The 141,539-nt window shown below is 37.9% G+C and overlaps 16 protein-coding genes across 20 annotated transcripts in view; 8 read left to right on the top strand and 8 right to left on the bottom strand.

The window, feature by feature from the left end:
* The window catches only part of LOC106089244 (malate dehydrogenase, mitochondrial), a 9,119-nt gene extending 3,276 nt beyond the window's left edge, over window positions 1-5,843 (top strand). Inside the window, exons 3-4 of the mRNA XM_013255056.2 lie at window positions 4,740-4,936; window positions 5,001-5,843. Of these exons, the coding sequence (XP_013110510.1) occupies window positions 4,740-4,936; window positions 5,001-5,540 (737 nt within the window). The 3' untranslated portion in view covers window positions 5,541-5,843. The remainder of the gene's footprint in view (window positions 1-4,739; window positions 4,937-5,000) is intronic.
* A 38,572-nt stretch (window positions 5,844-44,415) lies between these two features.
* LOC106089250 (homeobox protein Hox-B3a) lies at window positions 44,416-52,703 on the top strand. Its single transcript, XM_013255063.2, has 2 exons — window positions 44,416-45,515; window positions 50,052-52,703. Exons 1-2 carry the CDS (start codon window positions 44,416-44,418, stop codon window positions 51,037-51,039), a joined length of 2,088 nt encoding a protein of 695 aa, XP_013110517.2. The 3' UTR covers window positions 51,040-52,703.
* A 3,875-nt stretch (window positions 52,704-56,578) lies between these two features.
* On the bottom strand, window positions 56,579-63,659 carry LOC106089232 (ribosomal protein S6 kinase-like 1). Of its 2 annotated transcripts, XM_059362962.1 has the most exons (5): window positions 63,642-63,659; window positions 63,440-63,557; window positions 61,959-63,376; window positions 61,677-61,893; window positions 56,579-57,478 (listed from the first exon to the last, which is right to left on the bottom strand). In XM_059362962.1, exons 2-5 carry the CDS (start codon window positions 63,533-63,535, stop codon window positions 57,251-57,253), a joined length of 1,959 nt encoding a protein of 652 aa, XP_059218945.1. In that variant the 5' UTR covers window positions 63,536-63,557; window positions 63,642-63,659; the 3' UTR covers window positions 56,579-57,250. The 2 variants fall into 2 exon arrangements, with proteins under 2 accessions (XP_059218945.1, XP_059218944.1); XM_059362961.1 differs by lacking the exon at window positions 63,642-63,659 and having other exon boundaries at window positions 63,440-63,635.
* A 2,096-nt stretch (window positions 63,660-65,755) lies between these two features.
* Window positions 65,756-67,629, top strand: LOC106089233 (fatty-acid amide hydrolase 2). Its single transcript, XM_013255044.2, has one exon. The coding sequence runs from the start codon at window positions 65,884-65,886 to the stop codon at window positions 67,438-67,440; it is 1,557 nt and encodes a 518-aa protein (XP_013110498.1). The 5' UTR covers window positions 65,756-65,883; the 3' UTR covers window positions 67,441-67,629.
* A 3,488-nt stretch (window positions 67,630-71,117) lies between these two features.
* Window positions 71,118-75,665, bottom strand: LOC106089231 (ralA-binding protein 1). 2 transcript variants are annotated; one of them, XM_013255039.2, is made up of 5 exons: window positions 75,505-75,665; window positions 75,304-75,439; window positions 74,696-75,244; window positions 74,308-74,616; window positions 71,118-72,217 (listed from the first exon to the last, which is right to left on the bottom strand). In XM_013255039.2, the coding sequence occupies exons 1-5, from the start codon at window positions 75,602-75,604 to the stop codon at window positions 71,401-71,403; spliced, it is 1,911 nt and encodes a 636-aa protein (XP_013110493.2). In that variant the 5' UTR covers window positions 75,605-75,665; the 3' UTR covers window positions 71,118-71,400. The 2 variants fall into 2 exon arrangements, with proteins under 2 accessions (XP_013110493.2, XP_013110494.2); XM_013255040.2 differs by having other exon boundaries at window positions 74,696-75,241.
* Window positions 75,666-76,515: 850 nt separating this feature from the next.
* Window positions 76,516-77,320, top strand: LOC106089248 (uncharacterized). The gene has a single exon (XM_013255061.2). It carries the CDS (start codon window positions 76,582-76,584, stop codon window positions 77,266-77,268), a length of 687 nt encoding a protein of 228 aa, XP_013110515.2. The 5' UTR covers window positions 76,516-76,581; the 3' UTR covers window positions 77,269-77,320.
* Window positions 77,286-78,512, bottom strand: LOC106089246 (ribosome production factor 2 homolog). Its single transcript, XM_013255059.2, has 3 exons — window positions 78,385-78,512; window positions 78,112-78,327; window positions 77,286-78,040 (listed from the first exon to the last, which is right to left on the bottom strand). Exons 1-3 carry the CDS (start codon window positions 78,402-78,404, stop codon window positions 77,332-77,334), a joined length of 945 nt encoding a protein of 314 aa, XP_013110513.1. The 5' UTR covers window positions 78,405-78,512; the 3' UTR covers window positions 77,286-77,331.
* A 265-nt stretch (window positions 78,513-78,777) lies between these two features.
* On the top strand, window positions 78,778-79,919 carry LOC106089247 (putative tRNA (cytidine(32)/guanosine(34)-2'-O)-methyltransferase 1). Its single transcript, XM_013255060.2, has 3 exons — window positions 78,778-78,973; window positions 79,034-79,689; window positions 79,754-79,919. The coding sequence occupies exons 1-3, from the start codon at window positions 78,853-78,855 to the stop codon at window positions 79,892-79,894; spliced, it is 918 nt and encodes a 305-aa protein (XP_013110514.2). The 5' UTR covers window positions 78,778-78,852; the 3' UTR covers window positions 79,895-79,919.
* An 897-nt stretch (window positions 79,920-80,816) lies between these two features.
* Window positions 80,817-83,081, bottom strand: LOC106089234 (transcription termination factor 5, mitochondrial). Its single transcript, XM_013255045.2, has 4 exons — window positions 82,561-83,081; window positions 81,521-82,502; window positions 81,241-81,465; window positions 80,817-81,174 (listed from the first exon to the last, which is right to left on the bottom strand). Exons 1-4 carry the CDS (start codon window positions 82,709-82,711, stop codon window positions 80,850-80,852), a joined length of 1,683 nt encoding a protein of 560 aa, XP_013110499.2. The 5' UTR covers window positions 82,712-83,081; the 3' UTR covers window positions 80,817-80,849.
* Window positions 83,082-86,280: 3,199 nt separating this feature from the next.
* LOC106089238 (dihydroxyacetone phosphate acyltransferase) lies at window positions 86,281-97,714 on the top strand. Of its 3 annotated transcripts, none has more exons than XM_059362699.1 (6): window positions 86,281-86,430; window positions 92,403-92,938; window positions 93,028-93,578; window positions 93,639-94,220; window positions 96,426-96,587; window positions 96,656-97,714. In XM_059362699.1, the coding sequence occupies exons 2-6, from the start codon at window positions 92,449-92,451 to the stop codon at window positions 96,965-96,967; spliced, it is 2,097 nt and encodes a 698-aa protein (XP_059218682.1). In that variant the 5' UTR covers window positions 86,281-86,430; window positions 92,403-92,448; the 3' UTR covers window positions 96,968-97,714. The 3 variants fall into 3 exon arrangements, with proteins under 3 accessions (XP_059218682.1, XP_059218683.1, XP_059218684.1); XM_059362700.1 differs by lacking the exon at window positions 86,281-86,430 and adding an exon at window positions 90,482-90,987; XM_059362701.1 differs by lacking the exon at window positions 86,281-86,430 and having other exon boundaries at window positions 92,593-92,676; window positions 92,744-92,938.
* Window positions 97,715-99,744: 2,030 nt separating this feature from the next.
* On the bottom strand, window positions 99,745-101,537 carry LOC106089239 (putative GTP-binding protein 6). Its single transcript, XM_013255052.2, has 3 exons — window positions 101,290-101,537; window positions 100,602-101,219; window positions 99,745-100,542 (listed from the first exon to the last, which is right to left on the bottom strand). The coding sequence occupies exons 1-3, from the start codon at window positions 101,535-101,537 to the stop codon at window positions 99,804-99,806; spliced, it is 1,605 nt and encodes a 534-aa protein (XP_013110506.2). The 3' UTR covers window positions 99,745-99,803.
* Window positions 101,498-101,995, bottom strand: LOC106089241 (transmembrane protein 141). The gene is made up of 2 exons (XM_013255054.2): window positions 101,820-101,995; window positions 101,498-101,736 (listed from the first exon to the last, which is right to left on the bottom strand). The coding sequence occupies exons 1-2, from the start codon at window positions 101,932-101,934 to the stop codon at window positions 101,540-101,542; spliced, it is 312 nt and encodes a 103-aa protein (XP_013110508.1). The 5' UTR covers window positions 101,935-101,995; the 3' UTR covers window positions 101,498-101,539.
* A 644-nt stretch (window positions 101,996-102,639) lies between these two features.
* On the top strand, window positions 102,640-103,650 carry LOC106089240 (DNA-directed RNA polymerase II subunit RPB7). Its single transcript, XM_013255053.2, has 5 exons — window positions 102,640-102,749; window positions 102,830-103,099; window positions 103,168-103,218; window positions 103,283-103,420; window positions 103,480-103,650. The coding sequence occupies exons 1-5, from the start codon at window positions 102,738-102,740 to the stop codon at window positions 103,528-103,530; spliced, it is 522 nt and encodes a 173-aa protein (XP_013110507.1). The 5' UTR covers window positions 102,640-102,737; the 3' UTR covers window positions 103,531-103,650.
* A 3,989-nt stretch (window positions 103,651-107,639) lies between these two features.
* Window positions 107,640-113,579, bottom strand: LOC106089245 (small G protein signaling modulator 3 homolog). The gene is made up of 4 exons (XM_013255057.2): window positions 113,348-113,579; window positions 112,132-113,265; window positions 111,226-112,063; window positions 107,640-108,212 (listed from the first exon to the last, which is right to left on the bottom strand). Exons 1-4 carry the CDS (start codon window positions 113,411-113,413, stop codon window positions 107,830-107,832), a joined length of 2,421 nt encoding a protein of 806 aa, XP_013110511.1. The 5' UTR covers window positions 113,414-113,579; the 3' UTR covers window positions 107,640-107,829.
* Window positions 113,580-115,003: 1,424 nt separating this feature from the next.
* Window positions 115,004-128,724, top strand: LOC106089243 (trafficking protein particle complex subunit 10). Its single transcript, XM_013255055.2, has 7 exons — window positions 115,004-115,107; window positions 115,172-115,395; window positions 115,476-115,747; window positions 118,733-120,458; window positions 120,528-121,160; window positions 123,687-124,029; window positions 128,198-128,724. The coding sequence occupies exons 1-7, from the start codon at window positions 115,083-115,085 to the stop codon at window positions 128,425-128,427; spliced, it is 3,453 nt and encodes a 1,150-aa protein (XP_013110509.2). The 5' UTR covers window positions 115,004-115,082; the 3' UTR covers window positions 128,428-128,724.
* A 313-nt stretch (window positions 128,725-129,037) lies between these two features.
* Window positions 129,038-135,722, bottom strand: LOC106089235 (thialysine N-epsilon-acetyltransferase). Its single transcript, XM_013255046.2, has 4 exons — window positions 135,532-135,722; window positions 133,727-133,778; window positions 132,950-133,031; window positions 129,038-129,441 (listed from the first exon to the last, which is right to left on the bottom strand). Exons 1-4 carry the CDS (start codon window positions 135,604-135,606, stop codon window positions 129,126-129,128), a joined length of 525 nt encoding a protein of 174 aa, XP_013110500.1. The 5' UTR covers window positions 135,607-135,722; the 3' UTR covers window positions 129,038-129,125.
* Between the last annotated feature and the right edge of the window lie 5,817 nt (window positions 135,723-141,539).

The following is a 141,539-nucleotide window of genomic DNA, read 5'->3' as shown; positions in this document are numbered from 1 at the left end:
ATCACCCTAACCACCAAAACACCGATTAGGGGACATATATACTGATCATGGCAATATGGGACTCAAATGAAAGGTATTTGCGAGTAGAATACGAATATAATATCCAAATGTGGGACCAAGTTTCTTGGGGTCCACCATTTCCACAAAACACCCTCCAAACAGGACTTATTTGTTGACCATGGCAATATGGGGCTTAAATCAAAGGTTTTTGAGTGTAGAATACGAATCTGATATCCAAATGTGGAACCAAAAGTTTGGGGGCCACATATACCCCCCCAAAAAAAAATCACCCATAGGGACAAAATTTACGACCATACCAATATGGATCTCAAATAAAAGGTCTTTGGGAGTAAGGCACGAATCTGATATCAATATTAGGGAAAAAATGTCTATGGAACCACCCCACCCCCATTACACCACCCAATATTACGTATTTGCTGAACATTGCAATATGGGTGCTAAATAAGAAGTGTTTTAAACTACAACACGAATCTACTTTAAAACACTTCTTATTTGGTGTTTTAAAGTAGACTCGTACATCCCCCAAAAAACACCACCAAACCGGTCATGTTTGCCGACTATGGAAATATGGGGCTCAAATGACCACGAATCTGATATCTACAATCGAGATCAACAGTCTAGGGGATGTCCCACCCCCATAAAAACTCCCAAATAGAACGTATTTGCTCACCATGACAATTTGGGTCTTAAAGAGAGTGGAGCACGATATTGCTAGTTTTTAGGGCATATTTGCTGACTTTTGCAATAAGGGGTTTCAATTTGATTGATTGAGATTAGAAAACGATTTTGATATCCCATTTGGAGCCCAATGGCAATATGGGGTTCAAATAAATGATGTTTGAGAGTAGAGCACGATGCTGATATATTTTCTGGGCTAAGGGTTTGGTGGGCCATCCCACTCCCCAAAACACCCCTAAATCGGGCATATTTACCAACCATGTCAATATGGGGCTCAAATGAAAGGTGTTGGGGAGAAGAGCACGAAATTGATACCCACTTTGGGGACCATTTTTCTGGGGGTCTTCCCCTTTCCCAAAACACCCGACAAACAGCAATTCTTTACTGACTATCCTAATATGGGACTCAAATAAAGGTATTTGGGAAGAGATATACGAATCTGATATCCAAATGTTGGACTATGTATTTAGGGGACCGCCCCTTCCCCAATACATTCCCAAGGAAAACAAATTTACCGACCATGGAAATATGTGACTTAAATAAAAGATTTGAGATTAGAAATCGTTTTTGGGGGGACGCCTCATCCCATAAACTCCCCATAAACCAAGGGCAATATGGGGTTTAAATAAATGGTATTTGAGAGAAGAGCACCATGCTGATATTTTTTTCAGGGCCTAGTGTCACCCCCCAAACGCCCCTAAATAGGACGTCATGAGAATATCGGGCTGAAATAAAATATTTTAAGAATCGAGTACATCTAACATCCAAACTTAAATGACCCTTAACCCTTCGAGCTAATTCATAGGCCAATAAAGATCATATGGGATTCAGATAAAGGCATTAATATTGTTGTACTGTTAGTCAAGCGATATGCATATACCATTTTGTCGAAAATAAATATTCAAAGGATAATTCAATATAAAGTAAAAGAAGGCGCAGCGGAGCGGGCCCGATTCAGCTGGTTCATTATAAAATATCAATTTTTCAACAAATATTTCCAGTTGTGACAAAATAAGTGACAAGATTATTAGATTTTACTGCTTAAGCAATGGGGTAGAAGTTATTTTTGCGAATATTCTGTTCTATTGCAAAAAAGTTGATCATAAAGTAAATATGTTCAGGCAATTATCACATAATGTTTAACTTTTTTTCATTTGCACATTTTCATTGACAAATTTCTGTATGTAGATGTGGTTATCTGCGCCTTGTTAAGTTTCACATGTTAGCCGCCAATATTTCGACAACCATTCATCAAGGATATTAATCTAGACTCCATGAGTGATAGGGAACAATGCAAAAAAGTGCTTTGTAGAAATAGTCATCAGTTTGCACATTTCTTTAAAAAATTAATTCATTTGTACTACATTGTACTAATTTGAAAGATATCCAATTTTAAAATTGTTTGGCAATTTGCTTAAGATGTACAATCTTAAAATAAATTAGGCGCCAAAATAGAAATTTATACAATATATTAGCTCATAACAATCGTGACCAGTGTTGCCGTTTTTTAAGTTCCTACCATTAATTAATAGGCATACAAGATGAAAATAACAGAAATTCTCTCAAAATTTGGCAGCAAATGTCAAACTTATAGGTGTCGGTAATTATTTTATTTTTCTTCAAAGCAAGCAGCTCTGACGAAAAAATTAAAAAAAAAATCATCTTTACAGAAAAAGAAAATAAATAAAAGAAAGAAAGATACACACAATGGAAACTGAGACTGCCGAAACCCAATATAAGGAAAGGGAATAAAGGATATTTAGAAAATGCAAACGACAAAAACTGCATGCAATAGAGAGCAGAATTCTGCTTGGGGCATGTTGTTAGATAATTCTCATTTATCTATATCGACAAGCGCCACCAACCAGTCCACGTGCAAAGTTCAATATATATAATTTATCTATGTGGTAGGTTTTTATTCTTTTAACAGGTTGGTAGCCTGACCTCAATTTTTGATATGTTTTACCAAATTGCTTCACTCTTGTTTTTTCCGTGTTTTCGTTGAGAAGAGAAGCATAACAAAGTCATGAATGTCGATTGGCGAAATGCTGTTATAAGGGGTCTCACTGTTAAATTTCAGGAAAAATGGCGTATGATCTAATATTTTATTTTTATTTAAACATATACCGCAGTTTTGGCTTGAAGAACATTTGGTAGGGTTTGGTCGAATGTTTCTCAAATTCTGATGGTAAATAATTTTCTTGAGTGGCAACTCTGATCATGACAATTTCACATTCATTCGAAAAATTTGGATGTACGCCAGCCCACCACTACGTTAAGGTGGGTCATTCACCCACCTGTAGGTTAATTTTGTGAGTTGTATTGAACCTGAAACACACAGTCTTATATGTTTTTAAATGTATGCATGTGGCAATATGTTGCGTTTCATGCCGCTTGTTAAGGACAGCGTGGTATATGGTTTATATAAACTTCTTTATACAATTTTAAAGATTTTATAAATAATCATCGTTTTTAATACTCGCGTTCTTAAATTTTAAAAATTCCCGTTCAATAAAAATATACATAATTCACAATAGAGAGATTTCGAACGATTTTACTCATCTACGTATGCCTTAATTCGGCCCCTTTTCTTAATCTCCTGCAAATTTTTACAGGAAAAGTACACGAACACACCTAATGTCACTTATAGAAGAATCAAGAAGAAAACTAAAATTGTAAAAAAACTGAAATGACAAATGCTATGAACTTATTCAAGCTGATTTGGAACATCTAATCACAAAAATTCACAATATTAATAATTCACAATGAAGAGATTTCGAATGATTTTACTCGTTCATGTATGCGGTAATTCGGCCCCTGGCAATGAACATTCACAATAATAAACAATATTTTTTACGAGCTATGTTATGTAAGCATAGCTTATTTCATTGTTAAACAAGTAAGAGCGTGCTAAGTTCGGCCGGGCCGAATCTTCCACCATGGAACGCATTTGTCGAGTTCTATGCGCGGTATCTCTTTTTAGGCAAACAAAGAATTTTGGATAAGAATTGTTATGCTATTGGAGCCACATAAAGTTATAGTCCGATTCGGACCATAAATGAATGCTGAACATTGTAGAAGTCACTGTGTAATATTTCAGTTCATTCGAATAAAAATTGCGCCTTGTAGGGCTTAGGAAGCAAAATCGGGACATCGGTTTATATGGGAGCTGTATCAAGCTATATTTCGATTCAGACCATATTAGACAAGTACGTTGAAGGTCAAAAGAGAAGCTGTTGTACAAAATTTCTGCCAAATCGGATGAGAATTGCGCCCTCTAGAGGTTAAAGAAGTCAAGATCCAAAATCGGTTTATATGACAGCTATACCAGATTATGAAGCGATTTGAAGCATACATAACACAGTTGTTGGAAGTAATACATAAACACCACGTGCAAAAGTTCAGTCAAATCGGACGAGAATTGCGCCCTCTAGAGGCTTAAAAAGTCAAGACCCAAGATCGGATTATAGGGCAGCTTTATCAAAACATGGACCGATTTGAGCCATACATAGCGTAGTTGTTGGAAGTGATACGAAAACACCACATGCAAAATTTCAGTCAAATCAGTTGTGTGATTACAACGGACATCATTATAACGCCTTAGAAGCGATCATGGATATGTATAATACTGAGCAGGGTGGGAAAGAAAGACACTTCGATGTGTTGCAAACGGAATTATAAAATGAATATACACTCCATCCTATGGAGTTGGTTATGCAAAACTGTGTGTTGTTGTTGGGGTCATCATTAGTTTTTACTGATTTCCCCCACAAACCACACTCCTTAATGGTGGCTTAGTTTGCACATACGCCAGCAATATCTATCTAGACAAGATCAAAGTTTATCAGCCTTTATAGAAAATTCATAAAACGATTTTGTTCGGTAAACGTGGAGTCTTTATGTCTTTGAGATAAGATAAATACGGTAGACCATTTGTGGTGATAAGATGGAAATCTTTTTCTTCTTCTTCTTTTCTAACGAAAAACAAAAATACAATTGCATTTATTCGATTTGTTTGTTTGTTTGTTTTTTATCTCTAGGTGCCGATGTTGTTGTTATTCCCGCTGGTGTGCCACGCAAACCTGGCATGACCCGTGATGATCTCTTCAATGTCAATGCTGGTATTATTAAGGACATTGCCTCATGCATTGCCACACAATGCCCCAAGGCTATGGTAGCTATTATCACCAATCCAGTCAACACCTGTGTTCCCATTGCCGCTGAAATCTTGAAAAAGGTACATGTTTATATGGTGAAAGTGTTTTGTATACTTATTTTGGAGTATTTATATATAATTCCAGGCCGGCGTCTATGATCCCAAGCGTTTGTTTGGTGTCTCCACTTTGGATGTTGTACGTGCTCGCGCTTTCATTGGTGAAGCTTTGAACGTTGATCCACAACAAGTACAAATTCCCGTTATTGGTGGACACTCTGGCGTTACCATTATGCCCATCTTGTCCCAATGCCAACCCACATTCAAGGGCAGCCAAGACACCATCGATAAATTGACCAAACGCATTCAAGAAGCCGGTACTGAGGTTGTGAAAGCCAAGGCTGGTGCTGGTTCCGCCACTTTGTCAATGGCTTATGCTGGCGCCCGTTTCGCTGGCTCTTTGCTCAAGGGCTTGGATGGCCAAAAGAATGTTGTTGAATGCTCTTATGTGCAATCCAATGTCACCGAAGCCACCTTCTTTGCCACCCCCTTGGTATTGGGCAAGAGTGGCATTCAAGAAAATTTGGGCTTGCCCAAATTGAATGACTACGAGAAGAAATTGTTGGAAGCTGCCATTCCTGAACTTAAGAAGAATATCCAAAAGGGTGTTGATTTCGCCAATGCTTAAGGCGTTCTTGAACATTCTTAAGGCATATAATCTTAATCTATTTCTACCACCTATCACTTTCCAAATCGTTGCATTGTTTTGTACAAAATTGAAGACTGTTGGCCAAGTGGTGTGTCAACGTTAATGATTTTGTTTATTGGCAGGAAAAAAAAATAGAATTTAGAATAATTTATAAAATATCTTTTAGAAGAATTCCGTTATGGCATAAAGTGAACATACATCATTATTTCCAAAGATATTACAAAAATCTCTTTTTCAGGAGGTGTATTCGAAATAAACACATTCTGTGGGATTTAAATCAAATGGTGTCATTTTTTGATAATACTATGAAGATGGAAGGTAGGGTATTTACAAGATACCTAGTTGAAGACCAAAATTTAGTATCTAGTTGCATTTAAAGAAATTGAAAGAAAAATTAAATTTGCGGCGACTACCACTTTTGAGTACAGGTGCGAATTTTTGTTAGTCATTAAAATTCAGTAGTTCTAAAATATTAAGAATTATTTTTTAAATAAATTCTTTTATTTTTTTTTTGATCATGAAGAACCCAAGCAAATTTTTTCTTGAAACAACCAACTTTTTATTTTTTTTTTAGTTTTTTTAAGTTTTTGTATATTTTGTGTTTTAATTTTTCTTAAATGTTTTGTTTTTTTTTTTTTTTTTTATTTAACTACGCCAATAAGAAAGAGTTAAGTAATGAATATACGAAATTTTATCAAAATCCGACAAGGGGATCGAGAGTCAGGCGTTAATGGGAGTTCTTCATCGTCAAGGGCTGCCGCCTCAGTGTACAACACACTGCTACAACAACAACAACCAAAACATTAAAGCTTAGCAGCGCCTCTATGTATGAACCAGCTGGTCGAATATCTCAGATGAAACCTACTTTCGTCGTATCAGCTCTAAAGACGTCAAAATCGATAGGATGCTCGACGAACATTAGGGAAATTAACCGCTAGATCAGCTAAACAGTAATGTTGTTGTAACTACATTTTCATGTGGAGGGGGCGATCTTCGTCAAGCTCCTGTAGGTGAGCAAGCTCGTTCCGGTTCAAAGGACCGATCGCCGCGGGAACAGAGTGGCCATTGAATAAGTAAAGGCGCCAATAACTTGCATTGTCATATCGAGCATCATAGGCACTCAGTATTTATGCAAGAGCCGGTGCCACCCGACCCGCTCGACACCGCTGATTGTCGCGACTGCCGTTGCAGCTACTCCGTATGGAGCATTCTATTATCCGCGACCTGTAGACACGCCCGGTAGCTCGCAACTAAGCTTCTTGTGGCAGCAAAGAACAACACACAGATAGGACCTCAAAGTTCCAGCTTTCCCGTACCAGGGCTATACAGTGATATTGGTAAGTTATGGTCCGCTTTCAAAACATTCTTGAATTCAGACGTAGCAGTGACGTCTTACATCTGTGGTCATTTGCAACGCCAAATCTTTAAAATTGTGTAAAAGATAATCGTAGACATTGAATTCCATTCTCTCGCCAGTAGGCAAGAGTTCCCCAAGATAATGTTGCCTACTCGAACCTGTTTAATCTCTACCTCTCCAAACACCCTCCAACCCGTGCTGGTGTGGAGCTTGCGGAGAGCGGCAACAGTATCGATGATGTGATATCACCCATCTAATTTTTTTGACTCAACGTCCATATACATGAGTCGCCTGAAAAGCATCGGGGGGCTTCCAGCTCAATATTTTAAGGGCGCAACGGGACATGTTAGGTAAACGATGATTGATTGCAAGGACGACTGAATATAACGATCCATCTACTATCACACTCCTCACGTTCCTAGGTATGCTGCCATTCTTCTACGCCTTTACTGGGCATTAACAAGCTCTCTTTTCAGTATAGCTAGAAATGGGTTTCTACCGGGTAATTACCCAACGCTTAGGTATTTATCCTTGTAGGGATTGTGGCCCAAAGAGCGAGAGGTGCCAAAAAGCACTGTTTCAAATTTCATGAAAATCGGATGAAAAATGCTCGTTTTATGGGCTCAATACTCTATTTCAGTAGATCGGTCTATATAGCAGCTAAAGGGTGATTTTTTTGAGGTTAGGATTTTCATGCATTAGTATTTGACAGATCACGTGGGATTTCAGACATGGTGTCAAAGAGAAAGATGCTCAGTATGCTTTGACATTTCATCATGAATAGACTTACTAACGAGCAACGCTTGCAAATCATTGAATTTTATTACCAAAATCAGTGTTCGGTTCGAAATGTGTTCATTCACCGTAACGTTGCGTCCAACAGCATCTTTGAAAAAATACGGTCCAATGATTCCACCAGCGTACAAACCACACCAAACAGTGCATTTTTCGGGATGCATGGGCAGTTCTTGAACGGCTTCTGGTTGCTCTTCACTCCAAATGCGGCAATTTTGCTTATTTACGTAGCCATTCAACCAGAAATGAGCCTCATCGCTGAACAAAATTTGTCAAAATTTGAACACATTTCGAACCGAACACTGATTTTGGTAATAACATTCAATGATTTGCAAGCGTTGCTCGTTAGTAAGTCTATTCATGATGAAATGTCAAAGCATACTGAGCATCTTTCTCTTTGACACCATGTCTGAAATCCCACGTGATCTGTCAAATACTAATGCATGAAAATCCTAACCTCAAAAAAATCACCCTTTATATCCAAATATGTTTCGATCAGGACAATATTCAACAAACAGGTGTAGAGGTTTATCAAAACTCACAGTTTTAAATTTCACCAAAATCGGATGAAAAATGCTCCTTTTATTGCCTCAATACTCCATATCGGGAGATCGGTCTATATATCAGCTGTTCTTACCCTCCTGCAATTTTTTCCTGGAAAAGTACGCCAATAGACCTAAAATGTGTTCGTATACTCAAAAATTTGTGCGCACGCGCACTTTATTTGCCAGCAGAAGAGAGCAGGAGAGTGCGTGAGAACAAGCACGGGTTTGAGAGTATGGTAATTGAGAGCTGTCAAATCTCTACTGGATGTTTTTTTGTAGCGTCGCTCAGCTGTTTTATGAAAACCAGCTGCTTACTTCAAATAAATAGCAAAAGAGAGTAAAGGCTGTGCTTACTCTCCTACAAATTTTGATTGGAAAAGTACGCTTACAGCCTATTGATAAGAGAAATGTATTTCTTATAGGATGTTAATGGTCCAAATTAAAAAAAAAAAAAAATTGCTGCTATCCAAAGTCGGGAGACTATTCAAGAGTTTCCATCCTTATTGGTGAGAGACTTAGTCCTTAGACCAATTAACTTAAGAGTAAGCCTTTCTATTATCTTAAGAGCAAGCCTTAAAATATTTCTTCTTTTTGAGGTGCCAGAGAAGGCCAATGCCCTATGCAAATAACGGGCCTTTTACACTGCCCTTTAAATCCGGATTTAATGGTTCGATAATCTCTTTTCCCTTTAAAAAATAGGCGGACGAGAGCCTTAAATCCGAATTTCATGAGCAGTGTGAACGGGGTTTTAGCCACTTTAACGGTCGAATTTTCAATGGCAGGCAACAAGCAAATGCAAATTTTGCCCATGAACATTCCACGAAGGAACAGGAGCTAACTTCTCACATATCAATAAGTGCAGTCAGGTTCAAGTTTAAGCTTAATGAAAAGTGACCTTCTTTTTATAGCTGAGTCTGAACGGCTTGCCGGAGTGCCACACCTCTTTGGAGAGAAGTTTTTACACGGCGTAGTACCTCACAAATGTTGCCAGCATTAGGAGGGGAAAACCACCGCTGAAAAGTGTCTTTTTTTATAGTCTCGCCAGGATTTGAACCCGGGCGTTCCGCGTCATAGGCGGACATGCTAACCTCTGTGCTACCGTGGCCTCCAGGCAGGCAACAAGCTACGTCCTAAAGTCTTCACCGACACTGTTGGCTCTTAGGAGTCAATTCTAATGATGGATCGATTATGAATTGTAACTCAACTATAGTTGCGTTGGGTTGCAACCCATAACGGAATTTTTTCAAAAAATGTTAAAGAAATTCAAATTGTGACAATCCATAAATTTCAATCAAGTTTTCGATAAAAATCGAATTTTGACAAAAATTTCAATAAAAATTAATTTTTGAAATTTATTCAGTTATATGCAAATTTTAAAATTTTCATGAAAATTATTTTTCTAATTTTAACGAAATTTTTAAAATACAAATTCAAAATATTTAAAATCATAGAATTTCCTCCTCTCCTCTTGAGGTTAAATTGTAGCAAAAGGCATTCCCCCTCTTCGATAGTAGATCTAGTTTATTTTATAAAAAAAAGAAACAACTACAAGCGAGAGTAATCAAATTTTCATTGGCATTGTTTATACAACAATGGAAGGAAAAAGCCGGCCGGCCGGCTTTTAAATTAAGGAAAATTTAATTTGTATTGCAAACAATTTATTTATTTTGTTTAATTCTACCCCATTGATGAATGGGGGGTCGCAGTTGTTTTTTTTGTGTCTCGTTACGAGTATTCAATATAATCAACATATCATAATCAACTTTAATAATCATCAACTAACCATTCCATTGACCATTGATGGTCAACTAAACGTTTGTTCGTCTGTCCAATTTGTTCTTTTTTTGTGCGTTGTAAATATCATGATGGATACTTGGATCATTCCGAACGGCCTTGCACAATTTCATTTAATTACTGACAATTAAAATCAGAAGAAAGCAAAACCAAATCAAAAACTTCTTTAATTGCTTGTTTATAAATTTATTTAAGAGTCCGGAATGTAATTAGTCTGTAATCGAATTGATTTTAAACGATAACTCATTAGCTTTGGGTGTTAGCAATGTCTTTTATTGTTAAATGATATAGAAATGAAAATGGTGATAAAAAATTATATTGCAAATGAGATAAGAAAATTATTAGGTGATAATATGAAAAAATCTGAGGTGTAACACCAACGACTTGCAATTTTGCAGTAAAGTAATAAAATTGGATGACAATCACTTCATATTTACGAAGTGATTGTCAATCAATTTTTTTGAAAAGATAAATAGGGTAATATAAAAAAATGAGGAGTAGAAACCAGATTCTCAAGGAATCCCAGATACACAAGGAATCCCAGATTCCCAAGGAATCCCAGATTCCCAAGGAATCCCAGATTCCAAAGGAATCCCAGATTCCCAAGGAATCCCAGATTCCCAAGGAATCCCAGATTCCCAAGGAATCCCAGATTCCCAAGGAATCCCAGATTCCCAAGGAATCCCAGATTCCCAAGGAATCCCAGATTCCCAAGGAATCCCAGATTCCCAAGGATTCCCAGATTCCCAAGGAATCCCAGATTCCAAAGGAATCCCAGATTCCAAAGGAATCCCAGATTCCAAAGGAATCCCAGATTCCCAAGGAATCCCAGATTCCCAAGGAATCCCAGATTCCCAAGGAATCCCAGATTCCCAAGGAATCCCAGATTCCCAAGGAATCCCAGTTTCCCAAGGAATCCCAGATTCCCAAGGAATCCCAGATTCCCAAGGAATCCCAGATTCCCAAGGAATCCCAGATTCCCAAGGAATCCCAGATTCCCAAGGAATCCCAGATTCCCAAGGAATCCCAGATTCCCAAGGAATCCCAGATTCCCAAGGAATCCCAGATTCCCAAGGAATCCCAGATTCCCAAGGAATCCCTGATTCCCAAGGAATCCTAGATTCCCAAGGAATCCCACATTAAGAATCCCAGAATGCCATGGGACAGCCCAAAGAATCCCATGGAATGCCATATTTTTAAGGAATTCCCGAGTTTTGTCGGATCGAAGTGGTTTTCAATCACAAATCCGAACCACCGTGGCGCAGAGTTTAGCTTTTCTACCTATTACGCTGTATGCATAAACTCGAATCCTGTCGCAAACCATAAAGAATTTCCATTTTCAAGTTTTTTGGTCGAAAATCATTTTAATTTTATAATTTTCGTTTGTTAACCTTTCGAGACGAGCTTAATGATCGGAGATTTTTTGCAATGGAAAAGGAAAGCCAGAGATCACCACACACACCAATCACTATGGGAAAGGAACAGCTAGTAGACAGGGTTGTCGAACGAGGGTAATGAGGTATTTATATCACTATCTATTATATAATAAAAATGAAATTGTTGCGCTTTGTTTGTTTATTTGTTCCGTATAGACTCAAAAACGGCTGAATCGATTTTCATGAAATTTGCATGGTAGAGTTTGAGCCCCTGGTGAAAATAGGGTACTTCATTTTTTGATATCCGAAGTTGGGGGCGGATCCTCCCCCTTATCCCAGTTTTCAAAAAACGCCAGATCTCGCAGAAATTTTGTATGCCAGCTTATGGAACCCAAAAAACACAAAATTGGTATAAAATGTTGGGCCCAAATAACCTGGGAGGACGCCCCATCTTAAAATCCACCCAAAAGGACATGTTTACCGCTTAAGACAATATGGGTATCAAACTATAGGTATTAAAGAGTGGAGTACGAACTTTGTATATATTTCATCCTAAGTGTTCAGGGGCTCCTCCAACCCCAAAACAGGACACTTTCACCGCTTGGGCAATATGGGTATCAAATGAAAGGTATTTAAAAGTGGAGTAAATATCTGACATAAAAATGTATTTCTAGGTGTCTGAGGGACCTCCCCCCGCCCAGCAGTGCAATATTTAATTGGAACAATATGGATATCAAATGAAAGCTATTTAAAAGTAGTGTAAGAATCTGATATAAAATTTTACTCCTTGTTTCCAGCAAGGCATATTTACCAATTGCGATAATATGGATTTCAAATGAAAGGTATTTGGAAGTTGCGTACACATCTTTTATAAGAATTTGGATGAAGGTGTCTGTAGAGTTCGAATCTAATCTTGATATAAGGATCCAAGTATCTGGGTCACGTCCTGACGTTCAGCAGGATATGTAGATCGCTGACTTAAATAAATGTTCTTTTGGGTCTTAGCGTCGGGGGACCGACCCTCTCCTACCAATATAAACAACACCAAACTGCCATGTAGGACGACTGAACACATATGAAAGGACGTGTCAGAGGGCAATCCCCCTTCCACCATCCTACCCAAAACAAAAAGGAATCAACAATAATATATGAAGGCCGATCAGGATAGAATAGGACAGCAATAAAAGGTCTTCGTTATTAGAGTACACAACCAAATGACGAAACGTGTCCCATAGTAGTTGGTGAGTGTGATGATAACTGGGGCTTTCCTTTTCCATTGCAAAAAAAAAAAATATCAGGAAAGTATCTCCACAGTTTCTTTATGGAATATATATAAGAATCTTTGCTTATGACCACAAGTATCTTGATATCGGGAACATTTTAAGGAGGATCAGCATTCGAGTTTATGTAAAACCTGTAGACGTAAAATGGTTTGAGGCCTCCTTAAAAAAATTACGAAGTTAGACCAGAGCGGTCTCCCCAGAGTTCTTTTGGAGATAGATATCTCACTCAAAATAACGAATGAAATTTCTATACCCACCACCGTAGGATAGGGGGTATATTCAATTAGTCATTTCGTTTGCAACACATCGAAATATCAATTTCCGACCCTTCGAAGTATATATATTTCGGAACGTCGTAAAACGATGTCCGCGTTTCTGTCCGTCCGTCTGTTGTAGTCACTCTACAGACTTCAAAAATTGAGATATTGAGCTGAAATTTGGCACAGATACGTCTTGCTGCACGCTGGTCAAGTTCTTGAACGGGCCAAATCGGACCATATTTGGATATAGCTGCTATATAGACCGATTTTCCGATAAAGGGTCTAATGCCCATAAAAATAATGTCAACATTTTTCAGCCGATTTTGCAGAAATTTTAAGCAGTTAGTAGTTTTAGGCCTCCCGACTTCTGACCCAAATATGGCTCAGATCGGACTATATTTAGATATAGCTGCCATATAGACCGATCTGCCGATAAAGGGTCTGAAGCCCATAAAAGCTTTATTTTTTAACCAATTTTGCTGAAATTTTAAACAGTGAGTAGTTTTAGACCTCCTTACATAGAACCCAAATATGGTTCAGATCGGACTATATTTAGATATAGCTGCACTATAGACCGATCTGCCGATTAAGGGTCTGAAGCCCATAAAAGCTTTATTTTTTATTCGATTTTGCTGAAATTTAAAACGGTGGATAGTTTTAGGCCTACTAATATAGAACCCAAATATGGTTCAATTCGGACTATATTTAGATATAGCTGCACTATAGACCGATCTGCCGATAAAGGGTCTGAAGCCCATAAAAGCCCTATTTATTACCCGATTTCGCTAAAATTTGAAACAGTGGGTAGTTTTAGGTCTCCCGACATCCGCCCCAAATATGGTCTGGATAGGACTATATTTAGATATAGTTGCCATATAGACCGATCTCCGATAAAGGGTCTGAAGCCCAAAAAAACTTTATTTTGTATCCGATTTTGCTGAAATTTAAAACAGTGAGTAGTTTTAGGCCTTCTAATATAGGACCCAAATATGGTTCAGTTCGGACTATATTTAGATGTAGCTGCCATATAGACCGATCTGCCGATAAAGGGTATGAAGCCCATAAAAGCTTTATTTTTTATCCGATTTTGCTGAAATTTAAAACAGTGAGTAGTTTTAGGCCTACTAATATAGGACCCAAATATGGTTCAGTTCGGACTATATTTAGATATAGCTGCCATACAGACCGATCTGCCGATAAATGGTCTGAAGCCCATAAAAGCTTTATTTTTTATCCGATTTTGCTGAAATTTAAAACGTTGGGAAGTTTAAGGCCTACCAACATCTGACCCAAATTTGGTTCAGATCGTACTACATTTAGATATAGCTGCCCTATAGACCGATCTCCCGATAAAGGGTCTGAAGCCCATAAAAGCATTATTTTTTATCTAATTTAACTGAAATTTGAAACAGTGAGTAGTTTTAGGCCACCCGCCATTCGACCCAAATATGGTAAAAAAAGGACTGTATTTAGATATAGCTGTCATATAGACCGATATGCCGATTAAGGGTCTGAAGTTCATAAAAGCTTCATTAATTACCCGATTTTGTTCGGCCCGGCCGAACTTAATGCCTTTTTACTTGTATTTTGATATTTAATTCAATTTTATAGCTAATGCAGATTTGTTTTCGTGTCATCAGCTCTACAAAACAATTTCAATGAGATAATTTGATTTAAAAATTATGACAATGACATTCTCGGACATACATATGTAGCCTCCCATCAGCGTTCAGGCGAGAATAATCAATGAAAATTTTCAAATCAATTATAATTCGTTTTTATTTCATTTGTATTTTTGTTTTTTTTTTTTTTTTTTTGCTTATCATTTTGTGGGAGTATTGATTTCAATTACAGCCACAGACAATCTTCGACGTAGTCAATGCTGGGGTATACCCCAGTTTGCTGACTAACTAACCATGGACACCATCAATTTGTCAGTGGACTAACTGTTGGGGAAATGCAAGGAAAATGTATTCGCCAACGGCCATTAGAAGCTTCACAAATATCCGACATTTAAGGAAAACAAAAAAAAAATCCAAAAAATTGAAAATAATTTCAAATTGATAGTCAACATTATTTTCGGCATGTCCATAAAACTGAGTACATTTGGTTTTTATTACCAAAAAAGAAGAGCCTCAGTCATGGTACAATTTGGAATAACTAAAAAAAAACCCATCATGATCTTCCAATAAACTTTTGTTCTACATAAAAAACAACAACATTTCAAAACAAGACAAACAACATCAGCAAAACCAAAAAAAAGCGAATTCCAAACAATGTATTCTACAGTCTATGGACGACGAAGCACATCATCCATGGGCCAGTCAAGTCAGTCTCTGATGCGGGACATATTTTAAATTGATTTTAATGAATCTTAATTGATTGCAAGTGTGTGCGTGTGTGGCGACATGTGTATGAGAGCGCTACAGAATTTCATATATGTAACACACACTCCCATACGAAGGGTGTATTTGTGTGGATGTCTCTGATGCATGGAGAATATTAGACCACCTTACTGTATGTATGAAAATCAAATCTAGGAATAGTTTTCTTTCAACATGGATTTTTTTGATTACTAAGTTAACTTCTAACCGGACTCCGTATGGACTCCGACTTTCTTGTCTAAAACCTCGTTTGATATTGAACGATTTGGAGAGGTTCTTTCCTATTTTCATTGTGGAATATATGACTGCTAAAGTCATTTTGTGGTATTCATTTTGCAAAGAAAACAATAGTATAGTATGCTGAGGTTCTAATCATGGGATAGCCGATATTCTGGCCAGATCGGGCAGTTGAGTTGATGCATATCAGCGTTTCGCCCCCGTCATGAATAGTTCTCCCGGCAACCCATCGGCTGTTGCTTTATGTACCCACCAACATAGGATGGGGGTATACTTATCTAGTCATTACGTTTGTAACACCTCGAAATATTGATCTAGGACCCCATGAAGTACGAACTAGCCATGTCCGTCCGTCTGGGGAAATCATGACAGCGGTCGAACGCGTAAAGCTAGACGCTTGAAATTTTGCACACATACTTAATATTGATCTAGGTCATTGGGGATTGCAAATGGATTCTTCTTGAGCCCCTGGAAGCCGCATTTTTTTATCCGATTTGTGCATGTTGTGTTCTGTTATGGTTTCCAACAACTATGCCAAGTACGGTCCAAATCGGTGTATAACTTAATATAGCTCCCATATAAACCGATTTCTCGAATTGACTTCTTGAGCCCTTACAAGCCGCATTTTTTGTCCGATTGGACTGAATTTTCAAACATAGTGTTCTGTTATGGCTTCCAACACAGTTGCTGGCCAAGCGCGATCTCAATCCGTTTATAACCTGATATAGCTTCCATATAAACCGATCTTCCGATTTGATTTCCTGAGCCCTGATATAGCTCCCACATAAACCGACCTCCCAATTTGATTTCTTGAGCCCCTGGAAGCCTCAAATATCACCCGATTTAGCTGAAATTTTTAACATAGTGTTCTGTTATGGCTTCCAACAACTGTGCCAAGTATGGTGCAAATCGGTCTTTAACCTGATATAGCTCCCATATAAACCGATCTCTCGATTTGACTTCTTGAGTCCGTCTTAGGTGCAATTTTTATCCGATTTGGGTAAAGTTTTACACATAGTGTGATGTTATGACTTCCAACAACTATACCAAGTACGGTCTAAATCGGTCTACAACCTGATATAACTCCTATATAGACCGACCTCCCGATTTGATTTCTTGAGCACTTACAAGCCACAATTTTTGTCCGATTGGGCCGAAATTTTGAACATAGTGTTCCGTTATGTCTTCCAACAATTGTGCCAAGTACGGTCTAAATCGGTCTTTAACCTGATATATAGCTCCCATATAAACCGAACTCCCAACTTGACTTCCTGATCCCCTGGAAGACGCAATTATAGTCCGATTTGGCTGAAATTTTGCATGTGGTGTTCCGTTATGACTCTCAACAAATTTGCCAAGTACGTTCCAAATCTGTGTATAAACTGATATAGCTTCCATATAAACCGACCTCCCGATTTGACTTCACTTCACTCGAATTGACTGAAATTTTGCACATAGTGTTCTGTTATGGCTTCCAACAACTATGTCAAGTAAGGTCCAAATCGGTCTATAACCTGATAAAGCTCCCATATAAACTGATCCCCCGATTTGAATTCTTGAGCCCTTACAAGCCGCGATTTTTATTTGATTTGGCCGATTTTTGCATATAGTGTTATGTTATGACTTTTAATAGCTGTGCCAAGTACAGTCCATGTCGGCCTATAACCAGATAAAGCTCCCATATTTTAGCAGAATCCATGGTGGTGGGTTCCCAAGATTCGGCAAGGCCGAAATTAGCACACTTTTAGTTGTTCTTCTTGTTGTAACACATACTTGCATTCATGCGGAGATAGCGATCCTTGACAAGCTCCTTTTTAGGAATCAAGGTCTTTCCGGTGCATAGACCCGAACACTTTGTTGATCTTTAGCTGGGTTTCTGCTATGCAGACCTTATTCTGACTTGGCGTTACATAATTTATTCAATCATCAGGAATTGAATCTGTGGTATTCCCGTCGCCGCCACTACCGGAAACCAGCAACTGGTAAAGGGTGATTTTTTTGAGGTTAGGATTTTCATGCATTAGTATTTGACAGATCACGTGGGATTTCAGACATGGTGTCAAAGAGAAAGATGCTCAGTATGCTTTGACATTTCATCATGAATAGACTTACTAACGAGCAACGCTTGCAAATCATTGAATTTTATTACCAAAATCAGTGTTCGGTTCGAAATGTGTTCATTCACCGTAACGTTGCGTCCAACAGCATCTTTGAAAAAATACGGTCCAATGATTCCACCAGCGTACAAACCACACCAAACAGTGCATTTTTCGGGATGCATGGGCAGTTCTTGAACGGCTTCTGGTTGCTCTTCACTCCAAATGCGGCAATTTTGCTTATTTACGTAGCCATTCAACCAGAAATGAGCCTCATCGCTGAACGGTGAATGAACACATTTCGAACCGAACACTGATTTTGGTAATAAAATTCAATGATTTGCAAGCGTTGCTCGTTAGTAAGTCTATTCATGATGAAATGTCAAAGCATACTGAGCATCTTTCTCTTTGACACCATGTCTGAAATCCCACGTGATCTGTCAAATACTAATGCATGAAAATCCTAACCTCAAAAAAATCACCCTTTATAAAGGTTCTTAAAGGTAGTCTATAATATTCTATAGAGTAATGTGGTATTAGACCAAACCTAAACATTGGAGTAAATTTTATTTTTTAATTTTAAAAATTCCATGTGCCACCTTAATAGAGTAGCCATATGTATGAATTTTTGTAAGAATACTTTTGTGTACCTAACAACATTGACTTGTTCTCAGAAACGATGAACTGTCGGTTCCGAGTGTGACAAAAGATCCTAGAAAACAAAATATCATAAATTGTCATTTCTCAACTGTCATCACCTCAAGTTGACAGTTGTATGTCTCATCGTCGTAAGTTGTTATGAAAATACAAAAAAAAAAAAAAAAATAGGTACCATAAAGTCAATAGAAAAGAAAAAAGAATGTTAGATTGTTATGTATAAAAGTATGACTACTGTTTAGCAATTATTTATAAAACTCAAAACATTGCAGATTTGCAGCATTACTAAACCACTGTAACTGCATGAAATGATATCAGACAAAACTGTACACGGAATCTCAGAGTTTGAAGTAATCAAGTTGTAGAGTGTAGGAAAAAGTTCATGTAATGTAATGGCAGTAGATCCATTACAATTTACCAACAAGCCCTGATGCAGATACTGACAAACGAGAATGTAACATTCTAAAAAAAATCATTGAAAAATTTCATAGGCATTGATGTAGGTTAGGTTAGGATAGGTTTAAGTGGTAATCTGCCATCAGACTCAGGTAGACGTTTTCGTCCATTGTAATATCATAGATACCATCGATCATTCGTTGTCCTTCGGGCCTGGTCCTGAAAACTTAGCTTACATGTCGCTAGAGGCATCCCACAGATTTCAGTAGCCCTGAAATGTGTAAGGTAGTTCCTAGTCTCGCTAGCTCGTCCGCTTTATTTTATTGAAAATCCATTAAAAATCGAAATTTCACATGCGAAACTTAAAATGGCTGTATCTCCTAAGCTATGCGTCCTAAAGGGAAATCTGCCTTTTTATTGAAATCCATAAAAAATTTTATTGAAAATCCATTAAAAATCGAAATTTTACATGCGAAGCTTAAGATGGCTGTATCTCCTAAACTATGCGTCCTAGAGGGAAATGGGCCTTGATTCGTGACTCCATAAAAAAATTCGAAATTTCATTGAAAATCTAAATGTCACATGCGAAACTTAAAATGGCTGTATCTCCTAAACTATGCGTCCTGGAGGGAAATGGGCCTTAATTCGTGCAAAACTTGCAAATTTGCTAATTTTTCCCATGAACATTTCACTAAGGAACAGTCAATGAAATTCGACATTTCATCGAATTTTTACACTCAAAACTTTAAAAATGGCTGCATCTCCTAAAATATGCGTCCATGAGGGAAATGGGCCTTAATTCATGATTCCATCTAAAAATTCGGAATTTTATTGAAAAGCCATTAAAAATCAAAATTTCCAATTCGATATTTGAAATGGCTGTATATCCTAAACTATGCGCCCTAGAGGGAAATGGGCCTTAATTTGTGACTTCATCATGAAATTCGGAATTTTATTGAAAATCCATCAAAAATCGAGATTTCACATAAAATATCTGTATCCATTAAACTATGCGCTCTAAGGGGAAATTCGTGACTCCATCAAAAAAATTCGGAATTTTATTATTTTTAATCCATTTAAAATCGAAAGTTCACATGCGAAACTTAAAATGGCGGTATCTCCTAAACTATGCGTCCTAGAGCGAAATGGGCCCTAATTCGTGACTCCATAAAAAAATTCGAAATTTCATTGAAAATCTATTAAAAATCGAAATTTCACATGCGAAACTTAAAATGGCTGTATCTCCTAAACTATGCGTCCTGGAGGGAAATGGACCTTAATTCGTGCAAAAATTGCAAATTTGCTAATTTTGCCCATGAACGTTTCACTAAGGAACAGTCGATGAAATTCGACATTTCATCGAATTTTTATACTCAAAATTTAAAAATGGCTGTATCTCCTAAAATATGCCTTCATGAGGGAAATGGGCCTTAATTCATGACTCCATCTTAAATTTCGAAATTTTATTGAAAAGCCATTAAAAATCTAAATTTCCAATTCGATATTTGAAATGGCTGTATCTACTAAACTATGCGTCCTAGAGGGAAATAGGCCTTAATTTGTGACTCCATAAAAAAATTCGACATTTTTACATCCAAGACCTAAAATGGCTGTATCTCCTAAACTATGCGTCCTAGAGGGAAATGGGCCTTAATCTGTGACTTCATCATAAAATTCGGAATTTTATTGAAAATCCATTAAAAATCGAGATTCCACATGCAAAACTTAAAATAGCTGTATCCACTAAACTATGCGCTCTAAGGGGAAATGGGCCTTAATTAGTGACTCCATCAAAAAATCGTAATTTTATTATTTTTAATCCATTAAAAATCGAAAGTTCACATGCGAAACTTAAAATGGCTGTATCTCCTAAACTATGCGTCCTAGAGGGAAATGGGCCTTAATTCGTGACTCCATCAAAAAATTAGGAATTTTATTGAAAATCCATTAAAATTAAAATAGCTGCATCTCCTAAACTATGCGTCCTAGAGGGAAATGGGCCTTAATTCGTGACTCGATCAAAAAATTCCGAATTTTATTAAAAATCCATTAAAAATCTAAATTTCACATGCGAAACTTAAAATGGCTGTATCTCCTAAAGAATGCGTCCTAGAGGTAAATGGGTCTTAATTCGTGACTCCATCAAAAAATTCGGAATTTTATTGAAAATTCATTAAAATTTATAATTTAACATGTGAAACATAGAATGGCGGTATCTCCTAACTTTGAATGGCGGTATCTTCTGCTAGAGGGAAATGGGCCTTAATTCGTGACTCCATTGAAAATTCGGAATTTCATCACAAATCCGTTAAAAATCGAAATTTCACATGCAAAAATTCCCTGGGATATCTCTATGGCCCGGCACGCAGAACAGGTGAATTTTGAACTGTTCATACATCTCGTCGAGGGCGGTTTTTGTGTTCAGAAAGACGTTCTCCAGGAATTCAATGGCTGTCTGGCTCTCTGAGAATATATTTATGTCAATTGTTGTAATGACATTATATCTTAGCTATTCCACCACTTCCATTATTGAAAAGGTCGGGTAACCTTTTCGATATGACCAGTTCTAGATCTTTAGAGTACAACCCAAAGCCCACCTGGTCGTTTAGTTTTTAACCAACCGTATAGAAGTCTATGTAACTTCTGTTACCAGGGATATCGTGGTTCCAATCGGTTCTATCAAGAAAAGTGGTACAGTACTTTTTTTTTATCAAAAAGCGGCTCAGGTAGGATGTAATTCACACTGCCTAGAGCATTGGATATTGTATCATGGATAACACAGTGTCCGTAGCCGTAGATAACACAGTGTCCGTAATAATTTTTGCTTAAAACTAAAGGCATGCCCTTCTCGTGGTTGAAATGTACTATCTATAAGTCGGAATAGGGAAGACCCCGTTCTGATCCTTTTTTCTTCACTTGCCATGCTATTGTAAATCCAAATTCAGAGTTAGGCAAACTGGTTCAGTTTTCAACACATGCGTAGGAAAGGTGGAAGGCGGATAGGTAATAATCTACTCCTTTCTTCTATAGCGAAATAAGAGTTTCTTTGTGATTTTTCGCGCACCCTCATATGTCCGTTTCGGTTGTCAGACACTGGCGTCCATTTATTGGAAATTTCCTATTCATAACGAATACCGTAAAGTTAGGCAAAAAATTGGAGTTCAATAGGGTCCCGAGAATTGTTAACCCCTTCAATCTACGCGATATGGTACTCAAATGAAAGGAAATTCAGGGCAGATAACGAGTGCGAAAAAATCTTCTCAGAAAGGAACCCCAGGGGGAGTCCTATAGGGTCTTGAAAATGTTGAACTCCTTCAATCTACGCAATGTAGTTCGGAAGGAAGCCCTGGAGGGTCTAGAGAATTTTGAACCCCTTTAATCTACGCGATATGGTACTCACATGAAGGCAAAATTCAGTGTAGATAACGAATACGAAAAATTGTGCCCAGAAAGGAAGCCCAGGGGTGGTCTAAGAGGGTTTTGAGAATTTTGAACCCCTTCTATCCACGCGTTATGGTACTTAAATGAAAGGAAATTCGGATTGGGTAACGAATACGGAAAAGTTTACCCAGAATGTAAGCCCGGGAATGATCAAAGAGGTTCTTGAGAATTTTGAACCGTTTCAATCTACGCGATATGGGACTCAAATGACAGGAAATTCAGTGTAGATAACGAGTACGAAAAATTCTTCTCAGAAAGGCAGCCCAGGCAGGGTCCAATAGGGTCGTGAGTATTTTGAGCTCCTTTAATCTACGCAATATCGTACTCAAATGCAAGGAAATTCTGTGTAGATAACGAGGGAGGGTCCAAGAGGGAGAATCGGGTAATAAATACAGCTTTTATGGGCTTCAAACCCTTAATCGGGAGATCCGTCTATATGGCAGCTACAAATATCTAAATCCGATCTGAACCACATTTAGGTCAGATGTCGGAAGGCTTACAACAACTCTCGGGCTCTCGAACGATGCTGATATCATTTCATGGCTACGTATTTCAAGGCCGCCTCACATAAACTCCCCCTAAACCACACAAATATATCGTCTATAGCAATATATAGCTCAAATGTGATTTATGGAAGTAGAGTATGAATCTGATATCCACTTTCGGGGCCAAAGGTTTGGCTACCCCAATCCACCACCAAAAGCTAGAAGGCGCAGCGGAGCGGGCCCTGTCCAGCTAGTATCTAAATATAGTCCGATATGACCTACATGTGAGTCGAATGTCTGGAGGTTTAATACAACTTACTCTTTCAAATTTCAGCGGAATCGGGTAGTAAATAAAGCTTTTATGGGCTTTAGACCCTTTATCTCCAGATCGGTATTATATGGCAGCTATATCTAAATATAGTCCGATTTAAACTATATTTGAGTCAGATATCGGGAGGCTTAAAACAACTCACTGTTTCAAATTTAGCGGAATCGGGTAATAAATGCTGCTTTTATGGGCTTCAGACTCTTAATAGGGAGATCTGTCTATACGGCAGCTTTATTTAAATATAGTCCGATCTGAACCATATTTAGGTCGGATGATGGGAGGCTTAATTTAACTGACTATTTGACTATTTGACTGACTATTTGAAATAAAGCTTTTATGGGCTTCAGACCCTTAATCGGAAGATCGGTCTATATGGCAGCTATATCTATATATAGTCCAATGTAAACCATATTTAGATCGATGTCGGTAGATTTAAAACAACTCAGTGTTTCAAATTTCAGCGGAGTCGATCTAAAGATAAACTTGAGGAATGCACTTTGAGTTTATGTGCCAATGATAGGAGAAAAAGGGCAGCATACAATTATCGTCAGAGTAAGGATGCTCAATATTATAAATAGTCAATATTTCAGCATCACTGCCATATTCCCCGTAACACAGCCTAGTTTTTCTCAGTGTATTTCTAGAGAAGGTTGTCAAGTTGTAATGTTTCCCCATGAACGTCATAAGGGGTCGCTGTTCGAGATCATTATTTCAGTTCCAACGCCGCCACATGCTCATGACGATGGTCTATGGGATGGGATGGAAAAAATACACATGACTTCTACTGCTGGTGATGACCGGTGTCCCCATATGAACATACATACACACACGTATACATATGTATATATGGTGGTTTTTGTTAAAATGTCTATATGTGAATACAGTTTTTTTTTCTAAGCTGACAGTAACAACAATGCAAAAAAAAAAACTATAAAAACTGTGAAAATAGAAGTCTGACCAAATTGAGGGGGCCACTATGTATGGGCCACCAAAAACTCAAAACGCGTTCGCTCGCTCGCTCGCTCCGATGAATGAATCCACAGAGTGCTGTTTTGTCGGTGGGTTTTTGTGTTCTTCTCTTCTTCTTTTTTTTGTGTAAGAAGACAACAACAGAACTATTTTGTTATTTTATGCGGGATTTTTAAATTGATCTTAACGAAGCTTAATTGATTGTCTCGGTATTTGTGTGTGTATCCATATAAGAAAAGAGAAATTGTGTGGGTCTGCGTTAGGCGATGTACAGTGATATTTTCATGCTTTATTTCGTCGAGGACAAAAAGGAAAAATTTCAATATCATTGAGTGGATTCCTACAACTCCTATCTATGAGTAGTATGTGAAACATGTGCATGGCTATTTAAGCCCTAGCCCTAAAACCTTAAAATGAGAATTTATTAAAATTTTTTGTCAAAATTTGTTAAATTGCAAGATTAAGATTGCAAGGAAATGGGAGAGAGTGTTGCTTCGTCCAGCACCATTACGGAAAGAGATTTTCTTCACGAATCCAACGGTGTCCTCAGAATGTTGAAGTTCGCAAAACTAACGAAGTTACAGCAATTTGAAACTCACGTAGATTTTTTTGCGTTTTTTGGATATCAATTATGCGATTTTGAGCTTATTTTTTGAAGAAAAAACATGGGAGTTGCGCTAACCCGAATGCCATTTTTTCAATACTGTATACTCAACTCGAAAAATTTTTTCGCATCAAAAATTGAAAATTTTTATGAGGGGTTAGTTAGCCTTTCCTAAAAAAATGCAAAAAAAATAAAATGTGAAATTCCAAGTAATTCTGTTCACTTTACGAATCGTCTTCGAATTTCGAACTGCGGAATGCCTAAAAATGTTCGAAATTCGAAAAAATGAAGGAGTTACAGCGTTGTTGGCCTTGAAAACGACTTTGAATTTTTACGCCCAAAATAAATTGGTTTTTGCTATGTTTTCCATAGCAACCTTAACAGTATCGCTTCATGTAGCACCTCTACGGAAAGGGATTTTTGTCACGAATCCAACGGCGCCTGAAAAATTGTCAGGTTCGCAAAACTGGGGAAGTTACAGCAGTTGCAAACTCACGTTGATTTTTTTGCATTTTTCGGATATTGATTATGCGATTTTGAGCTTGTTTCTTGAAGGAAAAACATAGGAGTTGCTCTAAACCGAATTATTTGCCATTATCTTCAATACTGTATACTCAACTCGAAAATTTTTTTCGCATCAAAAATTGAAAATTTTCATAAGGGGTTAGCCTTTGCTAAAATAATGCAAAAAAAATAAAATGTGAAATTGCAAGTAATTCTGTTCACTTTACGAATCGTCTTCGAATTTCGAAATGCGGAATGCTTAAAAATTTTCGAAATTCGAAAAAATGAAGGAGTTACAGCGTTGTTGGCCTTGAAAACGACTTTGAATTTTTACGCCCAAAATAAATTGGTTTTTGCTATGTTTTTCATAGCAAACTTTACAGTATCGTTTCATGTAGCACCTCTACGGAAAGGGATTTTCGCCACGAATCCAACGGTGTCTGAAAAAGTTCGCAAAACTGAGGAAGTAACAGCAGTTGCAAACTCACGTTGGTTTTTTCGAAATTTGTGGATATCAATTATGCGATTTTGAAGCAATACTTGTAAAGTTTTCAAGGAAATAGAAGAGAGTATTGCTTCATCCAGCACCATTACGGAAAGAGAGTTTCTTCACGAATCCAACGGTGTGCTCAGAATTGTGAAGTTCGCAAAACTAAGGATGTTACAGCAATTTCAAACTCACGTTGATTTTTTTGCATTTTTCGGATATTGATTATGCGATTTTGAGCTTGTTTCTTGAAGGAAAAACATAGGAGTTGCTCTAAACCGAATTATTTGCCATTATCTTCAATACTGTATACTCAACTCGAAAATTTTTTTCGCATCAAAAATTGAAAATTTTCATAAGGGGTTAGCCTTTGCTAAAATAATGCAAAAAAAATAAAATGTGAAATTGCAAGTAATTCTGTTCACTTTACGAATCGTCTTCGAATTTCGAAATGCGGAATGCTTAAAAATTTTCGAAATTCGAAAAAATGAAGGAGTTACAGCGTTGTTGGCCTTGAAAACGACTTTGAATTTTTACGCCCAAAATAAATTGGTTTTTGCTATGTTTTTCATAGCAAACTTTACAGTATCGTTTCATGTAGCACCTCTACGGAAAGGGATTTTCGCCACGAATCCAACGGTGTCTGAAAAAGTTCGCAAAACTGAGGAAGTAACAGCAGTTGCAAACTCACGTTGGTTTTTTCGAAATTTGTGGATATCAATTATGCGATTTTGAAGCAATACTTGTAAAGTTTTCAAGGAAATAGAAGAGAGTATTGCTTCATCCAGCACCATTACGGAAAGAGAGTTTCTTCACGAATCCAACGGTGTGCTCAGAATTGTGAAGTTCGCAAAACTAAGGATGTTACAGCAATTTCAAACTCACGTTGATTTTTTTGCATTTTTCGGATATTGATTATGCGATTTTGAGCTTGTTTCTTGAAGGAAAAACATAGGAGTTGCTCTAAACCGAATTATTTGCCATTATCTTCAATACTGTATACTCAACTCGAAAAATTTTTTCGCATCAAAAATTTAAAATTTTCATAAGGGGTTAGCCTTCCTAAAAAAATGCAAAAAAAATAAAATGTGAAATTGCAAGTAATTCTGTTCACTTTACGAATCGTCTCCGAATTTCGAACTGCGGAATGCTTAAAAATTTTCGAAATTCGAAAAAATGAAGGAGTTACAGCGTTGTTGGCCTTGAAAACGACTTTGAATTTTTACGCCCAAAATAAATTGGTTTTTGCTATGTTTACCATTGCAACCTTTACAGTATCGCTTCATGTAGCACCTCTACGGAAAGGAATTTTAGTCACAAATCCAGCGGTGTCTGAAAAATTGTATACTTCGCAAAACTGAGGAAGTTACAGCAGTTGCAAACTCACGTTGGTTTTTTCGAAATTTTTGGATATCAATTATGCGATTTTGAAGCAATACTCGTAAAGTTTTCAAGGAAATAGAAGAGAGTATTGCTTCATCCAGCACCATTACGGAAAGAGAGTTTCTTCACGAATCCAACGGTGTGCTCAGAATTGTGAAGTTCGCAAAACTAAGGATGTTACAGCAATTTCAAACTCACGTTGATTTTTTTGCATTTTTCGGATATTGATTATGCGATTTTGAGCTTGTTTCTTGAAGGAAAAACATAGGAGTTGCTCTAAACCGAATTATTTGCCATTATCTTCAATACTGTATACTCAACTCGAAAAATTTTTTCGCATCAAAAATTTAAAATTTTCATAAGGGGTTAGCCTTCCTAAAAAAATGCAAAAAAAATAAAATGTGAAATTGCAAGTAATTCTGTTCACTTTACGAATCGTCTCCGAATTTCGAACTGCGGAATGCTTAAAAATTTTCGAAATTCGAAAAAATGAAGGAGTTACAGCGTTGTTGGCCTTGAAAACGACTTTGAATTTTTACGCCCAAAATAAATTGGTTTTTGCTATGTTTACCATTGCAACCTTTACAGTATCGCTTCATGTAGCACCTCTACGGAAAGGAATTTTAGTCACAAATCCAGCGGTGTCTGAAAAATTGTATACTTCGCAAAACTGAGGAAGTTACAGCAGTTGCAAACTCACGTTGGTTTTTTCGAAATTTTTGGATATCAATTATGCGATTTTGAAGCAATACTCGTAAAGTTTTCAAGGAAATAGAAGAGAGTATTGCTTCATCCAGCACCATTACGGAAAGAGATTTTCTTCACGAATCCAACGGTGTGCTAAGAATTTCGAAGTTCGCAAAACTAAGGATGTTACAGCAATTTCAAACTCACGTTGATTTGTTTGCATTTTTCGGATATTGATTATGCGGATTTGAGCTTGTTTCTTGAAGGAAAAACATAGGAGTTGCACTAAACCGAATTTTTTGTCATAATCTTCAATACTGTATACTCAACTCGAAAAATTTTTTCGCATCAAAAATTGAAAATTTTCATAAGGGGTTAGCCTTTCCTAAAAAAATGCAAAAAAAATAAAATGTGAAATTCCAAGTAATTCTGTTCACTTTACGAATCGTCTTTGAATTTCGAACTGCGGAATGCTTAAAAATTTTCGAAATTCGAAAAAATGAAGGAGTTACAGCGTTGTTGGCCTTGAAAACGACTTTGAATTTTTACGCCCAAAATAAATTGGTTTTTGCTATATTTTCCATAGCAACCTTTACAGTATCGCTTCATGTAGCACCTCTACGGAAAGGGATTTTTGTCACGAATCCAACGGTGCCTGAAAAATTGTGAAGTTCGAAACTGAGGAAGTTACAGCCGTTGCAAACTGACGTTGGTATTTTTTTTTTTTTTTGAATTTATGGATATCAGCGATGTTGAAGCAATACTCCTATAGTTTTCAAGAAAATGGAAGAGAGTATTGCTTCATCCAGCACCATTACGAAAAGAGATTTTCTTCACGAATTCAACGGTGTCTGAAAAATTGTGTACTCAACTCAAAAAATTTTTACGCATCAAAAATTGAAAATCCAACGGTGTCTGAAAAATTGCTTAAATTTACCTGTTCACGAGGAAGACAAAGGTTGGTCAATTACCCCGTTTCCTCAATAGAATGATTTCTATATCTGACAAGGTCAAATACTTAGGAGTGATCTTGGACAGGAAACTGAATTGGAAGTATCACATTCAGGAGCGTAACGAGAAGGATACCAGATGAGGGCCACTTTGTAAACGGGCCGTAGGTTCGATGGGTGGACTGCGATGGAGAAAAAGTGCCACATGAGAATAATACAACAGGTTCAGAGAACATATTACAATGGTCAGTAAATAAAGGCGGTTTGGGGGTGATATGGATCACCAGAGATTTCGCCCAACAATTGGATATCAAATTCATTTTCTTCTATCAAATAACTTTCATTTGAGTACCATATTGTCCTGATTATGGTTTATATCCATTTGGCTTTTTTTTTTGGTTACTTCTAGAGTGCAAACAAAACTTCGTTTGAATCGTCCCTCTCACACAGATATCTGACATGTTAAGATATCGGCCGGGCCGAATCTTATATACCCTCCACCATGGATAGCTTTTGTCGAGTTTTTTGAGCGGTATCTCTTTTTACGCAAACAAAGAATAATGAATAAAAACTGTTATGCTATTAGAGCTATATCAAGTTATAGTCCGATTCGGGTCATAAATGAATTGAATGCTGAACATTGTAGATGTCATTGTATGATATTTTAGTCCATTCGGATAAGAATTGCGTATTGTAGAGGCTCAAGAAGCAAAATCGGGAGATCGGTTTATATGGGAGCTGTATCAGGCTATAGACCGATTCAGACCATATTGAAAACGTATGTTGAAGGTCATGGGAGAAGCCGTTGTACAAAATTTCTGTCAAATCAGATGAGAATTGCGCCCTCTACAGCCTTTAAAAGTCAAGATCCCAGATCGGTTTATATGGCAGCTATATCAGCTTATGTACCGATATCCGCCTTACTGAGCACAGATGTTGAAAGTCATAACAAAACACCTCATGCAAAATTTCAGCCAAATCGGCTGAGAATTGCGCCCTCTAGCTGCTCAAGAAGTCATGATCCAAGATCGGTTTATATGGCAGCTATACTAGGTTGTGAACCGATTTGAACCATACTTATCACAGTTATTGGAAGTGATATTAAAAAACTACGTGCAAAATTTCTGCCAAATCGGTCGAGAATTGCGCCCTCTAGAGGCCCAAGATATCAAGACCCAAGGTCGGTTTTTATTTTCAGCTATATGAAAGCATGGACCGATTTGGCCTATTTACAATCCCAACCGACCTACACTAATAAAAAGTATTTGTGCAAAATTTCAAGCGCCTAGCTTTACACCTTCGAAAGTTGGCGTGCTTTTGACAAACAGACGGATGGAAGTACATGGCTAGATCGACTGAAAATGTCATGACGATCAAGAAAATATATACTTTATGGGATCTTAGACGCATATTTCGAGGTGTTACAAACAGAATGACGAAATTAGTATAACCCCCATCCTATGGTGGAGGGCATAAAATTAAAGTACCCTATTTTCAGCGTGGAACTATTATGAATTTCTTGTTATGTGTTTGCTGTATGCTGCTGAAGTCACGCCTACAATAGTATATGGTGTTGTGACTTGGTGGACGACAGTTCAAAATTGCCCCTGAAGTTTGCCCCTGTTTCTTTATGGAATGTTCATGAGCAAATTGCATTACTAAGTCGGAACTAATGCATAGCTTGTTTTAGGCATACAGGCTGTCATTTAATTTCTTATACCCACCACCATAAGATGGGGGTGTACTAATCTAGTCATTCCGTTTGTAACACCTCGATATATTGATCGAGGACCCCATAAAGTATATATATTCTTGATCGTCTCGACATTCTGAGCCATGTCCGTCCGTTCGTCTGTCGAAATCATGATAGCGGTCGAACGTGAAGAGCTAACCGCTTTAAATTTTGCACAGATACTTTATATTGATATAGGTCATTGGGGTTTGCAAATGGGCTATATCTGTTTAGATTTGGATATAGCTCCCATATAAACCGATCTCCCGATTTGACTTCTTGAGGACCTGGAAGCCGCATTTTTTGTCCGCTTTGGCTGAAATTTTGCATGTAGTGTTCTGTTATGACTTCCAACAATTGTGCGGAATACGGTCCAAATCGGTCAAGAACTTAATATAGCTCCCATATAAATCGATCTCCCGATTTGACTTCTTGAGCCCCTGGAAGCCGAAATTTCTGTCCGATTTGGCTGAAATTTTGCACATAGTGTTCTGTTATGACTTAAAATAACTGTGCTAAGTACGGTCCAAATCGGTCTAAAACCTGATATAGCTCCCATATAAACCGATCTCCCCATTTGACTTCTTGAGCCCCTAGAAGCCTCAATTTTTATCCTATTTGGCTGAAATTTTGTGCATAGTGTTCTGTTATGACTTCCAACAACAGTGTCACGTACGGTCCAAATCGGTCAAGAACATGATATAGCTGCCATATAAACCGGTCACCCGATCTGACTTCTTGAGCCCTTACAAGCCGCGATTTTTTAATCGATTTGGCTGAAATTTTGCAACTAGTGTTCAGTTATGGCTCTTAACAACTGCGTCAAGTACGGTCCAATTCGGTTTATAACCTGGAGGGCTCCCATATTTTAGCAGAATCCATGGTGGTGGGTTCCCAAGATTCGGCCACCACGCTTTAACTTGTTTCTGAATTCAAATCCTATCTTTGACTATTATAGATCCATCAACGAGATAGGTGAGAAGTTACATATTCACCATAATTTTGCGGGACTAGAAACCACCAGAGAAACCACTTAACAACTGCGTCAAGTACGGTCCAATTCGGTTTATAACCAGGAGGGCTCCCATATTTTAGCAGAATCCATGGTGGTGGGTTGCCAAGACTCGGCCACCACGCTTTAACTTGTTTCTGAATTCAAATCCTATCTTTGACTATTATAGATCCATCAACGAGATAGGTGAGAAGTTACATATTCAACTGAGTGTCTGAGAGATAATTTTGCGGGACTAGAAACCACCAGAGAAACTGAGTCTGTGAGTTGCCTCTAGCGACATACAAGATGATTTTTCCATATAAGGTTACGGATGACAGTTGACCGCAGCATGTCAATAGACATTTTTTTTATTGAAGAAAGCTCACTTTATTACAGGTCACGGACTGATTGCGAAACATGCTGAAGGACTTATTTTGTTGTGGCGATCATCTTACTTTAATACAATTCCCAAGAAGTACCGTATGTACCACTGTCCACTGTGATACTTTAGTGGGGACTGGTGCAAGTGATATATGTGGCCAGTGAAGCAACCAACAGCCATTAAATGCGCCATATTGAATTTTTTCCAAAGAGACTATTACACAAAAACAAAAACAGGGAAAAAAATCTTTTAGATCGCCGATATGAAAACGTTTATTTAAAATTATTCAGTACTTTGCTGTCACCGAGTTCAATCGTTGAAACACACATAAAAAAGTGGAAAAAAATAGAGGAGGAAAAAATGAAATACATTCATTGTCTGTCCAAAGATCACTTTGAAACCAACAAAAAAAAACTAAAAAAAAAACGACAAGTTGTTGGTTGGTTGTTCAATGTTTATGGTATTCAGTCAAAATCCATAAGCGGCAGCATACCCAAGAATAATGGTGTTTTGTCTGTATGTAGGCATAAATGTGAACATTTGTATATTTCAAACTGTACAGACTCGTTTGTTCGTTTGTGAAAGTTACACAATATCACAAGCTCTTACGGCTGACCGACCGAATGGACGGAGGGACAAATGCTTGTCATTTAGACATAGTGACAGAGAAAGAATCTGAATGGCAGCTATATCTTATGTAAACTCCTCCCCCTTTTCCCTATTACAACATAAATCACTTATGTTAACGATATGATTTTTTTTAAATTTGAATATTTTGGCTATCTAGAAGATGCCTTTATTTAAATTATTTATACTTTTTTTCAATTTTTTATATATCACTAACTGGATAGGGCCCGCTCCACTGCTCATTCTTTAACTCCCTAATATCTTTTTAGGATGGAGACACTTCGCCCTAAATGTGGATATCGAATTCGTACTACTGTAGCCTATGGCCGCCTATGACGTTTAACGCCTGCGTTCGAATCCTGGCGGAACTTCGGACAAAATTTAAAGCGGTGGTTATCCCCTCTTAATGCTGGTGACATTTGCAAGGTACCATGCCATGTATGGTCATTTAAAAAAATTTTTCCAAAGAGGTGTCGCACTGCGGCACACCGTTCGGACTCGGCCATAAAAAATGTCCCTTATCGTTGATAAACTCAACTTCAATCGCAAAGCTTCGTCATTGATTCGTGAGAAGTTTGCGCCTGCTCGGTTCCTGGGCAAATTCTTACTCTACTCCCAAATGACTTTCTTGTGAGTCCCATATTATTGGTAAATATTTCGGGTTTAGGGGAGGCCACCGTAGCGCAGAGGTTAGCATGTCCGCCTATGACGCTGAACGCCTGGGTTCGAATCCTGGCGAGATCATCAGAAAAAATTTTCAGCGGTGATTTTCCCCTCCCAATGCTGGCAACATTTGTGAGTTACTATACCATGTAAAACTTCTCTCCAAAGAGGTGTCGCACTGCGGACTCGGCTATAAAAAGGAGGCCCCTTATCGTTGAACTTAAACTTTAATCGGACTGCACTCATTGATATGTGAGAAGTTTGCCCCTGTTCCTTAATGGAATGTTCATGGGCAAATTTTGCATTTTGTGCATTTCTGGTTTAGGGGGTATTTTGGGTGTGGTCACTTGGCCATTAAAGTAAATATAAGATTCGTGCTCTGATTTCAGAAAAATTTCATATGAGTTCCATAATGGCATGATCGGTTAATAAGTTGTGTTTGACGGTGGATGTCCACCCCAGGGTCTTTGTCCCGAAAATCAATAAATTTCCACCCCAAATAGCTTATATATAATAGGGAGGTATTTTGAGGTGAGGTGGCTCCCCAAAAACACATGGCTCTATATTGTCGTGATTGGTCGATACATATATATATGGAGGGTGTTTTGGGGCTGGAGCGGCCACCGACACTTTGCCCTGAAAATAGATACTAAATTCCTTCTTCACTCCCAAATACCGTTAATTTGAGCTCCATATTGCTATAATCGGAAAAAAAGTTCAGTTTATGGGGTGATTTATGGCATAACCCCAAAATTGGATATCAAATTCGTTTTCTACTCTCAAATATCTTTCATTTGAGTCCCATATTGCCATAATGGGTCAATTAACCTATTCGACGTATTTTGAGGAGGAAAAGCGCCATCTTGATTTGAACGCAATTTTTAATGTCAAAATTTTAATCTACTTCCAAATATCTTTCATTTGAATCCCATATAGCCATGATCGGCTGATATGCAGATTTGGGGGTATTTGTGGGGCGACCGATCATTACTTGAACCTAATTTTAATGCCATATTTGTAATCTACTGCCGGATAACTTTCGTTTGAGTGCCATATTGATAGGAACGTCGAATATATCTTTTCAGAGGTGTTTTGGTGTTGGGGCGGACCGCTGGGTACTTGGACCCAAAATTTAGTAGTATACTCATTTTCTAGTCTCCAATAACTTTCATTTGATACCTGTATTGTGCCTATCAGTCCGCTTTTGGTTTTGAGTGACGTTTTTGGTGTAAGTGGGAGGAACATTAGGGCATTTTTAGGGGGTTGGGTGACCCTCCACACTTCGATCTGATTTTGTATGCCAGATTCGTAATCTACTCTCGAATGCCTGTCATTTAAGCCCCATATTGATTTGGACGACCAATTTGTTTGTTTGGGGTTAGGGCGACTTCCTAGGTGCTTGGACCCAATTTTAAATACCATATTCGTATTCAACTCTTCAATACCTTTCATTTGATATCAGTATTGTCTTTATCAGTCGACTTGTGATTTTGGTAACGGGGAGGGACCCTCCCAGTTATGGGGGACCGCCCCTTCCAATATCAACAAATTATAAAGCATATTTCTTCTTCCTCACCATATTCGTAATCTACTCCCGAATTCCTTTCATTTCAGTCCCATATTGTCATGCTTGTCCAATGAACCTATTTTAGGGGGTTTTGGAGTTGGGGCGGCCCCCAGTTATTTGGACCCAATTTTTAATATGAAATTCGTATTCTACGCCTGCATACCTTTCATTAGAATCCCATATTGTCCTGATCGGTACACTTTTATTTTTGGGTGGTACTTTTGGTACTTACGTGTCAAATATGGTCTTAATCGGTCTATAGCCTGATACAGCTCCCATATAGACAAGTCTCCTTGAGCCCCTAAAGGACGCAATTCTCATTCAAATTGGCTGAAATTTTACACAATGGCATCTACTATGGTCTCTAACATTCAATTCGATTATGGTCTACATGGAACCATGCTAATTAGACTTGATATAGCTCCAATAGTATAGCAATTATTTTCTTTAATCCTTTGTTAGCCTAAAAAAAGATACCGGGAAAAGAACTCGACAAACGCTATCCATGGTGGAGGATACATAAGATTCGGCCCGGCCGAACTTAGCACGCTTTTACTTGTTTTTATACAACTGAATGACCTTCAGATATAAGACTAGGAACTTCCTATTTATAGCGGAGTCCGAATGTCAAAGTGGAGCGACAGTAGAGAAGTTCTACATGCTTGAAATGCTCATAAATCTTATCAACTTGATAAGCTACACGTCTTGGTGGAACCGTGGATTGTGTTACAATTTTACACAAATAAGTTCAGTCAATATGTCATGTCGCCTGCCTTTACGGCCCTCTTCAGCTAGAATACTTAGAACACTGTGTATCGTCGTCAGCCGTACGATTCGTGATGAAATGCCCCCTATGGCATTTGATTCATCCAGTCTCTAAGCACTCAGTCCATCTATACATACTCCATGGTCTTGCGTAGGAAAGACATAAAACTCATAGGTCTATATGCCACAATGCAAACATTAATTTAGGGCTCAGTGCATATCCGAACCACCACCATTTCGAACGAAAGCCATTTCGGTGTATATTCGAATTCTATATGCTGTAAATATAGCGGTTAGATGGGGCTACAGGTAGTTTGCCGCCTTCTGCAGTTATACCGGAAATATTCCCCAAGGCCATTTCGTTATGCTTACTTGGGTAACCGAAATTATTTTGAGTAGGAAAGACATAAAACTCATAGGTCTATATGCTGCAATTCTAACTTTTATCAAGGGTTCGGTGTATATCCGAGCCACCACCTTCTGAAATAATGCCCGAAATATTCCCTAAGGCCATTTCGGTGCATATCCGAATCCTATATGCTGTAAATATAGCGGTTAGATGGGGCTACAGGTAGTTCGCTGCCTTCTGTAGTTATGCCGGAAATATTCCCTAAGGCCATTTCACTATGCTTATTTGTGTAGCCGAAATTAAATTTAAAGATCTAACTCTACTTGATATGTCCATTGAAGTTCCGCTCATCATGCAACAACCATCTATGGGAATTCAAAGAGGTGGAAGATTACTAAAATTTTTGTTTGGGTTTCCACGATCTGGCTTAGTTTGAAGCTTCTAGAAACCGAACAAGAATAATCGAGAGACCGGTTTATATGGAAGCTATATCAGGCAAATTGAACAAAAATTGCGGCTAGTAAGGACTCTAGAAGTCAAATCGGGAGATCGGTTTGTATGGGAGCTATATAAGTTTATAAACCGATTTGGACTATACTTGGCACAGTTTTTGGAAGTCATAACAGAACGTTCTCTCAGAACAAATCGGGAAAAATGTGGTTTGCAAGGACTCAAGAAGTTCAATCTGGAGATTGCTTAATATGGAAGCTATATCCAAATCTGAACCTATATGGCCCATTTGCAATCCCCAATAGTTAATATCTGTGCAAAATTTCAAGTGGCTAGCTTTATGCGTTTCCCTTTTCACTGTAGCGCAGAGGTAAGCGTGTCCGTCAATGACGCTGAACGCATGGGTTCGAATCCTGGGGAGAACATAAAAAAAAATATTTTCAGCGGTGCTTATCCCCTCTTAATGCTGGCGAAATTTGTGAGGTAATATGCCATGTAAAACTTCTCTCCAAAAAGGTGTCGCATTGCGGCACGTCATTCCGACTCGGCTATAAAAAGGAGGCCAACACAACCAAATTTGTTCTTTAAAACAGCAAAAATGATTGGTAAAACAGCAGTTTTTGTCTGCTAAAAATGGGAAAGAAGACAATTCTGCTGTTTCACCAAACATAGATCTGCCGTATTAGCAAACATTTCTTACTGCTATTTCAACTAACAAAATCTGCTGTATTAGCAAACATTTCTAGTCTAAGACGATCTAGCCCTGTGCGTCCGTCTGTCTGTTGAAATCGCAATACAATCCTAAAAAATAGAGATATTGAGCTGAAACTTTACACAGATTTTTTTTGTCCATAAGCAGGTTAAGTTCGAAGATGGACTATATCGGACTGTGTCTTGATGTAGCCCACATATAGACCGATCCGTCGGTTTGGGGTCTTAAGCCCATTAAAGCCACATTTATTATCCGATTTTGCTGAAGTTTGGGACAGTAAGTTGCGTTAGGTCACTCGACAACCATCTTCAATTTGGCCCAGATCGGTTCAGATTTGGATATAGCTGCCATATAGACCGATCTCTCCATTTAAGGTCTTGGGCTATGGCTAAGTCGCATTTACTGTCCGATTTCGCCGAAATTTGGGACAGTGAGTTGTGTTAAGCCTTTCAAAATTTTTCTTTAATTTGACTCAGATCGGTCCACATTTGGATGTAGCTGCCATATAGACCGATTTCTCGATATAAGGTTTTGGGCCCATAAAAGTTTGATGTTGCCAAAATTTGGGACAGGGGGTTGTGTTAAGCTCTTCGACAGCTCTCTACATTTTGGCCCAGATCGGTCCAGATTTAGATATAGCTGCCATATAGGCCGACCTCTCGGTTTAAGGTTTTGGGGCTATAAAAGGCGCATTTATTGTCCGATTTCACCGAAATTTGGGACAGTGAGTTGTGTTTGTCTCTTCGATATTTTTCTGGAATTTGGCTCAGATCGGTTCAGATTTGGGTATAGCTGCTATATTGACCGATCTCTTGATTTAAGGTTTTGGGGCCATTAAAGGCGCATTTATTGTACGACTTTGCCGAAATTTGGGATAGTGAGTAAAGTTAAGCCCCTCGAAATACTTCTGCAATTTGACCCATATCGGTTCAGATTTGGGTATAGCTGCTATATAGACCGATCTCTCGATTTAAGGTTTTGGGGCCATAAAAGGCGCATTTATTGTCCGGCTTCGCCGAAATTTGGGATAGTGAGTTGTGTTAGGCTTTTCGACATCCGTGTCGTATATAGTTCAGATCTGTTTATTTTTAGATATAGCTACTAAAAGGATCAATATTTTGTTATACACAATTGAACAATGACTGGATTTTATTAGTATTTGGTCCAAATCGGAACATATTTCGATATAGCTGCTATGGGGAATAAGGTATGCATTTTTCACCGGATTTTGATGAAAGGTGGTTTACGTATATACCCGAGGTGGTGGGTATCCAAAGTTCGGCCCGGCCGAACTTAACGCCTTTGTACTTGTTTCTTATAATTAAGCAGCAGCCATTTTCAGCAAACAACAGACTTTTTAGCAGTAAACCTGCTACTCTAAAATGGCAGTACTACTGCCTTAATAGCAGAACTACTGCTACAATAGATTCAAATTTGTATCGGACAGTACTCAGTGATATATAAGAAGTTTGCCCCAGCTTCTTAGTGGAATGGGAAAATAGATTTATGCGATCGACCGCTATCGTGATTTTGACAAACGGACGGACGGACATGGCTAGATCGGCTCAGAATGTCGAGACGATCAAGAATATGTGTAATTTATGGAGTTTTAGATCAAAATTTCGAGGTGCTACAAACGGAATTACTAGATAAGTATACCCCCATCCAACGGTGGTGGGTATAAACATAACTATTTTGCTATTTAGTCGCCTTAACACTTCTTTTAGCATACGTTGTATTCATTGACACTGTTAAGGAGTAGCCCCCATCAAATACGAAATCCCTGCCTGACTATGCCATCATGTCTTGCCAAGAAAATCCCAACATAATCAAGACATTTCGATGACATTTTTCACTTTTGGGTGTCTTAAGATGTAGATAAGGATATATATCCGCATTATGACTTAGTTACCTACATTCTCTGGTAATGAAGAAAGTCAATCACAGGACCTTTTGCCTTTTCGGCGTAATTAATACATGATCCTTGATCTTTTGCCACATTCTTAAGATTGTGCCAAATATACATATGTGGTTGATCCTTGAGAGAAAAATCCTTAATTATCTCAAATTATAGGGGCAATGAAATACGAAAATAAAAATGAACTTTGGTAAATATAAAAACCCAACTTCAACTTTTCTCCCAAGCCACCAAATATTAACAGCCCAGCCAGCCAACGCCACCATATCTCACCATGTTCGGCCCATAACACATAATAATGCACTTAAATGGGATTTTCTCATATTCCAGGTTTAGTTGGGGTGGTTAGAGTTTGTTGGATGGTTGCCTTTTATAACCCGCATCTAGAGATTGAAAAAAGCCAACAATGAATTCATACAAACGTCTCTGACATCAAACTGAGTTCAATAATATCAAATGATATCATTCATGGTAAAGAAGAGCATTTTGATGGGAAAATCATTTTCTTGGGTGCTCAAGGGTTCAAGTGTCTTTAGTTATTGGAGAGCTTCTACGGGATGCTGACATCAAATTTGCAAAAAAAAAAGGTAAAGTATACAAACCTTACATTGTAAATAGTTAAAACTTATCATTAGGTTTAATAAATATTAAAATATGTATTCTGACACTTGGTTTGAGGATCAAGAATTTTTACAAAAATCAATTTTTAACGGCAATATGGCAAGGTTTGTTTAAAACAGGGTTGCTTAGATATTAATCCTTAGGGCACAGAGTTGTTGACTTAACAAAACCAGAGTTGCACATTACAAATCAATTCGAAGTTAGGCCTCTTGCTACCAGAGCGCCTAATCTACTTTACATTTTACTAAAATTAACACCAAAATTTCATACATTCTCATAATCTCCCCCTACCCCCACACTAAAAAAAAAATTTATATGTATATAAAATATTGCAATGCCCTTATCCCGAATGATGATACACACGCGAAAAAAAGTGATATTGTCCCTCTACCACCGTTGTTCACCAAAGTGAAACTATTCAAATTTGGACAAGAATCAAATGACCCTCCTACCAGCATAACAAAACAGAAGAACAAAGGTTACGATCACAGCAAAGCAAGCCAAGAAGGAAGTCACACGGTCACACGCGTGCTAATATCGACGACGATCGTTGCAATCAATAAAAAAAAACTCACCCCCTATGAAGGCTGGAAATCCTTAAGATTCAAAGTCGCACACTTTGTTGGCTAGAACTTTTTTTGAAGTGACGGCTGTTGAGGTAGTGGCGATGATGATGATGGTGGTGGTGGTTGTTAAAATAGCGATACTTTTCAACGCAAACATGTAGGAAGGACACAACAACACGTGTCCCACATGAGAACAACTGACGTCAACCGTGAATGAAAGCAATGCTGCAACAGGACAATATTGTCTAACAAAATGTATCATTAAAAAAAAAAACAATTTAAAACAAAGTTGGTATGAATAAAAAATATTTTCACAATTTTTCATTAAAAATACAACAAAATTTTCGGTAAAAATTTTTTATACAAAAAAAATTTAACGAATTTTTTTGAAAAATAACGCAGTTTCTATTTCCACAAAAAAAATGTGGATAGTGGAAATTCAAGAAAATCTTCAAAAAAAAAAATTAAATTACAACTAAAAATTCCATGAAAATCAAAATGTGATATTTTCTATGAAATCAGAGACGGCCAACCGTGAAGTGCTACGGCATCTCGACTAGAGATGTGCGCGTGAGTGATTTTTGACTCATGCACGCTCACGAGACAATCACGACTCACGAGGCACTCACGAGTCACGGTTAAACAAATATTTTTCCATGAAGCGAATAATATTTGTATACCCACCATCGATGGATGGGGGTATATTCATTTTGTCTTTCCGTTTGCAACTCATCAAAATATCCATTTCCGACCCTATAAAGTATATATATGCTTGATCGTTGTAAAAATCTAAGACGTCCGTCTGTCTGTTGCAATCACGCTACAGTCTTTAAGAATAGAGATATTGAGCTGAAACTTTGCACAGACTCTTTTTTGTCCATAAGCAGGTTAAGTTCGAAGATGGGCTATATCGGACTATATATTGATATAGCCCCCCCTATAGACCGATCCGCCGAATTATGTTCTTAAACTCATAAAAGCCACATTTATTATCCGATTTTGCTGAAATTTGGAACAGTGAGTTGTGCTAGGCCCTTCGACACCCTTCTTCAATTTGGTCCAGATTTGGATATAGCCCATTCCCATTTTGTCCTATTTTGCTGGGATTTGGGACAGTGACAGTAGTGTTAGGTCACCCGACATCTTCCTTCAATTTGGGCCAGATCGGTCCAGATTTGGATATAGCCCCCATATAGACCGATCCGCCGATTTATGGTTTTAGTCCCATAAAAGCCACATTTATTATACGATTTTGCTGAAATTTGGGACAGTGAGTTGTGTTATGCCCTTCGATACCCTTCTTCAATTTGACCTAGATTGGTCCAGATTTGGATATAGCCTTCTTATAAATCGATCCGCCGATTTAGGGTCTTAGGCCCATAAAAGGCGCATTTATTGTCCGATGTCGCCAACATTTGGGACAGTAAGTTTTGTTAGGCCACTCAACATGTTTCTTCAATTTGGGCTAGATCGGTCCGGATTTGAAAGTGGCCCCCATATAGACCGATCCGCCGATTTAGGGTCTTAGGCGTATAAACGCCACATTTATCATCCGATTTTGTCGAAATTTGGGACAGAGAGTTATGTAAGCTCTTCGACATCCTTCTTTAATTTGGCCCAGATCAGTCCAGATTTGGATATAGCTGCCATATAGACTGATCTCTCAATTTGAGGTTTTGAGCCCATAAAAGGCGCATTTATTGTCCGATGTTGCCGAAATTTGGGACAATTTTCGACATCCTTCTTCAATTTGGCCCAGATCGGTGCAGATTTGAATATAGCTACCATATAGACCGATCTCTCGATTTAAGGTTTTGAGCCCATAAAAGACGCATTTATTGTCCAATATTGCAGAAATTTGGGACCGTAAGTTGTGTTAAGACCTTCGACATCGTTCTTCAATTTGGCTCAGATCGGTCCAGATTTGGATATAGCTGCCATACAGAACGATCTCTCGATTTGAAGTCTTGGCCCCCTAAAAAGCGCTCGATTTCGCTGAAATTTAACACAATGACTTACATATGTTAGGGTTTTCGACATCCGTGTCGTATATGTTTCAGATCGGTCTATATTTGGATATACCTAACAAAATAACCAATATTTTTTCCTACAAAATTGAACAATGACTTGGACTTATTAGATCACTCAATGTCTGTGCCGAATTTGGTCCAAATCGGACCATATTTCGATATAACGGCTATGGAGGCATAAATTATGCATGTTGCACAGGATTATGATGAAAGTTGGTTTACATATATACCCGAGGTGGTGGGTATCTAAAGTTCGGCTCGGCCGAGCTTAACGACTTTTTACTTGTTTTGTTTAAAAAGAAGACACAAAGTTAGGAACCTATAAATCTTCTATTTAAGATGAAAATTCTTTGATATCAAAGATATTTTTATCAAGTAAAAAATCTTTCATCAAAGATAATTTCCATTAAAAAGTGAAAAATATTAACATCTTGAATTAAGGTCGTTGTCTATGGCTGAAATCTTCAATTTCTTTCGGTGAAAAGACCTTTGTCGTATCAAGGATTATATTTAGGGTAAAATGACTCTTGAAATAGTGGACAGATAATTTTGCGTAAGGTCCGGATGACAACGTCCGCGATAAAATTCTTTGTAGAAAATATCATGAGGTTATAAAGATGTTACGAGCTTGATTGCTGGCTTGCCTGGAAAATGCTTCACCATCAGAATTCTGCCTGTATCTTGGTGCTCTAAGACGAAACATCTATTCTCCTTTCTCAGCAAGCTTTATGAGCTGAGGCATTACAACAGAACTTTGCACAGCCAAGATTTCTTACAAGTACCTTCTCAATCCCAAGGCAGCCGGTTGTACGTACCGGATTGACCCGATGAAGTCCGTCAGTGTACAACACACTGCTACAGCAACAACAACAACTAGTACCTTCTAGCTCCTGAAAGTTCAATTCCGAAGCTTTCCTTTATAAAAATACATTTTTGAAAAAAATTCAAATATATTTCGACAAAATAAAGGTAACAATATAAAATGTTCTAAGTTTTTCAAAAAACCAAAAAATTTTGGAAATTTTCTTAAAAAATCATATTTTGACGAAAATTTCTATGAACAACTCAATTATTAATTCAATAATAAAAACAAATTTTCTACAAACATTAGCTAATACAGATTTCTTTGTTATCAGAGTCTTCTTCCAATGTATTTTATTAATTTAGCATTCTTTGATTTATTCATTCTGTGCTTTCAGGCTGGCTACACTTTTAAGCAACTTTGTTTGGTTTAGGTTTCACTGACTTTTTTCCCCTTTCAGCCTGTATATAAAGGAAATCCTTTATTCCCAGACTAATAAATTTTCCCCAAAAAAATGCACTTCGATGCATTGCAGAAAAATTCCCAGGATATGATTTTTTTTTTGTTAATTATGCTGGCATTCAGCCAGACCTTCTCACAAAAGTTCCTGAGAATATATTTCTGCAAGAATGCAGGAAGTGTAATAACGGTAGGAATTTATAAAAATCCCCACCAAGCAGAGAAAACGGGCAAAACAACACACACAACTCACAACAAAGCAGCAACAACAACAGAGGCAGCAGCAAACAAACACTACCAGCAATAATGTCAAAACAAAATACATGATCATCCCTCTCACTCTCTTTGTATGGGTCTTCTCATACTCTCCTATGACTACAGTTATGTGAAGGCAAATCGTGATTCGTGGTTGAAATAGGCGCACACAAACACACACCCTCTGCAGTGTGTCGCAGCAGACGGCCATTACTGTGCTCTGATTGGTCGAAATAAATTGGAAAACGCTGTTCAGCTGGGGACGTATAAAAAGACAATCATCGCCGTTTGCGGATTCAATTAAGGGTCTCGTGTTCGACGCAGTACAACGTTAGTGGCGTATCGTTCATTGATAATAACATAAATAAAATAGTAATAGAAAAAGATATAGAAGAAAAATAATTGAAAAAATAGACAAGAACTCGAGAAGTGCTACGGTAAAAAAAGAGTTTGAAAAAATCGACAAAGGTAAAATGTTTTATTCCTTGGACTAAGCTCACTAAAAAGAGGATGATACCCTAGTGCTGTGGTTGTTTTACTTGCATAGATCGGTGCGCGTTTGAATTTAATTTCTTTAATTAGTTCACATTTTCTCGGACACATGCAGCACGCACATACTTAGACGCCATTGACGCGCCTCTGCTTTTGTGTTTTTTCCCGCCAATATCATCAATTTGTTGATTAATTGAAATTGATTTAATTATAACGCGCAGTGTGCAGCTTGGACCAGACTTTGATTAAACGAAATGGATTAAGTAGTGCGCCGGTCCGGCTTGTTTAAATGGATACAGACAACACCAACCATAAAAAAATCAGAGTGTATCTCTCAAATAGACGTGTGAAAATTTCAATTAAAGTCTAGCAAATTAATTAAGAATAAAGCCAATTTCTAAAAAGAGAGGACCTCAAAAACAAAAAACTATAAACATTCGCTCTAAATAAACATGGAGCATTCGGCTTTCGAGGATCAAATATTTAGTGAATTTTCAGGACCCTTGAGTCCTTTGGATGGCAAGCCCCTAACACCCACATCTTCGGCTATGACTTCGGTGTCTCATGGCATGCATTCAGCGGTTATGCTAAGTTTGCCACCAGGGGCCACTGTTATGCAGCATCCCAACTCGGAGAACCCTCACGAATTTCAGCGCCTGCCTGACTGCCAAACATTATTGTCCTCGGGTTCACCGTCCACTCCCGACTATGATCACAAAATGGAATATGTCACCAAAATGGGTTGCTATTCTCCCACACAGAAATACGAATATCTAACGGCCTCCAATGGAGCCAACAGCCACAAATTGGAACAGCAACAGTCACCGGCAAATAATCACCAAAATCCCCCAAATGGTCTGGGTCATCACTACAACAACAACAAACCTCTAACTCACCAACATCCTCATCATCAGCAACAGCAGCAGCAGCAACAACATCTTCACTCTCCCAATGGTAGAGTGGGTCCTATTGATTATCACCATCACCATCATCATCATCATCAGCAGCAGCAGCAACAGTTACAAAGCAATGGGGGTAAACTGGAATATGATCCCCATGGACATGGACATCATCATCAACCCCAACATCATCATATCTATGCCACCAGCAGCAATCATCACTCGCATGAAATTATGAATTCCAATGAACATAATATGTCACCTTTGGCGAGTAATGGCTTAATCACCAATGCCGCCGGTTCCGCCGTTGCTCCTTCACCAATGAGTGGAAATGCTAATACCGACGGGGGTCTCCTACAGCCCACCATGGGTGGTGGTGGTGGTGGTGCCTCGACAACACCCAACTCCAACACCAACAGTGCGCTTACGAGTTCTTCTTCGAATGGTCTTAATAATCAATCTCCTAGCGGGTTATCAAATGGTCTGAAACTTAATAAAGGTAAACATGATGAGATGTGCTCACCCCCAAATCCAGACGCTCTCAACAATAATGGGGGCAATTCCTCGTTAAGCAACAGCAATACCCCACCCGCTGTCAAGAAAAATGACAAAAAGAAAGGAGATCCCAATGGCATAAAAAAGAAGAAAACAAGGTAAGCAAAACAGTGAAAAGAGTAAATGAGTGTAGCCTAGCAATAACAGTTTGAAAGTCCTTTCTAAGGATACATTTCGCAGAGTGATATCTTTACTTCAGAAATTTCTGATTATCGGTTTAGAGAACCAATTTTGTATTTCGTACTGAAATAAATTAAAACAAAAAATAATTATAAGTCAACCTTTATACCTGTGATATGTAGAAGTCCTGGTTGTTATCTTTGTCTTAGGTAAGGCAAACTTACCTAACCTAATCTACCTTTGTCTTAGAAGGAAAATACCATCGGGAGAAAAAAAACATGGAAATTCTTGTAGAACCAAATCTTCTCAAATCAACATTACATTAGCTTTGGTCTTTATGAGAATACTGTAGATAAAGTGCCTCCGATAAATACACGGACAACGGCTTGGCTTAGATCTATGAATACGTTTACCAGGTCTATACCTAATAGGCCTGGACTGTGAAGGATGTTGACTACCAAAATCCCGATTTCGAGTCAAAGAAGCAACATCGGATGCGGAAGAAACCCTGATTCCTAAAAAACTCCTGGATTCCTAAAAAACTCTTCCACTGTCACCAAAAGAAGTTGTCACTTCTATGCATTCGTCCGGGATTGTCGAGAAAATTTTGACGAAGTCAAGAATTCTTCGATTCATCGAAAATTGGGTCTAATTTATATTGCCAGATCTATATAAAATGCCTTAAGCTGAATTGTAGCAGCATACAATTTCAAGCGAAAGTCACTTGAGACACAGTCCTGCATGTTTTACAATCCCAACCGACCTATACCTATAAGAAGTATTTGTGCAAAATTTCAAGCGGCTAGCTTTACACCTTCGAAAGTTAGCGTGCTTTCGACAGACAGACGGACGGACATGGCAAGATCGACATAAAATGTCATGACGATCAAAAATATAAATACTTTATGGGGTCTGTAAAGAATATTTCGAGGAGTTACAAACAGAATGACGAAATTAGTATACCCTCATTCTATGGTGGAGGGTATAAAAAGTAACCTCGGAAAAGAAAATTTTAAGCTAAGAATTCCGTGCTACTTACAAAATCCTTAGTTGTTTTCCATACCACTCCCCTAAGTTGGTTCACGTCTGGTATAGTGTCCCCAACTAAATTCCGGTGTCTGTTAGCCGCGAAAGCCGGGCAATGACATAAGAAATGCTCTAACGTCTCATCATCTTCCCTACATGCCCTACACATACTAGCACTACAGCTCGTAATCTTAACTGTCCCGTTATGACACCAAAAGCTATACTGATCTCCTTCTTACTTCCTTTCAGTAAAAGCCTTGTCCTCTCACAATCCGGATCACCCCACAGGATTTTTGCCGTCCTACCGACTGTTTATCGTCCTACCGACTGTTTATAGTCCTACCGACTGTTTATCGTCCTACCGACTTTTTATCGTTCTACCGACTGGTTATCGTTCTACCGACTGTTTATCGTCCTACCGACTGTTTATCGTCCTACCGACTGTTTATCGTTATCGTGGGCGTTTTTCGTCCACGCCCTTACATCCCATTGCGTCGACCCGAAAGGCTTAGGCTTAACCAAGTTTATTGACGGCAGTCCTCTGGTCTTCACTGCCGTTATGGCCCAGCACCCAACGATGCGGATTGTGTCATCCTCAGAGAATGCGTTAATCTCCTTCTTACACTGCAAAACTGTTCGTGACCTTACCCTACTAGTTGTTATTGCCCTTATGGCCATTTTGCTGTCCGTTAAAATGTTTACACTCGACGTCCTAGCGTACGTACCACACCACCTCGCGAATTCCGTGATCGCCCGGATCTTCGTCTGCAGGGCCGTATTATGGTCAGGTAGTCCAAAACAGATCTCAGTCCCTGGGTTCTCAATGTAGACCCCCAGGCTCACTCTGTCCCCTAGCTTTGATCCATCCGTGTAACATGATTTTCCAGATGGCAATACTATGGTTCCGTCAGTCCAGGCCTGTGCAGCTGGCAGCAGTGCCTCGCACTCGATCTCAAGTGTCGTCTCAGGTAACCGATCGGAAACATCTTCCCTTCCTTCCAGGTTTCCTATCATCGCCTCAATTATCGCGTACTCATAAATTTGCAAAAAAAAATTACTGGGAGTCGTTCGCGTACCGATTTGCCAGCAGAAGAAAGCGGGAGAGTACGTGAGAGCAAGCAAAATGTTAAGAGTTTTGCAATAGCCAAATCAGCAGATCGGTTTATATGGGAGCTATATCAGTTTATAGACCGATTTTGACCGTACTTGGCAGAGTTGTTGAAAGTCATAACAAAACACTACATGCTTAATTTCAGCCAAATCGGACAAAAATTGCAAGCTCAATAAGTCAAATCGGGAGATCGGTTTATATGGGAGCTATATCAGGTTATAGACCTATTCGGACCGTACTTGGCACAGTTGTGGAAAGTCATAGCAAAACACTACATCCAAATCGGACAAAAATTGCCGTCTCCAGGGTCTCAAGTAGACAAATCGGGAGATCGGTTTATATGGGAGCTATATCTAAATCTGAACCGATATGGCCCATTTGCAAACCCCAACGATCTAGATCAATATTAAGTATCTGTGCAAAATTTCAAGCGGATAGCTTTACGTGTTCGACCACTATCGGGATTTCGACAGACAGACGGACATGGCTAGATCGATTGAGAATGTCGAGACGATCAATAATATATATTCTTTATGGGGTCTTAAATGAATATTTCGAATGCTTTATTTTTTAACCGATCTCGCTGAAATTTGAAACAGTGAGAAGCTTAAGGCTTCCCGACATCTGACCCAAATATGGTTCAGATCGGACTATATATAGATATAGCTACCATAGACTGATCTGCCGATAAAGGCTCTAAAGCCCATAAAAACTTTATTTATTACCCGATTTCGCTAAAATTTTAAACAGTGGGTTATTTTAAGCCTCCGGACATCTGACCTAAATATGGATTAAATCGGGCTATATTTAGATATAGCTGCCATATAGACCGATCTCCCGATTAAGATTTTGAACCCATAAAAGATTTATTTTTTAACCGATTTCGCTGAAATTTGAAACGGTGAGTAGTTTTAGGTCTCCCAACATAGAACCCAAATATGGTTCAGATCAGACTATATTTAGATATAGCTCCCATATAGACCGATCCGCGGATAAAGGGTCTGAAGCCCATAGAAGCTTTTTTTTATCCGATTTCGCTGAAATTTGAAACAGTGGGTAGTTTTAGGTCTCCCAACATCCATCCCAAATATGGTTTGGATCGGACTATATTTAGATATAGCTGCCATATAGACCGATCTGCCGAAAAAGGGTCTGAAGTCCAAAAAGCTTTATTTTTTATCCAATTTCGCTGAAATTTAAAACAGTATGTAGTTTCAGGCCACCCGCCATCTGACCCTAATGTGGTAAAGATCGTACTGTATTAAGATATAGCTGTCATATAGACCGATACGCCGATAAAGGGTCTGAAGCTCATAAAAGCTTAATTTATTACCCGATTTTGTTGAAATTTGAAATACAAAATTCAACAGTAACTTATATTTATTAGACCACTCAATGTCCGTGCCGAATTTGGGTGCATAAGTTATCCAATTTTCCCCGGATTGTGACGAAAGGGAGTTTATATATATACCCGAGGTGGTGGGTATCCAAAGTTCGGCCCGGCCGAACTTAATGCCTTTTTACTTGTTATTAGTTTCTTTCTCCCACTGTGCGTTGGAATAGATGGCTGAATACTTCACCAAAATCGTCAGCTTTAGTAAGGAAATAACCACAGATGAAAATGAGTCTGATGTCCTTACCGGGTTTTTGAGCCCCTAAGTCATAGGCGAAAAGCTAACCTCTTGCGCCTCTTACAATTGATTTACATTAAAATTTGGACGAAATAGAATTTTCGTTGACTTTCGAGACGAGCTCAATAATCACCGATTTTTCTTTGCAAATGGAAAAGGAATTCCAGAGATCGCAACACACACTAATCACTACGGGACGCGTTTCGTAATTTTGTTTAGAATTACTCATCAGCCATATTAGGTGTGAAGGCTTCAAGGGCCGTACGTTGGTATGTTTTACTTGTAGCGAATTTATTGCGAAAATGCCTCTATGATGCAAATACCACATTAACCACGCTCGACAACCCTGTCTATTAGCTGTACTTTTCCCAATGCATGTGTTTTCGTGTAATGGCAGATTTTTTGTCTACAGAATTACACTACTCCCATGGTATACTCATGATTCTGTGCACCTGTTGGAAGTTGGCTTCGAACGCTAGACAACGGCAACGGCTCTTGCTGTTGCTCCATGTGCCCAGGTTCGAATCCCGAATTTTTTCACTTTCAAGTTTTTTGCCTGTTAGGGCGCAGATCATTAAATTTTACAATTTTTGTTTGTTCCTCTTTCGAGAAGATCTCAATGATAGGAGATTTTTCTTTGCAAATGGATTTTTTAAAATGTTTCTCTAAATTCATTTCATGTACAAAATTTTGTAAAATTCTTTAGATTTTTTTTTTATCAAATAATTATTTTTTTTTAATTCCAGAACTACATTTACGGCATACCAATTGGAGGAGCTGGAAAGGGCATTCGAACGTGCGCCCTATCCGGATGTATTTGCTCGTGAAGAGTTGGCCATCAAATTGAATTTAAGTGAATCTCGGGTGCAAGTTTGGTTTCAAAATCGACGTGCCAAATGGCGAAAACATGAACCTCCACGCAAGACTGGCTACATCAAGACCAGTACTCCGCCCAACTCCACATTGAATACAACATTGGCCGCCCCGTTTGCCACATTTCCCCAGACAACGACTGTTACGCCACCGGGAAGCATGGATAGTTGGACCAGCTATCAGCCTCCCTATGAACTGAGTCCACAATTTAGTCTATTATCACCAGCTGCTAGTCCCTATGGTACATATACAAGTCAATATGGCACCTATGTGCATGAGTCGCAAATATTTCCAATGCGACACTTTGAATATGGCAGTCCACCCAGAGTGGAGATGAGTGGTCCTGGTGGGGGTGCGGATGAAACGCAAAAGCTGCACAATCATGATGGATCCTCATATATGGGTCAACCAATGTTGGGAGATGATGTGACAGCTGCTCATTTAGCTGATGGTACCACAGTGCAACTAGTGCATCATCAGAATGGTGGTACCACCAAATATTTAACCGCTGAAGAGCCCAAGTATATAAGTGTAGGGGCAACTAGTGCTTTAGATCAAAATGGTACAATATGTCATATTAGCCATGATCCACAACAACAGCAACAACAAGCTGCCCACCAACAACACGAGAATAATGCGGCCGTTTTAAAACAACACAACTACATAAATGTCTCCTCAGCGGCATCGGTAGAGGATCCCAATGATTCAACGGGTCTACAGGCTGTCATTAAAACTGAGGAAGCCTCAAATGCCGCTGCATCGGCGGCGGCGGCGGCGGCCGCTCACCAACACCATCAACAGCATCAGCAGCAACAACAAAATGGTGGCGTTTCCTATGTCCTGCCGCCTTTTTTGCACTAAAAGAAATGCTTGCAAGCCACCGACAGCCGGCGATGATTCTTCATAGCAGACAGGCTACGGAAGTACAAAAACGTTGGCAAATGCGCAAAGAAAAGGAGCTCAATCTAAAGGCCAGGCCATTTAGGCGGCCATGGTAGGCATGCCTTACTACAGGGTAGCACAGGAATAAGCTGTGTGAGGCTAGAAGGACCACTCATTCTATATAAATTTATGTATGCATGAATGGAACTAGCCAAAGAAAGCTACCAGAAAGAGGTAATATGGAAAGCTAATTCATAGCCTGATTGGGAAAGTTAGGCAGGGATAATCACCAATATTTTGTGATATGATTTGCAATATTCCTACAGACCCCATCTACTAACACAGATAGCATGTCTGCTTTTCTTTGGCAAAAACAAAAATGGAAAACTATATCACTTGGCATGGACACACATTTGAGTTGGTCTTCAAAACTAAAGGCTAGCGAGATGCATAGGTTACCTGGCTACATAAGGTTACAGAGCGATAATAAATCACTACTTGCAAAATTTCGACCAACCCTAAAAAAGTTAGGCTTATAGACGCTCAAAAAGTCATATCGTCAAAGCACCACGTTATATGGAAGCTGTATCTAAATTCGAACCGATGTGGCCCATTTGATTCTCATTGTTCGGCATGTTTTCCTGGTTTAAGAATAGAGAACACCCAACCCATTTTCCATTTCGACGATTCGTAAAGTAAACAGAATTACTTAAAATTTTACATTTTATTATTTTGCATTTTTTTGCAAAGACTTATGAAAATTTTAAATTTTTGATGCGAAAAAAAAATTTCGAGTTGAGTATACAGTATTGAAGATAATGGCAAAAAATTCGGTTTAGTGCAACTCCTAAGTTTTTCCTTCAAGAAAGAAGCTCAAAATCGCATAATCAATATCCAAAAAAATGCAAAAAAATCAACGTGAGTTAGAAATTGCTGTAACATCCTTAGTTTTGCGAACTTTATACAATTCTGAGCACACCGTTGGATTCGTGAAGAAAATCCCTTTCCGCAGATATGCTACATAAGACGATACTGTAAAGGTTGCTATGGAAAACATATCCAAAGCCAATTTATTTTGGGCCTAAAAATTCAAAGTCGTTTTCAAGGCCAACCACGCTGTAACTCCTTTATTTTTTCGAATTTCGAAAATTTTTAAGCATTCCGCAGTTCGAAATTCGAAGACGATTCGTAAAGTGAACAGAATTACTTGCAATTTTACATTTTATTTTTTTGCATTTTTTTAGGAAAGGCTAACCCCTTACGAAAATTTTCAATTTTTGATGCGAAAAATTTTTTCGAGTTGAGTATACAGTATTGAAGATAATGGCAAAAAATTCGGTTTAGTGCAACTCCTATGTTTTTCCTTCAAGAAACAAGCTCAAAATCGCATAATCAATATCCGAAAAATGCAAAAAAATCAACGTGAGTTTGAAATTGCTGTAACATCCTTAGTTTTGCGAACTTCACAATTCTGAGCACACCGTTGGATTCGTGAAGAAACTCTCTTTCCGTAATGGTGCTGGATGAAGCAATACTCTCTTCTATTTCCTTGAAAACTTTACGAGTATTGCTTCAAAATCGCATAATTGATATCCAAAAATTTCGAAAAAACCAACGTGAGTTTGCAACTGCTGTAACTTCCTCAGTTTTGCGAAGTATACAATTTTTCAGACACCGTTGGATTTGTGACTAAAATTCCTTTCCGTAGAGGTGCTACATGAAGCGATACTGTTAAGGTTGCTATGGAAAACATAGCAAAAACCAATTTATTTTGGGCGTAAAAATTCAAAGTCGTTTTCAAGACCTACAACGCTGTAACTCTTTCATTTTTTCGAATTTCGAAAATATTTAGGCATTCCGCAGTTCGAAATTCGAAGACGATTTGTAAAGTGAACTGAATTACTTGGAATTTCACATTTTATTTTTTTTGCATTTTTTTAGCAAAGGCTAACCCCTTATGAAAATTTTCAATTTTTGATGCGAAAAAATTTTTCGAGTTGAGTATACTGTATTGAAGATAATGGCAAAAAATTCGGTTTAGTGCAACTCCTATGTTTTTCCTTCAAAAAACAAGCTCAAAATGGCATTATCAATATCCGAAAACTGCAAAAAAATCAACTTGAGTTTGAAATTGTTGTAACATCCTTAGTTTTGCGAACTTCAAAATTCTGAGCACACCGTTGGATTCGTGAAGAAAATCTCTTTCCGTAATGGTGCCCGGATAAAGCAATACTTTCTTCTATTTCCTTGAAAACTTTACGAGTATTGCTTTAAAATCGCATAATTGATATCCAAAAATTTCGAAAAAACCAGCGTGAGTTTGCAACTGCTGTAACTTCCTCAGTTTTGCGAAGTATACAATTTTTCAGACACCGTTGGATTTGTGACTAAAATTCCTTTCCGTAGAGGTGCTACATGAAGCGATACTGTTAAGGTTGCTATGGAAAACATAGCAAAAACCAATTTATTTTGGGCGAAAAAATTCAAAGTCGTTTTCAAGGTCAACAACGCTGTAACTCCTTCATTTTTTCGAATTTCGAAAATTTTTAGGCATTCCGCTGTTTGAAATTCGAAGACGATTAGTGAAGTGACCAGAATTACTTGCAATTTCACATTTAATTTTTTTTGCATTTTTTTAGCAAAGGCTAACCCCTTATTAAAATGTTCAATTTTTGATGCGAAAAAATTTTTCGAGTTGAGTATACAGTATTGAAGACAATCGCAAAAAAAACGGTTTAGTGCAAGTCCTATGTTTTTCCTTCAAGAAAGAACCTCAAAATCGCATAATCAATATCCGGAAAATGCAAAAAAATCAACGTGAGTTTGAAATTGTTGTAACATCCTTATTTTTGCGAACTTCAAAATTCTGAGCACACCGTTGGATTCGTGAAGAAAATCTCTTTCCGTAATGGTGCTGGATAAAGCAATACTTTCTCCTATTTCCTTGAAAACTTTACTAGTATTGCTTTAAAATCGCATAATTGATATCCACAAATTTCGAAAAAACCAACGTGAGTCTGCAACTGCTGTAACTTCCCCAGTTTTGCGAACCTGACAATTTTTCAGGCACCGTTGGATTCGTGACAAAAATCCCTTTCCGTAGAGGTGCTGCATAAAGTCTGTCTATCCATATTTATTTATTTTACGAAGTACACGTCGTAATTTGCATCCGATCGTCTTCAAATTTGGCACAGGCATCTTTTTTGGCCTTAAGAGAATGCCTTTTAACTACTAATATTATAATAAAGTGATTATATATCAACCGATTCACTTAGACTTGTCACAAAGGATTCCCTTATGACTCCCGGCATTTCTGTTGAACTTCCATGGCGGATTTAACAAGGTGGTCTCACGCGAACAGCTGCTAACAGCCGGCCAGATTTGACGGTATTAGGATGTCAGATTTTTGTTTGCATTCTCTTTATCCGATTTGGCTGAAATTTTGCACGACGTGTTAAGTTATGACTTCCAACTTAGTATGCTTTAAATCGGTCCATAACCTGGTATAGCTGCCATATAAACCGATCTTGAATCTTGACTTCTTGAGCCACTAGATGGCGTAATTCTTATCCGAATTGGCTGAAATTTTGCACAAGGTGTTTTGTTATGACTTCTAACAACTGTGTTAAATATGGTTTAAATCGATCAATAACCTGGTATAGCTGATATTTAAACCGATGTGGGATCTTAACTTCTTGAGCGTCTAGAAGGCGCAATTCCTATCCGATTTGGCTGAAATTTTGCACGACGTGTTCAGTTATGACTTCTTACAACTTTGCTACGTATGCTTTAAATCGGTCCATAAACTAATCTAGCTGCCATATAAATCGATCTTGACTTCTTGATCCACTAGATGGCGCAATTCTTATACGATTTGGCTGAAATTTTGCATGAGGTGTTTTATTATGACTTCTAACAACTGTATCAAATATCGTTCAAATCGATGAATAACCTGATATAGCTGATATTTAAACCGATCTGGGATCTTGACTTTTTGAGCCTCTAGAGAGCGCAATTCTCATCCGATTTGGCTAAAATGTTGTACAACGGCTTCTCCCATGACCTTCAACATACGTGTTAAATATGTTCCGAATCGGTCTATAGCCTGTTACAGCTCCCATATAAACCGATCTCTCTATTTAACTTCTTGAGGTCCTAAAGGGTGCAATTCCTACTCGAATTGGCTGAAATTTTACACCATGACTTCTACTACTACTGTGGTCTCCAACATTCAATATAGCTCCAATATTAAATCAATTCTCTTCTTTTATCCTTTGTTTGCCTAAAAAAGAGATATCGGGAAAAGAACTCGACAAATGCGATCTATGGTGGAGGGTAAATTAGATTCGGCCCAGCCGAACTTAGCACGCTTTTACTTGTTTTCGTCTGATTTTGCCTAATATTGCAATAATTTGGTCATTGGTTAACAAATTCTCACAAAATTTCTCACTTAGGTTTCTCTTATGATTCTTCGGATCATTGGTAAATTTCATAGAAATCTGTACAGATTTAGATATAGCTCCCATATGTATGTCCTTTGCTAACACATTTTCCCCTCCTAATGCTGGCAACATTTGTGAGGACTCGCCTATAAAAAGGAGGTCCCTTATCATTGAGCTTAAAAACTTAAAGCGGACTGCACTCATTGATATATGAGAAGTTTGCCCCTGTTCCTTAGTGGAATGTACATGGGCAAAATTTGCATTTTTTGTTAAAGCATTTGTCAATTTATCTTCTCAAAGTGTTGCACAACGATTTCTTTTATGACTACCACAATGTGTCCAGATGTTGGTCGAAATTCTATTGGGTTGCCCAAAAAGTAATTGCGGATTTTTCATAGTCGGCGTTGACAATTTTTTTCACAGCTTGTGACTCTGTAATTGCATTCTTTCTTCTGTCAGTTATCAGCTGTTAATTTTAGCTTGCTTTAGAAAAAAAGTGTAAAAAAGTATATTTGATTAAAGTTCATTCTAAGTCTTATTAAAAATGCATTTACTTTCTTTTAAAAAATCCGCAATTACTTTTTGGGCAACCCAATACATATCAAATTTAAGTAAATTTTAGTTTTGAAGACTTAGCCTGCATTCCCAATGTGATGTAGAGTATCAAAAGGTCGGCCATTTTTAGCCCGTCCTTACTTGTTTAAGATTGGACTATGGTGAATAAATAAAATTTTCCCTCTAGGCTATGATGAAGATTTTCTGTATATAGTTATTTCCCCAGGCCAGCCAAAGCCACAGTCAATATCGCAAAGCTTACAGCGGCATCAAGCATTTCTTTTATACCCTGCAAATATATACACCTACAAATTAATATTATTACACTTATTCAATTAATAACTCTGTCTTTAATTAGTTTTTAAAGTCAAACAACAACAAAATCCAAAGTCTTGTCCAAATATTAGTGGTTAAGCATTACTTTTTTTGTTATGTAAGTTGTACAATTAACTAAAGAAAACCAAACACCAACGCATTCCAAATGTGCCTTAAACTAGTTGTAGTGGAATTCAAAGCCTAAATGAGGTTTACATTGTATTTAAGAATTTTCTAATGTATACAGACATTTGATATAAGTTTCAAAGTTCCATATTTAGCATGTAAGTAGAATTTAATACGAGAATTCGCTAATTGTAATTATACCTCCTTCGCAATGCATTCCAAATGTGCCTTCTCATCAATACTACACAAATATGTATGTAAAAAATAATGAAAAAATATTACAACTGTTGTGGTTTGTGACAATAATACATTAAAATTTATTTGATAGGAAACCTAAAAGTTTGTAAAAAGTATTTGGGCCAAAACAACAGTCTCCTAGTAGTTTGCTGTATGAAAAAAATGTTTGAACATTTTTGTTTCTTAGTAAAATAATACTTTGTATAAATCAACTGATTTAAAAAAAAAAAAAAAAAAAAAACAAAAATAATTTAATTTATCCATAAGTTTTGACATGGAAATAGTGCAAATTGTTTTCTTTTTTTTCTACTTTTTTGTCTAAATATTTGTATAAATTTCATGTTAATTTGTATGACCCTCTTAGTTAACTAAGTAATAAAATAAAAATGTATATCCAAGAACAACAATTAAAATAATATAATAACAAAAAAGAACAAACATAAATAAAAACAAATATACAATATTTTATAAAAGTAATGCATTTTTTTCTTTACTGCTAATATTCTTTGGGACTTTTACATTTCTCCATTGATATTGTTGAAACCCTCCTGTTTGATCTGATCCCAATTGCTGCCTTCGAAGAATTTATGCCTTTTTATTTGTTCATAGCCCAAACGATCTTCGGGTTCTTGTTGCAACAATTTCTCCAATAGATCACGCATATCATCGGATAATTCTAAATTTTCGGGGTACTGTACAAAACCATATAAATCGATTTGACCCGGATGAGCTGCTTTAAAGGGCTGAAAACAAAGTAAAAAAGATATCAATCACTACCTAGAAATATGCATACATATCTATTGGGTTGCCCAAAAAGTAATTGCGGATTTTTCATATAGTCGGCGTTGACAAATTTTTTCACAGCTGGTGACTCTGTAATTGCATTCTTTCTTCTGTCAGTTATCAGCTGTTACTTTTAGCTTGCTTTAGAAAAAAAGTGTAAAAAAGTATATTTGATTAAAGTTCATTCTAAGTTTTATTAAAAATGCATTTACTTTCTTTTAAAAAATCCGCAATTACTTTTTGGGCAACCCAATAAAAATATAAAATTAACCTTTTCCATAAGACAACATGTGATACTTCTCTGATAGGCATGCCGTTTAAAGACCCCACTTTGCATAGAATTTTTACAATGGCTGGATTACTCACAAATGTCTTTAGCATCAGTAAGGGGATAGATATCGATGAAAATGTTTTCATATGTTGTTGTTGTTGTAGACACATTTTCATGTGAAGGTGGCAATCCTGCTGTAGGTGGCCAAGCTCGTTCCGGTCCAAAGGGCCGATTAACATGGGAACAAGGTGGCCATTGGTTATTTAAAGGCGCCAATAACTCGCCTTGCCATATCGAGCATCATAGCAAATTGCAAATTTTGCCCATGAACTTACCGCTAAAGAACAGGGGCAAACTTCTCACATATCAATGAGTGCAGTCCGATTCAAGTTTTAAGCTCAATAATAAGGGGCCTCCTTTTTATAGCCGAGTCCGAACGGCGTGCCGCAGTACGACACCTCTTTGGAGAAAAGTTTAATCGAGCATCATAGACACTCAGTATTTATGCAAGAGCCGTTGCCGCCCGGCCTCTCACTGAGACTCTCCACTCGATACCGCTGATTGTCCGCGACTGCCGTTGCAGCTACTCGGTATGGAGCATTACACCATCCGCTACGTGTGGACGAGGTAGCTCGCAGCTATGCTACTTGTGAACAGTGTTGCCACTCAACAAAATTTTTTCCTGCCAAATTTTAAGAAAATTCCTAACAAACCTGACCAACACCTACCAAATGTTCAAAAATTGCAAATTTTGCCCATGAACATTTCACTAAAAAACAGGGACAAACTTCTAACATATCAATGAGTGCAATCCGATTCAAGTTTAAGCTCAATGATAAGGAGTCTGCCGTAGCGCAGAGGTTAGCATGTCCGCCTATGACGATGAACGCCTGGGTTCGAATCCTGGCGAGACCATCAGAAAAAGAAATTCAGCGGTGGTTTTTCCCCTCCTAATGCTGGCAACAATTTGTGAGGTACTATGCCATGTAAAACTTTTCTCCAAAGTGGTGTCGCACTGTGGCACGCCGTTCGGACTCGGCTATAAAAAGCAGGCCCCTACCAAATGTTGTACAAGCCAAAATTTTCACCATTTTCATCATCATCAAATTATACATTTTCAACCCTACCAAGTATACATACGTTATTTTCGTTATAGTCACCTAAGATCTAGACATGTCTGTCCGTCTGTTTACTGAATTCAGTATATAGCCTAAAGTTCAAAAATGGCCAAATTTTGATATAGCATCCTTTATACCGATATATCCCGATAAGAAAAATCGTATTTTTGCCCTGATTTCAAGGAACAACTGTGCCGAGTTTGGATTAAGCGATCTCCCGATTTAAAAGTTTGAAAGACAAGAAATGCCCGTTTACTACCAATTTTCGGCGCGATCTGGCCATATTTGTATGCAGCTGCAAATGCCCCGTTTTCAAAAGCCACATTTCTCACCCAGAATTTACCAAATTTGTAAGAGATCCTTTAACACTCGTACCAGTTACAGGCAATATCAGAACTTACGGGAGATCGGTTTATATCGGGTTATAGACCGATTTGCACCGTACTTGACACAGTTGTTGAACAGAACACTATGTGCAAAATTTCAGCCAAATCAGACAAAAATTGCGGCTTCCACGGGTCAATTCGGGAGATCGATTTATATGAAAGCTGTATTAGATTGCGGCTTCCAGGGGCTCAAGAAATCAAATCGGGAGATCGGTTTATATGAGAGCTATATCATGTTCTACAGCGATGTTCTGAACCGCACTTGAAACAGTTAATGAAATCATAACAGAACATTATGTGCATCAATCCCGGTTGTACGCACCTGAATTAACTTGATGGAACCCTCATCGACAAGGGCTGCCGCCTCAGTGTACGTGTTCGTCTTTTTTCGTCATGGGAGAGGCACATCCTGGAGTGCCTCTCCGCATGCATTGAAAAGAACCCCGAACCCTGATTCTGTTCGATTTGCCAGAACCGCCTCCATCATCGGTCGGTGTCGGTGAGGTGTAACCGGTGCATGGAGTGGGTACATTTCCGATCTTGCTCTAGCCTCACTTCACTACGGGAGTATAGTCGTACTAGATATGTCGCAAGGTGCTGTGCCAACATTGCCAGCAGTGGGTCACAAGCGTCGTCGTCGTCGCCTTCTGCGTCCTCGTCGTCGGACTATGTGACCCCCCCCCCCCCCCCCCCCCCCCCCCCTCCACTTCTCCTGTACGGCAATATACGCAACGGCAGCATCCCATCCCAAATATTGCCAGGCCAGTGCCGGGAAATGTATCGTTGTTGCAGCTAAACTGCAACGGACTCCATGACAAAATCGATGAGATTGTGGATTTCATGAGCAGGAGAGATATATTGGTCGCAGCGATCCAGGAGATGAAGCTAACCAAACCTGCAGCTTGCACAGTTGTCACGGATACAATGTGCTACGTAAAGATCGCTCAAGGAATGGAGGTGGGGGATTGGCCTTCGTGATACTCCGTTCCGTGCATTATAGACCCATCTCGCCTGCGACTGGCGCTAGTGACCCCTACATGGAGTGCAAGGGGATAGCAGTGAGGTCCGGTACTGCCGAGATAGACCTACACAACGTGTACATAAAGCCGGTTGGTAGCTGTGTCCCGATTAATGGCCAAGCTTACAACCCCGACATAAGTGGGTTATTATCTGGCCATAATCGTCTGGTTCTAGAGGACTTTAATGCGCATCACACTTCATGGCATTCTCCCCTATGTAACGACCAGCGTGGCATAGCATTGGCAGAGCAGATTGAAAGCTCCACGTTTTGCACGGTAAGCTCACTAGTATGACGAGCAGCTCGCTAGACATTTCCATTGCATTCCCTGATCTCCTGAGTGACGTAACCTGGCAAGCCGTCATCTCTTTGGGGTCAGACCACCTCCCCATAATTCTCACCATCGACCGCCTACCCGACTTCATAACCTCTGAGCGCCGGACGTTTATCAATCAGAAGAAGGCCGATTGGGCTGGCTTCAGAGGGTATACCAATCGCCGCTTCAGTGAACTGCCACACCCCTCGGATGTGCTAGTGGCTGAGAAGAAATTCCGAGACATCATTAACGCAGCAGCCGCTCGCTTCATACCAGCCGGTCGAATACCCCAAGTGCATCCCAATTTCCCGACGCAGGCAGTGGTACTCGCAGACAAGCGTGGTGGGATTCGTGGTATGGACCCCACTAACCCCAGAATCTGGAAATAAAAAGGGTAGTTAACCACATAAGCGGAATTTGTGGCTGGAACACTTGGAGCAATGTAACTTAGGCACCGGTGTAGGCAAGCTGTGGTCTAATCTTAAGTCACTCTCGAACCCCGGTAGACGGGAAATAACAGTGACTGATCCGTAGAGATGCGCCAGGTTATTCAACCGTCAATTTATTGTGCATACCGAGAGTGACAGGGCTAGGAGAGCCATTCGCCGTATTCATCGTCTCCGAACCGATGAATAGCCATCACAGTTTACCGTTGGCGAAGTTACGAATGTCATCCGTGGCGCCAAATCATATAAGGCGTAGGGCCCTGACGGAATCTCTACATTGATGTTGAAGGATCTGGATTCCCCTGGAGTTGAGTACCTTATTACTGTCCTCAACCTGTCTTTGAACACTCTTATAGTTCCCAATATCTGGAAAATGGGCAGAGTGATTCCGTGCACATTGTGACATACGGGGGCTCAAATGTTCTCTTCATTTTTTAATTGTAATAACATATGAAAAATGTGTATAATGTATTCGAGTAAAGGAAATTTGTACATTCCGATTTCCCTTATCACGTCAGTAACCACTACTCCTCCGGGATCTTTTTTAACATTTTTTTATCTATTTTTTCGTCTAACATCTAAAACAAAAAACACATCACTTACCAGCCCCACAAACAACTCGTACAATATAACGCCATAACTCCACCAATCCGATCGCAATGACAATGGCCGTTCAGGGGCAACAAAATGATTTTCCATAGCTTTGGGACTTAATGCTTTGTGTATGCAACTGTCCGATGAGATTCCTTCATTTTGATAAAAATATGTTAGCCTTAAATTATCACTTTCGTCCAGCAACAAATTGTCTATATGAAGATCGCTGAAATTTCAAATATTCATATTAATTATATGACATACAAATTGTTAATGCTTTGTTTTGCCCACCATAATATAACACTCTTCTCATGCAATGAATGTATTGCCACAAGCAGTTGTTGCGACCATTTCTTAAGATCTCTTTGTTTGGCTCTAAGTGAGTACAATGTTTGGGAGTTTGTTTCATTCAATGTATTCGAAACTGATTCTATTAATTGCTTGGAAGAGTCAATTAGTTGTTTAACGTTGTCCTCTGAGGAATGTAACTGCATGTCACAAGATTTTCTATCTTCCCCCTGTTCAGGTTTCACTTCGACTGCACTTTTTTGTAAGGAATGTAGGTGTTCTATCAGTTTGCCACCTGATGCAAACTGAAGTAACAGAAATATTTTTTGTTCAGATTGGAAAAATGCAAAAAGATCCACCATATAAGGAACATGCTGCGGGAGGAATACGGTCTGGGTAGGCGAGTTGCTGGATGGTTTTTCTACGCCTTTCATAACGTAAATTGGTTTCAGGGGTTCTGTAGATGATACCAATAATACTTTGTTGCTTAACAAGGATTTGACTTTATACTTTGCCATGTGATTCCATGGTCGCTCAAGGTATAATCCCGATGAATCTGAATTGGTATTGCCAGACACATCTATGGCTAATTGAAAATTGGATGCTGATACTGTTGAGGCAAACGATCTGTGTGACGACCTTAGAAATCGGTCATATATATCTTCTGCTCTTGCTAAATACTTTGCAATTTTTGCTCGTGCAATATAAACCCTGTCGTCATTCTGATCATCTTTGCAACCTTTCAAAAGTATATCAACACCAGCTTTGTAACGTGAATAAGCATCATTATAATCTAGGTTGGCTTCTGCTTGAACAGCCTGCGAGAATTCTAAAGCCGCTTCATAAATATAGTCATCGCTATCTTCGCTTTCAACAGAAGCCATGGGGGTCAAGAAACGCAAGTTGTATTTTACTGGTACATTGGTGCTGGAGTCGTTTTCGCTATCAGCGGATACCTTTTCATTGCCCGCCACCTCTTGTTTTTCATTCCCCTCTGTTGCATTATCATCGTCGTGTATCGATGTATCACACAATGAATTGAATTTCGACTTTTCGCCATCAATTTCATCATATTGTTCTATTTCTAATTTTCTGCCAAAACGAGCTGCCTTCCCGACTAATTTCTGTATTTTATTTTGGGGCGTTGTTTCATTGAAAAATTGAGCAAAGCTATGCGATTTATAGAGCTGCGGATGTTGGGCAGCAAAATCCAAAAGTGAGAGGATGTAAACTTTGCGTTTTTGTATAACATCGCGATCAAATCTCTTGAAAAACGAACAGTCTATGGGTTCCGGTATAAATCCGGGCAAGCAAAGGCTCTTATGTCTCCTTTTAAGTTCTCTATGAAGTTTCTTAATATCGTGAAAACGCCTCCAAACCACCAACTGTGTTAAGGCCTGTGGTTTAGATCTTGGAAAAACCTTTGAATAAAAATGATTTATGCACATGAAGAAAGGAGTATTTTATTTTATCAAAACACTTACAATGGAAGTAATTTTATATAATGTAAAGCCAGATGTTTGATCTGTATCCGTTACAGTGAAATTGTGTATCCATCCACCCAATAGGTCGGGTGCCATATCTATGGCGCGTAGATATACACTAAAAGTTAAATTTTAAATTTAAATACACTAAAAGTTAAATTTTGTTGTAATTTTAAAAACTTTTAATGGAAAACAAATTTACAGAAATCTTTAGCTTACGAATCACTAATCTCGAATGACATACGGCGTTTGATTAGTAAAACGGATCGTACAACAGTTACCGCACGACAGTACGGATATAGCTGCATATGTAGCAAGACAAATTTACCCAGGTAGTGCAAGCAACAGCTGAGTAAACTATCTGTCAACGAGACTTCATAACGTTCGGTTGTGTGTGTGCTTTATGGTTAAGAACCGCAGCACACACAAGCAAAGAAATATGGTGCTAAATGTTCTCAAAATCAGAGTTGGACTAATCACTGATTTTGACAGAAAGTGCACTCGATTTTTTTTTTTTATTGTTGTTGTTGTGGAAATTAACAACATGAATGTTGTCTAGACCTGCTTGATATGCCGCTTGATCTAGAGGTTCTCTCTTGTAGCGCTGAACTACCTTTAGGCTTCTGATCGGTGGATATCTATCCACAAGATGATGATTTGGATGGTCTCTGCGATAACAGCCCAAAAGGTATTGCTTGGGCAGCATGTAGATATGTCTTCGCACTGATAGGATATTTGCCTCCTGATGGATGTGGTCTGCATGAGAACTGGGGAGACAGCCCGTAGCAGTTCGGAGGGCGGCATTCTAACAGGTCTGAATATTATTCCACTGCGAGTCACAAAGTTGACGAGACCACACTGGCGCTGTATAATTTACCACAGACCGGCCAATTGCTTTGTACGTGGTCAACAAGGTTTCTTTGTCTGCACCCCAGGTACTACCAGCAAGTGACTTGAGGACCTTGTTTCTACTTTTGACTTTATCGCAAATTGCTGTGGCATGTGGGGAGACTGTGTAAGAGCTGTCATATGTGAGGCCAAATATTTTGGCACACTTGATGGTCGGAATCATTTCTCCATCACAGTCAGCTCAGTATTCACCTCACGCGAACTTGTAGTAAACAATGTGGCTGAAGATTCAGATTTTTTGCAGCGCAATATGAGGCAAGTTCGTCGAGGTTGCCGTTCGACCTATCGCAGATGTCAACAATGGGTGCGTTCCTGATGTCATGATCGTACCATCAAATGCATATGAAACGATCTCTATGCCGTCTGGAGGGGGTGGAATGGAGGATTAAAGGTTAAGGAGGTTAAACAGTGCCGGAGATATCACCGCACCTTGGGGAGATCCCTCTTTCACTCTACGGTGCTTCGACTTCTTACCCCTAAATTCCACAAATGACTGGCGACCACACAGATAATTCGCTACCCAGCGTTTCAGGCCTGGCTAGAGGGACGTGTTGGCGATTTCCTCAAAAAATTTGGCATGGCTGACCGTGTCGAATGCCTTCGATAGGTCCAGTGGCACGAGGACCGTCCTATCACATGGCCTGGGCTGATTGAAGACACGGCAAATCTGTACGGTGATGGCATCCAAAGCTGTTGTTGTGCTATGCATAGTCCGACGACGAGGACGCAGAAGACGACGACGTTTGGAGTAAGGCCAGAGCAAGATCGGAAATGTTCCCACTCCATGCTGTTACACCTCACCAACACCGACCGATAATGGAGGCGGTTCTGGCAAACTGAACAGAACCAGGGTTCGGGGTTCTTTTCAATCCCGGCACGGACCAGAAGCTTGCGGAGAAGGCACTCGGAATGTGCCTCTCCCATAACGAAAAAAGACGAACACGTACACTGAGGCGGAAGCCCTTGCCGATGAGGGTTCCATCAGGTAAAACCGGTGCGTAGAACCGGCTGATTTGGGATTGCGATTTTGTATTGTTTGCCAACTGCTCCTACCTTTTAAATTTGTCTTTATATGTAGGCAGTCGTTACGTTTGCTCCGCACATACTATTTCATATACAAATACTCAAATCAAAATAATGCCGAATGTACACATTACATCTAACGTATTTCGCAAAAATTATACATCGATTCTCTTTCTTTACTTTATTTCGCACACATCATATTGTTCAACTTATATGTGTCAATTATTGATTGTATATCGGCTGACGGTATTCATCGACATGTGACTCATAAACATTTAATTTCACCAACACATTTATAATGATTAGGCATCATTATGTGCCGTGTAAACTCTACATAGGGAATATTTTATTTACTTTCTTCAAAACCAATGCTCTCACCTGTGGAGAGCATTGTGGAATTGAATTTTGATGATTTTGTTTTTTTTTGATGATTTTGTCTTTTTGGCCATTGTCACAGAAACAAGTCTAAAGTGCACTAGAAAGCAGCAGTCAGATTTGGAAAACCTTACAAAATGGCTGAAAATAAGTTATTAACAGCTCTACTGAATTTGATTCACATAATTGTTGATCAATTATTGGAATTTGCCTTGGGTTGGTACTGGGGACCGAAAAAAGTATGTACTCCTACCACAAATGCTGAGAAAGCAGTTATTGAAAAGAGTGCTGTTGAGTTAGCCAACTTAATTAGGCAACGGAAAATAAAAGCCTATGATGTGGTCAAATCTTATTGCGATCGCATAAGAGCAGTTGGTATTCCCCAAATTAATGCTGTTGTAGATGGACCTTTTGAGGCCGAAGCTTTGAAAGAGGCTGAGGAGATTGACCGAAAACTAGACAGTGGCCTATTTACCGAAGAAGAATTGCAGCAAAAGCCCTTTCTGGGTGTACCATTTACCACAAAAGACAGTACAGCAGTTAAAGGTAAATTGCATACTTTGGGTTTAATATCTAGAAAAAATGAAAAAGCCCCGGAAGATGCGGAGTGTGTGAAATTAATGAAAGAAAGCGGTGCCATTATCATAGCCACCAGTAATGTGCCCGAAGTGAACAAATGGATAGAGAGTCGAAATATGCTTACCGGAATAACCAACAATCCCTACGATCTTAGACGCTCTGTGGGTGGTTCGAGCGGTGGCGAAGCTGCCCTTATAGCTTCCTGTTGCACGGCTTTTGGAATAGGAACAGATATAGGAGGTTCAATAAGAATTCCTTCATTTAATTGTGGCATCTTTGGCCATAAAGCCAGCCAAAAGACTGTAAACATGAAGGGCTGCACATTCCGCACGGGCAAGGAAGAGAATACCATGGTATCTCTGGGTCCCATGACACGTTATGCCTGTGATCTTCTACCCATGTTTAAAGTCTTAACTGGTCCAAAAATGGCCGATACTCTTAAACTATCTCAACCAGTTGATTTAAAGAAAATCCGTTACTTCTACATTCCTTCGAACAACATGAAACAATGCAATCCTGTAAACCAAGAAACTCAGATGGTTATGAACAAGGTACGCAAGCATTTCGAAAGTATCACCGGCGAAGAAGTCAAATTGGCAAAACTTCCCAATCTTGAATTAAGCCATAAGATGTGGAGATATTGGATGACCCAAGAACCTGCAAACTTTAACAAACTTTTGGGCAATGGAGTTGATCTCAATCCTTTTGTGGAGCTGTTTAAGAAGCTAATAGGGCAAAGTGATTTTACTATGGCTGCTATTTACTCGCTCGTCGATAGTCTATTGCCCAAGGAAAAGGAAGAAATGATGAGAAACGCTACAACCGAATGCAAGAAAGCATTGCAGGATATGTTGGGTTCAGACGGTGTTCTTTTCTATCACAGTTCTCCACGCACTGCGCCATTCCACTACTATCCTCTGTTTAAGTTTTTGGACTTTAGCTATTTTTCAATTTTCAATGTTCTACACAATCCAGTCACCCAAGTTCCAATGGGTTTAGACTCAAACGGTTTACCTTTGGGCATACAAGTGGTGGCAAACGATATGAACGATCGACTGTGTCTAGCTGTGGCTGAAGAATTGGAACGCAAATTCGGAGGCTGGACTAAAATATAAACATTTTCAACTTTATAAATCAATGGTATTATACATGAAATTATAATTTTAAGTGATGCAAAGGTGGTATATATTTTTATACATTTTACATGGTTTTGAAATTAAAAAAATGTCTTAAAAAAAGACAATAAAACATTTAATAAATGACTCCATTTTTAATAATAAATAAAAGTTCACAATTTCGTTTAATTTATCTTTAGTATCTTTATTTATTTAATGATATCACATACAACAAGATTTCCCAACTTTTTTAAATAAGAGTATGTGAATTTTAATGGTATAACTGTATCGTGGTATAAGTGCAGTCTGGCATAACTGTGGTGTGGTATAACGGTAGTAGTGGATTAATATCTTCTTATAAATAAAATTTAATTTATGTTTGTTTGTATGTTTGTTTTTTATCGTTTTGTTTGTTTGTTCCGTATAGACTCAAAAACGGCTGAACCGATTACCTTAAAATTTTCACAGATTATGTAGTTTGGTCTGAAAGGAAACATAGGCTATATAATAGTTTGATAATGGAAGGGTGGCGGACCCTTCCCCTTACCCCAGAAGTACTACCAAAAAAAAAGTGGACCGATCGGGACAATATGGCATTCAAATGAAAGGTTTTTAAGAGTATGTATTTCATAATAAAAGTTGGGTCCAAGTATCTGGGGGGCCGCCCCAGTCCCAAAACCCCCTAAAATAGGTTTATTTGACGATCATGACAATATGGGACTCGAATGAAAGGTATGCGGGAGTAGATTACGAGTATGGTCGGGAAGTAGGAATAGGCTTTATAATTTATTGATAACGGAAGGCGGCGGACCCTCCACCGTTACCCCAAAATAGAAAGTGGACCGATAAGGACAAAATGGGTATCAAATGAAAAGTATGCGGGAGTAGATAACGAAACTGGCATACAAATTCATGTCGAAGTATATGGGGTCACCCCACCTCCACAAAAACGCCCAAAATGGGTACATTAGCCGATTACGGATATTTGGGGCTCGGTTTGTTTGTTCCCTATAGACTGAAAAACGGCAGAACCAATTTTCTCGAAATTTTCGCATATTGTCTAGGTTGGTCTGGAAGGAAACATAAGCTATATAATTTGTCGGTATCAGAAGGGGGTCCGTCCCTCTTGTGCCAAAAACACAACCCAAAATCAAAAGTGGACCGATCGGAAAAATATAGGTATCAAATGAAAGGTATTGGAGGCTAGAATACGAATATGGCATTAAAATTTGAGTCTAAGTACCCATCGGGCCGCCCCAACCCCAAAACCCCCCAAACAGACATATTGGACGTTCATTTCAATATGGGGCTCAAATGAAAGGTATTCCGGAGTAGATTTCGAATCTGGCATACAAAATCAGATCGAAGTATAGGGGGTCACGCCACCCTTCAACGACGCCATTAGACCTATTTTGACGGTATGATACTTGACTGAACCGATTTTCTTAAAATTTTCATAGATTATAAACGTTTGTCTGGAAGGAAACATAGGCTATATAAATTTTAGATATCGGGTGGGGCGGACCCTACCCCTTACCCTAAATACGCCACCCATATCTCAAAGTGGTCCGATGAGCACAATAAGGGTATTAAATGAAAGAAATTGGAGACCATAAATTGGGTTCAAGTACTCAGCGTGATGAGAACATTACCACCAGAAATCGAGAAGGGGCACATTCTAACACATCAACGAGTGCTTTCCGATACAAGTTTCAACCCAATGATAAGGGACCTTTTTTATAGCCGAGTCCGAACTGCGTCCTGCAGTGCGACACCTCTTTGGGGAAAATTTTGTAAATAACCATGCATGGCATTGTACCTGGCAAATGTTGCCAACATTAAGAGGGGATAAACGCCGCTTTGTCCGATGTTCTCGCCAGGATTCGAACGCGTTCAGCGTCATAGGCTACAATGGCACGAATTCGATATCCGCATTCAGGGCGAAGTATCCCCACCCTAAAAAGATATTAGAGATTTAATGAATGCGCAGCGGAGCGGGCCCGGTTCGGCTAGTTATATAATCAAAACCACCTGATTTCATACAGAAAATCAGGTGTTTGAGTGAGTCGAGTCACTCACTTGTGTCATACAAAGTGAGTGGAATATGTTGTGAAATGCTTATATATTGTTGTAGCAGTGTGTTGTACACTGAGGCGGGAGCCCCTGGCGATAAATTGCACTGCCTTCCATTACAGCTGAAGAAATTGATCTACCCCGGCAAACTAGAGTAGTTGTGGCTCGATTACGATCAGGCAACTGCCTCAACTTCGACAGCACAAGGATAGATGCCACGAAGTACAGGATGTATGCCGAGCCAAACCCAGACGCCTCAGATTCAGATACCTCTGGACGCACCCCATTTTAGTCGCAAAGTTCCTGGATCTGGATACTCAACGGAATCAAGCAGACGAAATAAAGAACACAACACACTGCTACAACAACACGGGTATGGTTTAATCGATTTAGTATGCGAATTTAGACAATGGTTACGTACGTTTGTACACACTTCCTCTGCCTTTTTCAGTCTGTGGCCTATTGTAATGGTTTGTTTTATGCCTTAAAATCCCTAATTGCCTCGTTGATTTTATGCGACTGAAAATAGACATATTCCTCTGTATATAGTTGGCATATACTGTCTTGTCTTAATTCCTGTATGCCGAACACAGTACGCTGATGAGTCAATCATCGGATATGCATTCTTCTAGTCATATTGGGCAGATCAGCTAACGTGTATATGCCTCATCAGCATGTCGCATCTGGTCTTACATAGTTTAGCTGGTAACCAATCGGCGCCTGCTGCCTTGTTGTTCATCGGCTGGTTTACTGATACGCTAACTCCATTCTATGCAAGCAATATACATTCAGTATTTGGGTTCCAGAAGCTGCCTCTGTACGAGAATAAGTTCTTACCTACGACTACATTCTGAACCCAGAACATCTCAATTACCTCACCCTCAGGTCTTTCCATTTCTCTCTTCAGCTTGCATATTTTCTAATTACCTCCCTTCACTTTTCTCTCACTTGGAGCATAGCTTCTGACTGGTCTGTATGTCATGTGCTACTTTTGAGCATTTTTCTGTGGACTGTACAATGGTTTCCGTTTGATCATCGGACCAAGGAGTGATGTCTTCATACAATTGTATCAGTCGATTTCACTCTTCTCGTGATGCTAAGAAGAGGGCAATCTTCATGATACTAATCGATGTTCGCTCCTCGATTCGACCCAACGTCCAGACGTTTGGTACATTGGTAGTACAACATTTTTTAGCAGATTTATGGGCAACATTTCTATAACCAAAATTTATATATTAGGAGTCTGGGTCCTATTTGTGGGATCACCTCACCCTATAAAGCTACGAAAGGTTGATAAGTGGTCCAATTGCTAAAATAGGTGATATTTGACAAGGGTGTCATGGGCACCTTTCCTTTCCTTTAGCATTTTAATGTTTTTCTATTAATATTGGGTTGCCCAAAAAGTAATTGCGGATTTTTTAAAAGAAAGTAAATGCATTTTTAATAAAACTTAGAATGAACTTTAATCAAATATACTTTTTTTACACTTTTTTTCTAAAGCAAACTAAAAGTAACAGCTGATAACTGACAGAAGAAAGAATGCAATTACAGAGTCACAAGCTGTGAAAAAATTTGTCAACGCCGACTATATGAAAAATCCGCAATTACTTTTTGGGCAACCCAATATATCTAATTTCGTTTATTTTTTAAAAACAAATTTCCATTTGCAATAAAAGAATTTTTTTTAAATTAATTACATTTTTGTTCGACGTTAGGATGTTTGTGGATTTAATTTGTAGCAACATGAAATTATCAAATAATGGGAAATTAGTATATTTCTATATATGTATATAGGGTGAGTATTAAAGCTGGTTAAAGGTGCACTGTGCAGGTAGCATATTCAAATGTTTGGAATACGTAGTAAATTGTGAATTATTAGCATATCGTCTAGGTGTTGTAATACTTTTGCATGGCCAATTCCACTTGTAGCGCTATGCATTGTTTGTGTTCCTCAAAGATGGCATTGGCCAACATTTGCTTTTTGTTCTCTAGCAGAGCATTTTCTCGTAGAAAATTCTCAACCATGCGCTCATAGTCATCAGTTCCCTGAACTGGTGATGTGACCTTTTCTTGGCTAACCGAACTCGATTTATTTTTCATTTGTTGTTGTTGCAATTGTTTTAAATGCAAAATTTCAGCCCTTTCTCTTTCGATACGCGCTTGCAGTTGCGATTTCCACAATTGTAATTCTTGATTTTCCAATTGTAATCTTAGCAGAGTGTTATAATCTGGATGCGTTTTGGAGACCATTAGTAGGCCATCCTCAATGTATAAACCATCGGAGGTTTCCTCCAGAATTTTAGTTTCGTCTGATGTTATGCTAGCGTCCTTGTTCACTTTGGGAGATTTATCTTTGTCGTTTGTCTCCACTGTAAGACCCTTTTGCTGTAGCTCGCTTGATGGTTTGTTATTGTTGATCTTTGTTTTTGTTGCCGCCGAAATGGAATCTGTGACGTCATTGCTACTTTCTGGCTCGTCAACAGATTTTTCGCTTTTCTTTTCAAAGGCTTTTAACTTGCGCTTTAGTTGTGTTATAATGCGTTGCACTTCCCAAAGTTGTTCTTCGCGCTTTTTGGACACAAAGCCGGCATTCATTTCGGAGTGTATTTGGTTTAATAAACTTTCCTGTTTGCATAACTCCTTTTGTATTTCTTCTGGGGTATCGGGAAGTTTCGGACTTGATGACGTCAGGGGAGGAACGTATCTACATAGAAACGAAAGAGATTGTGGTTACTCAAATCACTTCAAACTAAGATTTATACAAATTCAGTACTTGACTAAAAAGTTTACTATGCCCGCAAAGCGGTTACGTTTTTCTTGCTTTATTGTGATCATGTTGATAAGTTATAATTGTTGCTGGCTGCATAATTACATTCTTATCTTACTATGTGGTTTTATCTTAAAATAATATATGTATCTAATTATTCCTAGGGTGGGCATAAGACAAATTATCAGTGCATTAGTTGTGGTGTATCATCTATTTGTACTAGGATTTTTTTTTTTCATTATCTCACTGCATACAAAGCAAAATGTTTTAACAAGTGTTTCTTAAAAAATTAAATTAGAACGTAATAAGAAACAAAGAGTAGTATTCAGTACAATTGGGAGAAACATACTCCGTATGCTACTGATACGTGCTGGAATCATGGGATAACCGAAAAATTGGTACTGTTTCGTTTGATGGAATCATATGCATTATTGGTTAGTATGGAACAGCATTCCGTGCAGCTCAGACCTATAACACCTCTGTACACTTGAAACGTATGAGGAGAGCATGTAAGTCTGATAATGCCACACAGATCGTAGCTCAAAGTTTTAAGCTGTGTGGAGGTCATAGTTATACCGTTTCAAGAGGTCTTGCAAAATGCAAATTTTGCCCCTGAACATTCGACTATGGAACAGAGCCAAACTTCTCACATATCAATGAGTGCAGTACGATTCAGCTTTAAGCTCAATGATAAGGGCTTCCTTTTTTTAGTCGAGTCCGAACGGCTGCTGCGGACACCTCTTTGGTACCAGCTTTAGGAGTGGATAACCACCGCAGGAAATTTTTTCTTATCTTCTCGCCAAGATTCGAACTCAGGCGTTTAGCGTCATAGGCAGACATGCTGACCTCTGTACCACCATGGCCTCCAGAGTTGGTATTTTTCAAATTACATATGACAAGTCTTATCGTGTAATAGTAGCTCAGGCCTCAGTATCGAAATTTTGTCTGAGCCCAGAGCCTTGATTTAGATTTTGTAATGAAGCTGATATTTCTAAATTCATTTGCAGTAGATTATGATGTTGGCCGACGGCCCTATCCTGGCGCATTTTTACTTATCAATCACTGTTACATTGCCCAAAGGGGTTGATGCCTTGATTTAGATTTTGCAATGAAGCTGGCGTTTCTTACTTCAATTACAGAAGATTATGATGAACGGCCTTATCGCCTCTTCTCGCCCAAATATTCTCGGAATGCTCGACAAACAGTTGCCTAACCTGGCGGATCTTTACCTATCAGTCACTGTTACTTTGGCCAAAGGGATTGATGTCTTATCGTTTCTTCTTCCGGGATTCGAATGTCACATTCGGCGAAGTGAAAGTGATTGAACTGAAAAAATGTGCCAGTTTGTTTTTATTGAGCGGGCGAAATCGATACATGGAAGTCTAAACAGTAGTTTACAGGGTTCTTGGCTAAGCTCCTGGTTTTGTCCTTGAGCACTCAAATGAGCAGTGCAGCATTTTTGACAATTGGCCTAACGAAAACTTTCAACCATGCTCCAATTTTGTTAGAACACCACACACCTACAAGGCGAAACTAAAACCCTGATAGCGTTGAAAACAAGTCCAGCAGGCTGCCGTGTTGTCTTCAATTTTTGTTGTTGTTGTAGCAGTTCGTTGTGGTCTATCTTTCGTCTGCTTGATTCTGCTGAGTGTCAAGACCCAGGAAATCTGCGACTAAGATGGGGTGCGTCCAAAGGGATTTGGGTCTGAGTCGATCCCTGTGGACGCACCCTATCCTAGTCGTAGAGTTCCTAGGTCTTGACACTCAACAGAATCAAGCAGACGACGAACAAACTGCTACAACAATAACATCAAAAATTGTTTGCTTAGTTTTCATGTGAGTCCTTCCTACGCAAAAGTACGCATCCGCTCTAAGTTGTTTTGATTGTGCGGCAGCCTCCCGAGCCAATCAAAGCACTCTTTCAAAAAACAACATTCCTAAAGCCCAAGTCATTGCACTTTAGCCGTTAAGTTTTGAGATGCATTGAGTTTAATAAACTTCTCCTCATAAATATGACTCAAACTTACTTGACAAGTTTTACATCGGGAAATAATGAAGGGCAGTGACACAGCAAAGTTACTAATAACCGATGAGACATTTGTAGAGGTGGACTCAAAAGCATTGCCAACGATTGGGCATTCATTTTATTGCTTTTCTCATTCTGTATAACTGAGTCGAAATGCAGCAAAATCCAAGACAATAAAATTTTATTGCATTTTGGTAGTTGTTCCAAGAGTTGGGTAATATCCTCTTGCTGTTTTGTGACCTTAGGATGGGCTGCTACTTCCTCGAATCTGGCCATTAATTCTGTGGTTAACACAGGCTCCGGCAGTTCTCTATATACAAAAATAAATAAGTACATATATAAAAATTATTATAACTTCGCAAAAATTATGGTAAATAAATGGTCATTACTTTAGAAATAATTTCAATAGCCCACAAGCAGTTGCTACATCCAATTCATCAGTTTCCGGCTGTCTTTCACGATTGTTGTATAAACGTTTGAAGTGAAGCAGCCTGGTTTTTACCGGCTCCACCCGGTATATTTGTTCGTTTTTTAAAGCATATTCCTGTAGATAGTCTATACAATCACGAACCACCAAGGGCAAATCCAGACCATCATGGCAACGGCTGCGTTCGGTTGCCAGACAAACTGAAACCCCAAACACTGGGGAACACAGCTCCAAAACTTCGTCACAACTTATGCTAGATTGTTGTTTTGTCTTATCCTTCTTCTCTTTGCGATCTTTGTCTTTTTCCTTATCCTTGGATTTTTCTTTTTTGTCCTTTTTTTCTTTGTCCTTCTTTTTATGCTCCTTGTCCTTGTCAGCATGTTTTTCTTTGTCCGATTTATCCTTCTGCTTGTCATCATCCTTTGCACTATCACGTGACTTTTCTCTCTTTTCTTTACTTTTTGAGGATGTAAACTTAAATGTTTTGGATTTCTTCGATTTGGAAGGACTTCTGAAATAAACGTACATGCATTACAGGCATTTCAATACGAATGATGAACTGTAACATACTTTGCATCGACCTCCTCGGGAGAGCTCTCTCCCTCCAGAGCAGCATAACCTCTGTCTTTGCTCTTATCCTTTTTGTCCTTACGACGTCCAATTAGAAGATCCTTCTTGCTTACCTTGTCATGATCCCCTTCGCTATCTATTAATGAGTACACAAAAAGGTGTGTTACAATCTCTTTTGCCAAACTCTTAGAAAGGGCTTACAGTCGCTCTCTTCTTTAATTTTCTTCGATTTACCACTGCCCTCTGAGCCTTCATATAGGCCCGGAAACTCCTTTTCCACATCAGGACTATCCAGGTCCATACTTTAATTTATTTTGTTTTTATTATTATTATTAAAATATTAAAGAGTTTGTTTACACTGTTAGCAGATGTCAAATTTGTTGTGTATGTATGTGTGTAGGTATGCCCTCATCAATACGCACAAACTAATGTCGTCTTCAGACGATTTGATGTTTCGCACCACCTACTAAGAATTGAGTACCATGAATTGGGTATTTGAGTTATTGGAAAAGCTAACAAAAATATTTCAGATAATTTTTCACTTATCTATAAAAGTGGTAAAGTTAGTTCATTTTAGCGATCGATCCATTTAGTTCCGTTCTTCAAAGGGGAACTAGTTCTTTTTTAATTTTTGACTTTTTGGGTTCCTTCATATAGGAAAAAATTGTAAATGAAATATGGCACAATTAATCCTAGTGCAATATGATGAGATGATTGTGTTGGTGCAGACAATTTGCCGTAATGAAGATATTTTGTTGAAATTTTTTGCAACTTAAAAAACATTTGCTTAAAACCATGTTAAAAAAATCTGACATCTTTATACTGTCAATCCTGGCCTGCTGTTAACAGCTGTTCGTATGAGACACCTTCGAAATCAGCCTTGTGTTGATATATACAAATCACTTAAACACCGTTTACTCTTCTCATTAAATCCGGATTTAATGATTTCGTCAGCTGATTTTATAAAAGGAAAATAGATGATCGAGCCATTAAATCCGGATTTAAAGAGCAATGGAAACGGGATTTTAAAATAATCGTAGTGTGAACGTGATTTGAAGATTATCTAAAATTAAATGGATTTGGGCTATAGTGTAAACGTGGTTTAATTACACAAAATTACAGTAATTTATTACCATACATTACGTTAATACATAACACTGATTCTTTTGTGCCACAAACTAATTGGACTGCGTCAGTAAATAAGCCGTTACCTAAAAATGAACAGCTGTTAGCTTTGTTTGTTTTTATCGAATTTTACTTTTCATAAAAGTCAAAAAAATGCCTTTTGTTATAAAAAATCTGGAAAAGGCCCATTTGGCACCCTTAAGGATATGTGAAACACAAGATGTCATAGCCTTGTGTAAAATTGCTTTCGACTATCTTTCAAATGGACCCGTTCCTCAGGAGACATTTTATCAAGCTTTGTCGGCAAAGTATAATCAGCAAATTCAATCGCATGAAGTTCAGCAAATAGTTGAGGCTTTAATCTCCATTCTAATTGAGGCGACAAAAAGTAATACGGATATAAATGGTGTTAAGGAGCCTCTAATGAAGTTGGAAGGATTCAAAGAAGATGTTACTGATATTTTAGCACAGTTTGTAACGAGCAAAAAAAAATTCATAGAAGGCTCTATAAAAACTGCTAACATAAGGGCTTATCGTTTAGTTAACATGGAATGGAGATTAGAAGTTCGCTTGGCTTCCAGAGCCCTAATGAAACAAAGCCAAGTTTTTGTTACCATGAAATTATATTTACACACTGAGCCTAAAAATGAAAATCGTGATTTGTTGGAGGACTTGCCCGATAGAGCGGTAGAAATCCACGATGATGAAAGAAGAAATCGAAAAGATTTGCTGGTGCAGACTGACTTGAACTCTTTGAAATACATGATTCAATCACTGGAAGAAGCTCTTATGGAATCTAGATCACGGCGCATACGGAATATAGTAGCAGCAATACATTAAACTTACACAATTTTAAATACAAATAAAATACATTTTATTTACTCTACTCTTAGCAATTAATGTTTATTCATTGTTTGTCAATAACTCTTGAGCGGCTGCCTTCAATAGTTCCTTTTTCTTTTGTCTGTCCGATTTCTTTTCTTCTGCCGATTTTTTGAGACCCTTAACACGGCGTGTCTGTATTTTGCCAATATTCTGTTTACCCAAATGTACGCGACCATGGGTATTGCCCAACTCGTCACGAGTAATGTTCTTCTTTTTACTAACTTTGAGCTCCTTGGGCTGCTTGCGTGATTGTTTGTACAAATCTTCTGAAGCAATTTTTGTACGTCTAATTGAAAAATCGGCTGATGGTCCTATTTCGACCAATTCTATTCTAGGGGTTTTCTGTCCAGATTTCTTAAGTAATATCTTGTAAGATCTCATTAAAATGTTCATCTCATCAGTGCAAGTGAAGCTCATAACATGCTCAATACCTTGAAGGCGTATGGCTTCTACTTTATCCTTTTGGAATGTGTCAATAAGAAGGTTTTTTAGACGGCGCAATTCCTCGGCCTGCGACCATTTTGGCCCATTGAAAACTAAGCAGGGTTTAACACATGTTCCGATTTTTTCTGTTTTAAATTCAGTCATTGCCTGATAGCGTTTGATACCCAGCTCAACCATGTCTAGAATTTCATTCTCGAAAATACGTCCCAAAACCAGATTATTTGGTCTCTTTTTTGATGTGGAGCCAAAAGCAAACATGGCACAGTCATTCTTTTGAGTTAAACTGAAATAGAAAGAAATGTATGGAATTAACAAAGCGGTAAACAAATATTTCTCAACTATGCGTATACTTACAATTCCAAAGACGAGGGATCATCAAATGGTGTAATGTCATTGTTCCTGTTCAATGATTTTATGAGGGGTTTTTTTAACTGCTGCAAATCTTTCATACACAACTTGACGTCTCCTCCACACTTGCGACCATCCAAAAACAGCATATTGCGGGGGCCTTCTATCAATTGAGGCTCTCTAGCCAATAGCACCTTTTTACCTTTACGGGTCTTAGGTTTTCTTTAAGTAAACAACTCATTGGTCAAGCAACCTATATAATATTTAATTTAGATTTACCTGATTCTTAGCAGAGACATTTTTAAATGATTTTATTTCTTTAGTTCCAAGCGCTTAATATGATGGGAATATGAAGAATGTACACGTGCTGTTGTTTTCGATGACAGAGGCAATGAAAACAACTAACAGGGTTGCCAAGCGTAATGCTATATTCTCAGCTGATTAATTATTGAAATCAAAGATTTTAGGACTTGTTGCAAGATGTCAAAACTGCTTGGTCTTCTTTTTTAGTAAGTCGCACAAATAAGATTCAGACCGTATGTCTTGGTCGTATATGGTCTTTGATTGAAATATTTACCAATATGTATCGTGGATAAAAAATAATAGATTGTATTATTTTCGGCAGAGATGCTCAACGAATAGGCTTGGCAACTTTCCCATTCTCTTTATGTCAATCAGATCTCGTGTCTGAGAGAAACGTCAAAATCTGTTTATTTCTCATATTTGTTGATTTTTAGCTTTTTGGCAATGGGAAAGACTTCCAAGGATAAACGGGATATATTTTATCGCCTTGCCAAGGAGCAAGGGTGGCGTGCTAGAAGTGCTTTCAAGCTAATACACATTGACCAAAAGTTTAATATACTCAATGGTGGGAACTAACAATTTCGCAATTAGCCTTTATAACTTTAGTATACCTTTTTATTGGCAGGAGTTACCAGGGCTGTTGATTTGTGCGCCGCTCCAGGAAGTTGGTCACAAGTTTTGTCCAGATGCCTTTACAAAAACAATGAAGAAAAGGACAAGGTGAAAATCATTGCTGTTGACCTACAGGCAATGGCACCCTTAGACGGTGTTATACAAATACAAGGTGATATCACAAAAATCGAAACGGCTAAAGCTATTATTGATCATTTTGGTGGTGAAGATCAAAAAGCCCAGCTGGTTATATGTGATGGAGCACCAGATGTCACTGGCCTCCATGATATCGATGAATATATACAAAGTCAACTTTTATTGGCTGCCTTGAGTATAACGACTCACGTTCTAATGGCTGGAGGGAATTTCGTAGCAAAAATATTTCGCGGAAAGGATACTAGCCTTTTGTATTCCCAGTTAAAAATATTTTTTGAAAAAGTTTCAATTGCTAAACCAGCTAGCTCCAGAAACTCCAGTATAGAGGCCTTCGTCGTTTGTCAAAATTATAGATGTCCCGAAGGCTATATACCTCAAATGATTAATCCCATGATAGATGATGTAAAGGTTATACAGAATGCAACAGATTCGATAGTAAATAAAACATTGATTCCTTTTGTTGTTTGTGGTGATTTATCGGGCTACGATTCCGATATGAGCTACAATTTAAATGTAAGTACATATTTGATATAATTCAGTTTTGCTTAACTGGATAATATTTTAAAATTCCTTGCAGCATGATGACACAGATTCCGAATATACATACCATGAAGTTGTACAGAAGCCAATATCACCAGCTTACAAAGAAATATTGGATAAATTAAAAAATTGTTCCATAAAACATAAAGCCATTACCATTAACCATGAAAGCGAATAAAAATCAGGTTGGAATTCACACAAAATTATATGGCCTACAGTTATTCACCAGGCAAGATATTTTAACATTTTTATACCCTTCACCATAATTCTGTTTGTAACACCTCGAATATGTATATATATTCTTGATCGTCATGTCATTTTAAGTCGATTTAGCCATGTCCGTCTGTCTGTCGAAAGTACGCTAATAATCAAAGGAGTAAAGCTAGCCGCTTGAAATTTGCCACAAATACTTTTTATTAGTGTAGGTCGGTTGGGATTGTAAATGGGCCAAATCGGTCCATGTTTTGATATAGCTGCCATATAAACCGATCTTGGGTCTTGACTTCTTGAGCCAATAGAGCGCGCAATTCTCATCCGATTTAGCTGGAATTTTGCATGAGGTGTTTTGTTATGAATTCCAATAACTCTGCTATATATGGCCAAAAACTCTGCTAAATATGGCCAATAACTCTGCTAAATATTGGTCCTTTGGGCCGGAATGAGCTTGCTCACACAGAAGCTTGACGAAGATCGCCACCTTCACATGAAAATGTGGCTATAACAACAAGAAAGAAAACGAAAATTCGGTATACATTTTTTGATATCACATAAGTTGAATTCGACTGTCAAATTTGTCGAACACGATCGATATAAGTTAATTGCAATCTAAACTAAATTGCGCCTGTTTGTTGAAAGAGTACGGAACCTACTTTTATATTAATTCTTTTATTTACCGCAATATTTTTCTATAATCAAACTGTCGAAGGCGAATAAGTTACAGAATACCATGAAATTTGAAATTCGCCTGCGACTACGACTGCAGTCGATTTCGCCTTCGACAACGGGATTAAAGGTGCATGTTTCAAAGTTTAAGCCAAAGACAAGCAATTGATTCAGCACCTACATTTTCTACAAAATTAAAAGAAATAATACGAAAAACGTAACAGTATTTACATTTATTTATAAATTTTATCTCAACTAAAAACATATTCATTTGTTTTTCCATCTGATTGCGGCTTGGACGATATAGTTGCCGAAGTTAATGGTTTTAAGCCATATTTATACATTTTGTTCAAACTTTCTGGAAAGTCTGGCAGCAAATTATTGAAATTCTCTACATGCTGTGTGTGCTGTTCGGTCCATAAGCCATCGCCGGTAAAATGAAATTCACTCTCAATGAGATACAATACGAGCGTGAGACTCTCATTTTTAGTTAGTTTTTTATTGCTGCGATCGAATTTTAGAACTTGCAAGAAATCTGGATCACTTAATTGCTTCAATTTTTCTTGTATTCGTTTGCTGCGAAAACAAATGATTTCAAAATAATCAATTTCATGTTATTTCAATAGGGAAATCATAACTTACATGGGATACAAAAGTAGATGTATATTGTTGTAAATATCTTCAGTTGTAAATGTTTTCCCCAACAAATATTCGTAGCAGTTTTTTACTTGTGTGGCCGGTATATGACACCAATTCGGATGTCTTGACAATATATTCCTAAGATCATTTTCTGGTTTATTCATTACCTTGGACAAATAAACAACATTATCCCGCCCCTTTGTTCTATCGGAACCATCCCGAGCAAACCTGCAAATTGGTAAAATTAAAAAAAAGAAAAGTGTTTGAAGCCATTTTCACTTACTTGGCAAATGCTTCGGATCCACAAGATAAAATATGTAACGAAGCACATCTGACTTTAAGCTGATTTAAATAATCCAATCTCAGTCTAGCTTTATTTTGATAATGAACAAGTCGTAGTACCCTTGGATTTGTGCTTAATACTTTAAACTCTTCTACTTCGTTTAAATCTTTTAAGCGTTCTAGAACGGTATCTGGTCCCAAAGTCAATATTTCCAAGCAACGTAATATGGCATCCTCGCCAATGCCATAATGTTTAATGTGCTTTAGTGTAGTTAGAAGAGCATCGCAAGATGTCATCATAATTTTCGGCCTTTTATACAACAACTCCCTTATATTATGTCCAGCAATATTCGGTTTCTCTTCTATAATTCGTCTCACATTTTCTGCATCGCCATATAGCAAAAAACCATTTTTTATAATCCGCTCATTGGAAAATTTCAATTCATTGTGTAAAACATCGACTATCGATTGAACGGAGTAGAAGCTTTTGTGGCGTAGTCGGCCATAGGTTTTCCATATCTTTTCCAAATCACTCGGTGTTGCCATAAGTTTTTGCTGGAGATAACAATTTAAAATGCGCTGCCGCAATATCTTGAGATGTATTTCTTCGACTTGCTGATCCCATTCTGCGGGCAATTTTAATTCTATATCGGTAAATGTCCCTCGCAGGCGTTCTACTACATCTGTTTCAAAAGGTATGTGATTCTGTGACTTGAGGGTAGCAATAGTTCGATTCATTGCGGATACAAATTTGGACAAAAGAGATATGGTTATATTTTCAAACCCACATTCTTTCAAGACAATATAGCGGTTTTCTATTGTCATCTCATTTGTATACAAAATCATAGGTTTGCTTAGTATGTCTTCAAGCGTGAATGATAATTTGCCTAATATTCTGTTAGTATTTATAATATCTTTGCTTCTCAAGGTTTTCAATTCAGGATGCTTTTTCAATATTGACTGCCATCGCATGAAGTTAGAACCTACAATATCGTAATTTACTTATATTGTAATTGAATTCAAGAAGACAGCTTGGCATACCTATGTTTTTTGCAAAGAAGTTGGGACCCAAGTCTTCTTGTGGCAATCTAGCATCCATCATTTCATTTGCTGATGACAGAAACCTCCTAGCCGCATAATTGACATCCCTTGTTAATAGTGCCATAAAACTACCAAATCTCTGGCGGAACATGATCAGTAATTTTGTTTCGGTTTGGACAGTTTCCTGATTAGATTGGTGTGCGAATACAAATTCAATTTATCATTCTTAATATAATATTCATGCACACCACGACTGTCGGAGAACTATTTATTTATGAAAACAGCGGGAGCTGTGCTTTAAAACAGCTGTGATTATTACATGAATTTGAGGGGTGAATTCGTTTGTACAACGAACGACGTATCCTATCTGTCATCGAAGAGGAGACATGAATAAATCTTGGTATGAATCAAGGTAGATTGAAAAGGTAAAAATGACTGCAAAGCTGATAAGATTTGTGTTAAGCTCCCACGGGTCATAAAATATTTTTGGCCGCATTCTCAAAACTTAATGCAGATTTCAAATAGGTTTATTAGACAGATTTCCTTTATAGAAATGTCAAAAAAAAAACATATTTTAAGGTTTCTTTAAGTTTGGTGAACCAGGCCGTTTGTTTGTAACATTTTTTTAAATTAATTATAACATTGTTTTGTTGCTAATGTGTGAAATATCGGATCAAATAGAACATATTTTTAAGATTTTCGAAAACAGTTGTGTCATTCAGACTTTGACATTTAGATTTACTGCAAAATCAAAACATATATAAAAAATTGTATTCAGCTGTTCCCATTATCACCTTATAAGTGCATCCTGACACTACCTCTTAATTGTACCATGGTACAATTATAGAAGGTAATGTCACTTGCCCAACAACAACGATATACCCCTGTGGGAATGGGGGCAAAAATTTCCATATATCAAACTTCTGTGCCAAATTGACATTCTAGTTTTTATTCGCATTACTGCGGCCAAAAACTTAAATGATTTGTGATTGCAAATATATAAATTATAAATTAAATCATTAAAAACGTGGAAAATAAGCAAAATGATGAGAAAATTTTAAAATCTTAAACCATTTGACATAAGAGCGTATTTGGATGCAACTCTGAAATTGGAAAATGTTATCAGCAGGGCTTATGACGTTACCAAGGCGGATTTAATAAGGTGATCTCACGCAAACAGCTGTTAACATCCGGCCAGGTTTGACGGTATTAAGATGTCAGATTTTTGTTTGCATTCCTTTTGTTAACGCGAACTTAACAGTCGGCCAGGTTTGACGGTATAAAGATGTCGCATTTTTGTTTGCATTCACATTGTTGTCATCTTTTTTCTCACATATTCTCTCCTCATGTACGCACACGCATGCACTCACGCACACAAATTTCTTTGTGTGTGTTGGCAAACCGTCCATCAGCTTGATGCCAAAATGGCGGATTGCACCACATGATTTGTGGTTGTTGTACAAATGAGACCACCTTTAATTGTTTCGCCATGCCTAGTGGAAAATTGCGCCACCATCACCACAGGGTTGTATAGTTGATTTCGTTGTTGTTGGGCAAGTGAGCCAACCTTATTAATTCATCCATGATTGTACTCAGCTGTTTGCTGCTTACGACCTGGTCATTATGTCATGGTTTCAAAGGCTTGTATGCACGGTTGCCAGATTTTTTTGAGATAGATCCCAAAAATTCCAAACAAGTTTACCCAAAAAATCTTCTATTGGATTGCCCAAAAAGTAATTGCAGATTTTTCATATAGTCGGCGTTGAAAAATTTTTTTTAAGCTTGTAATTGCATTCTTTCTTCTGTCAGTTATCAGCTGTTACTTTTAGCATGCTTTAGAAAAAAGTGTAAAAAAGTATATTTGATTAAAGTTCATTCTAAGTTTTATTAAAAATGCATTTACTTTCTTTTAAAAAATCCTCAATTACTTCTTGGGCAACCCAATATTTAAATGTTTTTCCCCTAATAAATATATATACTGATAGAGTTTTATTTTTATAAAAAATTATTATGCCCACAACCAAAGGATTGGTGTATTTTAGTTTTGTCATTGTTATAGCTGGTACTTTGTTCGTTTTTCACCATTAAAAACCCTTTTTCGCGATTACTTCATTGAAACAATACACAAAAAACAATGATAAAATAAAAATTTTATTAAAATTTTACAATAAGTGATAAGGAAATGTCCTACTGAATAAAATCAGCAAGTTTTTTTGTTTAAAAATCTATTTACTAAAAAAAGTAATCGGCGAAAAATATCGCGAAAAGCGAATATAGTACCAGTCTTTGGTAATAAAAAACACTACGTGCGAAATTTCAGTCGATAGCAATTGCAGCTTAAAGGGGCTCAAGGTATTAAATCGGAAGATAGGTTAATTTGGTTTATATGGGATCTATTATATCTGTGGTAGTAAACCGATTTGGACTATATTTGGCACTTCAACCTAATAGGATGATATTGCAGTTTCTAGAGGTTTAGACGTCAAGTCGAAAGACCAATTCATATGGGAGCTATATCAAAATCTGAACCGATGTGGCCCATTTACAAATGAACAAAATCCGCAACCTGTGGATGCGCCCGGTAGCTCGCAGCAAAGCTTCTCGTGACAGCAATGAACACCACACAGGTCGGACCTCCATGTTCCAGTGCTGACAAAGGCACCTGGGACTAACCATCTAATGCTTTTGGGTATTGCGGCTAGATTAATTGCTACGACCACTGATTTGAGCTAAGGAAGCTTTCTATTTGGTCATGTGGTGGCTACAGACACTTTGTTATCATTAAAGATATCTATCCGTTCACAATTGGCAGACTAATTTGCGCGGTGCGTCACTTGTTTAACTGCCCAGCTAGACCCACTCAAGCCCATGGCAGTATCTTCCCCCCTAAACAAATTGAAATCAATTTCATCGTTGATTTCATCGTAACTCTCCGATGAGGATGATTCCATCAAAACACTTAAGAAACCGATAATTGCTCTTTTTTTGATGTTTGGAAGAATACAATGTTTTAATTTTCTAAGATTTTCCAAATAATTCCGCAAATATTGCACTTATCTTCTAATGAGGTAAAATTACAACATCATTTGGTGAGTTTTCTGTACCTGAACACTAGCTGCTGCCTTTAATATTCTTTAATAATTATCAATAAACAATATTTTTACTTACCTCTGCCTTTTTGATCCATTTTGGTGTTAGCTTTTGTATTTTCATGTAACGGCTGCTTTTCATAAAACAGCTGACCTTTACAAAACAAATGTTCAAATTTCTGCTGGCAAAAAACTTCCAGTAAAAATATGTGCAAATTTGCACACATTTTTGAGTTCCCGAACACAGCTTTTGTCAGAATGAATAGAGTACGCTCTAATCGAATACAATTACATGTGCTATTTTGAGTAAACTCAAAATGTGCTAAATTTTACATGTCATAGGACAATTACACGCCGTGTAATAGAGCCTTTAGTTCGATGACCCATGACATAAAAACCAGGTAGCGTAACGTAAACAGCTGAGTACAATTTTTTCTCGCGAAGTGCACTATCTGTCAACGAGTTTTGGTTGTACGTATGTATTATAGTTAGGAACCATTCTACACACAAACAATAAAAAATGGCACGAACTAGTTGGTGTAGTTTTGTTAGAAAATCCCTAGTCTTTACTTTTTTCCTCTACCCCAAATGAGAATTTTTTCCCCAATCACGAAAAAATCCCCTGTTTGGGGAAATTTTCCCTAATATGGCAACACTACTAGTATGGCAAGCAACACTACAATATATATACAGACAGACAGTACGCAGCGGGGAAGTAAATAATAAAAATTACAAGAAATCGAAAAATCAATAAAGTTTTAACATTATTACATTAGTACAGGTAATATTAAAAAATGAAATTACATAAATAATATAAAAAAGGTGTTTCGTTAAAAGTTTTTGAAATATGTTTGATAATGGTTAACATGATTCCAAGAATGTAATGGGCACAAAGTAAAATATTTTGTTAAATGAAAAAGGAAATCCTTATATTATTAATAATGTTTTAAAGTAAAATTTCCATATTTGTAAAAACAACAGACAATTGTGTTTAGCTTTGCTTGAGCCCATAATTAATTATCTTTGTGAAATATATTGGGAAATATGACATATACAAAATGTAATGTGCACTAAGTTGACAGAAAAAAAATCAATTGCTTGGGAGAAGTGTAAATATTTGTTAAATCAATAATGAATGACTGAAATTTATATAAATCTTATGTATATATGTAAGTGTGCAGATTGCTGGACTGGGTGGTAAGGTGGTGGTTTTCCAAGGCGTAAGTTATAACTTAAACCGCTCAGCCGGAGCAGTACTAAAATTAGTTTTAAAGGAGTAATAATTGGAACACACGGAGTGCTTCAAGTTGAACTTTGATTACAACATACTACATAATTATATCCTCCTAAATTTGGTTTGAATTAATATCCTTGTCTGCTGGACAAGGGCCGGAGACAGACCGACATTTAATAAACATACCTCAAATACCGGAAGCGTGGTATTTGCCTAAAGCTTTTTTTTTAAATTCTCTACATATAAAGTTGAGTTTTAATATGCGTTTCGTTTCAAAAAACAAATACTAGCAAGCTGTAGTTGTTGTAGTCTGTTTAAAGTCGTATTCCTAATGAGTGATTCTTCATTTGCATACTTAGCTTCGGCTGACTTTTTATTTACACTTAAACAAGTTTTTTATTAAATATTTTGTCTGGTAAAATCTGTTTCCTATACATTTTTTTTAAGAATTAACACCAAGCCTTTAAATTGCGCTTTTAGGTATTTATTTAAATTTTAATTATTTTTTTATTTGCGTACTGGTATACATGAAAATTGTACAGTGTGCCTTTGCCAGACCCCACTTTGTAAGAAATTTAATTTAAAATTAGCTTTAAATAGATGAATGCACATAGAAGTACTCTTATACACATACACACACACACACACACGGTTAGAATAGGGCTGTTTTGTTGCAAAACGTTGTGAAAATAACAGCCAACCACTGCAGGAGATTTTCAAGTCTTCACTTAATAGGCTTATATAGTATATAACCACTTAACTACTTCTAAGACACAGCTACTTGCAAGTCAAAAAGATGTAAGTGACAAAGTGGTGAGATTTCTGCTTTTCTCTTAAATTTTTAAACAATAATTCAAACCGTTATGATTTTATGTTTCTGTTGAGTTGAATTCATCCTTCTCTTGTAATGTTTGATTTGTGTTACATTCTTGTTTGAACCGTTGAGTGGAGCGGACGTATTGTTATTTCACTCCGCAAGAATTTTCCTGTAACTCGTAATAGGTCATTATTTTGGAATAAAACTGTATGTCACTCAAGGATAGCTGCGATAGAGGTATCCATTAGGCGGTTGATGATCTGCGTCTGTTTCCAGTGGAGCGGTATATCTAGAGCCCGGGAGTAGGTTTAGAATGGACTCCAAAGACCCAACAGCTGCGGTGGTGGTATCTGGTCGTAGCATGTTGTCTGCTATTGAAACCTCGACTCGTGGAGCGGCTGCTCCAGGCTCAGCAGGGACTTTTGACGAAGACTCCTGGTTCGAGTCTAAAGGACAAGACCGAACCTATTCCTTCCTCGCATACCTATAATTTGCCTAGGCCATCGGCCTTCCCCGGCAAACCAACACGCACTTTAAGAGTTTGGAATAATAGAAGACGCATCGCTCTCAGGTTTATTGAGAGGCTTGGTGCGAATGATGCTAAGACTCTCACTGATAGGGAGAGAGATGCCCTAAATTGGGCTTGGGAATTCCTGTACAGGCAACCCCAAAGACTACACGTCTAGATTCGGAAACTGCACCGCAGTCAGCCAAAAGGCTGCGGTCTCCTGGAGGGCATCACATGCCTAAAAGAACTAGGGCGAACTACAGTAAGATAGGTCCAAGAACCTTTGCTAATGTCGCAAGGGACAGTTTGGTGATGGCAGTTGTCGACAAGGTAAAAGAACAGGGCTGCATACCTAGGAATAATTGGAGTTGTATAGCCAATGGACTGTCATTAGTATAATCCGATGTCCTTGCGGAATTTCCTGGGTCTCCTTCAGTTTGTGACGATGCAGGCTGGTATCGAGGCCGATACAGACTAATTGCCTTCGGCGATCAACGATCAATTGAAATGTATCGTTGTGCGCTAAAAAACATTTGTGAGGTTTGGCCAGGTGCAGCACTAGATTTAGTCAAGAAGCAAGATATTCCTTCTCAACCAATGGTGCATGCTTGGATACCAAGGATTCCCTCAGATCCTGAAGCAATACTTGGAAGACTAAGGAAATGTATTTCCAATCTTTCAACCATCGACTGGAACATTGGTAGATTGGATGAGGCTGATGGTGACCGGAGACATGCAGTATTCGTACTAAACTCCGGCTGTCTCGCAGACCTCAACAAGTCTGAAGGGGTTGTATCCTACGGATTTAACAAGTTGAAACTGAAGGTCTTAGAAGCGGTACGTTTGGGAATCAGGAGACGACTCAGCAGTTGTTGCTGAACACTTGCCTGAGGAACTATCGACCACATTGCTAAAGTCTGGCGGATTGCAGGAGACTGAAAATCCCTATGCCACAATCGAGAAAAGAGGAGATGGCATCGAAACGGGACTAGGTAATAAGTTGGACTGGGCTCAAAGTGCGCGCTAGCGGGGAAGCACGGAACTCAGAAAGTACTTCGACAGCAGCAGTTAGTGAAGAATCTAAGAAGAAATCGTCCACACCGCAAGTGCCCAGTGTCCTGAGGAAGAAGAGTGAGTTCCACAGCTTTCTCACCTGCCCCTGGATGTGTACGGAAGCTCATCATGAGTTCATCTTGTGAGGATGAACTCCTGGTGGAGTCAGAAGACGAGGCTAACACAATAGTGGTGAAAGTTCTGAATCCTGGTCCGGTTTCTACAGATAAATCTCCAACATTATTAGGTCGCTTCGGCGGCACTAAACGTCTTCCTGATGGCTGGGGGATTTGACGTGGTTCTCATCCAGGAACCATGGATGTGTGGAAGAATGGTACGTAGACTAAGAATTCCGGGATTTAAACTTTTCAAAGAGTACGGGGAATGGGAGACATAGAGCCTGTATTCTTGCAAAGGGTAGTCTAAATGTTTTTCTTCTTCCGTCGCTAAGCATTGAAGATTTAGTAGTAGCCAGCCCTGAAATAAACAAGTCTCATTACTGGCTGACTTCCCTATATATGGCATACTATTCAGAGATGCCGCCTTCAAACCTTAAGTCGCTGGTTGAAGCTGTGAGGGCAAGAACTCTTGCCCTATACACCTCCAAGAGAGCCATTGGGAAAAGTTTGGGGTTAAGACCGCGTGTCATGCATTGGGTATATACTGCAGTTGTCAGACCTATTATGCTATATGGTTTTGTGGTCTGGTGGACGGCGCTTCAAAAATCCACCTACTGCTCAATACTTAAACGGATCCAAAGAAAGGCTTGTTTGTGCATCACAGCCGCACTGTGGACGACACCATCTGATGCACTGAATTTAATGCTACATATTATGCCTCTGGACATTGTGGCTATCCAAATTGCAGCGACCACTGTCGTGAGGTTAAGGTAGTTTTCTCATTGGTCATGTGGCGGCTACGGACACTGTGTTATTCTTGACACAATATTCCACCACACGAATATCCTTGAGTAGACGAACACACTTATAATATGTATGGGGTTATATCCAAATCTAGAGACTCGGTATGTAAGAAAGAGCCTTTGCCGCCCGGTCTTTCACAAAGACTCTTCGGTCAATACCGCTGATTGTTCGTGACTAAAATTGCTGTTACCCTATATTTCTATGGAGCATTCCACTATCTGCAACAAATAGTAGCTTTACTGCGCTTCTCATAATAACGATGAACTTTACAAGGTCGGAACATTTCCAAATATCTCTATCCAGCGCAGCGCATTACTATGGCTATGTGATTTTTCATAGTCTTTTATGACTATGCAATGTGTGATAGAAAAATAAAACATTCCTAATGTATGCCCACATTTATTCTTCAGCGAATTGGACACTTGTAGTTTTGATTTCTGTGCAATTGATGACATGCGAATGTTAATTATTAGGTGAATTGACTAAAAATATGATGTGCAAATAAAAAAGAAACAATGATGTACTTAATTTATTATTCGAATCGCTTATATAGCGCTGTGTAAACAAAAACGTTGGCATTTCCTGGAAGGCACCTTAAATATTTCACACCAAAGTGAAATAATTGTCCAAGCCTAATTTCCATGTAGCAGCAGAACTAGAATAAAGCAAATTAATCTAAACTTCAATAGGGTGGTCAACCTTGAACCCGGTAAAATAGGCCAATTGTGGTGACGTAGCAGTGACTGATTCGGCAGAGATGCGCCAGATTGTTCAAACGATAGTTTATCGGGCTTCCTAAAAGTGTAAGATTGTGTTCATTATTTATCGATAACAAAAATACAAACCCCCACAGAATTTTACAACTGATTTATAAGAATTTAGATTTAACGGAAGTCTCTGACCAGGGATCATGGTCACAATCCCAAAGAAGGGTGACCCTATCCAGTGTTAAAACTGGAGGCGGATTACATTGCTAAACGCAATAAATAAAGTAATGGCAAGTCTCCTTCCACGGCGTAATTGCACGGCGACTGCACTTGACAGCATTTTGAGGAAGGAACGGACAGGTTTTCGGCCAGCATGCTGTTGTGCCGGCCACATTAACTCTATGCGTATAATTGAACAGTCTACAGAACTTACCCCCCCAAACCTATACATTTAATTCATTGACTTCGATCGTGCGTTCGACAAAGTTTCGATGTGAAGCACGCTGCTTAATACAGGCATCCCCTGAAAAGATAGTGGCACTTATCGGGGAGCTATGTAGTAATGCTGAAGTTTCAGTCCTTTTCAATGGAAAAGAGAGCTATGTTAGGCTTTTCGACATCCGTGTCGTATATGGTTCAGATCGGTTTATTTTTAGATATAGCTACTTAAAAGACCAATATTTTGTTATACACAATTGGACAATGGCTTGTACTTATAAGTATTTCGTCCAACTCGAAACATATTTCGATATAGCTGTTATGGGGCATAAGGTACGCATTTTTCCCTAGATTTTGATGAAAGGTGTTTTACCTATATATACCTGAGGTGTTGGGTATCCAAAGTTCGGCCCGGCCGAACTTAACGCCTTTTTACTTGTTTAAGTCATGAACTGTCTCCGGATTGCTGTTGTAGCTCTTACCAATAACGACTACAAAGGAGTGAAATAATTAAAAATGCTACCGGTAGATGATAGGCACCCCTTTATACTCAAATCTGATGATGTCTGAACTCGGAGTGCAGTCAATATATTGATAATATAAAAAACCAAGAAACCTTAAATATTCGTAAATGTCATTGGCTTTGGGTAAAAGGCTTCCTTCTTCTGGAAAAATTTTTGATGATCGAACTCAAGGCGTTTGGCATCGTAGTTGGAAATGCCTACCTATGCGCCACAATAGCCCAAACACCTGGGTCTAATTTGTCACCATCGTGGTGTTATTGTTGTTGATTAAGATTAGATCATCGTAGTCGAAAAAGGTAAACATTTGACTGTATGCGACATCCGAATATACCATATCGAAAAGCATTCTTCAGGGGTAAGTCCCCACATATGTCAAAACTAAAATTGTTTCGGGTTTATTAATCATGGCATAGTTAAGCATAATCATTTATTACCCCCCATGAAGGTTCCGATAAGCTTTGGATTGTACAAATACGAATGTTGTTAAATATAGACGCACATGCTACCTGTTAGAAATGCTTGTTAATCATATTTGTGCTCTAATTCTAGTTGCGAGGCAGCAGTTACATTCGCCGTGTCTAAAAAATAAGCAAAAATGGCTGAGAGTCACAATGAGTATATGAGGAATTTCGAAAATATTTTAGAACCCGGAAAGGAGCCGGTTATGACCAAAGAATACAACCCCTTGCTGGCATTTAAACTAAATAATATTCTAGATCCACAAGAGCTGAAGAGTCATGTATTGCGTGGCGAAAAAATGCAACAGCTGATATACCATTATGCTCAGAAACACAATTGTCCGCCCAAAAGGATGGAGCAACAGGTACGTGACATTTTAGATGAAATTGGTTTGGATCGCAACTTGGCTATAATACGCTGGTGTGGTATAGCAATAACAGCAATTGGCAAGCGCATTTGCAAAGGCATCTACGTAAATAAGGCCAGCATGGATCACATTAAGCAGGGTTTGGGAAAGAATCCTGTGTTGTATTTGCCAAGCCATCGCAGCTACATGGATTTCATACTGATGTCCTACATATGTTTCCATTATGACATTGAAATACCTGGAATAGCAGCTGGCATGGGTAAGTAGAAGAGCGACGCCCATATGCATAACACCCATATTGCTTTTGAACTTGACTAGAATGCTAGACAACAATGCCATTTGTTTTAGATTTTCATTCTATGTTTGCTATGGGCACAATGCTAAGAAAAACTGGTGCTTTTTTCATGCGTAGATCTTTTTCGAATGATGAACTATACTGGGATGTATTTCGTGAATATATGTATGCATTGGTGGGAGTCTATCACATAGGTGTGGAGTTCTTTATTGAAGGCACGCGCAGTCGAAACTTTAAATCGCTGGTTCCCAAGGTGGGCCTATTGTCTATGGCTCTGTTGCCATTTTTCAGTGGCGAGGTTTCGGATATAACCATAGTTCCAGTAAGTGTGTCCTATGAACGCGTCTTGGAAGAGCAGTTATTCGTTTATGAACTTTTGGGTGTTCCCAAGCCCAAGGAATCTACCAAGGGGTTCTTTAAGGCCCTCAAAATCATTGATGAACGATTTGGCAAAATGTATTTGGACTTTGGCCAACCAATTTCGGTGAGGGAATTCCTTGGCGAGCAGGGCACAGCCAGCAGACTGAAAAGATCCACATTGGGAGCCCATTTGCAGAAGTTAAATAAAATGGAAATTGAATTGGTGAAAAACCTGGCAACAGAGGTAAGGAAAACTCTTGCTATATGTTTAAATTTTTTTTTAACCCCTTACTTTCCTTTGCAGATAATCTATCAACAACAAAGACGCATAGTTATAACGACATTTAATCTCATTAGTCTATATTTTGCTAGTCAATATTATGTTGATGCTTCGGTTAACATTGATGAAATCTCACGCGGCATTGTGTCGCTTAGGAATATGTTCGAAGTGCTTGGAGCCCACATGGCAACGGATGTCAATAGTATTAAGCATGAAATTATCGAAACTGTCGAAATACATTCGAATATTGTTAATTTCAAGCAAGCTCTTCTCGAGTTCACTCAAGTACCAGTTGATCAATTGGCTCAGGAAATTGATGTTAGCCGCCTAAAGGCCCACGCGCTAACACCTCAAACAATGGCTGTGGCAGTGCCCAGCATGGCACTACAATTATATATAAATCCCTGTCTATTTTGGCTTGCCCGTCCTGGATATTTAATAATGGCAGCAATGCAATTGCAAAAAGATCAAGAAACCTCCAAGAGGCAAGGAGCCGTCGATGGCTCATATAAAGAAACCATTGGATATTTATCAAAACAAGTGCAGAAGCTTGATGAGATTTTTAAACATGAATTCATCATTGCGTCTAATAATCGTGAAATTGAGGTATGTATGTTTCAAGATTGTCAATTTTGTATGATCAATGCTTGGAGGAGTGGATAAAAAATGGTAGGAATGTCCGATTATGACGCTGAATGTCAGTTTTTGCATCCCGTTAAGAACATGATAAAGGTTAAGTTGAAAAGAGGGTGCAGCTATTAATCCGCCCAACGCCACTTTGGATATACGCCTAAGCCAGTAAACGGCTTGTTGTGCGCTCTAAAAACTATTAAGTAACCTCTTAAAAGAAAATTTTAAGTTGGGAATTCCGTGCTACTAACAAACTCCTTAACTGTTTTCCATACTACGCCCCTTAATCGTTTTATTTTTGGTATTGTGTCCTCTCCAAACTACTCGTGTCCGTTTGCCGCGAAAGCCGTGACATAGAAAATGCTCCAACATCTCATCATCTTCTCCCTCTCCCCTTAGTTGGTTCATGTCTGGTATTATGTCAGTTTTTGCATCCTGTTAAGAACATGATATAGGTAAGGTTAGGTTAGGTTAAAAAGAGGGAGCAGATATTAATCCGCCCCATGCCACTATGGACCTACACCTAAGTCAGAAATCGGCTTGTTATGAGCTCTGAAAACTATAGTAATCTCTAAAAAGAAAATTTTAAGTTAAGAATTCCCTGCTACTTACAAAATCCTTAATTGTTTTCATTACCACTCCCCTAAGTTGGTTCATGTCTGAAATTGTGTCTCCACCTAAGTACCGGTATCTGTTGGACGCGAAAGCCGGGCAATGAGAAAGGAAATGCTCCAACGTCTCATCATCTTCCCCGCATGCCCTACAAATGCTATCACTTACCGCACCGATTTTACATAAGTGAGCTCGTAGTCCTATGTGGCCCGTTATGATACCAACAGCTATAGCCAATAGCTTCCTTTCAGTAATAGCCTCGTCTTCTCACGATCTGGATCCCCCATAGGATTTTCGCCGTCCTACAGATATTTTCGCTGTTCCACAATGTTACATGCGCATTCGTCGCCCACTCCCTTAACTGGGACTGCGTCGACCCGAAAGGCTTGGGGTTAACCAAGTTTATTGACGGCAGTCCTCTGGCTTTTACCGCCAAATCGTCTGCCCTTTCATTTCCCCTTACTCCGTTATGGCGTTAATCTCCTTCTTACACTGCAAGGCTGTTCGTGACCTTACTTTTTACACTTTTCACGTCACGGCAAAGTTAAAAACACCCAATAGCTTCAAGATTTTACGTAGAATGAATTACACAAAGATCTAACTGTGCATTGTTGTAATGTAAAAAATGCATGTAGGCATGCATGTGTGTGTGTTTTTTATACCCTCTACCATAAGATGGGGGTATACTAATTTCGGGGGTCTTGACTTCTTGAGCCTGTAGAGGGCGCAATTATAATCCGATTCGGCTGAAAGTTTGCATGGCGTGTTTTGTTATGACTTCCAACTACTGTGCTGAGTATGGTTTAAATTGGTCCATAACCTGAAATAGCTTCCATATAAAGCGATTTGGTTGTCCAAAAAGTAATTGCGGATTTTTTAAAAGAAAGTAAATGCATTTTTAATAAAACTTAGAATGAACATTAATCAAATATACTTTTTTACACTTTTTTTCTAAAGCAAGCTAAAAGTAACAGCTGATAACTGACAGAAGAAAGAATGCAATTACAGAGTCACAAGCTGTGAAAAAATTTGTCAACGCCGACTATATGAAAAATCCGCAATTACTTTTTGGGCAACCCAATAGTAACATGCACAAAATCACAGTTTTACTAATCACTGATTTTGACAGATGGTCCACTCAATATTTTGTTTTTGGGCAACTGCCGCTACCTGCAAATGAATATATCTTGCTTGGAACATTGCCCCATCAAATTTTCATAAATGAGACAATTTTCATTGTATACCTATGTGGAAATATTTCAAAAACATAATTTTAATATTTATGATAAAAATTTGTAATATTATGAAAATTTTCTTTTCATGTGTGAAACAAAGTTTCATAAATATATGAACTTTTTTCATAAACGATCATGTTCATAAATTTTTTTCATTAAGAATTTTCACAATATTTATGTTTGTTTCATTAATCATAATAAAACTTTTCATAATATTTATGAACAAAAGGTTATAAAACCCAATCATTACATTTATGAAGGAAATGCTCTCTGTGTAGTAAGAATAAAAGCAAATTTTGATTTTTAATTAATAATTCAAAATTTTTCTTTTCAGGAATTTGAACAAAATTTAAAATTGTTAGAAAATTATGGAGTGCTGGACATTTCAAAAACGGGTACAATAACAGTTAAACATAATGAATGTAGTCGAAGTGTACTTGCAGCTTTGGCCCCATTTTTATGCCTCTATTATCAACTAGCAGTTACCCTCAACAAAGTAAATATAGCGAATTATTTAATCTTACTTATAAATCTAAAAGCAATTTTATGTTTTCTTTCGCACAGCTTTCCGCCGAAAGTCTAGAAGAATTTTCTTCCAAAACAATTTTGGTAAGAGTACAAAAGCGTATAGAATCTATGTTACTCGAGAACTCCAACAATTTGCATGTCCATCCCTATTGTTTGGCCCTGGATAATTTAAATATAGCATTACACTCTCTGGTGCAGAGCTCCTATTTGATAAGGAATCGTGAGACGGGCAACTTTAAACTCTCCGGCAACAAATCACTTGCTGATTTGGAGATGCTTTTGCTGGAGCTCTGCAATTTAATGCCCTTTCAGCAATATTGCCATAATAGAATTTTCTCAAAGTTATAACTTTCAGCCGATACCAAGAAAAATACACCTAGCACATTTGTCCACAATGTGCAAAGGTCCATCCATTCATTGCTCACCTATTTACGCATTTTAGGTACCATTGTAGTCATTGTTACGATAATGCCGTTATTACATTTCTTTTTGAAATATTTTAATTTAGAATAAGTTCAAGTCGAGGTGTTTCTTTTTGTTTTGTAATTTAATAATTTAAAAGTACATAGGTAATACAAATAATTTAAGTATTGTGTATCATTCCTTCAGTGTGCAAATTTTTATTTATATATTTAAGCTATAGCCTGTCAATGCTTTTAATATGCCATATAAAGTCTATATAATGTCATTCATTTTTCACCTGCATCCATCCATTTCAAGATCTTTTCATATTCATCGGTGTAGCTGAGAATAATAGTGATTGATTTCCATTTGGGAAACTAAGCCATATTGGAAACCTGCCATAGTATTCTTGCCAATACAAACAAAAAAAAAGACAACAAAATTCCCCTGATATTTTTGATATTTAAGTAAGTGTGTGCAATATATTTAAAAAAAAGTAGCGAAAGTGAATATTTCACTATTATACTGACAGCTACGCGTATTATTTTGGAAAAATACCTACCCCTATATGCAAAAATATTATTATTAAGATGTGTTTTGTGTTTATCACATTGTTTATAAATAATTTGTTCTTAATTTATGTGTTTTAATTAGAAAAATAAAATAGAAAAACAAAAACCAAACAAATGGCCAACTTCATCGTTAAAATCTTTTTCTTAATACACTAATAATAAAATGCTGCTATTTATTACACTGTGGACCAATGTAACTAACCAACAATGACAGGAAAACCTGAACAAAAGACAAACAAGTAAAAAGGCATTAAGGTCGACAGGGTCGAACTTTGGATACCCAACACCTTGGATATATATAAATCCCCTGTCGCCAATCGGGTGATAATTGGATAACTTAAGCACCCAAGTTCGGCACGGACATTGAGTGGTGTAATATATATAAGTCACTATTCAATTTTATAGAACAAAATATAGGTCTTTTTGCCCGATCTGAACTATGTTAAGGTCGGATATCAGGAGGCTCAGAACAACTCACTGTTTTAAATTTGAGCGAAATCGGAAAAGTTTTTTATAGGCTTCAGTCCCCTTAGCGGCAGATCGGTCTATATGGCAGTTATATCTAAATATAGTCCGATCAGAACCATATTTAGGTCGAATGTTGGGAGGCCTTAACCTACTCACTGTTTCAAATTTCAGCGAAATCGGATAATAAATAAAGCTTTTATTGACTTCAGACCCCTTATCGGCATATCGGTCTATATGACAGCCATATCTAAATGTAGTCCGAACTGAACCAAATTTGGGTCACATATCGAGAGGCTTAAAATAACCCACTGTTTTAAATTTCAGCGAAATCGGTTAATAATTAAAGCTTTTATGGGCTACAGACCCTTTATCGGGAGATCGGTCTATATGGCAGCTATATCTAAATATAGTTCGATCTGTGCTATATTTGAGTCGGATGTTGGGAGGCTTAAAACTACGCACTGTTCGAAATTTCAGAGAAGTCGGATAAAATATAAAGCTGTTATGGTCTTTAGACCCTTTATCGGCAGATCGGTCTTTATGACAGATATATATATATATACTCCGATCTGAAACATATTTGGGTCCTATGTTTGAAAGCCTAAAACTACTCACCGTTTTAAATTTCAGCGAAATCGGGTAATAAATAAAGCTGTTATGGTCTTCAGACCCTTTATCGGGAGATCGGTCTATATGGCAGCTATATTTAAATATAGTTCAATCTGTACTATATTTGAGTCAGATGTCGGGAGGCTTAAAACTACGCACTGTTCCAAATTTCAAAGAAGTCGGATAAAATATAAAGCTGTTATGGTCTTCGGACCCTTTATCGGGACATCGGTCTATATGGCAGCTATATCTAAATACAGTCCAAACTGAACCATATTTGGGTCCTATGTTTGAAAGCCTAAAACTACTCATCATTTTAAATTTCAGCGAAATCGGGTAATAAATAAAGCTGTTATGGTCTTCAGACCCTTTATCGGGAGATCGGTCTATATATCAGCTATATCTAAATGTGGTCCGATTGGGCCCCTTTCAAGAACCAGCGTGCATCAGAAGAACGTATCCATACCAAATTTCAGTTCAATATCTCAATTTTTGAAGGCTGTAGAGTGATTACAACAGACGGACGGAAAGACACACGGACATCGTTAAATCGTCTTAGAATTTTACGACGATTCGAAATATATATACTTTGTAGAGTCGGAAATTGATATTTCGATGTGTGGCAAACGGAGTGACTAAATGAATATACTCCCTATCCTACGGTTTTGGGTATAAACAAGTGGACACGATTATCGACGTTGTGAAAGTTTACAACAGGAAGCAACCAAACAAGGGTAGAGAAGTTTCCACTTTGTAGAAATATATATTGGCTTAGATATCTCAAGAGTCATAAGAGAATCCCTCGGTGTTTTGATTTTTGATTTGTATCTCATACAAATATGGCTGTCCCAAAATTCCCTTCGTTGGATAAAAAAGTGGACGAATAAGAAACATTTTGAGGTAGTACCTCACAAATGTCGCCCGTATTTGAACCGAAGCCTTCAGGGTAATAGGTGGACATGCTAATCTCTGCTTTACGTTCCTCATCCTTGAGCGTATATATTCATCAAAAAATTATAAAATAACATTCAAAGAAACTAATTTTTTTAATAGACTAAAGCACTTAAATACAAGTACAAATAATTGGAATAATTTATTAACAATGTGCTCTTAAAAAAAAAACAATTAATAACTTATTGGCAAAACAGTTTTTTAAACTGTTGCAAAACGCTTTCCTTTATAATAATGTCCATTAGTAGATGTTGGGAATCCTTTTCGTTAGCGTGTATATTGACCACAGCAGTATTCTTATAGAGCCAAGCCATTTCTGAGCCTCCACTGGGCACTCGTATTGTAATTTTTTTACGCTGTGTTGTTTTAAGAATCTGATCTTCGATATCATTAAGTAATGGTGAGAGACCAGTTTGTTGTTTGGCCGATATCAAAAAGCCTTCAAAATCTTGATTGACTTTATTATTATTGATTAAATCAACTTTATTGCCAACATCGATCACAGGTGGAAATTCAGCAAGCTCTTCACTATCCCTACCAATGAACATATTATCCCTAAGCTTTTGCAAAGTTTGCTCAACATGTTGTTTCTGGGACTGATAGCAATTGTGGGATACATCATGAATATGCAAAATTACATCAGCTAACATGGCATCTTCTAAAGTGGCAACAAAGCATTCTATCAAGCCGGTAGGTATTTCAGACATAAAGCCAACAGTATCCATGTATATGACTTCCAAATTACATGGTAATTTTCCAGCATGTGCTGTTACATCTAATGTGGCAAATAATTGGTCTCTCGGCTCTATGGTCTGTTCATTGGTCAACGCTTTGATAAGAGATGTCTTGCCGGCGTTAGTATATCCAACGACGGCTACAATGGGGTAGTTGTTTTGTTTCCGTTTATTGCGTAATAGTTTTCTGCATTACAGAATATATAGAAAATATCAAACTGTTTGATAACGCGAAATTGATCTTACCTGTGCGCTCTTATGCGTTCCAATTCAAACTTCAATTTCTTTTCTCGACTCTTCAGTATCTCTCGTTGTGTGTCTGTCAGAGAATAGCCTAGTTTAGTTGATTTTGAGCTATTGAAATCTTTAGCTTGGGCCCAAATGTAAGGTATCTCAGCCATAGCCACCTGTAGACGTGCCTCAGCACTAGTAGCATGTAGACGAAGAATTTGTATAACCACTGAATATCGATCCATTATGGGCAAACCGAATGTCGACTCAAGTAGGTTCTTTTGTGCAAAACTTAAGGTGCCTTTGCTTACGAATATACAGGTTAGAGGTTTTTGATTATGGCTTTTAACCTGTCGCAGCTCATTGACAACTGACTTTAGTTCTTCCATTTTGCCTTTGCCAAATAATGTTTTACGCTCTAGAGACTCTAAGGGAACTTTGATGGACATTGCCACACGCCAGTTGGCAATTGAATGTACCAGGGCTTCGGCTTCTTGTATTTGATCTTCTGGTGTGATGTTTGTAGCTCGTTTAACGCCCCACTTGACATAGGGTTGTATTACCAGAACATTTTGAGGCTGACTAGTTTTTCGAGTAACCCGCATGGCTCCATTAGCAACTAGATCGTATTCGCTAAATAAAGTTATGGGTCATTAGTATGAATCGAAAGACCAATTAAGAGAGCAAATTTAAAATTTGTTACCTATCCTCCAAGTTGAATGAAAAACAGTCACCATTTTCCTGCCCTTGATGTTCCACTTCTTCCTCTTGACATTTCTCTTTCGATTCATATAAACTTTTACGATTACGTATACCCTTGACTCCCTTGTTTTGTGTATATTTAAGACGCACATACTGCACAGTCTTAAACGCACTAGCCTTTGGAAATGCACTATGTAAGGACACTGAACTTAATGCTATAGATCTATTTATTAGTTGTCGTGCACTCATTGTTAATATTCTTGTGTTTTAAGTATAGTATGTTTATCTTCTGCTGCCATCCACGCCGCTTGACAAGCTTTAGTTCTTCTACTTGTTACCTCGTACGATATCAGTGTGGCAGCCAACGTAGAGGTTAATATATTATATTGTAGAGGATATCGAATTTTAGATTGTATGACTTTTTGGGCAAAATACAAACCGGAAAATCCTAATAAATAGAAATATAAATAACTACAAAGGCCAAACTTATGCAATTTGTTGTTAGCGCGTGCATTGGAAGAGCAGACTCACCTAGGCAGAAGGAGGCTAAACCAGTAAATAAAGATCGTGTCATGCATTCCATATACGCATCAAATCCAGGATGTTTTTCACGTTGTTGGTCTTTCAGTCGCTTTATATCATTCATCCTTTATGATGCTGCATAAATTTACAAATAAAAAAATTTTGGCAATTTCAAAAAACAACAACAAAAACAAACTTATTTTGCCATATGTTTTGTGTAGGCATGGGACATTTACACCATAATATAGATATTATTTAGTTATGGGAAGTTCACACATGAAAACTGATTGCTAAATGTGAGATGATGTATAATTTTTAAATATAAGGCTGGCACCATGACATAATTATCAGGTGGTGTACCGTAAACAGCTGAATATTATTTTTTTTATCGCGAAGTGCACTATCTGTCACCGAGTTTTAGTCGTGTGTGTGTATTACTAGTTCGCGCCATTTTTCGTTGTTTGTGTGTTCATGTTATCATTGTTATTTGTGTAGTGTTTCAAAACAGAAACAGTGAAAACATGGTTTTTCAACGGTGAAAAACGAACATAGTACCATCCAATATTTGGGTCGTTTTACTTACCAGTCCAGCGGATTCGCTAGTTTAAGCGCAGCCTAGATTTCCAGTTTGAAGTTTGGCTGGAAAGTTATCGGTACCACTATAAAGCACGACCAGATTTATTGCTGCAATAACAAACCCCTGTTATGGCCCTTTTAAACGGTGATGTGACGCATACAAGTTTATTGTCACCTTTTTCACCTATACTATTACAATGACCATGCATCAGATGTACCATGTAAACGGGTCATGTAAACTAATCGAACCTACTGTGTATAAAGTAGTCGGTATTTGTTTAACCATGTAGCATTTTATTTTTCCGGAGAAGAGAATTGCAAATTTGTTTATGAATACGCCGGAAAACTAAAATGTTTTATCATGTAAGTTAAAAAATAGAAACGTTGCAAATAGTGGCACTTTGTTATTTCCCTAAAATATACCTTCATTTTTGTGCCTGCAGATATCGCTGGAACATGAAATTCTTTTGCATCCACGTTATTTTGGCCCACAACTGCTGGAGACGGTAAAACAGAAACTGTACACCGAAGTGGAAGGTACTTGCACAGGGAAATATGGTTTTGTTATAGCAGTGACCACAATCGATCAGATCGGCTCAGGAGTTATATTGCCGGGTCAGGGCTTTGTTGTCTATCCTGTTAAATATAAAGCTATCGTCTTCCGGCCATTCAAAGGCGAAGTGCTTGATGCCGTTGTGAAACAAATTAATAAGGTAATAATACCCCCCAAAATGTGTGCCCCAAGTAGGCATATTAAAAAATAACTTTCATACCTTTGCAGGTTGGCATGTTTGCAGAAATTGGCCCATTGTCTTGTTTTATATCACATCATGTAAGTTGAATTATCTGGAAATAAAGCTCCTTATTTTATTATATTTTGTCTACTTTCGTTTTAGTCTATTCCCGCCGATATGCAATTCTGTCCCAATGGCAATCCACCTTGTTACAAGTCAAAGGATGAAGATGTAGTCATATCGGGAGAAGATAAAATTCGCCTGAAAATCGTCGGTACTCGTGTGGATGCAACAGGCATTGTAGGAGCATCTGTTGTAATACATTGTAATGGGTTCTAATTGATTTTTCTTAATTTCAGTTTGCCATTGGTACTTTAATGGATGATTATTTGGGCCTGGTTGGCAGTTAATTTTTTTGGGGGGAATTATGGCTACGGTTACAATTACGTTTAAAATGACCACAAAATACATATACTTTAGAGAATGTATAATAGTTTAAAAAAACATATTTTTTATTATAGAGAAACAAATACTGTACACGTTTTTTTTATAGAGGAAATAATTTTGCATATATTCGATTGTCATTGCACTAGTTGTTTTACCTTCTACAGTGGCGGTTTTAATGAAATTTCAGTGGCTTTGGGTGACAAAGGTGTTGTTTTTTCGTATAAGCGTGAAAAATCTGAAACGATAGCCATCAACCAGCCTGTCGGATACTCTAAATGAGGCCCAACTTCCCAGTGCATGCAACGAAAATCGAAGACAAGCCCGCATTGGATTCGTTGTTTCGATCCTTCTGGAAGGATTGATCAACAGACATATGCGGAGGTTATGGCTAGAGAACGTAATACCCGGTTTTGACAAGTTGTAGACTTTTGTCAAACAACTTTCGAACCCTTCTGTCCGGGAATTAGAAGACCTCAGTCACTTTAGGCGGAGTGGCAGCACTTATTCGAAGAGATACACTAAAATTTTCAACCAACCATCAATTTATTGAGCATCCTGAGAGTGAAACTTCGTCATTTTCGAGGCGATACACAACATCAAATTTGAACGTGGAGGAAATTAAAAATGCCATCCAATGTGCAGTCCAAATACAGTTTTAATCTCAATGATAAGGCCTCCTTTTTCAAGCTGAGTTCGAACGGGGTGCTTAGCGGCACCACTTGTAGCCGACATTAGTAAGGGGAACACCACTAGTGAAAATTTTTTCTGGTGTTCACGCCGGGATTTGAACTCAGGCGTTCGGCGTCATAGGCGGATACGGTGGTCTAAGTACCACAGTGAATGGCCAGCTAGTTTAAACAAGTAAAAGCGTGCTAAGTTCGGTCGGATCGAATCTTATATACCCTCCACCATAGATCGCATTTGTCAAGTTCTTTGAATGACTTTTTCAAATCGAAAAACACCAGTCATAGAAAAACATCACCTCCAAAATTTATAGACCGATTTGAACCATTCTTAGCACAGTTGTTAGAAGTCATACCAGAAATCGGATACGAATTGCGCCCTCTAGAGGCTTAAGAAGTCAAATCGGGAGATGGGTTTATATGGCGGCTATATCAGGTTATCAACCTATTTAGGCTTGTCACAGTTTTTGGAAGTGATACCAAAACACCACGTACAAAATTTTAGACAAATCGGATAAGAATTTCGCACACTAGAAGCACAAGAAGTCAAGATCGGTTTATATGGCAGCTATATCAAAACATGGACCGATATGGTCCATTTCTAATCCCAATACACTAATAAGAAGTATTTGTGCAAAATTTCAAGCGCCTAGCTTTACTGCTTCGAAAGTTAGCATGCTTTTGACAGATGGACGGACAGACATGGCTAGCTCAACTTAAAATGTCACGACGATCAAGAATATATACACTTTATTGGGTCTTACACGCATATTGTGAGATGTTACAAACGGAATGACGAAATTAGTATTCCCCCACATCGGTGGAGGGTATCAAAATAATCCTTTTTTTAAGAATCAGTTCCCAATGTTTATACCCACCACCGTAGGATAGGGGGTATATTCATTTAGTCATTCCGTTTGCAACATATCGAAATATCAATTTCCAATCCTACAATATATATATATATATTGGATCGTCGTAAAATTCTAGGACGATTAACCGATGTCCGTGTTTCTGTCCGTCCGTCCGTCTGTTGTAAACACTCTGGAGCCTTCAAAAATTTGGATATTGAGCTGAAATTTGGCACAGATACGTCTTTTTGATGCATGCTGGTTAAGTTCTTGAACGGGACAAATCGGACCATATTTGGATATAGCTGCTATATAGACCGAATTTTCGATGAAAGGTCTTATACCCATAAAAACTTTATTTTTCATCCGATTTTGATGAAATTTGTGCGCAGTTTTAAGCCTCCCGACATCTGACCTACATATGGATTAGATCGGTCCACATTTAGATTTAGCTGCCATATAGACCGATCTCCCGATAAACGGTCTGAAGACCATAAAAGCTTTATTTTTTAAACGATTTCGCTGATATTTGCAACAGTGGGTTATTTTAAGTCTCCCAAAATCTGACCTAAATATGGTTCAGATCGGACTATATTTTGATATAGCTGCCATATAGTCCGATCTCCCGATAAAGGGTCTGAAGGACATAAAAGCTTTATTTGTTATCCGATTTCACTGAAATTTGGAATAATGCGCAGTTTTAAGCCTCTCAACATCCGACCCAAACACGGTACAGATCGGACTATATTTAGATATAGGAGCCATATAGACCGATCTCCCGATAAACGGTCTGAAGGCCATAAAAGCTTTATTTTTTATCCGATTTCACTGAAATTTGGAATAGTTCGCAGTTTCAAGACTCCCAACATCCGACCCAAACATGGTAAAGATAGGACAATATTTAGATACAGCTTTCACATAGTCCGATCTGCCGATAAAGGGAATGAAGCCCATAAAAGCTTTATTTTTTAACCAATTTCGCTAAAATTTGAAACAGTGAGTTATTTTTAGCCTCCTGACACTCGACCTAAATATGGTTCAGATCGGACTATACCTAGATATAGCTGCCATATAGACCGATCTGCCGATAAAGGGTCTGAAGCCAATAAAAGCTTTATTTATTACCCGATTTCCTTGAAATTTGAAACAGTGAGTTATTTGTAGCCTCCTGATACCCGACCTAAATATGGTTCAGATCGGACTATATTAAGATATAGCTGCCATATAGACTCATCTGCCGATAAGGGACTGAAGCCCATAAAAGCTTTATTTATTAACCGATTTCGTGGACATTTGAAACAGTGAGTTTTTCTGAGTCTCACGATATGCGTCTTAATATGGTTCAGATCGGTTTATAATTGGATATATCTGCCAAAAAGACAAATATTTTACCATATATTGGGTTGCCCAAAAAGTAATTGCGGATTTTTTAAAAGAAAGTAAATGCATTTTTAATAAAACTTAGAATGAACTTTAATCAAATATACTTTTTTTACACTTTTTTTCTAAAGTAAGTTAAAAGTAACAGCTGATAACTGACAGAAGAAAGAATGCAATTACAGAGTCACAAGCTGTTAAAAAAATTTGTCAACGCCGACTATATGAAAAATCCGCAATTACTTTTTGGGCAACCCAATATATTAGACCACTCAATGTCCGAGCCGAATTTGGTTGCTTAAGTTACCCAACTTTTACCGGATTGAGACGAAATGGGATTTACATATATACCCGAGGTGGTGGGTATTCGGCCCGGCCGAACTTGTTTGTGTTTAAAAGAAATTGGCTTGAGCAAATTATGTGTATTAGTAAATTTTATTCGTAAATTTAGAGTTTTTTTTTAATATAATTTATTATATAATTCATAAGGTACATACTCGAACTGTCTGTGGACATTTAAATAATTTTAAGTGGAAAATTATGAATATTTAAGTTGTTGTATATGATGTGGGTGGACAATCTCTTATGCTAAAAAAAAGAAACTAGAAGTTTAGATATTTATTTACCTAAAGATTTCGAGAGAACAGTTGAATAGAATTAATATATTAATACATATTTGAAGTATGTATGTGTATGTGGTGTAATAAATAGTACGACATATAAAGCTGCGACATTAATTGGATTTTCTATTTTCTAAAAGCTAAAAGCAAATATATTTAATGTTTATTTTATAAAACAAAATGCACTTGATACGAACAAAAAACAAACTCTAAAAGAGGCAACAATGTATATAATAAAAAAAATGAGTAAGCTAATCTTCAAGACATGGAACATAAATAGAAATGAAAAAACAATGCCAACTAAGATATTGTCAACGAATATAAAAGATTTATGGAAGATATATGTAAATAGTTTGTAAAAAATCATAATCTACATTTTATACCAATTGATGGAGGTAGTTCAACAGGAAAAGAACACACTGCAGCTATTGCAAAATCATTAAGCAAATGTATACGACGAATAAGATTCTTTTCAAAAATTAAGTATTGTAGTTATTATAAGATTATGATTCACAATATTTATATATGGTAAAATAATAGATTAAGGAATGTATTTTATATATTTTCTCCTTTCTTTCGAAATTGAACAAGTTAACAAGTCAAGTTTTTAATTAAGTTTACCAACTTGCCTTACATGTATAAGGTAACACATAAAAAAAATTTAATAAATAAAAACCAAATTCCAGAATACCAAAAACTCGTATGATGACATATTTGCTGGGGAATTTCTCTCACAAATCCCATGAGAATAAATGATGTTTAACCAGCATATCACGTACGCCATCTTTTAGTGGTTGCGATTCTTTACCCCTGGGCGGTGGTGGCAACTCCCAGTCCGGATTTAAATTGAAAGCAAACTGAGCCAATATTCGAAGTTCACATTTGATTTGTACCCAACCGGGAGAATCGATGAATGACCAAGTATAATACCATTTTTGTACAATGTCTTGACAGGAGCATAAAACCTCCAGCCATAAATGCAGCACCTGTTCGTTGAGGCCCAGACATATGAGAGAGCGCAATTTAACATCCATTTGCGCATGTGATTCGTCGTGTGTTTGATTGATTGATTGAACGCAACGGTATAGTAACTCTTCAGGTGTAAGGACTTTACCTAGAAAAAAATATTATCAAAATTAATCATTATTGTTGTTTTTAATTCAAGCTCGAGGTCTTTCTGGTTTTTCTCTATTATTTATGTATCGTTATTTCGCATTTCAATGAAATGCATTTTCAAGATATGATCTACAACAAATTAAATTTATTTCTAAACTATTGACATCATTGTTTCTATTTTTTATTTAACTTACATATCTAAATGAAAAACAAAACACAAAACAACAAGTAAAAGCGTGCTAAGTTCGGCCGGGCCGAATTTTATATACCCTCCACTATGGATCGCATTTGTCGAGTTCTTTTCCCGGCATCTCTTCTTAGGCAAAAAAACGATAAAAGAAAAGATTTGCTCTGCTATTAGAGCAATATCAAGATATGGCCCAATTTGGAGCACAATTAAATTATATGTTGGAGACGTGTGTAAAATGTCGGCCAATTCGAATAAGAATTTCGCCCTTTGGGGGCTCAAGAAGTAAAATAGAGAGATCGATTTATATGAGACTGATTCAGACCATAATGAACACGTATGTTGATGGTCATGAGAGTATCTGTCGTACAAAATTTTAGGCTAATCGGATAATAATTGCGACCTCTAGAGGCTTAAAAAGTCAAGATCCCAGATCGGTTTATATGGCACCTATATCAGGTTATGAACCGATTTGAACATTATTTGACATAGTTGTTGAAAATCATAATAAAATACGTTATGTAAAATTTCAGCCAAATCGGATAGGAATTGCGCCCTCTAGAAGCTCAACAATCTCAACTCAGGTTATTGATCGATTTGAGCCTAACTTAGCACAGTTATTGGTAGTCATAACAAAACACCTCGTGCAAAATTTCATTCCAATCGGATAAAAATTGCGCCATATAGTGGCTCAAGAAGTCAAGACCCAAGATGGGTTTATATGGTAGCTATATCAGGTTATGTACCGATTTTGACCATTCTTAGCACAGTTGTTGAACATCATAGCGAAATGCCTCGTGGGAAATTTCATTCCAATTGGATAAGAATTGCGCCCACTAGAAGCTCAAGAATTGAAAACCAAAGATCGGTTTATATGGCAGCTATATCAGGTTATGGACCGATTTGAAACACACCTGATACAGTTATTGGATATCATAACGAAACACGTCGTGCGCAATTTCATTCCAGTCGGATAAGAATTGCGCCCTCTAGAGGCTCAAGAATTGAAAGCCCAAGATCGGTTTATATGGCAGCAATATCAGGTTATGGGCCGATTTGAACCATAATTGGCACAGTTGTAGGAAATCATAACGATACACGTCGTGCAAAATTTCATTCCAATCGGATAAGAATTGCGCCCTCTAGTGGCTCAAGAAGTCAAGACCAAAGATCGGTTTATATGGCAGCTATATCAAAACATGGACCGATATGGCCCATTTACAATTCCAAACGACCTACACTAATAAGAAGTATTTGTGCACAATTACAAGCGGCTAGCTTTACTCCTTCGAAAGTTAGCGTGCTTTCGACAGACAGACGGACGGACGGGCATGGCTAGATCGGCATAAAATGTCACGACGATCAAGAACGTATATACCTTATGGGGTCTCTGACGAATATTTCGAGTAGTTACAAACAAAACGTCGAAATTGGTATACCACCATCCTATGGTGGAGGGAATAAAATCTTTATGCGACCGTCATCAACAGTCGTGGTCTGCTTTACTACTGTTTTGTAGTTTTTCTTATTGGACTTTGTTTACTCATTGTTCCAACATTCTATAGTTTCTCTCGCACTCCTCTGTGTCTGCTTTGTAACTCATGTGTTTTGCTGTTGTCGTGTTGATGATGTGTAGCGTTGCTAGTGTTAGTCTCTTGTAGTAATTTATCTCGTTATCTATTATTCTTACTATCTCTAAATCTGGCTCATGGTGTTCTGTAGCACAGTGTTATGCTAATGCCGTTTTTTGGTGTGTATTTACTCCTTAATTTAATGTCAGATTTATTCCCTGCCAGTCTAGTTTTTATTGTTCCATCTCCATTGCATTTGATCTGGTATACTACATTCGATTTCTCCATATTATCTAGTTTCGTCTTTGTGTCAGTAAATAGGGATCTTAGTGTGTTTGTGGTTTTGTGCGCGATTTGCGTTTTCAAATCTCTCTGATAGTTTTGGTACATATGTTATTGGTTTTAATAATGATTCAATGACTGTTATATATGGGCGATTTTTCTTGTGCTTTTATCGTGGAAACTTTCGTCACTTATATTGTTAACTCTATTGATAAGATTTAAAGCTGTACTTAAAATAATTCTTTTTGGATGGTTTAAATGATTATTTAATATTCTCCCAGATGATGAAGACTTCTGATACCAGTCGATAAAAATATTGCCATTTTCCTGTATTATTTGCATATCCAAGTATGGTAAACTATTGTTTTCTTCTTTTTTTTTTGAACTTGATTGAATTAAAACTATTGAATGTTGTCAAGATTTGTTCTATTGCTCTTGTTTTGCTTATCCCAAAAAGGTCGTTCACATATTTCGTCAAGATCCTAGGTCTAATATCACAGTTTGAAAGGCATTCATTCAGCAGCTCCTCCATTACAATATCTGCAACGATTGGTGATGCTGTCGATCCCATAGGCAAGAATTTCTTTTGCATATATAGCTTGTCCTTATATGTAAAATACCGATTTTCTTGTATGCAGAATCGTAGCACTCTCAGGAAAAGGCCCTTCGTCATGGTTTAAAATTTTGAATAATTGTCCACTCATTTTCTATAATCCTTATTGCACAGTCCACTGGTATACTAGGGAAGAGGGACACTACATTGAGTGAAAACATTGTTTTGTCGGTATTTATCGAAGTATTCTGCTTTTTCTCTTTAAATTCGTCTGAGTTTTTGACGTTGTACTTAGATTCTTTTGTCAGATTAGATAAAATTTTAGTAATATATCTGCAAAGTCCGCTAGCAGGTGTATAATATGTATGTATATGTATAATTTTTTTGTATATTTTCGTTTGCCTCCCTTTACACTTACCATCTTCATCTAGGCGATAGGTTTTGCACAGCACCAAACGGCTGTACACAGATTCAAAGTCTTTTTCCACCTCTCGGGAGGCAGCTTCTTCGATGAAAAGCCACGGATGAATGGGCCCACCCAGAAATGTTGGCCTCTTCATGCCATGCTCTAAAAATGCCTTTACCGCCGGTGCCAATGTGCCTCTCACCAAATCAGTTACAGTCTCAGAAATGGCATCATCTCCCGCCGAGGTGTACTGTTTACTACGTTCGTCTAGTAATTCTACAAATTTAGCCGGAAACCATCCTCTCAAGCCATTCAGCTCACCCACCCAACAATGTTCATCCTTTTGGCTGACAATGGTGATTATATCGTTTTTCCTAAAACCCAATTCATCGTCATCGTGTCTTTCAAAATCGTGCAATGCCTTGGCTCTTCGTTTGCGCGTACGAGCCACATTAATAAAATTCTCATGATCCTTGGCATGAGATTGCGTTGTATAATCGGCTGTTAGTTGTATATGATTGGCTAATTTTGGTTCTATGGCTATAAAGTGTCGAGCCACCTTTAGTATAGCCTCACGTAAATCCACCAATATTTCTGTTTGGCGAATATTTTTATTTTTTACTTCATCGGCGCCATTATCGCCACGAAATAGAAGAGTTTCGAGTATAGATTTCGATTTACGCACTTGCCGCCGAGCTAAATGTTGCTTAGGCAAGTTGGGGGCAAGACTGGGATTACCAACAAGGCTGCCTTGATCGGCCATAAGATAAGCAAGATGCCGACGGCGATGGGTGTCTATGACTGTTTGGCTTAGAGAACCACCAACTTCTAGGGCAAGTTTAAATAGTACCTGTGGGCAAAAACAAAATATATATATTTTTTTGTTTCTGGAAAATCCAATGTCTCATTTGTACTCACTTCAACATCATCAATCAGTCCTGGTATATCCGACAATGAGTTGAAAATTTGAGCAGAATTTTCCAAATTATGTAAATCGTTCTCCTTCATCTTCAGCATACCCAAGGTCAGCTGAAAGAGTACAATGCTACCTTCATAGAAAAACCAATCCCATATGCGTACTAATATTTTCATGTGCACCACATTGGCAAAGAGCGTCAAGAACCAATGTAAAGTTATCAGTGATAGCTCTATATCATGTTTCTTCAAGCTATCATCTACAGAGGATAGATAATTGGCTATAAGAGTTTGCATGACACGTTGATCAGCCTGTATGCCTAGCAAAGTGGAAGAATAGTAAGAGGCTGGCAACAAATCTTCAACAATGGTGGCCATCATCCAAAATGCATTCTCCTCTTCCATGAATAGTAGTAAACAAGCAGCTATTACTCCTGTTCCTTGGCAATACCCAATGTCTGGATATAGCCAAGCAATTCCTCGAAGAATGCGACGCAGTCTTGGTATGCCTGTACCATTGGGATTGCTAAAGCATGCATTTGTGGGCAGTATACGCAGAAGATCTTTTTCAATTTGTTTAGAAGTCATTAACTGGTCATTGGCTGAGGCCTTAATAATGTCCTGATAGCTGGTTTCGCTTTTCTGCTTTTTGGACAATGCCCCCGATAGCCTCATCCACATTTGAGCTCTTAGTGAGTGGGGTATACCCTCGCGTACCATATTCCTAAGCTTTTCTGTGCGTGGCAGCATAACGCCCACATTTTCCCATGTTAATTCTGTAGCCTCTTTATTGTGTGAAAATTCCAAATGGGCAATCCATTGTAATCGATGCTGTGCATCTTCAGCAAATGGTATGCCTAGCAGCTTGTTGGAATTTTGCTCGGGTCCATCTTCTTCTTCTACACGAAAGCCAAATTCATCAAACCTATAATCCGGCTGATCACTAAGTCCTGTTGTATTTTCTGCTTCGGGCTGTTCCAATTTAGCCAAAATCTCTTGCGGCCACATTGAGGGTGTGAGTGCTGAAAACGGACCCCCCGGATTGGGCCGCAAACCATCAACTACACTCAGCTCTTCCATCATTCTGGGCAACTCCTCACCTACATCATCTTCTGAGTTGAGTGTTTGAAGCTTTTTCTGTACGTTTTGAGGCAAAACAAAAAATTTAATTGTTTACTCGTTGATTATTATACGTATGCTAAATTGTAATATTAGTTACCGTATGCTCTCGGGGTCCAACATAACCATCATGATCTCTTCCGAAAAGACTTTTGGCCATTTCCATGATCTAGATTTCTACGTTGAATTGCACTGCCTTTTATTTAAAGAATAATGATTAATTGCCTTTATTTTGATTTTTGTATGTTATTAATCAAGATTCCAACATGACGACGACGAGAAAATATTTCCCTTTTTTCCCTTTGAAAAACAATTGGTTTGACATTTATGTGACAAAATGACAAACAGCTGGTCAAGACAACACACTAAATGGGGAGTACCTAATAAAATACTTTGTTTTCGTCAACTGGTGTGGCAAGTATGGATTTTAGACAAATGGGGTCTGGGTTTTATTTGATGTATGAAGTACAAACGGGGTTTTAGTTCTATCCAGTGCAAGTCAGATGTTCGGATAAAATATCAGTGCAAAGTTGCACTGGTAAGTTACTGATAACATGGAATAAGAGATAATAAGAAACGATTAATCGTAATTTGCAATATATAAGCTGTGTTCGGGAACTCAAAAATTTGTGCAAATTTGCAGTCGTACTATATTTCCCAGCAGAAGAGAGCGCGAGAGAGAGCAAATATTGACAGTTAGAATATAGAGAGCCTGCAAGTTTCTACTGGGACTTTTTTTGTCAGCAGAAATTTGCCACTTTGAACAGATGCTTTGTAAAGATCAGCTGTTTTATGAAAAGCAGCCGTTACATGAAAATACAAAAGCTAAGGCCAAAATGGATCAAAAAGGCAGAGGTAAGGAAAAAAGAATAAATATTGTTTATTAGTAATTATTAAATTTGTTTCATTTTTATTTACTTTTAATGAAGATTCAAGGCAGCAGCCAGTGTTCAGGTACAGAAAACTAGACAAATAAAGTTGTAATTTTACCTCAAGTCGGTTGTTGTATTGGATTGATCAAAAAGTAATTGCGGATTTTTCATATAGTCTGCGTTGACAAATTTTTTCACAGCTTGTGACTCTGTAATTGCATTCTTTCTTCTGTCAGTTATCAGCTGTTACTTTTAGCTTGCTTTAGAAAAAAAAGTGTAAAAAAAGTATATTTGATTAAAGTTCATTCTAAGTTTTATTAAAAATGCATTTACTTTCTTTTTAAAAAAATCCGCAATTACTTTTTGGGCAACCCAATAAATGTGTTATCCAGGATTCACTAAATAAATTTAAGCCAAGCGATCCTATCCACTTTTTGGTTTTCGCAAGGGACCTAACCTTCCATTAGTGAATGCTGGATGTTATCAGACTATATGTACTTGTCATATGACATGTTACTTTTTACGTAGCATTGGTATTTCGTTATGTGTGACAAAATTGCCAATTTACATACGATGCATCATTTTTGCTGTCACACTAATATATTATTTTTGTATGACATAACACAAAAATGTGAGCAAAAGGTGATTTTTTATGGGTACAAATTTAATTTGGGGTTGCTTTCATTCAACTGACAACAAAAACAGCTGATTTCTTTGTGACTTTGTCATTGTCAGAAGCAATGGAGCAAAAAATAGCAAAATTTGACATGTCATAGGACAAGAAAACGTAGTGTGATGACACCTTAATCAGTGAAAGTCGACTTCAACTTATCGACGCTTATATACAAAAGGTCCATTAATCGATTAGTCGAAAATCGATTTTGGGATCCCTGGATATCAGCAGTTCCTCCAACGTTTTGTTTACGTGAAAAACAGGGATTATACGTATTTTGGGAATAAAATATGAATTTTAAACCCATAATTACATGTAAGTTGATATTTTATGTTCTTCAAGAACTTTTGCTAACGTTGTCTCTTATTAAACTATGCAGATACTGGCGCTGCCCCTTTATTTCGTTCACTAGAGGCTCAGATAACAAATGCCATTCCCTTGGATACTTGTGAATGGCGACGGACATTTCATCGGCCCACAAAACAAGTACGTCTTGATGCTCAATTTCAGCCTTTTAATGAAAAACTGTTAGAGAAATACAAAACTGGTGAATGGAGCATTGTGGACCATCCAATATTACACATCTATGTGACGGAATGTAATGTAAGTGAATGTCTTTTTTTTTTGCTTGAAGAAAAAAAATGTACATATACTAAAAGGTCAATGAACTTTGCACCCCCTAGGATGTGGACAGTTACAAAAAGACAACACACGAGGAAATTGATAAATGGTTAAAGCTCTTAAGCAGCTATGATGTTAGCGATTGGATGATATTATTGGTGGAGACTTTCGATGCTCGAAAGACAAAGAATCTGCTGCAGAGAACAACGGTATTGGATAAAATTCGTTTAGATTTTGGGGCAAAAAATGATGATCGTTGTATATCGGTATTGAATCCGGCAAAATATGAACAAAAATCAACAGAAAGTTTTCGCTGTTTGGTGCAGCGTATCAGGTAAGTGCTTTTTTCAGTTTTCTACAGGTAGTTATTGTCTATATTCTGGTCATTCTATAAAGGAATGAAGGAAATTTTGATTAGTCAATCAGTGCTTTCGCATCTTCATCCATTATTTTTTATGTTTTTGTTATGTAGTTAAAGTTGTAGAAAATGGTGCGTCTAGACTTCGGGCTCAAAATTGAAAAGGCTTGGCCGTTGTTGTTGTAGCTATATTTGCATGTGGAGGTGGCGATCCTCGTCAAGCTCTTATAGGAGAGCATACTCATTCCGGTCTATACGACCGATCGCTGCAGGAACATGATGGCCTTTGGTTATTAAAAGCCGCCAATAATTCGCCTTGACATATCAAGCATCATAGGCACTCAGTATTTAAGCAAGACCTGATGCTGCCCACATTCTCACTGGGACTCTCCACTCGATACCGCTGATTGTCCCCGACTGCAGTTGAAGTTACACTGTATGGAGCATTCCACTATGCGCAACCTGTGGACGCCCCTGGGAGTTCCCAGCTATGCTTCTCGTGATAACGAGAACACCACACAGATTGGAGTTCAAAGTTCCAGCTTGTGTGGTCTTATACTTATGCTGTGTAGGGAAAGGTCTGGCCATCTCTATGACGTGCAATCTTTGCTTACAGGCGGAACCTACTCTATTTTCTTCTGAAAACTCTTACATTTTGCCACTCGTCCATGGCGGTCTGGATTCCTATTCATGGTTATCAGCTGTTTCGACTTATAGAAACAGCTTTTATTAATTGAGGTGGTAACGAAACAAGTTGTCCTCCTTCTACTAACTATAATGCTGAATTTCCATGTGTGCCGTCATAAAACATATCACACAATTCACCCTCGGGAGACCTGTGAGGCTAACCCAATTTTGTATTCTGTGGCTCAAAAAGTGGCTCGTATGCAAGACCAGCGACAATTTCACTTGACATGACCAGCCTGCTTGGCATATTTATCTGTCTTCTCATTTTCGGAATAACATCGTGTCAGAGAACCCGAGTCAGTGCTATTTCAAGGCCGGCGACCATCTCTTACCAATCCCGTTTCAAACTTTTTCTTCAAACCATTAATAAAGACTGAAGTCTCATCATCCTCACACAGTAATCTAATCCCCCCTTTGCTAGAATTGGTTTTAGTGTGAGGGGGTCTAAAACCCTGCTTAGCCTAACCTTCCCATCTGTAGTCTCTAGCCTACCTTCCGCATCTGTATTTTCCAAAATAGTCGAGGTCGTACCCATATTCTTTCAGCATGAGATGCTCCTTCCTCAATCTAAGCTTGGCTGCACAGCTCCGATTAAGGATTTCCACGTAAGCTTCAATAGACTGCATATTCAGTATCGCTTTGAACCCTGCCTGTGGTGTGGATTTTAATGCTTACGTGTTTTCCAAGCAAGCCTCTCCTTGGGCCTTCTCGAACTCCCTTGTACGAATGCAGCTATTTACAGCACTCCGCCATATTAATTTTCCAATTTTCCGTATGTCTCTTCCTACTGAACATCTTTATACAAAAGTAGAAGACGCAAAGTGCCTTCTGGTGCTTTTCATTTTGGGTTAGTTCTTACACCATTCCTCATAGACCATCTCAACATTCTCCTCAGCGACCTTTCCATAATCACTCTGATCATTGAGGGAAACTTGTGTCGCATCAGCAGCACCTGTTAAGATCAAATAGGAATTCGTTTATCATGAGGTACCAGAGAATTGGCGGAATACACCTCCTTGGAGTGTTCCCTTGTCACTGGACTTTAGATAGCCGCAAAATATGTAATTTGTACATAAGTAGATATTCTTGTGAATTCCCATGCGGTCCAGGGGTGGTATTTCGTCGAAATAATCTTATACCATATGGGGGAGAGGCGTCTTTTCCGACTTACTCTTGAGGCACTGAAGTTCTCCGGTGTCATTCTCATCCTGACCATCAGGTCGATCAATTCCTTCAGTGCTTTGTGTAAAACCGTTAAAAAATTTGGTTCAGAATTGCACTGAAAACCAATACTGACCTTTGCGTGGATTCTTTCGGCATTCTTGATGTGGTTGGTTAAGAAATATAAGTTTGGACGGCACGCGACTAGCATCTTAGGATGCTAGCCTGTTCGATGAAGAAACGACAGAAAAACCGAAAACCAACGCATAAGACAAAAAAGTAGGGAATCAGCCGGACTGGGAAGTATGGTCTTGTCAACCAAACCAGACCTCTGCAGAAGGCTATGTCTCCGGAGAGAACCTTGGCATGGGAATAGGTCTCTCCCATTATTCTGTGTTTTGTCCTCTTGACTGCCGGGCAGTGACACAAAAGATCCTAGGTTGTCTACAAATACACAAAAAAAAATCAATAAAAAATATAATTGAAAAAATTTTGTTTTCTATTAAAAAATTTATTGATTCAATGATTTTTTATTTGAATCTGAAAATCTCAATTAAAAAATTAATTTATTCAATAATATTTTTAATCGAATCTTAAGTTATCATGTATGGTGCTTAATTAAATTCAATTAAATGTTATATTGTCACCTACAATATAAAGGGAAGAAATTTCAAAGGCCCATACGTTCCACATTACGTCCCAGATTAACTCGATAAAATCTTTCATCGACCAATGACTGCCGCCTCAATGCACAACACACTGACACAAAAACAAATCTATAGGGCATCCCTAGCCAACACCAAAATTTTTTTGAGAACTACCGCGAGGAAAAAATTCAAATCATTTTTAATTGGGTCAATTAAAAAATTAATTGAAAATTTCAATATTTTTTTAATTGATCCAATTGACCTTCGCCAACTTGCAACCCTCAGGGCCTTCGTCACCCTGCAACCCACAGCACCTGAACATGCCTTATCTCTATGATCTGTTGTCTATATTTATCATAAAAATAAGCTTCTTTGTGTCATCGATTTTAAAAAATACCATTAAATACACTTATCACACCTTTTATGCACCATTCTACCGACATTCTAATTCTAATCCCCTTTCTAGGTTCCTGATGTTGGCCAGCTATAATCGAAATATTGGAAAATATGAAGAACTCATACGTTCGAAACGTGAGAAACGCAATCATGATGGCTGGGATTTTCGCCAGTATTTTTTTATGCAAGAAGACCTAGCCTTGGTTTTCGAAAAACTCGAACTTCACACAGAAGCTTTGATACAATACGATGAGCTCGATGCCATATTTTCACAGTTCATAACCAATTCGAGTTTTGGTGAAAAACAAAAATGGTTGGAATATTTCCGGCGGCCCCTGACTATATTCCATGGCATTTGCTTGCGTAGAAAGGACAGATTTGAGTGGAGAGAAAAAATTCGCAATGAAGGGGTTTCTCTGCTGGAATTTCGCAATTATTTATTTGAGCGTCAAGCTTATTTGCTGCAACAGAGCAATGATACTCCATGCATTGCAAAGAGACTTTTGTCTTTCCTCTTCTCCACACTGAGAGAAGTAGAATTGGTGAAGTTGGAATTTCAAGAGGGAGCTTTGGCGTGTTGGGAATTTGTTTGTGCCCTAGAGGTTTTGCAGGTTTGTGAATTGTCCATGGAACCTCAAGAGGTTACCTATTTCCAGCATTGTGCCCCCATATGGAATTTGGCAAAGGATAAACTGTATGAATTGGGCAAATTATGTGGTCTAATACCGGGATGCACCCCCAGCTCAGCCCAATTGCATATAGTGGTGCAGTTGTCGGCGGGCATAGGAGACAGATGCCTTAACGATCAGCAGCAATTTCTGAATCCCATGCCTCAGCAAAGAGATCGTTCGCCGGCAAGAAAACCTCGCAAATCACCACCTGAACAATTGAAGGAAGCTTTGGGCTCGAATCAGGCTTTCCAAAAACTTTATCTGGAACTTGCTGAATTGGCTATAAGCACCTACAAACATGTTTCTCGTCTCAGATCGGCACGTTTGGTGGGTTTGGATTTGGGCAATTTTTATTGTGCTTTAAATGAGCCCCACAAGGCGGTGGGCTTTTTCACCGATCTCTTGAGGGAACTTAAGGCTGAAAACTGGCCCTCATTGTGTTCGCAGACTCTGCTCGAATTGGCCAATTGTTATCGCAAAATGGGTGATGCAATGGCATATACAAAAACCTGCAGCGCAATATCGTGTTGTCCCGAACTCGAGACCTTGGTGAGGTCATTTTATTTTGATGAGTTTCTGAAATCTCTAAAGACCCTAAAGTCAGCTCTCTCGGCCGAGCCTTCATTGGAAAATGCCAATTTTTGCGTAATGGAAGATCATTTTCGGGTCACCAGCATTCGAGTGCTCAACGAGAAACCCATTATTCAGGACGACTTTATTTATGTTCAAGTGCAATTTGAAAGTCTGTACCCGCGTGAGATATTGGTAGACGAAATTAAGTTGTCATTTGAACGTTACATAGCGCCCTTACCCAATCAGGTCAACACACCGAATGCCCTTGCTCAGAAAGCTGCTCTTGGTCCCAAGGACAATCGCCTAAAGTTCTCATTGTTGCTGAATCATAAGCAGAACAAAGAATTGGATTGTGCATGGGTGGCATGCGATATACCAAAACCCAATCAGCCGGTGAGACGCACCAGCAGTACAAAACGCAAATTATCGCCCAGTGTGCAATCGGATTTTACAAATGCTGTTGCTGTGGAAAATATTGTGATACAACCGGGTTCCAATGTCATTGAGTTGAAGACCAAGGGAACCCGTGTTGGCCAATGGGAGTTTAAACAGGTGACTTTATTTTATGACTTGTGACTTTCATTTTCATAATTTAACCATTGCTTTTTTTAATCATTTCAGCTTTCTTTGCGTATGTCACAATTGGAGTTTCTTTCCGAACATTTACCGGTGAAAGTTCCCCCCTTTGATATCACCGCCAAACCAGCAACAGCTGTGCTAAATTTTAAAACCTTAATTGCTGGAATTGAACAGCCCATAAGGCTGCATGTTTCCGGTGGCAGTTTCATATTTCCTCCAGATGCCAAAATCACACTAAAATGTTCCAAAAATTTACGCATACGCATGCAAAATCGCTCCAGGGAAGAGGATTCCGATACCAATAAGGAAAATCCCGATGAGGATGCCAGTTTTGAAAGTGTTCTCAATGTACCATTGTTAAACTTCAAATCGTTCGAAGAACGTGATATCCCATTGGAAGTTTTGACGGATATGCCGGGACGCAAATTGACCAAACCCCTCCAACATCACATTACACTGAGTTGCCCATGGTCACGCAATGAATTACAGATACCCATTGAATTCCAGCCAGCCATAGAGGCTTCATGCCATTTGCATACATGTGGAACGCAAAAGTTTATGCAAGTGATTGTCAGGGGTTTAGAGGCGCATCTGTATTTGACTGAGGCACGGGTGAGATGTGATGTGCCAGGTGTTCGTTTGATCGATTTGAATCCCGTAACACAACAGAAAATTGTGTGTAAATTTTGTTTATATACTTGTATAGATTTTCAATAATTTTTCTAAATTTGTAGATTTTACCACCACCATGATATACCTTTTCTCGTCCTTGCTTTTGCAGTCGAGGACGGTTTTTATGTTCAGAAATAAGTTCTCCAAGGATTTAATGGCTGCCTGGCTGTCTGGGAAGATATTTATGCCAATGGTCGTAGTGACTTTATATCTCAGCCATTCCACCACTTCCTTAATGGCAAGGATCTCCGCTTGATTCACACTGCAGTGGTCGGGTAACCTTTTCGATATGACCAGTTCTAGATCTTTAGAGTACACCCCAAAGCGCACCTAGTTGTTTAGTTTGGGACCATCCGTATAGAAGTCTATGTAACTTCTGCTACCAGGGATATCGTAGTTCCCATTGGTTCTATACAGTACTTTTATAAAAAAGCGGCTCAGGTAGGGTGTAATCCGCACTGCCTGGAACATGGGATATTGTATCAAGGATAACACAGTGTCCCTAGCCGCCACATGACCAATGAGAAAGCTCCCTTAACTTCACGGCAGTGGTCGCTGCAATTTGCGTAGCCACAATGTCAAGAGACATAAGAGTGCATCAGAAGGTGTCGTCATAAGTGCGGCCATCGTTTGGATACGGCTAAGTATTGAGCAGTAGGTGGACTTTTGAAGCGCCGTCCACCAGACTTCAACACCATATAGCATTATAGGTCTGACAACTGCCGTATATACCCAATGCATGGCACGCGGTCTAAACCCCCCCCCCATCTTTTGTCAATGGCTCTCTTGCAGGTGTATGGGGCAAGAGTTACCTTTCAAAATGATGGATTTGATGTTCAATTTCCTGTCCAGCAAAACACCCAGGTAAATGGGACATTCTTTCCACCCAAGGAGACAGGTTCCACTGTAGGCAACTTGTATATCCTGCTGCAAAAGAACTATTTCTGTCTTTCACGGATTTATACCTAGACCGCTTTCGGTAGCCCACTTTGCTGTTGCACGTATATCTTCCTGAAGTATATCTCTTAGAGTGCTGTGAAACTCATAAACTTCCCTGCAATTGCCACGTCATCAGCATAAGCGACCATTTTACGACTTTTTGTTCCAGAGACAGTAATTGTAATGGCTATATGACTATTTTCCAAAGTAGAGGAGACAGTACACCTCGTTGAGGTGTTACTCTGTTGACCCATCTTTTTAGATCCACAGATCCCAAGCGTGCCGTAATGCATCTTTTAGTAAGGAAGTTATTAATAAACTTTCTTACGGTAGAGTTGATGCCTAGAAACTTCAACTCCTTCATGATTGAGGGAAGTCGGTTTTGCATTTTTGAAAGCACCTTCAATGTCAAGAAATGCTACCATTGTATATTCCTTGACAGCGAAAGAACCCTCTGTGTAGCCGACTAGGTCGTGAAGGGCTGTTTCAGTGGATTTGCCTTTATTATATGCATTCTGCTGCCGCGATAGGTGATCTCCAGGGATCTTTGCGCTAAGATATGTTAATATCAACTACTCAAAAGACTTCAGCATAAAGGATGACAGACTAATAGGACGAAAATCTTTCGTGCAGTAGGGTTTTGCTGCTTTCGGAATGAATATGACCTTCGTGTTCCTCCATCCCACAGGCATATATATAGTATATCTCCCTAAGCCAGGGAACCAGTCTATCATACACAGTTTGTAATTGAACCGGTGATACATCATCAGGGCCTGGCGACTTAAAGGAGTCGAAATTTCTTATTGCCCAAAGAATTTTCGGCTCAGACACAATTTCCCTAATAGCCTCCGATGAATGCATACCAGCGACAATCTCTTCTGGCGCCAAGTTGTCCGTTGAAGAATTTCCCGGGAAATGTGTATCAACGAGTAGTTCTAGTATTTCCTCAGTAGACATTGCCCATACATTCTCTGACTTCTAAATATACCCCACCGTTATAGGTCTCGAGAACAGAATCTTCCTTAGCGTAGAGGCCTCAGAAGTATCCTCTACGGAGCTGCAGAATTCTACCCAGGAATTGTTCTGAGCCTTTCTCTCAGCTCGCCCTAATATTTTCTTAGCTCAGCCTTATAGATGCTCCCATCGTGTGGTGCTCTTGTGGCTTTTTCTCTGTTGAAGAGTTTTCTGCAGTCCTTCCTAAGACCAACCAGCTCTGGGGTCCACCATGGCGGTCGCTGTTTGCCCCTTGCCCTAGCACTAGAGCATGCTGGCACAAGCAAGTCATTTAGGGGCTTCGTGATCAGTTTTTCTTTTGTGGTCTAGATGGGATATACGTGCTGAATTTTTACCGAAATTTATTCCAATCCGCCTTTCTTCTGTTTAGCCAAGGCTGAAACTAATATAACGATGATCAGAGAAGCTGTGGTCATAGGCAGTTCATTTCAACGAAATTTGAATAAAATTTATATCCATGGTGGTGGATATCCAACTTTATGTGTTTTTAGTTAATTGTTTTAAGTTAATTACTTTAGTTGATGCTACTGTTTTTTTATTAATATAATTATTTGGTTTTTTATTATTTTTTTTAAGGAAATTTATAAATCTCTAACGGTGTTCTTCCTCTACGAAATTCAAGTGGAACCCCTGGAGACGGAAACGGAATTTCCCGTGATAAAAGTACATTTTATGACCAAATATTCTAGCATTGAGAAACCTTATCTCTTGAGAAATTTTGGTTGTGCTTTCGATCTGGTGGACTATGTGACTCTTTTCAAAATACAAGCCCAGCTGGAGCCAAATGAACTGTGTCGCCTGAAGTCGGTGTGCAATTTGAATTTAAAAATTTCCAAAATTCATGCAAATCCTTTTGTTGATCTAATGTATGAGGTGCTGACGGATCAAAATTCCTGGGCAGTTTGTGGTAGATCATCAGGTAAGGTTTAAATAAAAAAGATTAATTTAAAAAATTTGTTCAATAACTTTGCCTTCTTGGTTTGGCTCGAGGTCATCGAACAATTTACAAAAACAAGTTTTAGGGTTTTACTTGTAATTTTTACTAATATTTCGACCACCGCCGTTGATCTTCATCAGGGTTTAAACTATAAATTTAACAAACAAATAATAAACAATTTCCACATCAAAATACTAAAACTACTCATACAATTCAATCACCATCAACTAAATACAAACACCGTCATACTTACACAAGTGAGAGATCGGCTCAGCAATCTCATCGACGGAGAGGATTTATTACTCTTTTTTGAGAGTAAAAGTATCATACGCAACGCACACAGTGACAAAGTTAAAACAACACACATTAACAAATTGCAAACTTTTAGACAAAAACAACAAACAATGCTTGACTTCAACAGAGATTGGTTTGTTAACAAAACCCAACAGAACATCGCATCTAACGTTGAATGGTTACTGCCGTTAGGACCCAAATATACGTCGCCTACAACAACAACAACGTTTTCATTGTTTGATATATTGGCGGAAGATGAAGAGTACGTTCAAAACACGAACAAGAACAAATCTAGTCACCTTATAGACGACCACTTGAAAAAAGAAAAGATTAACATGCGAGAGAAATTCATACTTGACACAGTGGGGGAAACAAGACCTTTTTTTTAAAGGCGAATGAAGACATATTAATTTTGTCAGCAGATAAAGCAGGCAAAACCCTAGCATTGCAGAAAAATGACTACGATACAAAAATGCGAAGCATACTATGGGACATGTGTACATATAAACATATCTAAAAAGGGATCCCACTTCAGGATTGTAGGCAAAAAACAACAAATTAATAGACATATTATTCAATATGAATATAATAAGCATAACCAACAAGAACCTGTTGACGAATTATACCGCGATTGCCCCAAGGATTTATGACTTACCCAAAATCCATAAGGAGGGAACAACACTCGTGCCGATTTGTTCATCGATTAATTCCCCAACATATGGACTAATTAAATAACTTGACTAGAGATTCACAATACAACATAAAAGACGGGATAGAATTCAAATCAAAAATCAATGACAAGGAAATCAGAGACAATGTGATATCAATATCTTTCGACGTTGTGTCTCTATTTCCAAGCATACCAGTTATTGGGTTGCCTAAAAAGTAATTGCGGATTTTTTAAAAGAAAGTAATGCATTTTTAATAAAACTTAGAATGAACTTTAATCAAATATATAATTGCCATTTTGTTCGATAACCTTTTGCCATCTTCCTGGCAAATTTAGTATTCCACGCTCATAGAACTTCTGGCCTTTATCCGCAAAAAACTGAACCAAGTGCGATTTTATAGCCTTTGAAGTGGTTTGAGCTGGTTTACCATGCTTGGACCATGATCGTTTTCGACTAACGTTGTTGTAAACAATCCATTTTTCATCTCCAGTTATGATTCGTTTTAAAAACGGATCGAATTCATTGCGTTTAAGGTGCATATCACAAGCGTTGATTCGGTTTGTTAAATGAATTTCTTTCAATACATGTGGTACCCATATTAAAATTGACGCAAAACAAACAAATGTAAACAAAATTTCGCGCACTTTTTTTCTAAAGCAAGCTAAAAGTAACAGCTGATAACTGACAGAAGAAAGAATGCAATTACAGAGTCACAAGCCGTTGAAAAAATTTGTCAACGCCGACTATATTACTATTATATTACCGACAATTACTTTTTGGGCAACCCAATAATTTAGCCATAAACACTATAGCCGAAAAGTGGATTGAAATCCAGGAGCCCACAAAGCTACCAAACGATTTAATTATAGAATTGTTAACATTATGCGTAGAGGATTCTAGATATTTTACATACGATGAGAAATTGTATGAGCTAAAGAAAGGCATGCCAATGGGTTCGCCCATCTCTACGATAATCGCCGATTTTGTAATGGAAACCTTACTTACTTACTTTCACTTTTATTGGCTAAGGCAGAATAATTGTTCCACTAGCCGAACGTAGAATAGCGTTCCAAGCGCCTCGATCTTCTGCGCTCTTTCTAAAATTTCTGACACCAAGTTTCGAGGTGTCTCCCACCACTTGATTTTCTTATCGGGCTTTTGGTCTTCCCGGTTTGCGTATACCACCGTGTTTGCATTCAAAAGACTTCTTTGCTGGAGCTTCTTCGTCCATTCGTCACAACATGACCTAGCCAACGCAACCGTTCTATTTTGATGCGTGTAACTATGCTATCGTCGTCATACAGCTTGTGGTTCATACGTCGAGAATCTTTCTCTTAAATACTCCAAGCACTGCCACATCTGCTTTCACAAGTACCCATGCTTCAGAACCATATAACAGCACGGGTAGTATCAGTGTCTTGTATAGTGTAATCTTCGTCTGTCGAGAGGTGGCCTTGTTTCTTAACTGCTTACTTAGTCCAAAGTAGCATCTGTTTGCCAGTATTATTCTTCGCTAAATCTCAAAACTGGGGTCGTTCGTTTCGGTTACGGCGGTGCCGAGGTAGATAAAGTTACTGACTGTTTCAAAGTTGTGGTTCCCAACTTTTTCCATTTTCTTTATCTGCTCGGTTGTGCAAGGCTTTTTGGGAGTTGAAACCATCCAGTTTGTCTTATCTCCATTTATTGCCAGACCCATTTTAACTGACTTTCTTTACTAGACGCTTCAATTGAGAAAATGACAACAAAACCAAGATTTCTGACCAAATACGTGGACGATATATTTTGTGTATTGGAAAGAACGAAAGTGGAAAATACTCTACAAGTTCTTAATTCCTTCCACCCACAAGTCCAGTTCACAATGGAATGTGAATCAAACAACAAATTGCCATATCTTGACACCGTCGTCCACCGACATCAAAATAAGTTAAAATTAAATTGGTATCAAAAAGATACAGCATCTGGGAAACTTATAAATTATTATTCAAATCATCCGAGAAGAATAAAAATAAATACGGCTACTAATTTCATCGACAGAGTACTAAAAATCAGTGACAAAATATATCATCAAGAAAACGAAAGGAAAATTCAACAAACACTTCGATTAAATGACTTCCCAAGCAAAGTTATTGAGGACCAACGAAATTGAACCAACACCAAAAATCGTCAAGAAAATTACGTATATTCCAGGGTTTTCGGGAAAGCTTACCAATTCCAATATATACAACAGATAAAAACTCCAGCTTGCTTTAAAAAGCCACAACACATTAAATTGGATATTCAACAGGACTAGATCAAGGATGAAAAAGGAGGACTAATCAAATGTAAGTTTATAAGATTAAAGGTAGCGGGGATGCAACTAATTTATGTAGGAACAACCAAGACGAAATTAAAAACATGATTATCATCTCACAAATCTGACCAGAAAATGAAAGACAAACCTTTAGAACAAAAAACTGCAATGTGCTGCAACATTGCACTTTAACATGGCATACACCAAATTTTAAAGACGTAGACATACAAGCATAAGAATCCAATCAGAAAAGACGATATACGATTGACTACCAGGATTCACTGAATAAGGTTAAGCCAAGCGATCAGCCGATATACTTTTTTTTTAATATTTGGCAGTACTTGGCATTGAAGATGTCAACTTGTTCTCTTTTTACATTCATTCTTTGTTTACGTTTTCTCCTATATGATGACATTTTCAATCGTCAGATTTGACATCCTTAATGATGTTTATGGGGCCTATCCACTTTGTGTTTTGCATGTGACCTAACCTTCTATTAGTGAATCCTGATTGACTACAAACAAACGTATGAACTTTAAGAAAGACAAAGACAATTTACAGGAATTTGGTACCAAAATGAGAGAGCTTTAGTCGAACTTGTGCGCTGCAAAGGAATAGTTGATTGTTTGGTTTCAAAATGTAATTATTTTCAAATGTATAAATGTTTTTTAATTTTTTGTAAAATTAATTGTTTGTTAAATTTATAGTTAAAACTCTGATGAAGATCACCGGCGGTGGTCGAAATATTGGTAAAAATTACAAATAAAACAATTAAATAATTCGATGACCTCTAGCCCAACCAAGAAGACAAAGTTATAAAATTCCAAAATTCAACAATAAAATCACAGAAAATTTGTTTAATATAAAATTTTCCATTTTTGTTGTGGTTTGACAGGTGTCATTTCCATGAAAGATGTTGAAAGCCATTCTATTTCCTTGGATGTTATGCCGCTTTGCACGGGATTTTTACCCATGCCCAGCATACGTCTATCCAAATATACTGCCGGTGGAAAAAACAAAACCGATACCCACCCCAAAGTTCATCCTTTTCCTCCCGGTCAACTATACAATTCCACAAAATCTATGCAAATACACGTAATAGCCACCACAGCTGTCGAGCAATAATCTACTTTTAGCTTAACATATAAAAATGAAAGAATTTATTTATTACAAAAACAAAAAACAAAAAAACTCAATAATTTTTCTAGAAGAAAATAAAAAATAAACAATCCAAGTATTATTGTTAATCATATATATAGGAATTTATAATATAATAATAAATTATTATTAAATATATTCTCTTTATGGTAAAATAATACAAAATGAAATTTGTTTTTCCACAATTTATTTCTCTTTCTGATTTTGATAGTCAAAGAATCGAAAGGATTTAAAAATAGCTGAAGGAAAAAAACTAGCTGAAGGGTTGATTATGGACTGAAAGTTTTAGTTTCGTTGGCAATAGACAAATCTGTTATAGATCTGTTATAGAATTGTATACTTTTTTATATTTAACTTAGTAAATGAACTTTCAAACTGAATGAAACTTACAAAAATTTCAAACTTTGAACCAGTTTTTATTTCATGGCTTTATCTGCTGGCAACATAATTATAGTTGAGTTACAATCTATAATCGACTCACTAAACTGGTATTGCCAAAACCACTAACATTTTGTCACTCTATTCCTAAGGCAAAACATCGAAATCAGCTGATTTTATAGAAGAAAATCAGCTGAAGTTGGTGAGTTTGAATTTATTTGCCATCTGAATTTCTTTTTCTTCTTCTGTTTCTTTGACATGAGTTATAATATAAATTATATTTAATTTTAGTTATTTTGTAATTCATTTGCCAATACTTTAATTTCCTCTTGTTGTAATCGATAGAAATGCCATTCCTCTGCCTCTGTCAAATCGGTGGCGCCTAATTTCTTATAGAATTTTGAAGCAGGATTCCATGACAGCACATGAAAATCAACACGTTTACATTCATATTGTTGGGCTTTTGCTGCGACCTCTTTGAATATGCGTGCTCCAGCTCCAATACCACGATAGGCGGGGCGTACATATATATCCTCTAGGAAATACGATTTCCCCTGCCATGTGGAATAGGAAAAGAAGCATATGGAATATCCAATTGTTATGCTGTGTAAAGAGATATAAAAAAATTAAAAAAAAAAAATTTTTTGTTAGATTCCCAAAATTTGAGCACAATTGGAAGATGTCAGGATGCACTTATAAGGTGAGGTCATGCGAACAGCTGAGTATAATTTTTTTTATTTTTGTTTTAATTTTGCAGTAAATCTAAATGTCAAAGGCTTGAAAACACAGCTGTGATTTTTTCCAAAATCTTAAAAAGATGTTATATTTGATCCGATATTCCACACATAAGCAACAAAATAGTGTTCTAATGATGGAAATACAAATATAAAACACATTTGAAGAAGGTAAGTTGTAAAACAAAGTTTATTTCTAAACACCCAAGGTAGTTTCGTTGGGGGTAGATTATTTTTGTTGTGCTAATGACGCTACCTCTTAATTGTACCATGGGAAGATGTTAACACCTGCTGCTGGAGCATGAAAGTTTTGAAAATTTATTTTTTTTTTTGGTTATTTGGCGACTTTAGGGACTTGCAAATTGCAAATTTTGCTCATGAACATTCCACTAAGGAACAGGGCCAAACTTCTCACATATCAATAAGTGCAGTCCGATTCAAGTTTAAGCTCAATGATGAGAGGCCTCCTTTTTATAGCCGAGTCCGAACGGCGCGCAGCATGGCGACACCTTTTTGAAGAGAAGTTTTACATGGCATAGTACCTTAGGAGGGGACCTTATGCCAGCATAAGGAGGGGACTTGGGCGATCCATATCTCTGAAACGGCTAGAGCTATTTACGCATGTCATACATAAAATTAAAGGCTATTCTCTTTTTAACTTTTTATGTTCAATAACGAAGAACTTAAGTAGTACTGGATTTGGGATAATGAAGCCAATGTCCTTAGAAACGTGCAAGGTAACCCTTGTGCTGATAGTCAGTCTGTCTTTTTATGTAATTAGCGTAGAGATCGTATTTATTAATTTTGAGAAAAAACGGTTCCATTTTAGGTATAGCTCCCATATATAAAATTCGCCCGATTTACATTTAGAAGGGATTAGTTATAATAATTTTGACGGATATGCATAAAATTCGGTATGGAATGTTGTATTACCCATCTGAAAGTCTCTGCCAATTTTTATTATAATCGATTCAGATTTAGATATAGCTTCCATATAAAGATAGTAGCCGAAGCTGTATTATTGGGCTGTAGTGACTGTAGGTTGAAAACTATAATGGGAACTATATTCAAATCTGAACTGAACCTATTTTGATAAAAATTGGAACAAGCTTTCTGATGGGTAATACAACATTCCATAGCGAATTTCGTGCAAATCTGTCGAAAATTGTTGTAACTACGCCGTTTTAGGAGTAAATCAAACCAAAATATATATATAACTAGCCGAATCGAGCCCGCTCCGCTGCGCCTTCTTTAACTCTCTAATATTTTTTTAGGGTTGGGACACTTCACCCTGAATGTGGATATCGTATTTGTGCCACTGTAGCCTATGTCCGCCTATAACGTTGAACGCCTGCGTTCAAATCCTGGCGATAACATCGGACAAAATTTAAAGCGGTGAAAATGATCTCTTAATGCTGGCGACATTTTCCATACAAGGTCATGTAAAAAATTCCCCACAAAGAGGTGTCGCACTGTGGCACGCCATTCGGACATGGCTATAAAAAAAATCCCTTATCATTGTGTTTAAACTTGAATCGGAAAGCTTTCATTGATGTGTGAGAAGTGTGCCCCTTCTCGGTTTCTGGGTAAATTTTTACTTCACTCCCTTTCTTTTCTTTCTTTCTTTCTTTTGAGTCCTATATTATCGTATTGGTAAATAATTCCCTTTTTGTAATTATACGCTTTGTGCTCTACTTTATAATAATCGGTAAATAAATTCTGTTTGAAGATGGGGTGGACCCTAGGGACTTTATCCCGAAAATGAGTATCAATTTCCCGAAAATCAATCAATTTAAACATCAAATAGCTTTAATATAATAGGGATGTGTTTTCGGGTCGGACAGTTCCCCAAACACATGGCTCTTTAACTGGATATCAAATTCTTTTTTTTTTCTCTCAAGCGCCTTTGGTTGGAGCTCTATATTGTCGTGATTGGTCTATGTACCCATTTGGCCAGTTTTGGACGGCCCCCGAGCCACCCGACCCCAACAATAGAAACCATATTTTGTTTTGACTGTGAGAGTGCAAAAGAAGTTTTCAATCGAATCGCATTACCAATCTCCGAGATCTGGTGTTTTTGAAAATTCGGGTAATAAGGGAGGGATGGCACTCAGACATTTCGACTCAAATATGGATATCAACTTCATGCTGCACTTCCAAATCCATTTAATGTGAGTCCCATATTGCCATGGTTGTTAAATAGGAACGGTTTGGAGGGTATTTTGGGGCTTGGGCGGTTACCGGCACTTTGCCTTGAAATAGATATCAAATTCGTTTTTTACTCCCAAATACCGTTGATTTGAGCTCCATATTGCCATAATCGAAAATGAAGTTCAATTTAGGGGGTGCTTCAGGACGTACCCCCAAAATTGGATTTCAAATTCGTTTTCTACTCTCAAATACCTTTCATTTAAGTCTTATATTGTCATAATGGCTCAATCAATCTATTTGACTTATTTTTGGAAGGAAAAGCGTCACTTAGACTTGAACACTAAATTTCATGTCATATTCGTAATCTACGCCCAATTGCCTTCCATTTTGAGTCCCATATAGAAATGGTCGGCTAATATGGTCATTTGGGGGTACTTTGGGATGGGGCGACCTCCCATTACTTGGACTTGAAAACAACAAATTATAAAGCCTATTTCTCCTTCCTGAGTATATTCGCAATCTACTCCCGAATACCTTTCATATGAATCCCATATTGCCATGATTGTCTAAAAAACCTATTTTAAGGGGGTTGAGGCTGAAAATTTCAAGGAAATCGGTTCAGCCGTTTTTGAGACTATACGGAACAAACAAACAAACACAAATTCAATTTTATATATAAGATTATATATATATATATATATATATATATATATATATATATATATATATATATATATATATATATATATATATATATATATATATATACATATATATATATATATATATATACATAGGCTTCATTATTTCGAATTCTGTACTACCTACGTTCTTCATTATTATTCTTCGGGCAAATACTCGTAGCCGTTTCAGAGATATGGGTCGCCGAAGTCCCTAAAGTCGCCAAATAGCCAAAAAATCGACGTTTCCAAACTTTGGGACCCAACAGCATGTGTAAACATCTTCTAATTGTGCTTCAATATTAGGAATCTTAAAATCTAACAAAACAAAAAATTTTAGGGGGATGTCGCAAAAAAACAATCGATATCGATTTTTTTCGCTTTTGAAATAAAAACACCCTATTATACATGAATATAATTAATGGCGTAAGTGCAATAGTGTGGGTGTGTGCATTTGCTCACCACTGATGTAAGTTATAAAACATCGTCATAATTCATATTTTGTGGCAAATGGCCCAAAAGCCCAATTCAGTCAGCATTACTTACGTTTTATCTGCTTCTATAAGATCCAGTACATAAATATGACAATATTCGGGACCCCCCTCTAGGCCAGAGTCTCGTAAAAGATCTGAAAAATATTTTATTTGAAGGAATTGCGTTATTTCCTATTGTATATGCCATTTGTATTGTAAAGGGTGATTTTTTTGAGGTTAGGATTTTCATGCATTAGTATTTGACAGATCACGTGGGATTTCAGACATGGTGTCAAAGAGAAAGATGCTCAGTATGCTTTGACATTTCATCATGAATAGACTTACTAACGAGCAACGCTTGCAAATCATTGAATTTTATTACCAAAATCAGTGTTCGGTTCGAAATGTGTTCAAATTTTGACAAATTTTGTTCAGCGATGAGGCTCATTTCTGGTTGAATGGCTACGTAAATAAGCAAAATTGCCGCATTTGGAGTGAAGAGCAACCAGAAGCCGTTCAAGAACTGCCCATGCATCCCGAAAAATGCACTGTTTGGTGTGGTTTGTACGCTGGTGGAATCATTGGACCGTATTTTTTCAAAGATGCTGTTGGACGCAACGTTACGGTGAATGAACACATTTCGAACCGAACACTGATTTTGGTAATAAAATTCAATGATTTGCAAGCGTTGCTCGTTAGTAAGTCTATTCATGATGAAATGTCAAAGCATACTGAGCATCTTTCTCTTTGACACCATGTCTGAAATCCCACGTGATCTGTCAAATACTAATGCATGAAAATCCTAACCTCAAAAAAATCACCCTTTATTTGCTGCTAAATATTGACTTACCTTTCTCTGTTAGCTTTGGCCCATCACTCATCTTTTCAAAATCAGCTAATTCCTGTAAAGAAAAGTATTCGTTTACTTTTTTTTGTTTTTATTGTGTTGATTACTTGGCCCATTGTAAGATGATTATTATGTGCATGCAAAAACGTTGCTTTATTTTTGCAACTTGATTCTATCGATACCAATAGGAAGTCAAAGTAACGGTCTTTTCGATAACTTTAAGTTGCTTAACTTTGTATTGGCTATCATCATATATTATCGATATCTATGTGCGAGAAAAAACAATATCAGCAAAAATTTGAAGCCTCTCAAACATAGAACTTTAAAAATCTTTCTCTTTTCCACACTCTTTGGCTGCTAACGAAGTTCCGATTTAAGCTGAGTTTTTTTTGATCAGTTTTTCGAGCGGAATGCTGTCAAACTCCGTATAAAAAAAAACGTCGGCGAAACGTTGACTGAAAATCAGCGGAAAAGTATTGGGTTGCCCAAAAAGTAATTGCGGATTTTTTATATAGTCGGCATTGACAAATTTTTTCACAGCTTGTGACTTGTAATTACATTCTTTCTTCTGTCAGTTATCAGCCGTTCCTTTTAGCTTGCTTTAGAAAAAAAGTGTAAAAAAAGTATATTTGATTAAAGTTCATTCTAAGTTTTATCAAAAATGCATTTACTTTCTTTTAAAAAATCCGCAATTACTTTTTGGGCAACCCAATAGTACTCTGTTTATAGTGAGTAAAAAACTATTATAGTGGCAACACTTGAAACTATTGCCGGCATCATTTTAGTTTGTTTTGGTTTCAGTGGTTCGTATTTCATTATTTATTTGAGAAAGAATATATAAAATAGAGAGAACAATAAGTGCATATAAAGAAACGTGTTTTGGTATGGAAACAAAAACACTTGATTGCTGTTAAATTTCGTCTGCGAAACAATTACAAATTTCAGCGGCTATTCCGAAAGCAGAATAGAATACCAACCCTTAGAGTAGAATATGTTGCTTGCGATACTTTCAGTATGCTGGACAGAGAAATAAAGACAATGAAAAGCTCCGATCTGTGTGGTGTTCATCGCTATTATGAGAAGCTACCGGGCGTGTCCATAGGTTTTGGATAGTGGTGTAGCTGCAACTGCAGGCGCCGATAATCTGCTGCATCGTGCGGAGAGTTTCAGTGAGAGGGCTGGCGGCAACGGCACTTGCTTATTATAGCCTTGAAATAACCAATGGCCGTCATGTTCGAGCGGCGATTGGTCCCATGGACCAATGAGCTTGACGAGGATCCCTATCTCCAAATGCCAATGTGGCTACAACAACAAAAAAGGAAACATGCCTCTATCACATAAACTGAATATTAATTACAGTAAGTAAAATTATTTCAACATTCCACTAAGGAACAGTAAAGTTGAATCTCAATGATAAGGGGCCTACTTTTAATAGCCAAGTCCGAACGGCCAGCTGTAGTGCGACACCTCTTTGGAGAGAAGTTTTTACATGGCATAGTACCTCACAAATGTAGCAAGCAATAGGAGCGGAAAACCACCGCTTAAAAATTTTCCGCTGATAGTCTTTCCAAAATTCGAATCCAGGCGTGCAGCGTCATAGGCGGATATGCTAACCTCTGCGCTACGGTGGCCTTCAAAGTAAGTAAAATTGCCTTGATTAAATCAGTCCAATTAACTTGTGCAAACGATTTCCAGTAAATATTTTTGAAATTTTATATAATTACGGGAACTTAGCTAATGCAAACATATGATGCTCAATGATTGGCTCTATATGAGGCTTATTTTGAAAATTTGTTTTCTTCACCCACCTGTATCATTTCAACAACTACTTTTATATCGCCTTTTTCTGCTTTTCGAAAAACAAAATTTTTACTTGTCGCCATGGTAAATATGGTTTTCTAAATGCTTCCACTTAACTTGATATAAAATAAATGGCAAATCAACAGGCAAAATGCTTAGCAAAAATGCTTCAAAATGCGTTATCTTCTGGCTAATATACAACTGCTTGATCTAATCATATGTGAAAGCAGAACTATTGTCGCTGCCAGCGTCGCTATTCTCTGAGCAAATTTTTGTTGTTATTCTCTTTTTATATCCATGTATTAGGGCATAGGTGGGCAAAGAGAGTGCCCCGTGCTTTTTCTCTCCGTTGCTTACGCCGTTTTGATGAGTGCAAGGCCTCTTTACACATGCAGAAATAACAACAAACTACGAGCATTATTCAGTGCAGCTTAGACAACATTAACGCATATAACGATGCTTAATGAAAAATAAATTTGTTTCTCCGCAGACATCTATTTTTGTAGATGGAAATTCTAAATTGCAAGCAAACACTGTCATGTTCAAATTGCAATATTAAAAGAAACATTTGCTCAAAAATTGCTCGCACTCATCAAAACAGCATAAGCAGCGGAGAGAAAAAGCACGGGGCACTCTCTTTACCCACCTATGGGTTCAGGGCAGGGATGGAAAAGTCTTTAGTACTTTTTTCAGTTCTTTTTCCACCCGAGGAGTACCCCACGAACGTTTTATACATTTTTCAAGCACTACGAATTTTTCGAAGAATTCGGATACTTTCGAGTCTTTTTCTATCCTAAAAGACGAGAAGTTCTCAATTTATGAAAAAAGCCACGATTAAATAGAGATATTCGATGTCCGACTATCGAATTTGCGTTATGCGGACCGTTTGGGAATTGTAAGGGGCAACATCGCTTTATTTGACTAATTATGCCTCTAGAAAGCTTTGGGGATTAGTGGCGGCCCTGACACTTGTTTCCCAATGTCCGTATGAAATTCGTGATATACTCCCAAAATGTAGGTCTCTGTAGTACCGATCGGTCTATATGTTTGTTTGGAGTTGGGCGTTCCACCTAGGTCGAAATTTGTGTCGGTGGGTTACTATCATCCTATTTGCCAATGAATATTCCACTAAGGAACAGAGGGAAAACTTCCTACATATCACTGAGTGCTGTTCGATTCAAATTTAAGTTCAATGATGAGGCATTTCCTTGGGCAGCTCCAACAATTTCATCGCTGATGTAATCTCGAATATATCGCGAAAGGTGGGGATTTTTTGTCTTCGGTTAGGGTTGAATATAAAGAGTCTAAAATTGTTTGTCCTGAGAACTCTTTTGGGGGTTTCCTTTACCTTTACCATTACTATTACTATAACGTAGAATATCCTACACCTCTGTGGAAGTCCATAAGGTAGAAGATTTCCAAAGACATATTTTTGATTTCTATTATGATTTTCATTTTCCATTCCATAGAAAAGTTCGATCCTTAAGCACGTATCGAAAGAGAAATGAAAGCATCATGAAAAAAATTTTCCCCGCCCTAACAGGCAAACAAAATTTGAGATTTTTGAAATCTTTGTGCAAGACAAAAATTGCTCTTTCGGCCCCAAAGTACCTTTTTAGTACGATTTCAAAATTAATATTTTTCATCCCTGGTTCAGGGCTGCCAGACGTGATGATTTTATGTTATTTTGACAATTTCTCACTTTGACTCTTGACGATTTTTGCTTTGATTCCTTTTATAAGTTGACAATTTTTTACGGGATTTATTTGTATTGAAATTGACCTCAAATTGGGGAAAAACATGTTCAGAATTATGGTTGATTTTGACTAGACATGATTGATTAAATTTTGAGGGTTTATGTTGATTTTGAATAATATTAACGCTTTGCTCGACTGTGTTTCTTCTCATCATAAAAATTGAGTTAGTCTGAAATTTAGAAATGTCAAATGAAATGCAGGAAAAAGGTTGAAGTTTACAACATCGGTCCTTAAAATGTAACCACACTTTATATAATAAAACCTTTAAATAAATATTATTAGCCCTCCAATCATATAAAAGTCTGAATTTCATATCTTTTGTTATCATTCCAAGCGGCTAGCTTTACGCGTTCGAGGAGGCCACCGTAGCGCAGAGGTTAGCATATCCGCCTATAATGCTGAACGCCTGGGCTCGAAACCTGGCGAGACCATCAGAAAAAAAATTTCAGCGGTGGTTTCCCCTCCTAATGCTCATTTGTGAGGTACTATGCCATGTAAAACTTCCCTCCAAAGAGGTGTCGCACTGCGGCACGCCGTTCGGACATGGCTATAAAAAGGAGGCCCCTTATCATTGAGCTTAAACTTGAGTCGGACTGCACTCATTGATATGTGAGAAGTTTGTCCCTGTTCCTTAGTGGAATGTTCATGGGCAAAATTTGCATTTTTGCTTTACGCGTTCGACCGCTATCGTGATTTCGACAGGTGGACGTACATGACTAGATCGAGTCAGGATGTCGTGGTGATCAATATATGAATATATGAACTTTATGGGGCCCTAGATCAATATTTCGAGAGGTTACAAACGGAATGACTAGATTAGTATACCCCCATTCTATGGTGGTGGGTATAAAATCAGGAGATCGATTTATATAGAAGCAATATCAATGCACAGACCAAATAAAACCAAGATCAATAAATTCGGTTGGAAGTCGTGAAAGAAATCATTATACAAAATATTAGCCTAAATGGATGAAAATTGCGCCCTCTATAGGCGCAATGCATCTTTAAGGATACATTTAGTGTCGCATCGCTTATTTTTGTTTAATTTTGCAAAACATTTAACTTTTCCGATAGTATCCATCGGAAATATATCAATCGATATTCAGTCAAAAAATTAAATATCGTTAGTGTCATCGATATTTTGCCAGCTCTAGAATATTTTGCCAGCTCTAGGAACCATGAAGACCAAAAGCCCGATGTAAAGATCAAGTGGTGAGAGACACCTCAAAACTTGGTGTCATAGATTATACAATGAGCCCAGAAGATTGATCATATCCAATTAAAGTAAAGTAAAGTTAGATCCCATAAAGTATATATATTTTTGATCGTCTTGACATTTTACGTCGATCGAAGGAGTTAAGCTAGGCGCTTGAAATTTTGCACAAAAATGTCCTATTAGTGTAGGTCGATTAGGATTTTAAATGGGCCTTATCGGTTCATAACCTGATATAGCTTCCATATAAACCCATCTGCTGATTTTAATTATTGGGCCCATATAGGATGCAATTATTTTCAATATCCTCCGTTTGCCTATAAAGAGATGCCGGTCAAAGATCTATTGGGTTGCCTAAAAAGTAATTGCGGATTTTTTAAAAGAAAGTAAATGCATTTTTAATAAAACTTAGAATGAACTTTAATCAAATATATAATTGCCATTTTGTTCGATAACCTTTTGCCATCTTCCTGGCAAATTTAGTATTCCACGCTCATAGAACTTCTGGCCTTTATCTGCAAAAAACTGAACCAAGTGCGATGTTATAGCCTCATCATTGCCGAAAGTTTTACCATTTAAGGAGTTCTGCAAAGATCGAAATAAATTGTAGTCTGATGGTGCAAGGTCAGGGCTATATGGTGGATGCATCAAAAGTTCCCAGCCAAGCTCACTCAGTTTTTGGCGAGTGACCAAAGATGTGTGCGGTCTAGCGTTGTCCTGGTGGAATATGACACCTTTACGATTGACCAATTCTGGCCGCTTCTCCTTGATGGCTGTATTCAATTTGTCCAATTGTTGACAATAAACATCCGAATTAATCGTTTGGTTCCTTGGAAGCAGCTCAAAATATACCACACCCTTCCAATCCCACCAAACAGACAGCATAACCCACTTTTGGTGGATATCAGCCTTTGAAGTGGTTTGAGCTGGTTCACCATGCTTGGACCATGATCGTTTTCGACTGACGTTGTTGTAAACAATCCATTTTTCATCTCCATGATTCGTTTTAAAAACGGATCGAATTCATTGCGTTATAGTGGATATCACAAGCGTTGATTCGGTTTGTTAAATGAATTTCTTTCAATACATGTGGTACCCATATTAAAATTGACGCCAAACAAACAAATGTAAACAAAATTTCGCGCACTTTTATCTAAAGCAAGCTAAAAGTAACAGCTGATAACTGACAGAAGAAAGAATGCAATTACAGAGTCACAAGCCGTTGAAAAAATTTGTCAACGCCGACTATATTACTACTATATTACCGACAATTACTTTTTGGGCAACCCAATAGTTTTACCGATAATGAGATGCCGCGCAAAGAACTTGACTTAAATTTTGATTAAATTTTCTTTTGAAGAAATTTTCTCTAAAAAACAAATTTGAGAAGATTTTATACTAAAATGTAATGAATTTTGTATTTTAAAATTTATTTATTGGAAATTTATTCGAAAATCGGATTTTGACGTAATTTTCTATGATAATTTAATGTCTTTAAAAGTTTCTATGTCAATCTAACAAAATTGTCTCAGAAAATACAAATTCGATGAATTCGAAAAGAGAATGGCTGGAAACTTTCCTCTTAGAAAACTGTCATTCCCACACTATTGTTGTTATACCGTACCTTCTTAAAAAAACTCAACAAAAGTTGTCATCAATTTTTGTTTTATGGTATCACAATGATTTCTTAGAGAAACACCAATAACACATGCATAAGTAAGTACTTTAAGTCGAATGGACCAGCGGACAGACATTCAAGTACAGACGGACAACAGCATTCAAGTCAATGTCTGAGACTAAATGGCAGTGGCTTCCATGACAACAACAAGTATGGAGCTGGAGCCTCGCACCAGCAGCAACACAAGCTACATACATAACAGCGATAATAAATAATAATGAGAATGACTACTTACGAATCTTTTTTTAATAAACAAAATAAGAAAAAAAACTAAATTAAATGTTAAAGAATGAAAAACAAAATATAAAGCGTATGTAATTGTAGTTCAACTAAAGGGAGATAAGAGCTGACATTAAATGTTAACACTCAACTCTGAGGAGGCAGCGAACATCCCAGGGCATTGTGGCTAGAGTGGCCAGCTTTGTAATTTGTGGAGCAGAAGAATTTAGAACAAAACAAGTTAAAGAGTTTTAAGTACGGCCTGGCCGAATCTTGGGTAGCCACTACCATGGATTCTGCTAAAATAAAGGAGCTATATCTGGTTTTAGACCGATTTGGCACAGTTCTTGAAAGTCGTAACAAAACACTATATGCAAAATGTCAGCTAAATCGGATAAAAATCGCGGCTTGTAAGGGCTCAAGAAGTCAAATTGGGAGATCGGTTTTTATGGCAGCTATATTGTCTTCTTGACCGATATAGACTGTATTGGCACAATTGATGAGAGTCATAACAGAACACTATGTGCAAAATTTCAGCCAAATCGGACACAAATTGCGGTTTCCAGGGGCTAAAGAAGTCAAATCGGGAGATCGGTTTATATGGGAGCTATATCAGGTTATAGACCGATTCGAATCATACATGGCATGGATGTTGAAAGTTATACCACAGGTTTTTGCTAAAAATTTCAGCCAAATCGAATGAAAATTTAGGTTTCTAAGGGCTGAAGAAGTCAAATTCCGGGATCGGTTTATATGGTGGCTATATCTGTTTGTCGACCGATTCGGATCATACTTGGCATAGAAGTTGGGAGTAATAACATAAGTCTTTGTTCCAAATTTCACCCAAATCGGATGAAAATTGAAGCTTCTAGGGGCTCAAGAAATCAAATTGGGGGATAGGTTTGTATGGAGGCTATATCTGTTTATAGACCGATTCGGATCATACGTGGCATGGATGTTGGAAGACATACCTTAAGCCTTTGTTCTAAAGTTTAGTCAAATCGAATGAAAATTGAGGCTTCTAAGGGCTCAAGAAGTCAAATCCGGGGATCGGTTTATATGGAGGCTATAATTGTTTATAGACCGATTTGGATCATACTTGGCATGGATGTTGGAAGTCATAACTCAAGTCTGTGTTCCAAATATCAG

This window comes from Stomoxys calcitrans, chromosome 2, assembly GCF_963082655.1.
Source record: "Stomoxys calcitrans chromosome 2, idStoCalc2.1, whole genome shotgun sequence".
Classification (NCBI taxonomy): domain Eukaryota; kingdom Metazoa; phylum Arthropoda; class Insecta; order Diptera; family Muscidae; genus Stomoxys; species Stomoxys calcitrans.
This window is presented reverse-complemented; position numbering and strand designations above follow the sequence as displayed.

Coding starts and splice junctions, on each gene's coding strand:
- LOC106089234 (XM_013255045.2), bottom strand. CDS start 82,711: ATGTTCCGCCAGAGATTTGGTAGTTTTATGGCACTATTAACAAGGGAT. Junction 81,466..81,520: donor GGATCCGAAGCATTTGCCAA/GTAAGTGAAAAT, acceptor ACCAATTTGCAG/GTTTGCTCGGGATGGTTCCG. Junction 81,175..81,240: donor CATCTACTTTTGTATCCCAT/GTAAGTTATGAT, acceptor TTGTTTTCGCAG/CAAACGAATACAAGAAAAAT.
- LOC106089231 (XM_013255039.2), bottom strand. CDS start 75,604: ATGGACCTGGATAGTCCTGATGTGGAAAAGGAGTTTCCGGGCCTATAT. Junction 75,440..75,504: donor AATTAAAGAAGAGAGCGACT/GTAAGCCCTTTC, acceptor ACTCATTAATAG/ATAGCGAAGGGGATCATGAC. Junction 74,617..74,695: donor CTATTGAAATTATTTCTAAA/GTAATGACCATT, acceptor TTTTGTATATAG/AGAACTGCCGGAGCCTGTGT.
- LOC106089245 (XM_013255057.2), bottom strand. CDS start 113,413: ATGGAAATGGCCAAAAGTCTTTTCGGAAGAGATCATGATGGTTATGTT. Junction 113,266..113,347: donor TTGGACCCCGAGAGCATACG/GTAACTAATATT, acceptor CAAAACGTACAG/AAAAAGCTTCAAACACTCAA. Junction 112,064..112,131: donor GACTGATTGATGATGTTGAA/GTGAGTACAAAT, acceptor TTTTGCCCACAG/GTACTATTTAAACTTGCCCT.
- LOC106089241 (XM_013255054.2), bottom strand. CDS start 101,934: ATGAATGATATAAAGCGACTGAAAGACCAACAACGTGAAAAACATCCT. Junction 101,737..101,819: donor TTTAGCCTCCTTCTGCCTAG/GTGAGTCTGCTC, acceptor TCTATTTATTAG/GATTTTCCGGTTTGTATTTT.
- LOC106089232 (XM_059362962.1), bottom strand. CDS start 63,535: ATGGCACCCGACCTATTGGGTGGATGGATACACAATTTCACTGTAACG. Junction 61,894..61,958: donor GAGAAGAGTGTTATATTATG/GTGGGCAAAACA, acceptor TTGAAATTTCAG/CGATCTTCATATAGACAATT. Junction 57,479..61,676: donor ACGAGTTGTTTGTGGGGCTG/GTAAGTGATGTG, acceptor CTTTGTTTTCAG/CCCTTTAAAGCAGCTCATCC.
- LOC106089238 (XM_059362699.1), top strand. CDS start 92,449: ATGGCTGAGAGTCACAATGAGTATATGAGGAATTTCGAAAATATTTTA. Junction 93,579..93,638: donor TGAAAAACCTGGCAACAGAG/GTAAGGAAAACT, acceptor TTTCCTTTGCAG/ATAATCTATCAACAACAAAG. Junction 96,588..96,655: donor TAGCAGTTACCCTCAACAAA/GTAAATATAGCG, acceptor TCTTTCGCACAG/CTTTCCGCCGAAAGTCTAGA.
- LOC106089233 (XM_013255044.2), top strand. CDS start 65,884: ATGGCTGAAAATAAGTTATTAACAGCTCTACTGAATTTGATTCACATA.
- LOC106089239 (XM_013255052.2), bottom strand. CDS start 101,537: ATGAGTGCACGACAACTAATAAATAGATCTATAGCATTAAGTTCAGTG. Junction 101,220..101,289: donor TCATTCAACTTGGAGGATAG/GTAACAAATTTT, acceptor AACTTTATTTAG/CGAATACGATCTAGTTGCTA. Junction 100,543..100,601: donor GAACGCATAAGAGCGCACAG/GTAAGATCAATT, acceptor TCTGTAATGCAG/AAAACTATTACGCAATAAAC.
- LOC106089243 (XM_013255055.2), top strand. CDS start 115,083: ATGAATTTTAAACCCATAATTACAT. Junction 115,108..115,171: donor TTTTAAACCCATAATTACAT/GTAAGTTGATAT, acceptor TAAACTATGCAG/ATACTGGCGCTGCCCCTTTA. Junction 115,396..115,475: donor TCTATGTGACGGAATGTAAT/GTAAGTGAATGT, acceptor TGCACCCCCTAG/GATGTGGACAGTTACAAAAA.
- LOC106089247 (XM_013255060.2), top strand. CDS start 78,853: ATGGGAAAGACTTCCAAGGATAAACGGGATATATTTTATCGCCTTGCC. Junction 78,974..79,033: donor AAAGTTTAATATACTCAATG/GTGGGAACTAAC, acceptor TTTTATTGGCAG/GAGTTACCAGGGCTGTTGAT. Junction 79,690..79,753: donor ATATGAGCTACAATTTAAAT/GTAAGTACATAT, acceptor AATTCCTTGCAG/CATGATGACACAGATTCCGA.
- LOC106089235 (XM_013255046.2), bottom strand. CDS start 135,606: ATGGCGACAAGTAAAAATTTTGTTTTTCGAAAAGCAGAAAAAGGCGAT. Junction 133,032..133,726: donor GCCAAAGCTAACAGAGAAAG/GTAAGTCAATAT, acceptor AATATTTTTCAG/ATCTTTTACGAGACTCTGGC. Junction 129,442..132,949: donor CTTATAGAAGCAGATAAAAC/GTAAGTAATGCT, acceptor CTCTTTACACAG/CATAACAATTGGATATTCCA.
- LOC106089246 (XM_013255059.2), bottom strand. CDS start 78,404: ATGTCTCTGCTAAGAATCAG. Junction 78,328..78,384: donor ATGTCTCTGCTAAGAATCAG/GTAAATCTAAAT, acceptor GTTTACTTAAAG/AAAACCTAAGACCCGTAAAG. Junction 78,041..78,111: donor GATCCCTCGTCTTTGGAATT/GTAAGTATACGC, acceptor TTTCTATTTCAG/TTTAACTCAAAAGAATGACT.
- LOC106089248 (XM_013255061.2), top strand. CDS start 76,582: ATGCCTTTTGTTATAAAAAATCTGGAAAAGGCCCATTTGGCACCCTTA.
- LOC106089250 (XM_013255063.2), top strand. CDS start 44,416: ATGGAGCATTCGGCTTTCGAGGATCAAATATTTAGTGAATTTTCAGGA. Junction 45,516..50,051: donor ATAAAAAAGAAGAAAACAAG/GTAAGCAAAACA, acceptor TTTTAATTCCAG/AACTACATTTACGGCATACC.
- LOC106089240 (XM_013255053.2), top strand. Junction 103,100..103,167: donor TTGTGAAACAAATTAATAAG/GTAATAATACCC, acceptor ATACCTTTGCAG/GTTGGCATGTTTGCAGAAAT. Junction 103,219..103,282: donor CTTGTTTTATATCACATCAT/GTAAGTTGAATT, acceptor CTTTCGTTTTAG/TCTATTCCCGCCGATATGCA.